The sequence below is a fragment of the Chelonoidis abingdonii genome, chromosome 7, assembly GCF_003597395.2.
Source record: "Chelonoidis abingdonii isolate Lonesome George chromosome 7, CheloAbing_2.0, whole genome shotgun sequence".
In the NCBI taxonomy this organism is placed as follows: Eukaryota; Metazoa; Chordata; order Testudines; family Testudinidae; genus Chelonoidis; species Chelonoidis abingdonii.
In genome coordinates, this window is record NC_133775.1 from 73,534,101 (window position 1) to 73,657,182 (window position 123,082).

The window sequence follows — 123,082 nt, forward strand, 5'->3', positions numbered from 1 at the left end:
TTATAAGGTAATATTTAAGTGTTTTCTCTGCAAATGTAAATCAGCAGATAGGAGAGAAGCATTAACAACTGTAAAATACTAGTTTGCACCAGGAGATGTATAGTAAGCTGTTTGGAGGGTCAGATGTCCTAGTGGTTGGAGCACCCAACCTCAGGCCCTGCGTTTTGCTGGTCAAGGTGCTTCAGTCTTTTAGGCAGTCAGGTAGGGTGATCTGGGCCCTCCCTCTCTACTGGATCCCAGCCCAGGGCCCTGTGTGAGTCAGCCACTGAACAGGGAGCCCTCCCAGCAAGGAGTCTAAATCCACTGGCCTAGGCTACTTCCTACCACTGTCCCTTCAGTTCAGGGCACAGCCCCTATAGTCCAATTTGCTAGGATGGCTTGCCTCCCTTGTGGCTCTTGGGCGGCACCCTGCCCCAGTCCCAGGCTCCTATGGGTAGGAGCAGGTGTATGTTTGGTGAGGCCGAACCCCACAATGTCTCTGTGCTTCAGTTACCCAGTTACCTCAGTTGCCAGAGGCTCTAGATCTCCTCCACAGTGTCCCTTGGTTGAGGAGACGGTACTTACTGCCTGGTGGCTGCCTCAGCTGGCATGCTAGTGACCCTTCCTCTCAGGCAGGGAGGCAGCTAGCTCCTGCCTCTTTGCCAGTCAGCCCCGAACTGAGCCAGACTGTCTCCTTTTCTCCCCTCTCCAGACCTGCCACTGAAAGCAGGCATAACAGGGTGTGGCTAGCTGGGCCCAAAGGCTCTCCTTACCCTTGCCATGCTTGTGGGCAGTTTCTCTGCTTCATCACACATCCCCCCTTTTATGACCCCATTTGGAGTTCAACCCCTCATCCCCCCATCTGCTCTCCTCCATCTCGTGAAAGGAAGTCAGCATTCATGTGGGCTCTTCCAGCCTGGTGTGGATGCAGAAAGAGAAGGGCTGGAGGAAGAGGTACCACCTCAGAATTCAGGGATTAATATCCTTCATGGCACATAGCCATCCTATGGCGGTGCATGGACTGTGACTAGAAGGTAGTAGCGGAGTGAATCCATAGCCTCTTGCACTGCCAACACCTCTCTCTCAAGCACAGAGTGTATTCTCTCCTAGGGAATAAGCCTTGGTTCACTGGATCCTCTGGCACAGTTTTGAGAAGATTGGTAAGAAGGGCTGCAATGGTTGAGAACCCCACCAGAATAAATCGATGTCAGTACCCAGTCAGTCCTAAAAAACGATGTACTTGTTTCTTTGAGGAAGGCGTGGGGCATGTCTGGAGAGCCTGGACCTTATTGATCAAGGGTCACACTGTGCCTTTTCTCCTAGTGTACCTGAGATACATGGTCTCATCTTTGCCAAGGTGAAATTTAGTAGGATTTGCTGTCAGGCTGGCTTCCTTGAGGGATTGTAATAACATGTAACATGTTCTAGGTGGTCTTGCCAGTTTCAGCTATAGATTATAACATCATCTAGGTATGTGGTGGCATAATGGCTATGTGGTTGGAGGACCCAGTCCATTAGTTGCTGGAACATGGCTGGTGCCCCATGTAGTTTAACGGGCATTGTTCAGAACTAGAAGAGCCTGAAGGGGGTAGAAAAAGCTGATTTTTTCCTAGGATTCTGGTGTGAGCAGGATCTGCCAATACCCTTTTGTCTGTTGAATCATTCCATCAGGTTGTCTATTTGGGGATGGTGAACAGACATTCTGAGGACCTTGGTTTTCAATAATCAGCACAGTTGCTGTATCATCTCAGACATGAAGTTTACTCCCTGATCTACTCAGATTTCCCGCAGCATCCCAACCCAAGTGAAGATTTTTTAAGTTCAGCAGCAACCGCTTTGGCGTTCATAGAGTGTAATGGTTCATCTTCAGAGTAACTGGTTTTATACTCCACTATAACTAAAAAGAGCCTATGTAGCCTATGGTGATTTTCTCCAGTGGGCCAACTATGTCCATTCCAATCTGCTCAACGCATGTGCCTACCTGCAGGAGGGGAAATCAAGGGAGCTTTCTCTGTTGGCTGAGGGGCTGTGAGCTGACACTCTGGACATGAGGCACAAAAATACAGAACATCTTTGTAAAGTCCAGGCCAAAAAAACTAAGTTAGAATATGGACTAACATCTTCTCCTTCCTGAGGTGTCCCCTGAAGGGTATGGCATGGGCCAGCCACATAACCTCCCTCTGACCAGGCAGGGCACCAGAATCTGACTCCGAACTTCTTTGGTTTGGCGGTCCTTCTCAATGTAATATAGGCAGTCACCCCGAATTTCTAAGTGTGGGGACAGTGCCTCTTGATGGAGTTTGACGGTTTCCCCATTTACTATTGCCACATGGATGTATGCTTGGCTCAGCGTGTTGTCTGCCTGTTGTTCTTTTATGAAGTTGGAAAACTGGATCAGAATCTCGGACTCAAGTATGGGAGTGCTCTTCCCATCAATTTGGAATGGCCCTTGTCTTGCTGGGTCAGCTTTAATTAGCTGGCTGTCCCTTCCCCAGGATCAGCAATCTCCCTCAACCCTGCAAGGTTCACTAGCTCAGATAGGCCTCTGGGTGGAGGCAAGAAGGCCTGATCTCTGGAGAGGGTTAAACAACTCCCCAAAATAGTTCTAGTCTAGGTTGATAATAATGTCATAGGCGAGTGGTGGGGCTAGGCCGACCATCAGGGGTTTTGCATGCTCCCCACTATTAAAATCACTTAAATGCAGGGATACAACTTCATGTCCCCATGCACACGCTGTAACAAGATGCTGCCCCCAGTTGAGAATCACAGAGCTCCACTCGAGGATCTGGGCGTACCCTGAGTCCACAAGCCCCAGCACTTCTATTCCATTCACCTTTAGAGGCATAGTCAACTTTGCTGGGTTTCCTTGTTAAGCTTGTGGTCTAGGGGCCCAGATCTTCTCAAAGATGCACTTCATGTAGTGGGAGGGGAGTGACACCAAAGCACTGATGTGCAATCCGCCATTTGCAGATACATGTTGCTGCCCACAGCTTGTTATATATTTTGCATTGGGTCATAAACCAAAAACCCTCTCATCCCTACATCAGTAACAACAAACATGGAGCCAGAAACTTACCAGGCTGAAGGGCTGCTTCTGCCTTTTGGGTTTCTGCTGCCAGTTCTGTGGTAGGCTGTTACTCTGGGGGGGCTTCAAAAAGCTCCTCTGAGTAGGGCCCCAGAATGTGCTCCAGCGGCAAAGCCTCCTTGGGCATAGGCACCAGCTCCATGAGTGCTCTTGGGCTGGTGCACCCACAAGGAAAATATAGTGGGTGCTCAGCACCCACTGTCAGCCCCACTGATCAGCTCCTCCCCCTCCCATGAGTTCTTCCTGCCTGCTGGCAGGCCCTGCCAATCAGCGTCTCCCCCTCCCTCCCAGCGCTTCCCATCCACCATGATCAGCTGTTCAGTGGCATGCAGGAGGCACTGGGGGTAGAGGGAGGAGTGAGGGTGAGGTGCACCAGCTGGAGGAGGAGGAGCGGGGACAGGTAGGGCGGAGCAAGGGCAGGAAAAGGCAAGGTGGGGCCTCGGGGGAAGGGGTGGAATGGGGGCAGGGTCTGGGGAGCAGCAGGGGTCGACCACCCCTGGGGAAAGTGGAAAGTCAGTGCCTCTGTCCTTGGGGATGGGTTTGGGCACAAGAATCACTTTGGCAGCCTCATGTGGCATTTGCTGACTTCCCTCCATTTCTATACTGGATTCAGGGCTGTGAAGGTTCCCATCCTGGCTGACCAGGCTATTGCGAACTGCTAGTGGCTCAGTGCTCGGTGCAGTATCCAGCGCCTGGTCAAACACCTCATAAAGGGGTCAGGATGATGTCAACTTCCCAGAGGTGTGGTTCTCATGCCTGGCTTTCCAGTAGTCATTCCTGAGCTGCTTAAACTGCTCCCCGCACTGGTCACTGCTCCAATGAGTCCTCAATGCTACCAGCTTCTCAGCTATTTCATTCCTGGAACTCTCGCTAAAATTTATGGGCAGCATGTGCACTCCCATTCAGGGAGGCTAGCCCCCCTGCCCGGCCTCTTCTACTCAAAGTGTCCTCCTCCCTGATCTTGCTGGCTGGCCCATTGGTGCAGGCCAGAACCCTGGTTGGCACCTGGAGCATCCCTGAACCCTGGCTGGCCCACCAGTGCCCAGAGCAGCCCCAAGCCCAGGCCAGCACTCAGAGCAGTTTGAAGGAGCCACAAGCTCCATCCAGGGATGAGCCCTGAGCCCAGGCTGCTGCGGGAAGTATTAACTGAGGTCTGGGGAGGCTTAGCCACTCCCAGCCTCCATTACCTGCTGTCCAGGCTAAAATTGAACTGTTTGCTTGCCTCACACTGGAGGTTAACCCAAATCTGTCTGTGCTCCTGTAACTGTGCCTCAGTGGGTCACAACTGAGAATACCAAATTCCGGACAAACTGCTGAGAAATAGGGCAGATATACCCCAAAACTGGTGGTTATTCGCCCATGAGCGCATAGAATCATAGGGTTGGAAGGGACCCCTAGGCAGATTTTTGCCCCAGCTCCCTAAGTAGCCCCCTCAAGGATTGAGCTCACAGGCATAGGTTTGTAGCAGCAATAGAATAAACTGCAAGCTTAAGTCAAGTCTCTGGTTGCTTCCAAATCATTGGAAGGTCCTCAGTCCAATGGTTAGAAATGCTCCCATTAGTATAAGTCCATAGTCCAGAGGTTTGAACTGGAAAGAGGCTTGGGCAGGAAAGAGGCAAAATCTAGAGGTTTCCAAGTTTTATAGCTTTTGCCATGTGGAGGGAAACCCATTGTTTCAAACAAAGCCCTCAGTACAGCTAGTGGAAAATCACAGGTGATAAGATGGTGTTTGGAGTCACATGGACAAGTAACGTGTCCATGCATGATTACACTTAGTCATAGTAGAAGTCATCATCTATATCTCAAAAAGCACATTCATCTGAAAGTCCATTCGGGGTAGATGGGAGTCTTCCACTGTGAGTTAAATGTCCTTTTGATGGGCCATTCAATTTGAACAGTCCCTCCAAAATTTGCTGGCTAACTACCTTGTGGGTGCTCCCCAGGAGCAAACATTTTGAAATACAGAAAAAAGATCTTGGAGTCATTGTAGATAGTTCTCTGAAGATGTCCACGCAATGTGCAGAGGCAGTCAAAAAAGCAAACAGGATGTTAGGAATCTTTAAAAAGGGGATAGAGAATAAGACTGAGAATATATTATTGCCCTTATATAAATCCATGGTACGCCCACATCTTGAATACTGTGTACAGATGTGGTCTCCTCACCTCAAAAAAGATATTCTAGCACTAGAAAAGGTTCAGAAAAGGGCAACTAAAATGATTAGGGGTTTGGAGAGGGTCCCATATGAGGAAAGATTAAAGAGGCTAGGACTCTTCAGCTTGGAAAAGAGGAGACTAAGGGGGGATATGATAGAGGTATATAAAATCATGAGTGATGTTGAGAAAGTGGATGAGGAAAAGCTATTTGCTTACTCCCATAATACAAGAACTAGGGGTCACCAAATGAAATTAATAGGCAGCAGGTTTAAAACAAATAAAAGGAAGTTCTTCACGCAGTCCACAGTCAAGTTGTGGAACTCCTTACCTGAGGAGGTTGTGAAGGCTAGGACTATAACAGTGTTTAAAAGAGAACTAGATAAATTCATGGTGGTGAAGTCCATAAATGGCTATTAGCCAGGATGAGTAAAGAATGGTGTCCCTAGCCTCTGTTCGTCAGAGGATAGAGATGGATGGCAGAAGAGAGATCACTTGATCATTGCCTGTTAGGTTCTAGGGCACCTGGCATTGGCCACTGTTGGTAGACAGATACTGGGCTAGATGGACCTTTGGTCTGACCTGGTACGGTCGTTCTTATGTTCTATGTTCTAGGTATAGAGCCAACAGTCATAACTTCAAATACAAAAATGATACATGCATACAAATAGCATAATCATATTCAGCAAGTCATACCCTTTCCAGAGACATCTTACTTGACAATCTTTGTACAACATTTGCTGCAATTATATAACAGTGGTAGCAAAAATGATCTACATGGTCATATTTTAATCAGATAACGTCACAGCTTCTTTGACTAGCTAGCAGCATACTTGGCAAAGGACTTCTCAGTGTCAGTGACATAGCTAAGGTTCACTCTTCTTGCAGCTCAGCAGCCAGATAAAATAGAAGGATTAAACACTGAGCAGCTCTTTGTGAACCAGGGGTGTGGCTTCCATTTCGTGAGAGTCAATTGGCCAGTCTTGGATTAGAAAGAACTAAAGACACTGTCCCATGGAATTGTGGTATAGCTTTAGTGAACTCTCACAACCCAAGTCTGGGGGTGCCCAGATTCAAGCTGTGTTCACACTTCAAAACAATTGTGTGTGGACCTGAGTCCCTGCAGGCCCTAGGCTCAGACACTCCATTCCTGCTGGCTCAAGGGGGCTAGACTTGAATCAGATAGAATTGTGTGTAGACAAAAGGGGAAGATGGGCTCAAGCCTGAGTCTGAGCCCTGGAGTAGAGACATACCCCTTGTGTGCTGTATGTAGACATTAAAGAGTCTATTATGTATTTAGTAAACATAAGAATCTACCCATTGGTCCCTGCCCTACTGCTGCGCAGTGTCTTACCAGATAGTTATCTGCTACCCTTTTCATCCCCCACCCCCAGATGGTGCTGCAATTTCATATTGCTAAATATATGTAACTTCCAAAGTGCTTTAATATGGCAGGTAGACTCTCTATGGGCTTGGCTACACTCAAAACTCCGAAGTGCTGAGCGAGAAAGTTGCAGCACTGTAAAGCGCCAGTATAGCCAAGGCCTTAGTGACGTTAGTGGGACAAAGTAAATCAGGATGGCTGTTTTATCAGGATGTCTCCCATGAAAGCGATTCAGCCTGATAGTGAATAGCTGTTGCTTAATTGGGACAGGATTAGCATATGTTCTAATGGGAAGGAATGTAGCTAGTGCCAAGTAGTTACACATTGAGTCAGTAGGTGTTAAACAGGTGTGAAATACTAAAATCTTGTTTTTTAATACCAAAATTGCCACGTAAAGCTTGAGGTGTATTTGCCTGGGTATTCTGCAGGCTCAAGGGCAGTGGGGTTTTGGCCTAATCAGGGCCCTATATGCACTAGGTGCTGTACACACATGTAATACAAAGAAAGGGTTTTGGTGACTTTGATCAAAGGCAAGAGAGGTTAGGAGTCATCGAGCGACACAGGCCCAGATCCACAAAGGGATTTAGGCACCTAACTCCCATGGGAACTAGGCACCTAACCAAGCCAGCACTAGGTATAAGCAGACTAAGTAATTGTTTAGGGCCCTGAGCAGCTCAGGAAGGCCCCCTATACTCTTTTTTAGTTTGTGTAGAGGGAACCAATAATATTCCTGTTTAGGATCCCAATGGGCTAGCACCACCTGTGGCACCTAAATACCTTTGCAAAGCTGGGCCATGGTTCCAGCTTATGGAATCCCCTTGCCCAAGAAGTCACAATGACCACAACTCTTACCTCCTGCAGGGCAAAACACATGAATTATGGTTATTATTTGTATTGTAGTAGCACCCACGGGCCTAATCAGGGCTCTGTATGCACTAGGTGCTATACACACACGTAACACAAAGGAAGTCCCCGCCCCAAAGAGATTACAATCTGCCTAGAACATTAGACACACAAGGTGGTTACAACAAACAGATGTGGAATCACAAGGTAAGAGCAAGGCTGTTTTGATTAGTGTCATAAGCAGCCAGCGCAGCACAGCAGCTGTCTCACCCTTGGCAAGCATTTTGTAGGGCTTCTCGTGGCCAGAGCTTTCTCAGAGCAGCAATATTAATAATGATATCCACTCTGCCCTCTCGTGGGGAGAACTGTGTGGAGAGCATCAGCAGCGATAAGACCACAGGGCAGATCTATGTAATTCTGTAAGGCACTCAGCTATCATGGTTATGAGGCCAGAATAAGTGCTGGGATAGATGACTTAGATGAACTAGAGAGAGAGTGAAAGCTGAGTTTTTTCATAGGCTGGCATAAAAGCCTATGCGCTCTTCCAATATTAATAAATATTTCATTGCATTAAACAGTAAGAGAATCCCCTACAGCTAGCCACATTCTGAAGCCCTGAGTTCTTTCTCTGGCAAAGTTAGTGGTAGCTCTGCCTGAGCAAGGGCTACAGGACTGGGGCTGGCACAAATCACAACAGATTGAGAGGGTATTTGAAAGGGGGGTAATTGGTCATTGCCCCTGCATAACACAGTACCCCTTCCTTCAGTGCAGTTCCGTTTTGGCCATGGCTCCAGCTGCACCTATTGTGTATTTTACTATAGAGCCGAGACAAGCTGTGTGAAGGAACATCCTTTACTGGCCCAACTTCTGTTGGTGAGACAAGCTTTCAAGCTTACGCAGAGCTCTTCAGGGCTGGCTCACCCACCCCCCTTGTCTCTCTAATATCTTGGGACCAACCCAGCTACGTTACTCTACAGGTGCAAATTCCACTCTTCCTCATGCTCCCAGGGTCAATCCCTGGCCCTGACTGGTTCCTCTGAGGTGGTTACTCTGACTCAGGGCTCCCAATGGTCTCCTGGGAGGTGAAAGCCAGAGCAGCGCCCGCAGGACTTGAAATCCCAGCGGAGTTTGCTCAGCTAGAGCATTTATGAAGTAATGGCTGGTTAGAGTCAGCCGGGAAGCAAGAGGTGCCTGGGGAAGCTCTAGGAGCTGGTGAAGAGAAGCACCAAGGAAAAATGCATGCAAATATGGGGTGGAGTGCAGCGGAGAGGGCAGGAGATGGGGCTGTGAACCTTGCCCCGCCCCCCATGTCCAAGTCTAAGCTGGTGAGAATTCCACTGAAAGGCACCCTAAGCCCTGGGAGTAGGGTGGCCAGTGATGGCAGGGGGCCTCCCCACTTCCAGCTCCATACCTTCCCAGCTTCCTTGGGGGTAGTTAATGTGGCACAAAGGCTTGGGGAAGAGTGAGGAGCAGCCATCACCCCCAGCATTGCAAGAGGCGAGCAGGCATCGTGCATGTCCATGTCGGGAGGGAGCATGTCCAGTCCTGTGCTAGATCTAAACCCTGGAGACTGCATTTCCTACCTCGCAGGAAGGCCATGTCCCACTCCCCATGGGAGTATCACCCCAACAGGGGCAGGGTTTAATACTCCTCAGAGTGGGGGTGGAGAGAGGAGCAGAGGGTTAATGCTCAGTGCAGGGGGATTGCAGAGAGGGAAATGAAGGGTTAATGCTCAGTGCCAGGCAGGCAGGAGAGCAGAGGGTTAATCCTCAGTGCAGGGGATTATCATCCCTTTTTTTTGCTAAATATTATTTCCTCCCATGAAACTGGCTTTTCATCCTTGGCTGGAGGCAGCTCCTGCTGCTGGGAATCCAGCACGAGCCTGTATCTCTGCCACCGCACACTCCACTGCTCCCAGCAAGTAACCAAGACAAAGAGCCCTCCCCGAGAGCATAGCCCCAGCGCTGGGACTGAGGAAGCAGGCAGAGATACTGGCATGTGTAGGCGGAAGCTTAGGCCCAGCAGAGGGAGATAGCCTCAGGCTTAGGTTTAGGTAAAAGGCTTTTAATGCAGAAGGGGGAAGAAATCATGCAAATGAAAAACAGCTCCTCCCCTCCCCCACCTATTCTGCCAAGGGATTTCCCCCTTCTCCACGGCAGCTGGGAGACAGCTGAATCCATCCCTGTTACTGAAGTAGGATGCACACACCCAAAGATAGCCAGGTACAGTGACACTGGGGGTCAGCTCTCCCACTGTCTACTAAAGTAACATCCCTAGTCTGATAATCTTTTACAGGCCACATCTGCAAGTGCTACCAAACTGAGTCAAGAACTCACCTAGACCTCAGTTGTCTTGTGCTAACCTGAGAGACAAGCTGGGTGATGTAATGTCTTTAATTGGACTAACCGGAGCATGGCCACAACCCTGCCCCATTGCACCGCCAACTATTCCTTCAGAGATTCTGCCACCCTCTTTGCCTGCTCCAATGAGTGAGGGCTGTGTGTCCTGGGGGCAGGAAATCTACAACATAATCACTATGCAGACATTAATTAGTTAATCCCCATAGCAGCATGTGCTCATTTTACATAAAGGGAAATGGAGGTGCCTACCTGTGAAGTTACTTTTCTCGAGGTTATGCAGCAAATCAAGAACAGAGCCAGTACCAGGGACACAGGAGATCTGCCCTGGTGCCAACTTCTATCCATGGTCCACTGGACCATGCTGCTTTTCATCAGCACAAACCAAACTTAATTAGTTCAGTCTGCAGTCATGAGCAGTTTGCAAATGTGTCTGAGCAAAAGACTGAAGGGCCGTAGCTGGCTGGAAAGCCATTACCCAGGGTAAAATGTCTAGTGTAAAAATCTCATCTAAAACATCCTAAACTTTTAATGTGCATGAAACAGCTACATGGCAGCATAATCCCTTCTCTCCCACCCAACAGGCACTGAGGGTACAATCACAAGCTTCCTTTCTCTCAGTCATTTAAATGTAGTTTTGTGCTTTGGTTTGAACAGGGACAGGTACGTGGCTGGAATGAAATTCATTTTTCCACTTTGTGCACTGAGGACGTTCCTGAGCCACAGTAAAAGGATTTTTGAGTTTCATGGGTCAAATCACCAAGGACAGTTGTATCTCAGCTGGCAATGCTACTGGCTGTATATCATTTCAACAGCATCTTCAATGGGGATTATAATCTGAATTGAAGTGGAAATATCCGAGGCAATGAAGCTGTCAGCAGTCTAAAATTAAGGAATTAAGAACAGCAGAAAAGCATTACAGGATTTATTCTGTGTGTATTAGAAAGAGAAGGCTAAATACACTGCAGCCCTTCCTTGAATCTGATATTTCACAAAGGTACAGAGAGCAGCAAGAACAATGATCCCATCAATATAAAAAGGATGGCACTATGAAAATCAGCGACATGAGACGTAAATCCTCCTAACTGGAAAAAGCAGATGAGTCACAGAGGGTTGGACTGAAGTAAATAAAAGGAGCAATGAAAAGGCTTTGGGGAATAGGAGATCTGAAGTGGCTCAGAAAGCAGGTCCCCAACCAGATGCAAGATGAGAAATAAAAAGCCCCAAATAAGGTAAGAAATATTTAGGGACATACTACAATGGCCATTAAATACTAGAGTCCATTTATTATAGCTGAGGCAAGAAACTCCGGTCTGGGATTTCCTACACAACAATCCCTTTCTCCCCACCCCCCACCCCCTCCACACACACAAAAGAAAACCCACACACCAAACACACACTTCGAAAGCCATTACCTGTTCTGTTCTCAGGTCCTCACTTAAAAAACACAAAACAAGATTCCCTACAAAACAATCTGATAGTTTCCAACAAAAAAAATTTATTTTAGGCAAATTCCACATATTTCTCTGCTGTTTTCCCTTTAGCTCTATCCTAGGTAAATCCGAGAAAGGTATTTCTTACCTACGCTAAAGAAATTGTGATTACACCACTGAACACAAGGAAAAACAGTGAAAATAAAAATAGAGTCCATTGCAGATAAAATACAAAAAGAAGTTTCAGCAAACGCAGTGTCCAAAAAGCATCAAGCTCTTCTCAGCAAAAGAAATAAAAATTCAACCTACGCCATCCATATTTAACACTATTACAGTGTAATTCCTTTAGTTACATATCTAAAAAAATGTAAAGAATTCTCTGTATTTTAAGCAAACAAAAAATATACCCATTTCTCAGCTGGACGAGCAATTCCTGAACCACACCATCTGTACAGAATTTTATTAGTTTAACACTAAAAGGTACCCAACAGAATGTTCCCCCCCCCTCCCACACACACACACGGGCACAGAACATAGAGTGACAAGCAGCCAGGACTAGTACAAAGGATGAGGTGGCTAAAGGCCAACGGGGTTTCCAGAAGAAACATTCAGCTTGCAGACTCCTCACAAAAGATGAAAAGAATCAAAGACAGAAACCATGAGAACTCCACAGAATTTACTGCAGGATGGGACAGGGGAGTTTGTGGAGAAGAGGCTAATTGAAAGGTCTCTTTATTTGGAATTTGGAAGTTTGCCAGCAAGGCTAAGGTTATAGTATCTCTGCAGGCAGTAGGGCACTAATGACTGGGGACAAAGCTTGTTCTGCAGCACAGGTTGAGCGTGGAATTGCTTCCCAACTCCTCCAGCCAACGTCTAGTGGGAGATTACATACAAATTCTCTGTCAAGTCTTTAAAGAGTTTTCCAGAGTCCTGGAGGTATAAACAATCTTTATCAAGAAAGGGGAAAGTCCAGAGCTGATCAGTGAGTCTTCTTGGTAGAGCCAAAGCCAGAGAAACCCATCACGGCTGCCATTTCATCATCCTCTTCAAATGTCAAGTCTTCCTCTGCCCTCCTCTTCTTCTCTCTCTGTTTTTCCTTCTTATAGGCTTTGGCCTTTTCCTCCTGCAGTACAAGGAAAGAAATGCAGTGTTAGTCAAGCTTCCTTATACTACAAATCCTTTAAGATAGAAGGTCTGGACACTTATCAGTTAGCCTAATTTCTATCACCAACATAGGGAGACAGGATTCTTTTCTGTCTGAAGAACAGACAATGGATGGAAGGAAAATGGTGGACTTGGAGCAGAGTGGCTTCCCACAGGGAAAGGCCATGGTCCAGTGATGCTAACAAGTAAATTGCACCTCAAAGGATTATACTGCAATAGTGTGTGATTCTCAGCTTCCCCTGTTAAACAAATGCCAAAGACAATCAGAAATTCAACAAGGCAAAAGGAGAGTGGTTTTTAAAACAGGAGACATTTATGTTGTACTGATGCCCTGTTCCAACAACTGTGGTGCTGAATGACAGCTACGGACAATGTCACTGTCTGATGGCTTTTGGTGCAGCAGAGTGACAGCTGCTCAGTGGAACATAAGCTGAGTATTAAGTGGCCTGGGGAGGTGGGGCGGGGGGGAAGAGGTTGGCTTCAAAGAGTTTTCATTGCTCTAATCAGAATGTTTCATTCTATGAAGATCACAGGCCCTGGAACGGCACCAGACTTCTGCTGGGGGTATACAGAAGTGTGACTGCAGCTCTCAACTCAGCAGCAGTTCCTATTGGTGCTGGAGCTCAAGGTCTTTCAGTGTTTCCATCACCACCTGAATATCTATCACTTTGTAACTCCAACACAGGGGATTTAGTCTAAGACAGCCACAATTAGCAGCTTATTGGTGTCACGTATTACCGTTTATTTTTTTAGAATATGTAGATTTCCATCAGTCTTTCATCCCAAGGAGTTTCCTGCACCCCTAATATGTCTCTGCATTTGTATTTTCCTAAATAGATTAATAAAAACTCCTTGGGTTCATCAGCAACAAAACCTGCAGTTGACCAGCTTTGTCCCAACCAAGCCAGTACAGTTGGAGGATGTGTTTTAGGATTGCATTGGTGGCCCTGTGGATAACCTATGCTGTAGAATAAAGCTCAGAGAATCTGGAAACCAAAGTGGCAGAGGAGCCTTATGTACCAAGAGCATTTTTTCTGTAATGACCATTCATAGGAAATAAAATTATTAAGATTGCTCAGGCACGTACAAGATGCTTTTCAATGCCCAGAAGAGCTTTCCTGGTTATTTTGAAATGAAATTGGAGACAAATCTTCATTACAGGGCTTTGCTTTTGCCTTTTAAAAAACATGTTCAAGAGGGAGGGAAGTGACATGGGGCATTTGATTTTAACAGAGTTCCTGTGTGCACATATCAAGCTTCCTAAAGCTTTGGCATCCATGGGAGTGGCACAGATGCAGTAAACAACAAAGGAGAAGTTCCCCTTCTACCTCAGCACCAGAAACCATGGCAGCACTACAAGGAAATATATGAAAAGTCAGCTTTAATGACCACTTTCTGAGCCCTGAGATAACATTCAGGTTATGGGAGTTGATACACTGAATGTTACATATTCTGATCAGTGTCACTATTCCTGAGAACATGAAGATTAGAGTTTTGTCTGAAAACAACTGCTCTGACAATTCAGAGAAAGGATTTGGCGCGGGGGGGAGGGGGAAACAGAGAAGACCTTCTTTTAACCCAGCAGAGATCCTTGTGTACTGGGGGCACTTGCTGCCAACATTCTTTGCACATTTTTGTTTGATAGTTAGACACATGGTGGCTTCCTTCAATGAATGAATTGTTGCAATACTGCCATTGCCTCACCTCCTCTCTGAGCTCCTTCATCCTCTCCTCAAAGTCATAATCCTTTTGTTTCTCCTCCATTTTCTTCTTGTTCACTTCAAAGCGTTTCTTCACTTGATCTAGCGTGGAGCGCTCCACCCTCATGGACATGCCCAGATTCCTCTGATCTGGAGGGGACAGGAATGGACAGGGCTATTAGAGAGCAACCATGTTACTTCTACTTCAGTGCTCATTAAACATCTGCAGACAGCCTATTCCAGGACCCAAAATTAGAAGTCTCAACACTCAGTGTCACTGTAACCTCCTCCAATTACCATTCCACCCCTATACATCCCCTTGCACCAACATTCCCCAACCCACTTCCAGTGCCACCATAGAGCCCAATTCAGTGTTGCCCTGCACTTTGTGTAGTCATTTACTCAAGTATAAAGCAGATGTAAAATGCTGCCATTCTGATTAATGGCACTTTATACCCACTTTGCACTAACAGGACAACAGTAAATCTAGCTCACAATGCGTTCACTGCCAATGCTCCACAAGTGCAACCTCTGAAAAATCAATTAGGGAAGAATGCCCCACCAGTGATTTGCTGGTAGAGCTCTGTGCTACCAGACAGCAAATTAGAGCTCTGGTCTCCATCTTAGTCCCTTGTTTCCAATTCTATGCAGTTTGCAGTGTCTGACAGGTGATGGGTTTTAAAGGGATATTTCCACAATCTAAAACAGTGGTTCCCTACATTTCTTTGGTCCAAGTCCTGCCCTCTCCCTACCTAGAGCCACATTCGGGAGCCAGGCCCAGGGGCTGCAGTCAGAAACAGGGCTGGTGCTGCACCTGGACCTCAGCTGGGAGTGGGGCTGAGTGGCACTTCCTCCCTGAACCCAGGGGGGCTGACCCAGGTTCCGCCACACACCCCTAACGTTTCTCCACATCCCCCTACAATGGGCACACTCAACAGTTTGGGGACCACTGATCTAAAACCTAGTCAAAATTAAAATGTAGATTTAAGATCCACACCTGCTCCTGAGCCCCCAAACCAATGTGTGTGGATTTACAATCACCTGCATCTATTTTTTTTTTATTGTTTCTCTCTTCCATGTCTGTGTGAAAGACCCACACAAACAACAGGAAGAAAACACCACCATAATTGATAAAATTTGAAGATGACACAAACCGGATGGGTGAGATTCTGTGGCCTGCATTGTGCAGGAGGTCAGACTAGATGAATATAATGGTCCCTTCTGACCTTAAAGTCTGTAAGTCTATGAGGAGAAAAGCTAAACTATTTAACTGGGGGAGTAGTAAATAAATAAAAAGGACAAGTCATTGTCCTTTTTATTTATTTGGGATTGCTTGGTAAACTGGGCACAAGCAAAGAATATGCATTTTAATACAGCTACATGTAACTCTGCTCTGGAAATTATTTTGGGGAAGGTCTCTGGCCTGTGTTATACAGGTGGCCAGACATGATGATCACAATGGTCCCTTCCAGCCTTGGAATCTATGAATGAAACGGGAAACCACATGACTAAACAAGGGAAACTGTGCTCTTGACAGCACTTGGTAAAGAAGCAGTTTCACATGTAAACAAAAAAGGGGAGTTCGGAGAGAAAGGCACATCTCATTTTGCAGTTACAATAATCTTAGGCAGTACTCATAATAATAGTAAACAAAATATTTACACACAAGTGTGACAAGTTGACTTGTTCCTTTAAAGGTGCCACAGTGGTAGCACCTACCCCATCCCAAATAATTTTGAAATGTCAGGAGTTCTGAATGGAAATCCAACTCTGTCCTGTCCATGGAAGGTGTAAGTGACTGGAGAGATGTAGAGATGTGGGAGACACTACTTATCAGAACTAAGTTCTGCCAGGCAGCAAACCTCTTCAGGACAAAAAAACCCCAAACAAACAGTGTCATTTTGTAGAAGCTCAGTGTTAAGCAGGGAATTTCTAGTCATTGGTAAAATGCAGGCAGCAAGATTAAAGCGCTGCCCATCCTCCAATGAAACACCAAGACAAATAATTATAAGTAACTAATTCAAAGAGAGTGAAGAGGGAAGATTCAAAGCTCTCTATAACAAGTGCAGTTGATTATGAACAAGTTTCCACGTAGCAGTGTTTCCAAAGCACTTTTGCCTCACCAATTCACCATGCATTCTTGGGTTCCTGACACCACACTGCCAGATAGTGTGCTGCCTGTCTGGGACATGCCTTGGGGCAGCAGATTGCTTTGGATCTGCTTCGTACTGCTTCTTAACTGCTGCAGCAATTAAGGGCCGGTGCAAGAATGTTTCGTGCCCTAGGCAAAACGTCCACCCTGCGCCCTCCCCGAGCCCCGACCCTGAGGGCCCACCCCCATGGCAGCTCCTCCCTGAGGCACCCCTCTTGCGGAACCCCCCCCCCCCATGCCCCAATGCCAGCAGCAGTTAAGAAGCAGTACAAAGCTCAGGCACAAGACTCTGAAAACAGCTTCAGAGTGCTCCACAGATACTAGGCAGTTTCACTTTGCATCCAGCTTTACAGACTAGATCAAACTTCATTCTGTGAATGAGTTTATATAAGAGAGATCCCCTTGTGCACAACCTCCCTTCCCAACCAGCAATCCTCCCAGGATCTTACAAAAAGGACATGGCCGGTGCAACAATTTAGGCGACCTAGGTGGTTGCCTAGGGTGCTAGGATTTGGGGGGCAGCATTTTCTTCAGCAGCGACTGGATCTTCGGCTGCCCCGGTCGCCGACGGCATTTAGGCAGAGGGAGATGGGGCAGGAGAGCACGGTGAGGGCCGCCTGCAGCAAGTGCGGGGGGGGGGGGGAGGGGGAAGGAAACAACGGCACACAGGGCAACTCCCCGCCCCAGCTCACCCATGCCCCACCTCCTCCCCGAGCACACCGTGGCTGCTTCACTTATCCTGCCTCCCAGGCTTGCGGCGCCTAAGCTGATTGGCACTGCAAGCCTGGGAGGCAGGAGAAGTGAAGCAGCCACGGCGTGCCCGGGGTGGAGGCAGAGCAGGGGTGAGCTGGGGCGGGGGGGGGTGCCTCAGGGAGGAGCTGCCACGGAGCGGTGGGAGGGGCCTCAGGGTTGGGGCTCGGGAGGGCACAGGGTGGAAGTTTTGCCTAGGGCACGAAACATCCTTGCACTGGCCCTGAAAAAAGGATAGAGGTTAATAATATGTGAGGATCATGCAATGAGGAAATAAATGTGTTCCAGGATTTCTACTTCCAAATTCTATTGAAATGTAGATCCATCTCTCAGCACCTGACCCCCAATGTGTGTCACATATAGGCCTGTCCTCCTAACAGAGCCACTTTTAAATACATTTCAGCAAACTACAGTGGTTTACTCTCAACACTCCTTTAAAAATTCCATTTTTCTTTGATTTTTCTTGTTTCTCACCTCAATAGGTTTATTTTGAAAATTTTTTCATACTCAAACTTCCAACCTTCTCTCTTCCCTCCTATTTCTTATGTTCGCTTTTCCCCCCAGTAGTCCCCTATGATTTTCTCCCATGCCCCTTCAACTCCCCAGAATTGGGCAACTGGTCCAAAGATTATCCCAGACTACAGTTCCGTTCCATTAGTTTACCTTGTGTGTACAATAGAAAAAGAATCACAAAACTCAGATTTGTTATTATGCAACACAATGAAGAGTTTTAACTATATATAGTTGCTCTCGTAAACTCATGGGGTGAAAATGTTCATGGCTGATGCATGCACAATTGAAACTTTCTAGGACAGTGGGATTGCCTCCTTTCAACTCACACAATTCACCAAAAGGAAGCAGATCCATAGACAACTCAAATAGTATGATGACCCCACAGTAGTTCATAAACTCAGAGGTTCTCAAACTGTGATTCATCCAGGATGCCTGTGCCTATTTATAACAAAAAGGTTTCAGGACCCAAGTGTACACAAGGAACGCATCCAGAATCTGTACTCTGCTCCTCTGACTTAGAGCATCTAAAAAGGAATATCTCTGAGGAAGAGAGAAGGAGGCAAGGTTAGTGAGGATCTGCTGAGGTAACACATTCTATGAATGTAAGTTGGGTGAATAATGTCAATTTTTCCTTCAAAGACTGTCTTTGAAACCACACATTGCAGAAGCCTAGAAAGTAGCATCAGAGTCAAAGAGGGGTGTTGAACAAGCCTCTAATTAAACAGAGAATCCCATTCAAACTGTGTAAGTTTGGACTGTGTCCAGAATGTAACCCCTTCTGGAGAGTTGTCATTCATAATCTTGCTTGGGGAGTTAAGAGTATTCATGGCACCATGACACTCGGCACCATGAGGTAAAATCTGGCTGGTGCATTAGTTGCTCCGTGACTAGCTGCACTGTTTGTAACTCTTCAAATGTGTCAAGCAGCAGCAATGCCAGTCTCTTTGAGAAATTCAGAGTTGCTTTGTGAAAGTCAGACTTTGACTGGACTCCAACAGCACTTTCTCTGTGTTTGATCAGCCTCTCAAACAGGAAGATTGCAAGAGATCTTGAGCCATTTAGGATAATTTTGGCTTGGCCAGACAATTGGCAAAGTGCAGATAGGCTTGAAAACTTTGTCTTCTTAAGTGAGGAGCCACCACAGATAAATACCCTGTGGCTTTGGAAAATGCAAAATGCCAATATCTTGTATTGGAAATGCTTGTTGCTGAACTGGAACTTTGGAAGTTTCCTGGGGCTTTTTCTTATAGAAATATGAAAACAAACATCAGAGACAGAGCACATTAAACCTGTGCTGTGAAACAATGGAAGGCATATTTGACAGAGAAACTATGTAAGACTTAATTCTTAATGAATTTATTTAGCTTTTTATAATAGAGATAAGACAAAGGCCCTCACTTTCTTTTAAGGACTTAAGAAAAGTACTAATACGGGGAATAGAAGCCTTTGCCTTTGAACTCAGACAGTTTCCATAGTACCGATCTTTAAAAGGGAAGTAATTTTTTCCCCACTGCACCTTCTTGTGAGAAAGATCCCCTAAAAAGAGATCGAAAATACAAAACTGCCGCCATTTCCCATCATTTCTAGCACCCATTCATCTGACTGAAATGGAAAAGGAAACATGAAGTGGTCTATCCCCAAAAAGTATTATATGGGGAACAGATGAGGAAAGAAACTATTTGGGGCTTTTATAGATTCCATGAAACCTGCTCTTTGACAGAGGAACAATGGCTCTGAGGTAGAAAGTGGTCTCTATGAAAGTAGGACGTAAGGGACTTATACTGCCACTATCTTCCTTTTCAAATGTATGAGAGATCCACAAGGAAAAAAAAACAAACAGATCATTGATATTTGGGTCTTTTAGAACAGGAAGACTGAAGATCTATCTACATTCTCATATGGCCCCCACCACTGTATCATCTAAGTACTCCACAAATATGATTGAATTTGACCAATTCATTTCCTTTATTGCTGGTACTGTGGCCAGATGAGCCCACAACTTCCTAGCTATATCCAAAAGACCCTTAGTATTCGGTCAGCAACCTTTTTGCTCTCTGCACAACCAAGTACATATAAAAAATTCTGAGACTTTTCATTTTGGGCTACAGAGAGGGGAAGATCCAGAGCCTTGGGCATCTAGATTATGATCTTTAGAAAGGCGTTGGAATCTTCTGGTGGTGACACAGAAGAAAGGACCATAGACTCCACAGATGGAGGATTGCTTTCTACACTGTTTCTTCCTCTTATTTCTCCTTCTCTAGTTTTTAACCAATTCCTTCTTTCTAGGAGACGGGAATATGAAAATAATATAAGAATTAGAATCAGAAACTCTCTTCTCCCTTGAATATTCAGAAGATGTTGAAGCCAGTTACAATGCAGACCATATTTATGATGAATGCAACAGTGGCTGCCTCCAACCGCCACAGAATCCTAAAATAGTGATGTTTGTTACTCTTGTATGACACTGCACCGGACATAAAATCAGCACATGGGGAAAGGACCTACTAATGAAAGTGGCACTTTTTACAGTTAGTTCCTGAAACAATGCCAAAGTATGTTTCTGTTAACTTGGACTGATCAGATCTTTCTGTGTGACTACGCTCCATTGCAGAGTCAAATTATACTAATCCTTTAAGAGCTACAGATCCACATTCCAGCTGCAAAGTGAGATCTACAGATCCTCCACTGAGAGAACAGTAAGGCTTCTTATCCATGTCCTCTAAAATTTCTGCCCTTAGGTGATGTAAAGGCTTAATTAGTGTAGACTGCGAAACCACATCCAAGTGGTCACCCCCCACAGAAGGATGAGTTGTCAAAAGCTTTAAGAACTGATGAAACCACCACTGGTAACTTCCTCAGAACAGATGGGTTCTCAATGTTGTTAGATGTTTGGCTGCATGTGTGTGTTCTCCTTGTGTGCTGCCCCAGCTCTGCGCAGACAGCTGGCACGGCAGACCTCAAGCGAACTGCCCAATGTCCATGAGATCCATTAAGGTACAAAAGCACCAGGCCAGGTTTATTGTCAATAAAACACGGTAACACCACCTGGCAGGCTCTACAAGGATACTAAGACACATATGCCCGTGACAACGGATGCAGCTCAGTGAATGGAAGGACTTTCCATTTCCCCCTCAGCTGGACCAAGACACTCTCTCAGAGATACCTCTTTATACCCTGATACAAACAAGTTACATACTGCCCCTCTGACGTAGTTAGTTATTGCCCCCGTTGTGCTAGTTATCACCCATCTCCTTGTACATGTTGGTTTGATCAAAACATCTCTATTCATCACACTGTCATCCTGACCTTATCTTTCAGGAGGGGTTAGTGTGTTCCTGTTATCTGTGGGGAATGTTTTTGTACCATCCTTAATATCGGGATATACTGGTACCATTGCTCTGCAATGTGTTTGCGTGAGTACTCTGTGCCTAGCACTTCTTAGGAATGTATGTTTCTGCAATATCAGCTCTGTTCTTGCCACATTCTGTGAACTTGCAAGCAGGCAGAGCCTGATGTTTGCTCACAGCCTGACTTTTGCTAACTTTGCTTTATATCAGCAAAGGTTACTCACTACTTTAGCTTAGGCCTCATACCCAGCCTCTAATACAAGGGTTTTATATCTCAGGTTCTCTTCCTACTACACTCAGGACTGAGGACTAAGATTGAGAACTCTTTGACTGATCACTTTGGACTAGGATGTTGAGATCTCCTTTTCCACCACTTGTTTTCCATATCAACAACTGGAGAAATCAAAGCTTGTTGGTATTGTCTTGCCCTCCTTCTTCACTTCCAACCTGAAGCGATGAATCCCAACTCTGTCCCCTGCTTCCTTGGATAAAACGATATCGATGACAATGGCCTCTGATAAATGTCTGGACAATGCTGACCTCAAAGGCAGAGAACACAGGCTCCCACCTGAGGGCTTAGACACTGATGAATTAATCAGTTTTGAAGAGCAAGGGCATGGAGCAGGATTTGACTCCCATCAGGAAGACCACCTTCCACACTCCCATCATGCTTTATGGGGGACAAAGCCACACAAGATGAACACCTGCTGGGGGACTACTTCTCTCCTAAGTGGTCTACTCACTAACAGGCTGATCTACAGAAGATATTTTGCTCAGCAAGCAGCATACTTTGTGAATCCAGCCTCTCATTCTGGGTCAGCTGCAATTCCAATGGAGTCAAGACAAAACAGAATTGCTCAGTCACTACAAATTTATTTTAAAAATTCAATACTACAGCTCTGCCTAATTATAAAATAGGAAAGCGAAGCCAATGCTAAATTTAAACTAACCAGAAGATAAAGTTGAGAGAATAGGAGTTCCTACTTCCAAGAATGATCACACAAATAGAAAAAGGAAATGACAGTTGGCCCAGAGGATGAGGGATAACTTTTTATACTTCATGCCATGGAACCTTTTGATCCCACCTAGGCAAAAGCACCTTCTGAATGGTTGTGTTGTTATCAACAGGAGCCCAGCACATGGCTTACACGGTATGGATCTACAAGGCAAATCAATAATTCTTTATAAACAAAGTAGTTAATCCCCGCAACACCCATGTGCATTTGAGCCATGTTTTAGAGATGAGGAAACAGACTCAGAGGTTGAGTACCTTGCTCAGAGCCACGGAGGGAGACCGGGTCAGAGTTGGTATCAGAGCTTAGGAATTTATTATGCTCCACTTCCCTCTAAGAAAGGGATCTAGATACGAGGGGACCTATCCCCTATTTCTTCCTTAGAAATTTCCTTCTAACCTTGACATGCCAATGATATTTATCATCCACTTTTAAAGTTCCCTGAGGTACTGCACAGTTTGCTGACAATACGGTTCTCTGACAACAGAAATTCTGAAGCATTTTCTCACTCCCAGTCCAATGAAGGGCTTAACGGTTGCAATTTCTCCTGAGCTCATTTCCCACCAGTGACCTCCAGCACCATGGAGAAGTTGTCAGGAGATAAGTCAGCATTTCCATGGCCCTCACCAGCAAATGCTGAGTAAATCCTAATATTAAAAGCATTTATTTCCATATGAGCCAACACTTGACACGGTAGGCCCTGGCCACACAGAAGGAAGTAAATTTGATAGGGGAAAGGCTTGTAACAGTATTTTAGTGATCATGCAACATGACACAGAGAAAATATTTTATCCTTACGCTTTTTGCCATTGATGTGATCCAAGAAGTTGATGGAGTCTTTCACCACACAGTCACATACATTACAGTAATATCTGGGGAGAAAGAGAGAAGGGATCAGCTCCAAAGCACAAGACAAAATTCATCCTGCAAGAATCTTCCTTTTACGCCAATTAGAGAGAAATTCACCTGGGCCTGGTTCAATTCCAGACAGCAGCCCCAGACTCAAAATACTGCACCAAAAGAAAGCTAGAATGCTAAATAGTATGCTGAGCATTCAGAAATATGGTAAGTATGAGTCCAGCATTAAACAGGAGCATTGAACTATATTGTCCGGACTCTGATAAGCCTGATTCTGGAATAGTACCTCCTCCCCCACGGTGAAAGGGAAGTTATCTACAACACAGAGAGTCCAAGAAACAATGAACCACCCCCCACTTCCTATAAAGGCTCAAGTGACTGCTTCCAGGTCCTACTCCCCACGTTTTGGTGAGGTGGGGTGAGAGACGAGCTGGAAGAGAAACTGGCCCATCTTTGCAGTTGTACGATGGCTTATTTTTGCTTTCAGTCAGCCCCTTTCTAAGTGGAAACCCCTTCTCTCCCATCCATACATATCTCTTGGTACCTTTTGCTACCTTCCTCTGACAACAGGGCACTGAAATGTTTATTATTATTCTGGGCCATCTTTAAAGCTCCTTGTTCCAGAGACTTGATGGCTCAGAATACTGGGGATGGGTTAAGGAGCCTTTCACTAGCTCAAATGTAACACCTGTCAATAGTAACCAAGAGTCATTACTACAGCAGAGACCTTTGGGGATTTCTGTGTGCAAACTACTCTCAGTCCCATTTCTAGATCACAAAAGCAACTTGATATGTAACTGGCTTCTTATTGCCGGTCTTAGCCAAGAAGCCCAGGACTGACCAGGCTATAGAGATTGCCTGGAGGAGGTTTCCAGAGCATGGTTGAGAAACATTGATGTTGGGTGGTAAGGGAAGAAGAAGTTTGCACTGCTGCACTTCTGGCCATAATTCCAGAAAGTTAATTTCCAGATCTATCATGATATAGAAGCTGGTGGAAATTGCTGTAACTAAAAAGCATTCCTCCTATGCTGCTGAGGAGGTACAAAAACTAGCACTCTATAAGGCTTCCTTGCTTTGCCATGACCCAAGTTGCACATAACACTATCCCAAGACACTTTCTTTGTTAATATCTGAACGCACGATAGCCTGGAAAAAAAATAAAGGTGCTTTACCCTCCCATCTCTGACTGAGGGGTAGTTTTGGTGATGACAATGGTTTTCCCCAGCTTGGATTCCAGATCCACTTTATAGTCTCGGTGCCGCAGAAGTTCCCTCTTGACAGGCTGAACTGGTTTGCCTAAACACAGAACCAAAAACAAACACACAGAGCGTCTTCAGAAAGGTTTGGGAACCTAAAACAATGGATCACAAGTTGCCCACAGGGGAGAAGGACATTGAGAACCACTGGGCCATCTGGTTCATGGTGGGACTCTATTTTTTAAAGAGTAATTCTTCCCTGCATCGTAGGGAACAGCAGAGTAAGTGATAGTTTATAATTAATAAGTTTGCTAAAGAATCCTCAGTCATCCAATTGGGCCACACTTTGAGCTCTTCCCATTTCCAGAGGTTGATCATTCCTCCACTTCTATATGGAACAGAACAGGGAAGGAATAAGGTTCCTGGCCTCTTTTTTATTAAAACAACAAAAAAACCCACTGGATTATAGTCTATGGCAAGCAAAGGAAAAGGAACAAAAGACAAACTGGCCCTGAATTCCTGTTATTTGCTTCCAGCTGCTTTCCCTCTCCCATTCAAAGGAGCTAGGTGAATCACTGTAAGACAGTCTATCTGGAGTCAGTGCACTACTCACCATCTTTCTTCTCTCTCTCTTCCGTGAGCCGTTTCTCTGCAAGTTTCTCATATTCATCTTTATCCCACTTCCGACGGAAGTCCAGGTTTTTAGTCTGCAAGGGAAACAAAATGTGAGGCTTCACTGCACAACTCCACTAGGAGCAAGAAAAGACTGATCCTGGACAAAGCTGAAATTATGTGGCTTGCTGGGCCCTGGCGACAAGCGAGCGCACTAGAAGTGCACTCCAATGACCTCCTCTGTACATACAGCCAGGAGCAGGAGGGCTGGTATAGGAAGATAACACTTTGCAGTTGTACAGCACCTTTTAGCAGAGGATTTCATGGTTCTGCACAAATGAAAGCTTAGTGAGCTCTTGAGATGATAATCCCCATTTTCCATTTATGAGACAAATGGGGGGGGTGTTAAAAATTATGGAAACAGGTATTTATAAACACTAAGTGACAAAGCCCAATACTACAGAAAATGTGACATTTCTCTCACCAGAGTTATTAATCTGAATCCACAAAAGATCATGCTGACAAACCTAAGACTGAGATACTCTTGACAGATAAATACATACAAAGATGTGTGTGCACACACGTCTATACCTGTACACACAGAGTCCATGATGGTGTGGTACAGAGGTTTAATCAACACGATTATAAGATGGATGCCCTATTCACAAGAAATAAAGCCAAAGTGACTTATACAGAATATTCCAACTAAGTGTGGCATACACAGAATACAAGTTGTAGAAAAGCTAAGCACTTTAACAAAAAATTAATCAGGCACTGAAATTTTTGTATTCCTTCAATTGCAAAGACCAGATACCAGAAATACCAGGAGACCAACTGCACGTATTTCTAGGAATAACCTAGAATAGATCTTCCAAGCATAAACATTTCACATTTACAGTTGTATCCCTGGTCCTTCTATGACTAGAAGTGACTGTTGGGTTTCAATGGGAAAATAGGGACTCCCCTGTCCAGTGGGATAAGGCTCTTGATTCCAGCCTTGCAAGGTCATCACTAGGGCACTACCAAACCCGTGGCCATGAAAACCGTTATGGACCAGTGTTTCTCAAACTGGGGGGTCCTGACCCAAAAGGGAGCTGCAAAGGGGTCGCAAGGTTATTTTAGAAGGGTCATGGTATTGCCACACTTACTTCTGTTCTGCCTTCAGAGCTGGGCAACCAGAGAGCAGTGGCTGTTGGCCAGGTGCCTAGCTCTGAAGGCAGCGCCCCACCAGCAGCAGCACAGAAGTACGGTGATAATACCATACCATGCCACCTTTACTTCTGTGCTGCTGCCTTCAGAGCTAGGTGGCCAGAGAGTGGCAGCTGCTGACTTGAGGACCCAGCTCTGCAGGCTGCAGTGCAGAAGTAAAGGTGGCAATGTCATAACTTGCCATCTTTATTTCTGCACTGCTGCTGCTGGCGGCAGCTCTGCCTTCAGAGATGGTCTCCCAGCCAGCAGCCACCGTTCTCCAGCTCTGAAGACAGTACCACCCCCAGCACCAGCGCAGAAGTAAGGGTAGCAATACTGCAACCCCCACTACAATAACCTATGACACCCCCCCACACACACACAGGGCTGGTGCAACCACTAGGCAAACTAGGGGGCCGCCTAGGGCGCCAAGATTTGAGGGCGCCAAAAAACAGTGCCCAAAATGTCTGGGATGCTCACCCGGCACTGGCTAAATGTGTAACACTCTTCCCGCTGCTGTGCAAGGGGGCGCTGCGGCTTTGATCAGCTCCGGCCAGCAGGCTGGGAAGTGATGTCATTCCTCCTCCAGCCGCCGGGGACGCCATGCTGCTCCCTGCTGCTCTGGCTCTTCCTCAGGGCCCCCGTCCCTGCTCAGCCCCACCCCTCCCCTGAGCTCTGCACCAGGGCCAGGCCTGCACTTGCCAGTGGGAAATGCAGAGACCCAGCCCCAGCCGCGCTGCCAGGGAGTGGTTCCCCCCTGCCCTCCAAGCCAGTCCCGCCCCTCCAGAGACCTGCCCCCCCCCGCGGAAGCCTGGGGCCCCCCAGTCCTCCCCGCAGAGGCCTGGGGCACCACACACCCACCCCTGGGGCTGCGTAGGGCCCCAGAATATCTACGGATGGCCCTGGTACCCGCCACCCAGCCCACAGCCACCCCTTGCTGTACCCCCTGCCCTGCCCGAAGCCAGCCCTACACCCTGTCTCCAGCCAGCTCCACGCCCCCTGCCCTGCCTGCAGCCAGCCTCACACCCCGTCGCACCTCCTGCCCTCCCTGCAGCCAGCCCCACACCACCTGTCTTCAGCTAGCCCCTGCCGCACCCCCCTGCCTGAAGCCAGCCCCACACCACCTGTCTCCAGCCAAACCCACTCTCCATCGCCAACCAGCTCCGCATCCCCTGCCTGCCCGAAGCCAGCCAGCCCCATATACTGTCTCCAGTCAACCCCGGGCACACCCCCCTTGCCCGAAGCCAGCCAGCCCCGCACTCCCCTGTCTCCAGCCAGCCCCTGCCTGAAGCTAGCTAGCCCCGCACTCCCCTGTCTCCACCCAGCCCCTGCTGCACCCCGCTGCCTGAAGCCAGCTAGCCCCACACCCCCTGTCTCCAACCAGCCCCTGCCGCATCACCCTGCCTGAAGCCAGCTAGCCCCACACCCCCTGTCTCCATCCAACCCTGCCGCACCCCCGTGTCCAAAGCCAGCCAGCCCCACATCCTGTCAGGTTATTCATTTATTTTCATTAAATATGTAGACTAAATAATGAAATGTAATAAATTTTCAAGCTCAATGTGTATTAATTCTAATGAACAATGCCACATTATGCAGTATTCATTTTTGAAAGTTTATAATAAGCGATACTCCGGGGGGAGGGATGGGGGTGGAGGGCACAAGGTGGAAGTTTCGCCTAGGGCGCAAAATATTGTTGCACTGGCCCTGCCCACACACCACTCCTTTTTGGGTCAGGACCCCTACAATTACAACACCATGAAATTTCAGGTTTAAATAGCTGAAATCATGAAATTTACTATTTTTTAAATCCTATGACCATGAAATTGACCAAAATGAACCCTGAATTTGGTAGGGCCCTAGTCACATATCAGACTTTAAAATCATCACTTTTTTTATTTGCAAAAAAGCTGTCTCGGGTCCAACTCTCCTATTCCTGCATCTCTGACAAATAGGGGAGAGAAGGGGAACAGGAAGAGAGAAAACATTTCTGGAACAGATTTTTTTTTTTTTTTAAACTGTCTTTTGCTCAAAAACCAAGAATGCTCAAGTGAGTTCCAGGGGAGATGGGCAGTGACACTGTCAAATGTTCAAGGATACAAGATTTATACAAGATGAAAATAATTCATCACATGGATATGACCTCTACATACATGATGTGCAAATTTCATCTAGGCACCTGTGGTGATGCTAAAATTAAGGTTGTGACAAGATATGCACTTGTGATTCAATTCAGTCTCCACATCGGCACAATCATTTTTCAGGTAACTGTTCTGCTCAGCCTTTCTGCCAGTCTCCGAGCCTCTCCCCGACCTATTCTCTATCCACAATTGTTAAAACACAAAGAAGAGCCCCATTCAGACTGATATGATCAGGTACCTCCCGCTAGCAAACCACAGAAGGTTCACTAAAGTAGTAGCCAACTGGAGTGGTGCCTTCCCCACATCCAAGGCATCTCAAGTAGCTACTCTCCCTCTCCTATCATAAAATCATAGAAGTGTAGGACTGGAAGGACTTGAGGTCATCTAGTCCAGTCCCCTGCACTCAAGGCAGAACTATGTAATAACTAGGCCATTCTAACAGTTGTTTGTATAACCTGCTCTTAAAAACCTCCAATGATGAAGATTCTACCACCTCCTTAGGCAATTTATTCCTGTGCTTAACCACTCTGACAGTTAGCAAGATTTTTCTTAATGTTCAACCTAAAGCTCCCTTGCTGCAATTTAAGCCCATTGCTTCTTGCCCTATCCTCAGAGGTTAAAGAACAATTTTTCTCCCTCTTACTTGCAAAAACCTTTTATGTACCTGAAAACTGTCATCATGTTCCCCTCTCTCCCCCAAGGTCTTCTCTTCTCCACACTAAACAACCCCCAATTTTTTCAGTCTTCCCTCATAGGTCATGTTTTCCAGATCTTTAATAATTTTTGTTGTTCTCCTCTGGACTTCCTCCAGTTTGTCCACATCCTTCCTGAAATGGGGCACCCAGAATTGGACCCAGTACTCCAGCTGAGGCTTTATCTGCAGGGAGTAGAGCGGAAGAATTACTCTCATGTCTTGCTTACAACACTCCTACTAATACATCCAGAATGTTTGCCTTTTTTGCAACAGTGTTACACTGTTGACTCATATTTAGCTTATGATTTACTATAGCCCCCAGATCCCTTTCCACAGTACCTTTTCCTAGGGAATCATTTCTCATTCTGTACATGTGCAAATGATTGTTCCTTCCTAAGTGAAGTACTCTGTATCTGTCCTTATTGAAATTCATCCTATTTATAGAGCCTTGAGTGGATACAAATTTATACCTGCAGATATAAATCAGTATCTGTAGGGCCATCCCAGGAAACATGGCGGTGAAAGGAGCAGAACACAGGGCCAATGCTCTCAAGAGCCAGCGCCCCACACCGGCAGCTCCTCCAGTGTGGCTGTATCGACCCCAACCCCACCACTGGGTTGGGAACCAGGCTCATCATCAGCTGTCCCTGGTCGCACTACCCTGTGTTCTAGCAGCACGCACGTCCCCAGACAGGAGATGCAGACAGCTGTGTGGAAGGGACGGGGCAGGGCTGGGGATGGTACAGCCATGCAGGAAGAGCTGCCACACCAGGTGCTGGCTCCTAGGACCAGCAGCCCCATGCTTTACTCCTTTCACTGCTGCAATATCTGAGAGAGCACTGCAGTTCCACAGATATAAATTTGTATCCATGCAAGGCTGCTTATTTACTCCAAACCATTTCTCCAGTTTGTCCAGATCATTTTGAATTTTAATCTTACCTTCCAAAGTACTTGCAACCCCTCCCAGCTTGATATCGTTCGCAAATGTTATAAGTCTACTCTCTATGCCATTATCTAAATCACTGATGAAGATATTGAACACAACTGGACTCAGAACTGATCCCTGAGGGACCCCACTCACTATGTCCTTCCAGTTTGACTGCGAACCACTGACAACAACTCTCTGGGAATGGTTTTCCAATCAGTTATGCACTCACCTTAGAATAGCTCCATAGGCTGTATATCCCTAGTTTGTTTATGAGAAGGTCATGGAAGACAGTATGAAAAGCCTTACTGAAGGCAAGATATACCACATCTACCACTTCTTCCTATCCACAAGGCTTGTTACTCTGTCAAAGAAAGCTATTAGGCGGGTTTGACACAATTTGTTCTCGACAAATCCATGTTGAGATTGTTACTTATCACATTATATTCTAGGAGTTGCGCCATTATCTTTCTGGGTACTAAAGTTAAGCTAACTAGTCTGTAATTCTCCAGGTTGTCTTTATTCCCCGTTTTTTTAAGATTGGCACTATATTTGCCCTCTTCCAGTCCTCTGGAATCTCTCCCATCTTTCATGAGTTTTTTAAAGATAACTGCTAATGGTTCAGACATATCAGTCAGCTCCTTGAGTATTCTAACAGGAGTTCTCAGGACAAATTTTTTGGTGGCCTCAGAATATGGCTACCAACTCTTGCTGGTGGCTGCACTCACACTTTTTCCATAGAATACTTAAACAGCTTTAGGAAAACCAAATAAATATGCACAAATTACAGTAATTTGGATGTGTATATATTTATTGCTAGCTAGTAAGTCTGCTGTGAAAAGTGATTAACAAACATACAAGTATCACTTTCACAGCAATCTTACTCAGCCCTGGCAAGCCTGGGGACAAATGAAGCCCTGGGGAGGCAGTGGGGGCCAGGGGAGATGGGGGTTGGGAGACGTAATGGGGGGCTGGAACTTGAAACCCTGCTGCATCAGCCTGAAGCCTCGCAGCTAGAAGATGGGGCCCAGGGATGGAGCCCAAACTCGTGTGGTCAGAGCCTGGGGCAGCCCACCATTGTGCAGCCAGAGCCACCCCAGGGCTGAAGCCCAAAGCCTGAGCCCCACCACCCCTGGGAATGCGGGGAACTCACTGGCTGCCTGGTCCTCCAGCACTGTGCCCCAGGTGACTCCAGAGGGGGCAGGACCCAATCCCTGCTGGTAGCCCCAGAAACCAACATCAAGGCAGTGCATCCAGGAGCAACAGGGAGGGGGAGGGGGAGCACCCCCGCCCCTCCCATCACAGCCCAGGAGGCTGTGGCAGCAAGAAAAGCCCTCGGTAGCCGCATCTGAGAAATGCTGTTCCAGGATGTAGTTCATCAGGCTCTGCCACTTGAAGACATCTAACTTACCTACGTAATTTTTAACTTGTTCTTTCCCTATTTTGGCCTCAGATACTACCTCATTTTCACTGGCATTCACTGTGTTAGACATCCAATCATGACTACCTTTTTGGTGAAAACAAACAAAAAAAAATTTAGCACTTCTGCTATTTCCACATTTTCTGTTATTGTCTTTCCCCCCCTCACTGAGTAACAGGCCTAACCTGTCCTTGATCTTCCTCTTGCTTCCAATGTATCTGTAGACTGTTTTCTTGTTACTCTTTATGTCTTTAGCTAGTTTATTCTAATTTTGTCCCTACATCAATGTTCCCTCTAATTTTTTCCACATGTGTGGAAAAAATTTTGTTATGTGCACCAAGGTAATGTGTGGATGTGCACTACCAGTAGAAACAAAAAACCTAGATATAACATTTTTTAAAAGTTACAAATAGGGATAATCACTCCAGCAGGACAAGTTAGGAATTTTAGAACTCACTACTAAAAAGAATTAAATTTAAGAGAGAAATAAAAATTATGAAATGCATAGACCAGTCAAAAAACTAAAACAACACATTTTGAAAGAATGAAATTACAAAGAATATATGTGCATTGCAGGAAGTACCAAGAAGTAAAAACAACAGCAGAGTTGGGAGATGTGTGAGACAGATTGAGAGAGAGCTGCTGGGAAAGTTTCTGAGAGAAACCCTCCTTTCCCCCTCTGCACAGCCAGCAGGAAGGTCCTGGGAGCAGCAGCAGGAGCAATGTGGCTGCAAAGCCGCGGGGGGGGGGGACCTAAACACACACTGCTGGCTGGATGTGCATGGCTCTGCTAATCAACTGCATGGCACTTGAATCTCTCTTAGGCAGCCGCCCAACCGCACAGCTTACAGGGAACACAGCACATGTTTGTGTAGTTTGTTTAGATTCATTCTTTGCAATTTGACTTTTTTTGGTAGGACTCTTTTTTGAGTTTCAGATCATTGAAGATTTCCTGGTCAAGAAAGCATGCTCTCTTGCCATACTTCCTATCTTTCCTGCACAGTGGGACAGTTTGCTCTTGTGCCCTTAATGTTGTCTCTGAAAAACTACCAACTCACTCAAACTGTTTTTCCCCTTAGACTTGCTTCCCATGGAATCTTACCTACCAGTTTCCTGAGTTTGCTAAAGTCTGCCTTCTTGAAATCCATGGAAACCTTTTAAGCACACCATAATAGAGGCTCAACTTAAATGTATACCCCAATTTAAAAAACATAGTAAGAGAACCAAAAAAGAGCCACCACGGTTAAACAACAAAGTAAAAGAAGCAGTGAGAGGCAAAAAGGCATCCTTTAAAACAGACGTGGGGAAACTACAACCTGTGGGACCATCCTGCTCGGCCCCTGAGCTCCTGGCCCAGTCCCTCCCCCGCTGTTCCCTCTTCCCCATAGCCACCGCTGCCACGCAGGCTGCACTCTGGCTTGCCGCTCCCGCTGGGCAGCATGGGGAGCGCAGCTGGCTCTGACCGGGTGTCGTGGCTGCGAGCTCCTGGCGCTGGTAAGGGGATGGGGAGTCCTGAGAGGCAGTCAGGGAGGAGGGGGAAGTTGGATGGGGCAGAGGTTCTGGGGGGCCTGTCAGGGGGCAGGGATGTGGATAGGGGTCAGGAGGGCAGTCAGGGGACGAGGAGCGGATGGTGGTTGGATAGAGGGTGGGAGTCCCGGGTGGGCTGTATGGGAGCGGGGGTGTGGATAGGGGTCGGGGAAGTCAGGGGATGGGAGGTTGGATAGGGGGCGGAGGCCAGGCTGTTTGGGGAGGCACCGCCTTCCCTACCCGGCCCTCCATACAGTTGTGCAACCCTGATGTGGCCCTCGGGCCAAAAGGTTTGCCGACCCGTGCTTTAAAAAATGGAAGATAAAGCCTAATGAGGAAAATAGAAAAAAAGAGCATAAACTCTCGCAAATGAAGTGTAAAAATATAATTAGAAAGACCAAAAAAGAACAGCTAGCCAAAGACTGCAAAAATAATAGCAACATTTTTTTTAAATACAGCAGAAGCAGAAAGCCTACTGTCACGGAGTCCCCGGGTAATGCTCTGGAACTGCTCCCCACAAAGCCAGTCAGGACTTTGGGGAGCCTCCTCTCCCTTGGAGCAGACTTGTTCAGGGCAAGAAGCTCACACGTCTTCACCTCCTGGGTCTCTCCTTGGAGCATTCAGCATCCTCTGCCCCTCTGCCTCCGTGGGCTTCCACAGCGAGCCCACCCAAGCGGGGTCTGGGAAGCCACAGGGTTCTGCACCCCACTTTGCAGTCAGACGTGACTCTCAGCCAGCAAAACAGAGGTTTATTCGATGACAGGAAACAGAGTCTAAAACAGAGCATCGTAGATACAGCGAACCAGACCCCTCGGCCGGGTCCATTGGGCAGTGAGCCAGACCCCTAGGTCTGCCCTTCATCCTAGTCCCCAGGCAGCTCCAGACTAACCACCCCTCCAGCCCTCCTCTCTGCTCAGCTCCTTTCCCGGCCAGAGGTCACCTGATCCCTTTGTCTCCAACACCTGCAGTTGCAACTTTGCAGAGGAGGGGCCCAGGCCATCAGTTGCTAGGAGACAGAGTGCCAGGCATTAGGTGCACTGGCCCTTTGCTCTGCAGATACTTAAGAACTGCCTAGGGGACACTGAGGCACCAACACAACACGTATGTATCGTATGCAGAGCAAACATAGGAACAGTCCCATTCGTCACCAGCTCTCCCCCTTCGAGACCGAACTGAGCCAGGTCACTCCGCCAGTGACCTGGAAGATGGGAAGTCAACAACTTCCTGGTGCCAGCAATCTCCCATCCTTGTGTAGATTTACACCAGGCTCCAGTTTGTGCCGTCTCTTGGCTGATGGGCTTGATGGCACTTGCAGCGCATTGGAAGTGTTATGGCCTACGCTTCTTGCACCCAATATCCTGGGTTTAAACCTGGAAGCTTCTCCCGCACTGCTGGCTGCGATCGGGCTTCTTGGTTAGAGCCCCAATCTTGGCTTGAGATCTGGTTGGGCCCCCCACTTGTCAGACCAACACCTTCTGCCATCCCATCTTATACTTCCACTTTTACATCAGTCCCACTCACTGCAGGCCACATCATTCCCTGGACACCTGGTTCTCCAGGCTGGACTTAAAAGACATGTTTACAGGTCGCAGCCAAGTTCTCCATCCCCCTCTGCTTGTACATATCCCAGCTAGCATACGGCGGTGCACGGAACACTGTGGCTGTAACTTCTGATACCATAAAAGACATCCTGTCTCCCTTGGGACAACCCCCAGATGAGGCCCATGGCTGTAAAACGGCTGGATCCCACTAAGCAGATGTCCTTGACTTCTCTCTCAGATCTGATTGCTTCCCAGGACTCTGAATGGGGAAACTGATGGGAGATTGGCTCCCACTCAGGGAAGAGACCAGGGGTCTTCTTTCTCCTCCCAATCCTCCCTTGGGTCCAGGGGCCATCCATTCCTTTCATCCAGCAGCTTGAGAGGGAAGACCTTGGATCCTGGGCACCACCAGCTGCCTCTATTCCCTCAGTTTACTTCCTCTTGGGAGTATTCCTGCCGACAGATCCCTCCACAGGATTGTCCTGCAGCCTTCCCAGGGGGTTGCAGCGCTGTGGACCAGCTAAGTTCCTCAGCTCATCCAAGGAGGATCCTCTGCATCGTCTGGATTCAGACTGCTGGGAGGATGCGACATGCTTCTCACTGGCTGGGTCGGTCACAGCCTTGGCTTGTCCTATGGAGCCCTCCCTGCTGTGTAATCAGTTCCGCATGCACGTCTGGACCAGGAAAACTGGTTGCACTGACCTGCCTTGCCGATGGGTCCCATCAGTGGCGTCTCAGCTCCCCCACGTGCTCAGGTCCCTGGCTGTCCCAGTGGGCAGGCCGTGGCCGATGACTTGCTGTCAGCACAAGCCGCGGCCGCGCTGGTGTGCAGGGGGGCGGGAGGCATCTCTCTCTCATCCCCTAGTCTCGGGCTGGTACAGTAGGCAGTATCCTGAGTCCACACCCTCGCCCCACTGCCACAGTCTTGGCATTTTCACTTGACCATTCCCAATCACAGCATTGGTTACGCTGGATTTAATTCCAACCTCGCAGTTACAGGGCAGGGCCTGATCGTCCAAGGGAGAACAGTCACCCCCAACCAGGCTCTCAGCCGATATCCTGGAGAACCCCAATACCAGCCAGTCCGACCCCTCCTGCGTCTGCACAGGGATCCGGGCCATTAGGCAGGGCGAGGGCTTCACCCAGGGCCTTCACCAGGTCCCACAGTCCCACATCTGCGTGCACCACACAGTTCCTCTGTCCAGGGCTCGCCCCTGCAGGCGTGTTCCCCATGACCCTGGGCAACCCCCTATGTCTCTCCACTCCACATCACCAGTCCGTGCTGCTGCGCTTCTCCTGGAGCTTTTCCACAGCCTCTTGCTCTCTCTATGGTTCTCTCTCTCAGCTCTGCTCAATCCCATCCGTCTCCGATCCCCTGATGGGGAACCCAGTCGTGAAGATCCTTGTCTGGTGGGGACCAGACTCTCAGGAGTGCCTGGCTGCTGCCTCCAGCTGCTCCCAGATCCTCACTTGTAGCCCATCTGGGTCAGGAATCTGCTCCTCAGAGTGGTCCTACCTCCTCCTTCAACTGCACGATTAACTGTGCCTTGGCGAACTCCCCCCCATGCGTAACTCTTCTCTTTGTGCACAGGATCACAATGTCCTTCTTAAGGAGATGATGATACGCCATCCTCTTCACCGTTCCCAAGTGGCTCTGGACTCACAGGCCTGTGCTCTTGGCTCCCCCATGGTTTCCAGGAAGAACCTCTGGTGTGCCAGCCCTTCTCGTGATCACCACCTCTTTGCCAGGGTCGAGCTGCAGACTCCTCTGCCCCCTGGGACTGCTCCTGCAATCCCCAGGGGAACCCTGCTACTGCAAAAATCCTTCTCTCTCCCAGGGTCGAGCGGCAAGCTCCTCCGCCCCTGAGACTGCTCACTGCAGTCCTCAGGGGGACCGTTACTCAACAGTCCTTCTTGCTGGTCACACACTTCCAGAGGTTAACTGCCCCCTGAAACCGTTCCTCTCTCAGCCTTCAGCACGCCTGGTCCTCATTATCCCCTCCTTTGTTTACTGCTCCCCAGTCACTTACTGCAGAAGCGCCATCCACGGGGTGCAGTATCTCCCTCCGCTGCCACCAGTTGTCACGGAGTCCCCCGGTAAATGCTCTGGAACTGCTCCCCACAAAGCCAGTCAGGACTTTGGGGAGCCTCCTCTCCCTTGGAGCAGACTTGTTCAGGGCAAGAAGCTCACACGTCTTCACCTCCTGGGTCTCTCCTTGGAGCATTCAGCATCCTCTGCCCCTCCGTGGGCTTCCCACAGCGAGCCCACCCAGGCGGGTCCTGGGGAAGCCACAGGGTTCTGCACCCCCACTTTGCAGTCAGACGTGACTCTCAGCCAGCAAAACAGAGGTTTATTCGATGACAGGAACAGAGTCTAAAACAGAGCTCGTAGATACAGCGAACCAGACCCCTCGGCCGGGTCCATTCTGGGGGCAGTGAGCCAGACCCCTAGGTCTGCCCTTCACTCCTAGTCCCCAGGCAGCTCCAGACTAACCAACCCCTCCAGCCCCTCCTCTCTGCTCAGCTCCTTTCCCGGGCCAGGAGGTCACCTGATCCCTTTGTCTCCAACACCTGCAGTTGGCACCTTTGCAGAGGAGGGGCCCAGGCCATCAGTTGCTAGGAGACAGAGTGCCAGGCATTAGGTGCACTGGCCCTTTGCTCTGCCAGATACTTAAGAAACTGGGGAGATTCCCAAACCTGAGCCATTCTTTTTGGGTGACAGATCTGCAGAACTGTCCCAAATTGAGGCGTCATTAGAGGTGGTTTTGGAACAAATTGATAAATTAAACAGTAATAAGTCTCCAGGACCTGATGGTATTCACCCAAAGAGTTCTGAAGGAATTCAAATGTGAAATTGCAGGACTACTAATGTCATCTGTAACCTATCATTTAAATCAGCTTCTGTACCAAATGACTGGAGGATAGCTAAAGTGATACCAATTCTTAAAAAGGGCTCCAGAGGTGACCCTGGCAACTACAGGCCAGTAAGCCTCACTTCAGTACGGGGCAAATTGGCTGAAACTATCGTAAAGAACAAAATTCTCAGACACATAGATAAATATTATTTGTTGGGAAATAGTCAACATGGTTTTTGTAAAGGGAAAACCAATCTACTAGAATTCTTGGAGGGGGTCAACAAGCACGCAGACAAAGGAGATTCAGTGGATATACTGTATTTAGATTTTCAGGAAGCCTTTGACAAGGTCCCTCACCAAAGGCTCTTAAGCAAAATAAGCAGTCATGGGATAAGAGGAAAGGTTCTGTCATGGATCAGTAACTGGTTAAAAGATAGAAAACAAAGAGTAGGAATACATGGTCAGTTTTCAGAATGGAAAAAGGTAAATAGTGGTGTCCCCCAGTGATCTGTACTGGGCCCAGTCCTATTCAACATATTCATAAATGATCTGTAAAAAGGGGTAAACAGTGAGGTGGCAAAATTTGCAGATGATACTAAACTACTCAAAATAGTTGAGTCCCAGGCAGACTGCAAAGAGCTACAAAAGGATCTCACAAAACTGGGTGAGTGGGCAACAAAATGGCAGATGAAATTTAAAGTTGATAAATGCAAAGTAATGCACATTGGAAAACATAATCCTCACTATATATACAATGATGAGATCTAAATTATCTGTTACCACTCAAGAAAGATCTTGCAGTCATTGTGGATAGTTCTCTGAAATTATCCACTCAAAGTGCAGAAGCAATCAAAAAAAGCGAACTGAATGTTGGGAATCATCAAGAAAGGGGAAGATAATAAGACAGAAAATATCATATTGCCTCTATATAAATCCATGGTACGCCTACACCTTGAATACTGCGTGGAGATGTGGTTGCCCCATCTTAAAAAAATATATATTGGAACTGGAAAAGATTCAAAAAAGGGCAACAAAAATTATTAGGAGTATAGAATGACTTCCGTATGAGGAGAGATTAACAAGACTGGGACTTTTCAGCTTGGAAAAGAGATGACTAAAATGGGGATATGATAGAGATCTATAAAATCCTGAGTGGTATAGAGAAAGTAAATAAGGAAGTGTTATTTACTCCTCATAATACAAGAACAGGAGATCACTAAATGAAATTAATAGGTAGCAGGTTTAAAACACACACAAGAAAGTATTTTTTCACACAACGCACTATCAACCTGCCACTACTATAAGAGGGTTCAAAAGGGAGCTAGATAGAGTGATGGAAGATAGGTCCATCAATGGCTACTAGCCAGGATAGGCAGGAATGGTGTCCCTAGTCTCTCTTTGTCAGAAGATGAGACTGGGTGACAGGAGATGGATCACTTGATAACCTGTCTGTTCATTCCCTTTGGGGCATCTGGGCTTGATGGACCTTTGGTTTGACCCCATTTGGCTGTTCTTATATTATTATTATCTTTATTCTGCTGTCTTCCCTTCTGCTCACTTTCACTATGGCCCAGCCTATTATTGATATAAGGTTGGGCGTAAAGTGGAAAAGAGAAAGAGTTGCAAATCAGGGTAAGACTGGAGACAGTTGAAGTTGAGATGGTGAACAGATAAGCAGAGTGTAGATGGGATTTTAAAATCATTCTACTGCTTATTTTCTTGTTTTTTTTACAATTTGTATTGGTAGGTGATGCAATCTTAACTCACAGTTCACTGTATTTTTGGTGGGAAACACAAGCAGAATTTTATAGTCAAGAGTGAAACAATTTCATTTTAAGTAGCATATTAAAATTAATGGGCTATTATATTTGCCAACATAGGATATTCTAATCAGTAAGTATTCCATCTCATGTATCTACTCTCTGTGTGCGCAGTTATATATTCCAGTTGCTCCAAAAGATGAGTTTCTTTACCAGACCCAACACCCAGATGGCTATAAATTAGGAACACTGACTAAGAAAGAGGTTCGTAAATGCTTAGACACTTCATTTTGTAGAAAAACATACCCCCACAACTTCAAAAAATGATTAGGATCAAATATATACTGTTCTCTAATTTTATTTTGCATGCATGCTTTTAATTTCACATCGATAAAGAAAAAAATCTGTAAATAGTGGTTTCTCTGCTCACAACTGGTAAATAACAAGAAAAACACTATATATCCTCAATACATGACACCTTTCCCTTACTTAGCCAAATGAAGACTCTAATCATGAATAATAAAAAAATAAAAACAAACATTTGAAACTATAGCAATGGTACAAACATTCAAAATTGCCCCCTCCTGGCAATCCTTAAAATGGAATGAACCACCAGTGATAGGAATAAAAATGTCTTGGAAATAGGTAGAAAACTTTTCTCATTTATTTCCAGAGCTCCTTAAGCATTTTAAACATGTCACACCTAAGATTATTATTAGCCTCCACATGTAAGAAAAAAGGGACATTCACAAAGTGCAAAAGAATATGTTTTGGGGTATTTTCCAGACTCTAGATTCTCCCACATAAAAGCAGTATTATCACGAATCAAAGTTGGTTGAAGCCTGAAGAGAAGGCAATTTCATCGCTGATTCACTCTCTTTTTATAATAAAAGGGATGTAGTCTTTTGAAGATACTTCACCAGTGTCCTCAGGCCAGACACAGTGAAATGAATTAGAGCCAACTTCTGATCTATCTGTAATAACGGTTTACCCAGTGATTCTAACGGAACTTTTTCAAATTGATCAAACAGGGGATGGAGGTTGCCAGAAGCCTCTAAATCTTTATATTAACAACTGCTTATAGGTTACAGATGATATTTCCCCTGTAGATGACATCTGCTAAGGACTGCAAAGTACCCGAGGCCCCATGTTAATAGTAGTGCATAGAGAAGTTGAACGGCTGTGAATGTGGCATAGCAAGACAGAGACAAAGCTGAAAACGAAACCAGAGTCCTGATTCTAGTCCTGCTCTAATGAATGAACACCACATCTGCCTACAACCAGGGGAAATAGAATTCAGGGCCTGACTGTCTCTTGCGCTATTAGACCATTCTGCCGCTTGAATATTCCATTTGTCTTGCTCATTTTTCACTATGTGACTCAAAGCAATAGAAAGCTTTGCCAAGGAAGCAGGAAAAAAAATATATATAAGTCCCGCTGGTGCCAATAGCTGACTTTTGGCATTACCCCTGCTTGTTAAAATAACAGTCTTGATCTCAAGTTAACAAGTGGTTTTAATGAATGCCATCAACCTTATCCATGTGACCCCAATGCTCCTTTCATTCAGTTTCAACATGAAACTCTGATGGGTTTTTATGCAGTCAGAATGGCCTCCTCACAACCACACAGTATGGATTCAGCAACTTAGGCCTAGTCTACACTGGCAATACTAAAGCGCTGCCACAGCAGTGCTTTAATGTGGCTCACGTGGTCATGGCAGAGTTAAAAAAAACCACAAAAGAACAACAACAACAAAAACACCCTCCCTTCACGAGGGGCGTAGCTCCCAGGGATGGTACACTGTCTACAATGGCACTTTACAGCACTGAAACTTGCTGCACTCAGGGGAGTGTTTTTTCACCCACCCGAGTGAGAAAGTTGCAGCACTGTAAATTGCCAGTGTAGACAAGCCCTTAAACTGAGTGTTGGGATAAGTGAACTGGCAACAGTTTGAGGCACCAGGAAGAATATGGTTATGGGGAATGAGGCTTCTCCATTTAGCAGATGGGTAATGAACAACAAAGATCTTTAGTGTATACACGGTAACACAAAAGCCAGTCTGGAAGCTGTCACTTTTTTCACAGATCAGAGGACAGAGGGGTGAAAAGGAAAAAAAGAGGGCACAGAAAGACAGGGCTAGAACAAGGGAAGACAGCAGCAATGCGTGAGAGTTGGAAATCCTATCCCCAAATGCCGAGATAAAGAGACTCATGTCCCCCAAAAGCCCCTCAAGTAGCTCAGAATCTAAGAGATCTCCTGAATTTGCAGGGAAAGGTTCCCCAGCACTGAGGGGTTTTTGGAGGGCATGCGTCTCTATCTCTGGGCTTGGGGATAAGATAGTCAAATCTCCAAGTGTCTTTGCTTGAAGTTTTGCGAAAATAAAGCCTCTTCTACAGGGGAAAATAAAGATATTTGCCCAAGTGCATTTTTGTGGGGGAACTCCACCTCCTTCTACTTGTGTCTCAGAAGAGCAGGGTTTTGAGTGGAGAAGAGAACTGCCTCTCTCCTCAGGTCAGGTTTTTGTTTCATTTTGTTCTTGAGAGGAAGGGGAAGACTGGTGAATTCTTCCTAGGTATCTTTTTGTAGGTTCAAGCAGGAAGAAGTTACCCCAAATCTCTCTCTCTCCCCCTCAGCACTACCACTTTCTACACCTGTCATGTGTCTACTACAGCAATTCTCAATACCGAGATTCCCACTAAACAACTGATAAAACCTACACTCATGCACATGAATGATCTAAGCATGCCGTCATCCACATGCATCTGCTGAAGCGTTTACACCTACTAGAAACATATCTGGTAGTCTAGTGGTTAGGATTTGGCACACTCACAGCCATGGTCAGGGAGAGAAACTTGTTGTTAGTCCTGCTGTAAACAAGGGGTTGGACTAGATGACCTCCTGAGGTCTCTTCCAACCGTAATCTTCTATGATCTCAACATATTAACATAAAAGGTCAAATCGATAACTCTTATTTTATGATCTTTCAGGGCCTCATCCTTCCTGATTCAGCTAATCTCGTTATCTCCAGACTGATTCTGGCCTGCATATTTATACCTGCCTCTGGAAATTTCCATTAGATGTGGGTATTCACCCACGAAAGCTTATGTTCCAATACATCTGTTAGTCTATAAGGTGCCACAGGACTCTTTGCTGATCTTCCAGGAAAAAAGTCACAAAACAAATAAAGTTTTTATAATAAAACAGCAATTTAAGACATCTTAAATTAAATATACTTAAGCTGGATTGTAAGTGGTTGAGGGGATTTCAAACTAGTTATAAAAGAATCAGAAAAACCTCTGCAGGACCTACTATGTCACAAAGAAACCACTAGATAGATACAATCATCTCCCATTCTACTAGTGATTAAGGGAGCAAGTCTGTGACCCAACTTTGTCAGAAAAGTATACATAATGGCACAAGCCCTAAGGCTATGTCTAGACTAGCACTTTACTTGATAAAACCTTTGTCCGTCAGGAGTGTGAAAAAACACACCTGACAGACAAGTTTCACCAACAAAAACCACCAATGTAGATAGCGCTATGTTGGCAGGAGACACTCTCCTCCACCATTAGTGGGGGGTGGCTTAATTAAGCGGACAGAAGAGCTGTCTCCTGTTGGCATAGAGCGGCTACATGCGAGACCTTACAGTGACTACAGTCTGTAGTGTTGACACAGCCTACACAGAAACCTTCCAGCTACATTCCTGAAAACAAAATTCTACATGTACAGCAGAATAGAAGTCACAGAACAAAAGTAAGATGAACCCGACCCTCGTTAGCACTTCTGGCTCCATCTCAGATAAAGCAGCAACAATCCTACTGCAAGGCAATGAAGGAGCAAAACCTAAATCTGAATAAGCATTTATGAATGGATTAACAGCAGTCCCAGATCTCCCAATATTAACCTCCAACCAAGGGAGGAAACTTCTCCCAGAATAACTGAAATGAATAACGATCAGGACACTACATCAAAACCCAGAACACTCATTAATGCAGTGGTTCTCAACCACGGTACACATACCCCTGGTGGTACACAGAGAGCTTCCAAGGAGTACCATCAACTCATCTAGATATTTGCCTAGTTTTACAACAGGCTACATAAAAAGCACTAGCAAATTCAGTACAAACTAAAATTTCATACAGACAATGGCTTGTTTCTTCTGCTCTATCTACTATACGCTGAAATGTAAGTACAAATTTATAATCCAATTGATTTATTTTATAATTATATGGTAAAAATGTGAAAGTCAGCTATGTTTCAGTAACAGTGTATGTGACACTTTTGTACTTTTATGTCTAATTTCGTAAGCAAGTAGTTTAAGTGAGGTGAAACTTGGGGATACACAAGATAAATCAGACTCCTAAAAGGGATACAGTCGTCTGGAAAGGTTGAGAACTACTGAATTAATGTATCGGGAAAAATTAGATTAAAATCCAGACACTACAGTGCAACGGCTCCCTGCACAGAACTACCACACTAACCTCCCTGCCGCGAAATGGGAAGAGCTAAAGCCGGCTCCCACCAAATACGAATCCCGTTCATTAAGCTAGCGGCGGACGCTGGGAGACACAACGCACAGCGCGACCGGAGAGGGCAACAACCCTCCAGCCAGCGAAGAGACTGAGCCAGAGGGAGCGCCTGGCCCGGATCCGAAGCACGGAGGGTGAGAACCTGCCTCAAGTGACCGGCCCCGAGCCCAGACTGCCCCGAGCCCACGGGGAAGGGAGGGGAGCGAGCAAGAGCCAGCTGAGACAGAGCCTGTCCTCGAGCCACGGCCCAGGAGCATCCCGCCGAGCGTCTCCGGCTCGCGGGGGGGGGGTCTTTACTCAGGCTGGGGGCACAGCTCCGCACTCGGGGCCCGGGAGAGGAGGGGGAGACCAGCCCTGGGCTTCCCCTCGCGCCCCCTTCTTAACACCTACCCCGCTGCCCGACGCCATGTTGAACGTGAATTGAGTAAGGAACCAGAAAGTGCCGTACTCCGGCAGCAAGAGTCGTAAAGTGAGCCAGTCCTCCCGAGTAGCATAGAGCGGCGGCCCTGGTAGCTAGAGCATAACGTAGTTCTCTGAGATGAGACGGAGCGTGGCGGCCGGAAGCGGATGTTCATGGTTGCGTAGGCCAGGGTTGTGGTTGAGTATCAATAACTTTTGAGCTTATTTTTGTGCCTCTCTGGGAAGTCTCCTGAGATTCTATGGTTTCAGATAGTCTTCCCCGGTGCTGACCCGGAACAGCTCTTTCCGATTGACTGCGGGACGCTCTAGTTCTGCGGAAACGCATTATAGGTATTGAGACTCTATGGTTAGAGAAGGTCAACTTTCTATCCATAACCGCCCTCTACTCTATGGCTGCAGTGAGGCTGAGTCCTCCAGGCAGGGTGCCGGTGTAGAAGAGTGTCCCTGGTCCCAGCGCTGCTCTTGCCTACCCCGCGGGCTCCCAGTCAGCTTGTGGCCCTGCGGAGCTCGCTGGGGCCGGGGCGCTGAGGTGCCGGCCCCAGCCCCAGCCCCGGCCCCAGCCCCGCACACGTGTCTCGCCCCAGCTCCCGGCTGCGTAGCCTCGGGTCTCCCCGCACCCAGCGCAAGCCCGAGGCGAGTTCCAGCCGGGAGCCTTCGGACAGCGGCCTGCGGGATCCGGCTACCTCCTGAGCCATGAACTGGCTGCGCCCCCTCGTTGCGGGGGGCTGCCGGGTGCCTTTCGGGGCCCAGCACCGGGCACCGTTCTGCGCCCTGCGAGCTTTTGCCGCCCACCCCCAAAACCAGGTGAGGCCCGCTCCGGGTGGCGGGCCCTGCTCCAGCCCCGAGGGACCGTCCGCTTCTAGCGGATAAGCCTTTGGCTTTCGGACGGGCTCTGATTCCCGGGAGGAGACGGGGGAGGTCGGAACCTAAGCCAGGCAGAGCCCCCGAAGCTGTAGAGAAGCAGTGAGCTGCATGGGGCTGGCACCTGGATCTTAACCCAGATTCTGATACTGATGCTGTGTGGCTCTGGGTAGCTAGTCACTCTCTCGGTATCACTCCTGTTCCCATCTTTATTGATGGCGAACGCATCTCTCGGGGTGTCGTTTGTGTTAACGACGTAATTAATGTGTCCAGCTGACTTTCAAGGTGTTAAGTGTTATGTGAGCATTAGGTATTATTACCAGGGTGTGCCCTGAGTACAAACGGACAGTCAGCATGGTGTGTGTGCGCTCTATTTCAGGGGTCTGCAACCTTTCAGAAGTGGTGTGCCAAGTCTTCATTTATTCACTCTAATTTAAGGTTTCGCATGCTAGTAATACATTTTAACGTGTTTAGATCTCTTTCTATAAGTCTATAATATATAACTAAACTAGTGTTGTATGTAAAGTAAATAAGGTTTAAAAAATATTTAAGAAACTTCATTTAAAATTAAATTAAAATGAATCCTCCGGAACAGTGGCCAGGACCCAGGCAGTGTGCACGCCACTGAAAATCAGCTCGTGTGCCTCCATTGGTAAGCGTGCCGTAGATTGCCTACACCTGCTCTCTCTTTATCTCGACTAAAGTACTGGGTTAGATGAAGGCAGCAGATCCCAGGCAAGTTGTCAGTGCAGCCCTCTTGTGGGCAAAGTTTGGAGTCCGCCTGTTGCAGGCTCCCTGCAGATTGTCCACTAGTTCTGGCAGGGATTGTTCTGGCAGGGATAGAAAGTGATGATAATTCAGATTTGGGAGCCTTCTAATTTATCTGAAAAGCCAAAACAACTAACTATATTTTCTACTCTGTAGTCAGTGGGTGTCAATGGCTCCCAGATTCCTGTGCACTCTAATGGGCTGCTAAGAATTCATTGGCTGTCCTGCTAACGTTTAAAATGTCAAATACAAGGAAAAGCAAGGATTTGAATTACAGTGGAGCTGTGATTTGCAGTGTTGTTGTAGCCGTGTCAGTCTCAGGATATTAGAGAGACAAGGTGGGTGAGATAATATCTTTTATTGGACCAACTTCAGTTGTTGGAGGGTACAAGCATTCAAGTTACAGAGAGCTTTTCTTCAGGTCTGGGGAAGGAAATCAGATTGGGAACTGATAAGGGGGAAGAACTTCATTCTCAAAACCCCAAAGATAACTGCCACCTCCTTATAGTGGAGCTGTTAGTAACTAAGGAAACCTGCTGGCCTTGTAGGTCCACCAGTTGAATTGACATCAGACAGACACTCAGAGGTCAGTGTCTTACTCCATTTATCAAAGCCTTTTCTCTATCCCCAGGTGGCAGAGGGTGTGGTAAAGCTCCAGCAGCCAAAGGCACAGCTGGGAACTGACAAGGGGAAAAAGAACTTCATTCTGAAAACCCCCAAGGTAACTTCCCACCTCCTTCAGGCACATGGGTCTCTCATGAGTTGCTTCCTCTCCTGGTTACCCCACCCCATCTCTACTGGCATATGGCTTAGGTGTTCCCACCACTGAAACAAACTACCCGTTTCCTGCTTATTATCCTGCTCTTTATGGTAGGGTGCACAGTTTTTTCCTCAGCTGCAGCCTCTCAAGCATAGACGCTGACTTCATGGGTGCTCTGGGGCTGGAGCACCCATGGGGAAAAATTGGCTCCCCGCCCTGCCCCGCATCTCAGCTCACCTCCACCTCCACACCTGGGTGCACCTCTTGCCTGCTTTTCCCCCATGGCCCCCAGCGCTTGCGCCGCGAAACAGCTGATTCGTGCGGCAGGCGCTGGGAGGAGGGGGAACGCGGCGCACTCAGGGAAGAGGCGGGACCAGGGTAGGTATTCGTGGAAAGAGTCCAAGAGAGGCAGGGAGGGGGCAGAGTTGGGGAAGGGGTTGGAATGGGGGCAGGGCAGGGCAGGGGTGGGCAAAGGGTGGAGTTGGAGCGGAAGGGGGGCACAAGCACTCACCAGCACAGAGGAAAGTTGGCGCCTATGCTCTTGAGCCTAAGCCTCTTTCTCCTTTTCCCATTCTGTTCCCTCTTCCCAACTGACCCTTATGCCTAAGGGCATATCTAAACGAGGAATTCGTGCATGACAAATGGGGGCATAAGTCTACAGTGCTCCAGCATGCCACATGCCAACTGTTCATGTGGACCCTGTGCACTAAAAGTTTCCTAGTGTTTCAAGCAGCAGTAGGTCCAATGAATCATCAACTTCCATTATTCTAGACCTAGCTGACCCTTGTTATAGCGCCAAACTTTTGGGCTCAGAGCTTTGAGCAGCGCAGGAGCTGGGAATGGTTTAGATTTTGGCTGGCTTTACTGTTACAGGGTGGTGGGTATAATTTTTCACTTTTAAGATTTCTCATGCACTTCCCTTTGGTTTGGGCTCTCAGGGCACCAGAGACTACAGCCCCAAGCAAATGGCCATCCGGGAGAAAGTCTTCAACACCATCATCAGCTGCTTCAAGCGCCATGGGGCTGAGGTCATTGACACCCCTGTGTTTGAGCTGAAGGTGAGGGTAGGGGCTGCGACGTGACATCTGGGAGGAGGAAGTTGTGCTGCTGGAGGCGCTGTTCCCTGAGTCAGATGTGATCCATAGGTTTGTGGCTTTATGCCCCTTGCAATTACTGGGTGCAATTTAAGTGGCAGTAGCTGTTTTTATTGTGACCTGAAGGGCAGATGCCCTAAGAACTCAGCTGTGAACAGCTCCTGTGGCAAGTGAGCTTCTGTGTTAAAGCTGGAGAGGGTTAGATCATCTGACTGGGGTTAGATCCAACTGATCACCTCTAAAATCAGGCTCAAGGATTCTCCCTGCTTTCTTTCTAAGGGCTTCTTGCTCCTGCTTTCTGCCTCTGGAACTTGCCCTCTCTTGCCTGACAGTTGTCTTTCTTTTCTGTAGGAAACTCTGATGGGGAAGTACGGGGAGGACTCAAAGCTCATCTATGACCTGAAAGACCAGGGGGGAGAGCTGCTGTCTCTTCGCTACGACCTGACTGTATCCTGCCAGAGTCCTGGACCTTGGGAAGCACCAGTTCATCCACGGGTTGCTGGTGTTTCTTAGGCAAGAGTTCATGGGGTGGAGGTGAGGACATGCTGGAGAGTCTGTCCTCTCCTCCTAGCTGGGGAGGAACATGCATGCTAATTCCACTTTGTATACATTCATTCCATTCCTCCCCAGTGTTTCCAAGCCTACCTGTAACTCCCTCCATGCCATTGCCTATGGACACCTCTGTCTCCACTCATCTGCATCCAAACTTCCATCCCTCCCACCTAGACTACTGTAGCTCCGTCTCTAGGATCAGCTCAAGTCCCAGCCTTTCCAACTCCAGCACATGGAGAATTACCACTCACCACTAGACACCCAGAATGGTGACTACATCACCTCATCCTCAAAACTAGCTCCCGGGTTACTTCAGGGTCTGTACATAGAAACCGTCCATGGGCTTGCTCCAGTGTACTCCCTGGACATTGAACCTTCTCTCTCTACTCCTTCCCCATCTGCCTGCGCTCATCTGGGCTAGCTTCTTTCTGACTCTTCACACAACCTCCCTATTCTCAGTGAAAGAGCCCTTGCTTTTGTTACTGTTGCCAAATGGGTCATCCATCCAGGACCTTGGTGCTTTACTGACTGCAGCTCTGTCCAGATTTCACCTGAAAGCATCTTTGCTCCCTTATCTCTGGCTTTTAATCTGTCACTGTATTATATGTGTAATCCCAGTTTGTATCACAGCAGCAAAGGACTGCAACATCTGTTCAAACGACCCACCAATGAGGCTGTTTGTTCTGGCTGTTAACATGGTGTGATTACGAGGAAGATGTGCTCATAGGGACTGAGATTTTACTGTCCACTAGGACAGGTGGCCACAGTTTGCAGGTGACCTTCAGCATAGGCTTTGCTGTGGGGTTGTGTTGTACTGGCCCAGCAGCTGTCTGTAGAGTGATAATCGGGCTGAATGACTGGCCCTGGACTCTCCAGGCCACAGGAGATTCCTTCTAGGTTCCATCCTTAACCCTTTGTGCTCAGGTGCCCTTTGCTCGTTATTTGGCAATGAACAAAATCACCAACATTAAGCGCTACCACATTGCCAAAGTTTACAGACGGGATAATCCAGCCATGACGAGGGGCCGCTACAGGGAGTTCTACCAGTGTGTGAGTACCGGCAGCCTGAGTGCTCTCCATGCCGCGGGGAGCTGTGTGTCTGGGCCCAGGGTTTCCTGTGTGGGGTTTGGGGTTCTGGCTCCCCACAAAGCATGGGGAACAGGACAGGGAGGAAAAGGGCTCCATGTGTGTCTGGGGCCTGTTGTGCTGACGAGGGGTGCCTCACAGATAAGATGCAGTGAAACTCTTTTTACTGTTACAACATCAAACAGTTAAGTATGGTCCAAGGTTTTGTGACTTCCATTGTAACAACCACCATTACCAGTCTTTTTAACCTTTTATTAAAAATACAGGAAAAGAAGGAAAAACAGTTAATGCATTTGAAATGCAAAGTATTAAGTCAGGCTTAACAATATCCCTTATTCCCTTTAGCTGTAGAGTCTGAACAGGGGAATCCCCTAACTAAAAGTCTGTCAGATGAAATGAAATATGTTACTTACCGTCCTTTTGGGGGAAAAGAGAAAAGGTTAGTTAAGATGGGCTGGAACTGTTGTTGTTGAAGTCCACTCCTGTTTCTTTAAGAGAAAAGAAGACAAACACCCAGAATTGCAAAGGTAGAAAATGCTTCTTCTGTCCTGGGTGCTGATTCTCATTTGCAACCTCACTGCTGGTGAAAATCAGACCCAGCACGCTCAGAGTCCTGGCAAACTTGTACCTGCATTGGGCTGTTGAAGGCATTGCTTTTAGCTTGCTTCTCTGGTCACAGGCTCAAAGCAGTGTTGCAAAAGATGGTGTTGTCTTGGGAGGCTAAGTCAGACTCTTTAGACAGAAAAAGCAAAGGGAGAGGAGAGAGAAGAAATAAGGTAAAGAAGGAAAATGACACATGAGGGAGGGTGACAGCATGAATGCAAATCTCACATTCCGAGTGGAGACAGCGATGTCAGCAGTTCCCTCTCTCTGGCCCAGTCTGATCAGGCCTTGTCTCAGCATCAGGTTTATGAAGACCCAGTCGTGTCCTGGTGGATTCCAGGAGATGGTGGGGGTGGCAGTCATGATGGTGCAGCTCACACCTTCCAATCCACATGTCCCGTCCCATCCCCCTCTTTACCAGGAGCTTTGCAGTTCCCTTAGCACAGAGGTTTAACTTAAAACAGTCCAGTTTATCTTAGTCTGGTTGCCTCCAACTTGTGCTAACTTTCATAAACAATGGCTTTCTGTAACAGGCTGAATTGGACATCTGTTACCTGGGACAGCTTAGAGCACAGTTCTCTGCACAACAGGCTTGGGCTCCCCTTGGGGTACAGGGAACGGGTGCAGCATAGGGAATTGTGTGTCTGGGGACCCTGATTGCTGCCGGGTTGTCCCAGCTGGATTACACTGCCTGGATTCTCACTGCCTCTTCCTGTACCCCAGGATTTTGACATCGCTGGCCACTTTGACCCTATGATTCCTGATGCTGAATGTCTGAAGATCATGCATGAGATCCTGAGCATGTTGCAGCTCGGAGACTTCCTCATTAAGGTAAAACCCTATTCCATTCGTTTAATAAAGTTATAAGTCTGCCCAGGCAAGAATGTGCCTGCCCTCCCACCTGTCCCCCACTCTAGGGTGCCCTGCATGCAAGAGAGCCTCTGAAGGAAGGGATGGGGGGATTTTGACTACAGCTGCTTCATAGACCCCTGGAGTGATATAGAAACCAAGTGGAAGTGATTCAATCTTACTGGGCGGCTCTATTGGGATCTGATTTAGAGTGACTCTGCTTCTCACCCCCAGGTCAACGACCGGCGCATTTTGAATGGAGTGTTTGCGGTATGTGGCATTCCAGACAGCCTGTTCCATAGCACTTGCTCTACCGTGGACAAACTGAACAAGGTACTGCTCTGTGGATTTCGCAGCCTTGGCTGGCAGACATTGACTGCTGTCTAGCACTGCCCTAGCCCTCAGCTGTGTATGCTGTGGCGGGAGGACTGTGATCCAGCTCCAAATGCGTAGGATGAGAACACCCACCTGAAGCAGGACTTTCAAAGCTGACGTTCTCCATGGCTCTCCCAAGAAGTTTGGATTCTGTCCTTGGGCAAGTTGCATCCACTCTCTGTGCCTGTGCTTTCCCATCTGTAAAATGGGGATAGGACTTCCTGCCTCTCCAGGGGTTTGGAGAGATTAGGGCTCAGATCCTCAAAAGGTCTGCTAACTTCCGGTGAAATAAGTAGCCCCCTAACTCTCAAATACCTTTTGAGGATCTGGTCCTAACTCATTAATAAAGAGCTTTGAGAGTTTAGAATGAAGGCACTAAATGAGAGTGAAATCTATTGTTAATTCTTCTGGGAAGGTTAGAAATGGGAGATCTCTAATTGGATTAGCCACCAGGCAATGGTATCCCCTTTTCTGCAGTTTCCTCAGGGTGTGTTCTGAACCCATGGGGTAGCATTGGTATGGAGGGGGAAGCTGGGGAAGGGATTTTTGCATTCCCAGGAGCAGTGGATTCAGCCAGGGAAGCTGTGATGAATTTTCTCATCTCCTCCACCCCAGGCAACATGGGAGGATGTGAAGAATGAGATGGTTGGAGAGAGAGGTCTCTCGCCAGAGGCTGCAGATCGCATAGGGGAATATATTCGAGTGCATGGTGAGTTCTGTGGAGCTGTGAGACTTGGTTTCCTGTCCAGCCTCACCCAGGCCAGCCGAGAGTCCATGTGGCTCGCTTCACCTTCCCAGCAGCTATTCCAACTTCCTTGGTCTCTGCATGCGCGGGGTGTCTGTGTGTCACTGTCAGGGTTCCCCAGATGTTTAGCTTACTTGCCCAGGCCAAGCTGACTTGCAGCCTGGGTGTCCCAGGTGGGATGCATGGTCAGTATCCCCTGGGAAGGAGGTAGAGATGCACAAGGCTGAAGGAGTGAGCAGGTAGGTGTGACCCAGGCTGGGTGGAGTGAGTCCATAGGAGCTTGGCCACACCATATCGCCCTCCCTGGTATATTTCAGGTGTGTCTCATTTCAGCAGGTGGGCTGGGTCTGATTGAGCAGCTGCTCCAGGACCCTAAGTTGTCCCAGAACAAGCTGGCCCGAGACGGGCTGGGAGACATGAAGCTGCTGTTTGAGTACCTGACCCTGTTTGGCATCGCAGATAAGGTGAGTGGTGGAGGGATACTGACCCAGGCCTGACTGCATCATTTGTTGTGCCTGGTAATGGGATTCCCCTCCTGTCCTGCAGATCTCCTTCGACCTGAGCTTGGCGCGGGGTCTGGATTATTACACTGGGGTGATCTACGAGGCCGTCCTGCTGCAGCCTCAGAACGCCCACAGGGAGGAGCCAGTCAACATGGGCAGCGTGGCTGGAGGCGGCCGCTATGATGAGCTGGTGGGGATGTTCGACCCCAAGGGGCGGAAGGTGCCCTGTGTGGGAGTCAGCATCGGAATCGAGCGGATCTTCTCCATCATGGAGCAGGAGGTGGAGGTGAGTGCCACTCAGAAGTACAGAGAATGGCCCATGGCTGTGGGAAAGAGCCAGAGGGTGCAGGTAAGGTGGCCACTTTCTGTAAGATATGACACATTTTTTGCAGAAATTGGAAGATCTGTAGCAGTAAAAGAAAGGATGGGCTTGTGGTTGAAGGAAATGCAGGAGATCTGAATCCTCTGCTACAGGTTTCCTGGGCTTATCACTTGAATTAGAATTTTCACTACAGTAGGGCCAGGATGTAGGAGGTTGAGTTCTGTTCTGGGCTCTCTCATTCCTTAGCTGAAGCTTGGACCACGCTGCTTTTTCGGTCAATTTCCCTGTCTGTAAATTGGCATCCTCATTTTGGCCTTTATCTCCCCGTGCCTTGGTTTTCCATCTGTAAAATACTTGTCTCCCAGGGCGTTATGAAGATAATTAACTTAATGGTTGTGAGCTTCATACTACTATGATAGATGGCAGAAAAACCCATGAGGAAATTAGTAATTCTCTATTTAGTTTAAGGTTGGGGTGATGTGTGGTAAATAAGACGGAGGCAACTCATTGTCTGGTGAGGCTCAAAAAAATTATTGAACAGCTGCCTCATCCCCAGAGCAGGTCTAATGTGTGCTCAGAATGACGCAGGGATCCTGTGGAAAAAATAGTACATAATGAAATCCAGAGTCAAGATGCATGTGCCCAAGGCAGATAAATTAAGATTGCACAAACTTGACTTTGCAAAATTACATTGAGCACAGTTTGGTGGGTTTGTGTTCTTGTTTTTCATGTAATCTTCCTGTATAGCCTGTGTTAGGAAAATGGTGGCATTCTCCAGTAATATGTACAAGGGGTGGGTGAGGAGCAACCGTCAGGTGCCTTGTAGTATGTGTCTTCACGAGCAATAGGCTGTTTCCATATGCTTCATTCACAACTCTGTTCCTGCCCCCAGGCTTCTAAGGAGAAGATTCGGACGACTGAGACGCAGGTGCTGGTGGCAACCCCCCAGAAGAACTTCCTTGATGTGAGACTGAAACTCATCTCTGAGCTGTGGGATTTTGGGATCAAGGTAAGACTGGGCAATTGGACTGGCCTAGTTGTGCTTCTCAAAGCCAGCCCTTAGAATGGGGGGAGAGAGAGAGTCTCCGGGGAGAAGTGGGACAGCAAGACCAGACTCGCCAACCTCTTTGTTGTTTGGCTCTGACGGATAAAGGCAGCTACTGGTACTGAGCCTGTTGCAACCATCTGTCCCAGGAGACTCTGTGCTAATGTCTAGAGCTGTGAGGAGAATGGTAATTCTGTTTCATGGAGGCATTTGGAATTTCCAATTTGGAAGAAAACCCCAAAATTTCAAAACCTCTGAAAACAGAACCCCAAAAAAATCACAATTTTGATCATTTCCAGATGAAATTCCACCCAGCAGATTGAAGGGGAACTGTCAGCTTGCTAGGTAGGCTGCAAAAGAACTGGTAGCCCACAAGGCAGGCCAGCTGGTAGGAAAACCAGCCTAGCAGATGGGTTTGAAAACTTGCCTTGGTTCCACTGGAGCTTAGTTGAAATCAAACCACCTCCACAAAATGTTTAGATTTCAGCTAATCTGCATTCTCCACCAGAAAACCATGGACAAATTTCCAGCCAGTGCTAGCAATGAGTTTGAACTGGTTAGGGTTTGTCACTTTCTATTCTGTGTAAGCTCTTGAACACAACCACATTGCCTCCCCTTCTAGGCAGAGATGCTGTATAAGAAGAACGCCAAGCTGCTGAACCAGCTGCAGTATTGTGAAGACACAGGAATCCCTCTTGCAGCCATCATAGGAGAGCAGGAGCTGAAGGATGGAGTCGTCAAACTACGAGTCGTAGCTAGCAGGGAAGAGGTGAGGATGTCCTTGGATATTGGGGGTGGGCTAGGACAGTGGTCCCCAACCTTTTTGTCTGGCAGGCGCCAGATGAAGGACCGTGGCAGCGGTTGAGCATCTGCCAAAATGCCGCTGAATTTTGGCGGCATTTTCGTGGCGACGCCTCTTGATGACACTGCTTGTCGGCGGCAAGCAGCATCATCCAGAGGTGTCGCCACCGAAATGCCACCAAATTTCGGCATTTCGGCAAATGCTCAACCGCCGGCCAGGACGCAGGCACATTTAGATGCCTGGCACTGCTTTGGGGACCCCTGGGCTAGGTGGTCTGAAGGCTGCCTCCAAAACCCAATGAAAGGTTCTAGACAACACTCTTCCTGGCTATTAGGGCCTCTTTGCGAGCTCTTGCTTGCATCGCAGATCACTAGAGTTAACCCGGCTCTGGTACAGATTGAATCCTCTTTACAAACTGGTCTAAGTCCACAACGAACCTTCCTCAGAGTTACAGATCACTAAAGCTCTCTGCTGAGCAGTTGGATTCTGTCCCTTAGGGGTCTGGAACAGGAAGTTTCTAATCATCACTCCTTCCACAAATGTCTCCTTGCTGGTCAGGGGATGCATTTTTATGGGGTGGTGCTTCCAGCGGGAGTTCATGGAGAGGGGGATTTGAGGGATGGCAGAAGACAGGTCTGGGTGGCTGCAAGGGGGAAGTGGGCATCCTGATAACATTGGGTGCTCGGGGCACTTCCCACGAGACAGTTCTATTGCTGTGACTAGTTCCTTCCTGTTTGTTGTGCAGGTCGATATCCCTAGAGAGAAGCTTGCTGAAGAAATCAGAAGAAGGTTGGAGTCCTAGAGCCCTTCTGTGGACAACAGCTTGACTCACTGGACCTATTTCCTGCCATGTTGATTGTTTCCAGCCATGTGATGCACTGGCGTTCCCAGGCCAGTAATATGGCACTGCCAGGCCATGATTCCGTGAGGATTTGGGCAGTGCTGATCAGGCTAAAGGCTGGCCACCTCCTGCTGCACTGAGATTAACCTTGCCCTATCAATCTTATGACTTGGTACAACATCTCAGTGTGTAGGGAGCGGACACGTTTTAAAGGCATAGGGCAAATTACCATCGGTTAGCCCTCTCAGGTTAAGTAGCATGAGGAGTGGGTCTGTTTTAATGTGTTGTATTATGGTAGCAAGCTCATTGGTCAAAGCAGAGCTCCTACATTTGCAATAAGGCAGATTCCCTTGCCATGACATAGGCCTTAGCAAATTAACTCTGCACTATCTTGAAGGAATTCACACCTGCCAGGTCCTGCACAATGCCCAGATGCCTGTGCAAGTTGACTCAGCAATTTGCTATGTTAAGGCTTGCTGCGGGTGGCCTTGTGAGCATCCTCACATATCCAGAACCTCCATGGAAACTTGTCCTTGGAATCTTATCTGCCCTTCACCTGTGCGAGGCAGCTCTGAATCACTGGAAGGTCAGTTCCCATCTGCGGGGCTCCCTTTCTCCACCTCCAGTCATGGAGCCGAACTAGGAATATTCTCTTTCGCCGCTCTGCAGGATGGGAGTACCACTACTGTCCAGGATACACATGAACTATGCTTCAAGGATGCTCTTCAGTATCCCTACATGTCACTGGGAGATTGGACATGATATTCCCATTTTGTGTCTAGGCTGGGCTGTTGGCCTAGTGCTGCACAGTAGCTACATCCCTCCTCCCAGGAAATGACCCCATTTTAGTGATCTAGTCTCTTCTCCAGTGGTTCTGTCTAAAGTGGATGAGGCTGTGGATGAGCCGAGACTTTGGTTTCCATGCAAACGTGGATAAGTGATGTAAATAAAATACTGTGGGTTGCTGAGGATGTTTTGATGGCTGTTTACAGGTCTAGCTGAAGTCAGCAATGTGTTACACCTGAGTTATAGCTACTTTTGTGAGTTCAACTGGGATTTTCTTTTTGTTGCTTATAAAGGGTAGCTTCCCCAGCTTGCTAGAGCAGAATAGCTTTTTTTGAAAGCCAAGACTATTTTCAAATGTGTGAAACAGTCAGAGGTGAAAGTAAGCTTGTACAACATACCTGCAAGAGCCAGTGCAGCGTGCCAGACTGGACCAGCTTCCGCGGCAGTGATTTAAGGGGCCCGGAGCTCTGGCTGCTGCGGGGAGCCCCAGGACCTTTAAAGCGCTGCCGGAGCTCTGGCAGCCAGACTCCCACAGTGATTTAAAGGGCCTGGGGCTCCCAGCCGCCTCTGCAGCTGGTAGCTCTAGGGTGATTTAAAGGGCTGGAGCCCCAGGGCCTTTCAATCTCGAAAGGCCACGCCTCTTCCAGTTGAGGCCATGCCCCCGCTCAGGACTCCGTGTACCAGTAAGTCCTTTAAGTTACTTTCACCCCTGGAAACAGTGAACAGTAGAACACAGCAGTCACTGGAATGATGGGCTGTTCCAAGTTCTGGTGTTTTTACAGCCCTTACCTAAGAATCTCCCTACAGGGTCAGACCAATGGTCTGTCTAGCCCACTGTCCCATCTTGTGACAGTAGCTGGTGCCAGATGCTTCCAAGGGAGTGAGTAGAACAGGACAATTTATTTTTTTTCAGTGAGCCATCCCATCATCCAGTCCCATCTCCTAGCAGTCAGAGGTCTCCAAGCACTTGTGGAGGAGAGAAAAGCCCATTTAGCACTTTTCCCCCTGAGGAGCTTGTCTACCTAGGAAAGTCTTAGCAGCTATACAAGTATTATTTCCATTTTGCCCACCCCTTGTGGACATTATTATTCCACTGTAAGAGTGACTTTATCTTAAAACTCTTCCCAAGAGACATACGGGCACCCTGAGAAAGAAGTTCATAGATCAGTTTTATACTGGTATAACTGTGTAAAATTTCACACCTCTAAATCATAGAAACAAAAAGTTATTCTGTAGACAAGGCCTGTTATGGCTCAGGGCTCCCTGAGGCTCTGTCCTACCTCTGATCTCTGAGGACACCCCTTCTCAAGTCTCAGGGTTTGTGCCTGCATCTCTTAAGGGGGAATCATGTGACTCTCCCAGTCTCAAGCTTGGTCAGGGGCACTAGCAGTTCTTACACTGCATGTCCAACTGGGTTTGGATACCTGCAGTTCATCTTGCTGAGAGCTTACAACCAGGAGCTCATTCGGTGACCCAAAACAGCCTTCTTAAAGCCAAAATTATTGTTTATTTAGCCGTGTGAACAAAGCATTCAGTGAAAAGGATTAAAGCAACTAAAAAGTCTACACACTCATTTCATACCTCTTGTCTAACCATCTTTGTGATGAGGACCCTAAGAGGTCTAGTTTTCCACACACACAGCAGTCTCCAGGGGTGTCCTCCTGTCCTTGCATTCTGCTCAGTGTTTTGATCTGTGAGAGCAAGGCCTGGTAACCTCAGTGGAGGTGGGGAGAGGAATCAACCAAAATAAAGGCCCTGTCTACATTACACAATTAAATTGACCAATGTTAGGTCGACTTACAGTCACCACAGTAATTACTGCAGTTTTTCATGTCCCCACTACCCTCCTTCTTCAGGGGGCAGCGTGGAGTACCTGGCTACCCAATGCTGAAAACCGAGATTGTCAGCTCTGCACAGAGTGAGAGTCCAGCTCCAAGCAGCCAGACTCTCAGCACTAAAGTTTCAAAGTTATGCACACAAATATTTGTCTCCTATATATGTAATGTCTAAAATGGTCATGGGGGCAACATCCAAAACCCATAACTAGAGACAACTGTGGGAGGGGTGGAATAAGAAAATACCTCTGCTCCACTGAAATTCATTAAATGAGAGGTTTTCCTACAGAAAATGGCAAAAATAGTATCAGAAAAAGAAGACAATGGGCTTTTCTAATCAAGTAAAGAAAACCAAATAATAAAGACAGACAAGGCTTTCCTAATCCATGACTAACGTAAGCTGCTTAGTTGTGTTAATTTTTAGCTTTTATGTAGAAAAGTTATATAAAACCTAAGTTTAAAGCACATTTCTACTCTGAAAGCAAAGTGTAAAAATACCATAGTAGGTTTCCTATGGACTCCGATACTACAGTAGCAGGGAGAGAGAGGGGCAAAGGGCACATATAAGTACTTAGATAAACTTGTTAGCCTTACTTATTTGTAAGTGGAAGATTTTGTCATGGATATTTTTAGTAAAAGTCACGGACAGGTCATGGGCAAAAGAGAAAAATTCACAGGAAGCAGTGACCTGTCGCTGACTTTTACTAAAAATACACCTGACAAAATGGGGTTCCACAGATCCCCACACTGCCTGAAGTGCAGTGCACAGGGGCTAGGAGCCGCCAGCAGCAGCTGTGGGCTGCCCCTGCCAGCCAGGAGCTGTGAGGTGACCTGGCCTCCCACAGTGGCTGGGAGCAGTGGGTTTCTCCTGCCATAGCCGGGAGCTGCAGGGCTCCCCACCGCTCGAGGAAGCCAAAAACTCGGGGGTTCCTCTGCCACTGGCAGCCGGAGGTCCCCTGATGCCCACTGTGGCCAGGGCTCAGGGGTTCCCCACTGCCTGCAGCAGCTGCAGGGTACCCTGCCCCCCGCAGTGGTTTGGAGCTTTGGGGTCCGCCAGAGGCAACGGTGGGACCCTGCAGCTCCCTGACCATGCTTGCAGAGGAGGGCCCTGCAGCTCCAGATCTCCAGAGGCTGAAGTCACAGAGGTCACTGGAAGTCACAGATTCTGTGACTTCTGCAACTAAATCGTAGCCTTAAAAATAAGGCTACCAGCACCAATAACTCTGTAAGCCAGTTGTGTCCTTTGGAACCCATGCATCATAACTAAGAGGTGGCAGGGCCAAATCTTGCCTTTCTGGATACCCCAGGAGCCTTGTTGTCTTCAGTGGGATTGTACAGATGTCAATGAGCAAAATGTGGTGGTTTTGTTTTGTTTTGTTTTTTACCTACAACTTAATTAGCAGAATAGTTGACAATGCACAAAACTGAAAGAGGCTCCAGCTGGCTCTGCAGGGCTCACAAGAAAGAAACAGGAATTTACTAAAATGTAATGGTTTCCCTCTGTGCTTAATTTGTAATGAAAGAGATGCCAGGGCTCAAACAATTGTTTTACATTCATAATTGATGCAGCAAGCCCAGAGGTGCTAGGGCTCTGAACTGCCAAACCTAGAGGTGCTGGGGTTCAGACCTGGCACAAATTAAGCCCTGGTTTCCCTACTGTAGGCCCGTTCCCATCTGTAAAAACGTCCTGTGAAGTTTGTGGTAACTATTGCCCCTAGGGGAACTGCAAGAGGCAATAAAGCAACATGGTTTCATGGATGGGATGTGTTCTCGGGGCAACAAGGCCAAGAGCAGTGACTCCAATCAGGGTCCTTTTCCTACTTGTGTGGTGGGGGCTCCTCTTACTAGTAAGAAATTCCAAACTCACTCCCTTAACTTATGGTGAGATGGGATCCTACCTTCAGGCAGGTAGCAATTCACCCAGAATTGCCTGCATGCTCAATAGCAAACACTCTGCTCATCAGAGGCATCTTTCATTGTTGCTTGTTTTACTGTCCCACCCAGCTGTGCTAGGTGCTGTACAAACTGAACAGGTCGAAGGGATGGGCTGGAGATGAAATCCCCTCCTGTCTCTTTGGCCCAGACCGAGGCACCCATGCTGGGTTGTCTTGGGAACAGGAATGGCCTTGACAATCGGGGGGGGGGGGGTCGGGGGTCACGCTCTGTCTCAAATCCCCGCCTCGCGGAGCATCACAGGAGTCGCTCCGAACCACTCCCCGTTACCCTCACGCAGAGGCAGCCGGCACCGTTCCCCTTCCCCGTTTTCCCTCGTTCCGGATGAGCCCCATTCCCAGAAGTCCTCCAGCCCCGCCCCCTGAGCACAATCGATTTCTATGGGTCAGGCCGCTCCCTCAGCCCCATCAACCTCTATAGTTCCATTCAGGAGCCGAACTCCAAACCGTCCAGGGTTCTCCGGCAGACCAACGCCCCGCTTCCCGGCGCTGACACTTAGTCTCCTCTTCCGGTGACACACCATACCAGGAAGTCCTCCAGGAGCCTCCCTTGGCTCGGTAGGCGATGTACTTCCTTCCGGTAGGTCTCTTAGTCCTCCTGCTCCCCCCATCTAGCCTGGGCGCCGGAAGTCCTATCATTTCCTGTTCGATCCTCTTTCCGGGAGAAGGAACCTTTTCCCGGAAGTCCCCCTGCTTCCCAGCGGCCGGCCCCTCTGGAGCCTAGCTCCCGGAAGTCCCGCCCCCATTCCCTGTTTCTGGTGACACTGACAGTTTTATGTTACAATCAGAGTTTGTCGCTGTGCCGGTCCGGAGCGGCTTGTAGGGACTGAGCATGCTCAGTAACAGCGACTGAAGCCGCTGCCCGGCCCATGGCTCTGCCCTGTCTCGGGGTGCCAGTCTGTTCCTGTTGGGAGGGGGCAGACAGACTCCGTGCAGAGACCCAACTGAATGCACGGGAGAGGCAAACAGCTAGAGGCAGGAGAAGGGGGCTGAGCGCTTGGAGCTGGGGTCGGGGCACTGCGAGACAGCGGCCGGGGGCCAATCATCGGGATCGGGCTGTGCAGAGGGTACCGAAGTTAACACAGATGGGGTGAGGCATCTGCAGTAGCTGCACGTAAAGGGTGTTGGAGGGGGGCAAGCGGTTTTTTTCCTCTCCCTCGGAGGACGTAGTTCTTAGCCCCGGCTTCCTAGGGCTTTGCTCTTAAATGCATAATGCATCCCACTGCCTGGACAAGGCAGCGCTTTCCTGTCCGATATAATGTACTGAGCTGGTAAAGGAGACTTAAGTCCGTTAAATATTTTACATACAACCACCCCCGCTCCAAATATGATAACTGTTAGTGTTTGGAAGAATCCCTTATTAGTTTATATGTCTGTATATAGCCTCCTAGAACTGCAGTTAAGACAAATTTGTGAATGGCTAATAGCCTGAACTGCACTGGCTTTTTCTTGTAATCCACTGTAAATTATATACTTTTCAAAATGTTATTACTCTTAGCACTTCCTCATTTATCTTCATTAACATTGTGCAAATGGACGTCACTGCTATTTAATTGATGCTTTTAATAACAATAACAATTTAAAATATGAATAGTTGCTCAGCTTAAGCAGTCACATCTCACTGTATTTCTCGTATAGCACTTCCTGTTTGTATTGCAACATTCCTTTTTTATTCAAAATTTCTGTGGGTTTTTCATTTTTTTTCTTCTTGTCAATAGATATGGAGAACAACTATTCAGATTTCTTCATACCAGCCCTTCATAGTCAAAGTTGATAAGTCTCCCCTCAGTCTTCTTTTCTCAAAACTAAACATGCCCCAGTTTTTTTAACCTTTCTTCATAGGTGAGGTTTTCTAAACATTTTATGGTTTGTGTTGCTGTCCTCTGGACTCTCTCCAGTTTATCCAAATCTATCCTAAAGTGTGACACGCATAATTGGACACTGTGCTCCAGTTGAGGCTTCACCAATGCCAAGGAGAGCAGGACAGTTACTTCCCATGTCTTACATATGACACTCCGTAAATACACCCCCAGAATATTAGGCTGTTTCACAGCTTTATTACATGGGTAACTCTCATTTAATTTGTGAACCACTATAACCCCCACAACCTTTTCAGCAGTATTACCACTTAGCCATTTCATCCATGCCCATGTTGTAATTGTGCATTTAATTTGTCCTTCCTAAAGAGAAGTGCAAAATATTTTACTTACTGAATTTCATCTTGTTGAATTCAGACCAATTCTCTAGTTTGTTAAGGGTCATTGTCACCAGGGCTGGCTTCTCCCGCACTCCAAAGCATGTGCTGCCATGTCTTTTTCAAGGAGGTTTATTTCTTAACAGAGATTAGCAAACAACACAAAAACAGTCTTAACTCATTCCTTAACCTCAGGGCCTACCCCTCCCAGCAGCCTTTGGCACTCCTGCTCCTGGCCATTTCCCAGTGTCAGTCAGCTCTGCTCCTTTCTTGGAGCTACAGCCCTGGGGCTGCTTCCCTGAGCCCCTTACCCCAGAGACCCCCACAGAAGCTAGCTCCACTCCAGTGTGGCTTTCTTCCCCCAGGACAGAGCCTGTCTCAGTCCATCTCTTCCAGCTGCCCACTAGCATCCTGTCACACTGTCTGGAGTGGCTCATGACCAAGAGTGCCAGTCTCTGGGAAAACTGTCAAAAAGCAGTGCAGATACAACCAATTTGGGGCATGTTCTATAAAAGAGTTCACTAACCCAGTAACAAATGTGAACTTCTGGGTCACTGTAACAGTCTTACCATGGAATCACAGACAGTCCCCTTGGATACTCCAATCTATCTTGCCATCCACATAAGCATACCTTTGTGATAGATGGGCCCTTGCACCAAAGATCACAGCAATATTCAGGTTACTCCCAGTCCCAAAGGACCAGTCACCGTACTCCAGGTCAGTTGTATCTCAGATCTCACACCAAAGACAATGCTTGTACCCAATCCCATAATAAACTATCTAAAGATGTATTAACTAGGAAAAGGAAATGAGTTATTTACAAGGTTAAAGCAGGTAAACGTATATGCACACAAATGAGTTTCTATCTTAAGTTTCAAGAATTAATAGAAGTTGACACAATAAACAAGCTGTATGTGTCCTTTAGGGCTAACTCAGGGCGAGCACTGGGGATCTTATGCTTAGTAATCTTTGCCCCTCAGAGTTCAAGCAGCATAAAATATACAGTTTCTCCTTGTTAGGACCTTTTATTCCTTCCCCCCTTTTGCTTTAAGTTGCAAGTTCAGCTGTTGGGAGAAATTCATTTGGATGTCTCCTCTTCACAAGGGTGAGAGAAGAGCAATCAGCAGAGGCCTTTGTCTTCTGATGTTCCACACTGGTTTGTCTGGTATCGATGGACTTGTTTCTGTATAACTTTGGATGTGTGATGTACCTGTGTCCGTCTCCTGTGTTTGAGTCTGATCAATGCACTGTAGCACTGGTCTGTGTCAAATAAAGATACCCGAATGACAGTCTTGAATCAAACTCAGTTCTTGGAAAGCCAAGTGCAAAGAGGTCATGGAGGGAATCCCAACATGTGTGACACTAAACACACCTCTGTGTCTCTGGCCCAGCTTGCAATACTCCAGTGCCCCTGCTTTGAGTGGTAATGGAAGGAGCTATCTATACGATACGCATCAGCTGAGCTGGTGGAGGCCACACCACTGAAGACTGAGGAGACTAAGACCTCCCCAGATCTGTGCTCCCTGTCTTCAGATGTGTTTTGAGTGTGTGTGAGGAGTGCACTATTGACATGGACTCAGAAGAGCCAGCATGGACTGGCAAGAGAAAGGGCCACCCACGCACACAGGGCTTGTCTTCGGTGACAGTTTTAGCCACCACTGTAGCAACAGTGATTTTTCTGCAACAGTGCAAACTCCTAGTGTACAGCGGTGCAAGTTACTAAAAACGCAGGAGTAAACAGGGTCATAGTACCTGGATGGGGTAGTGTCAGGGGACTTGGGAGTCTCCACAGAGCTTTGTGTTTTAGGTTTAACCACACAGTATAAGTATGGAACAGTTTGTACTTCTGCAGAGTTTCAGGCTCTCTGCATACTCAGGCAGCATCAGTTACACTCAGATTGCTTTCTCATAGTGGGAACTTCAGTGGTACTAATCATGGTTAAAATTAAGCACGTGCATAAGCCTTTGTAGAATCCAGGTTATAGTAAAAAGACAAAACAAAACGGAGAGGCGGATTTAAAAAAGGAAGGATGACATGGTAACTAGTACAAATTGTTTTTTTTTTTTAATTTACACAAAATAGCTGTGTTAGTAGGTTTTTAGCACAGAGGCTAAGAAAGTCATGATCACTGCTAGACATATCAGTTCCTAGCTGCTTAACTGTTACCAGGACATGATGTTAGAAGTGGGCCTGAGGGTGCAGTGTAAAGTTAGATACAATAGTGCCTTTAATGATTATTCAGGGGAGTAAGTTCAACACCCATGGGGTTACATGTGGCACAGTGCCAAAGTACTGAACTGTTTTTGGGAGAAGTGAAATAACTGGTGACAAAGGTAAAGACGGTGGTCATTGACATGAAGCCAATGCAGCAAAGCATCTAGCATGGGAGTCATAATGTGAACAGAATGAACCTGTGCTGTACAAGGAAGGAAACTGGCAGACAAATAAGGAAAATTAGTATGGAGAATTACACATTCACAATAATAACAGAAGTGTTATAACAGCAGTCAGTCTAAGAGGTTTTAACCTAGCTAGGATCTTCAATTTTGAATTTCTGTAATTAATATTTAGAAACACTGTGCCAGCTAACAGTATAATACAGTAACTCCTCATTTAACATTATAGTTATGTTCCTGAAAAATGCAACTTTAAATGAAGAAATGTTAAATGAATCCAATTTTCCCATAAGATTTAATGTAAATGTGGGGGGTTAGGTTCCAAGGAAATTTTTGGGGGGCAGACAAAAGGCATTATATACTGTACAGTACTGTACTGTGGTGAGGAGATGCCCCTGGTTTACCCCTGGGGCTCAGGGCTGGGGGTGCAGGGTCTGGGAGGGAGTTAGTGTGTGGGAGGTCGCTCAGGGTGGGGGTGCAGAGTCTGGGAGGCAGTTAGAGTGTGGGAGGTCGCTCAGGGTGGGGATGCAGCATCTGGGAGGGAGTTAGGGTGTGGGAGGGCGCTCAGGGTGGGGTGTGGGGTCTGGAAGGGAGTTAGGATGCAGGAGGGCACTCAGGGTGGGGGTGTGGAAGGAGGCTCAGGGCTGGGGCAGGAAGGAATTGCAGAGCACTTACCTGTGGCAGTTCCTGTTTGGTGCAGAGGATGGGTAGGTGGCTCTGTGCAGTGCAGTACCACCCCCATGGCGGCGATTCTGGGAGCTGCAATTTTGGGAGCTGCCCCGCTCCCGCCCTGCCCAAAAGGCAGGGCCACCCGGAACGCAAGGGCTTTAGGGGCTGCAGGGCCCTGGCCTGCAGCTCTAAACCCCTTTCGGAATGCAGCCCTGCGAGCATGGGCTGGAGGACTCAGGAGGAGCAGGGGCAGCTGTGCAGCCAGGGGCTGGAGAGACGCAGAACTTTTCAAAGCGCCGCTTCTCTCCAGCAGGCTTTGAAGGGAAAAGTGCTGCTTCTCGCCGGCCATGCTCCCTTGTAAAGTCAGCCAAATGATGTTATAAGGGAGCATTGCACAACTTAAAATGAGTATGTTCCCTAATGGAGCAGCGACGTAACTTCGAAACAACGTTAAGCAGGAAGACGTTAAGTGAGGAGTTACTATATTGAAATATGTACATGATGATTTTGTTAGGAACAACAGCAGCTAATATAAAAACAATTATAAAAATCAAGCCAAGTAACTAACATGTAGCTAATGAAAATACCAACTTGTTAATATGAAAGTCTGAATCTATACTGAACTCGACTTTAGTGTTCAGCGGTTCCCTTAATGTTATAATTTTAATAACAACAATAAAGAAATGGTAACAATTATTACCTGACAAAATCATCTGCACAACTAGACAAACCAAGGAAAGAAGATGTAGTACAAACAAACTACACCATTCCCTCTCCCACAAGAGAGAAAAAAAAAGGATGGATGAGAGAGAGTCACTTAGAGCGGTAGTTCTCAACCAGGGGGTCTTCCAGTTACATCAATTAATCTAGATATTTGCCAAGTTTTGCAACAGGCTACATAAAAAGCACTAGTGAAGTCAGCACGAACTAAACTTTCATACAAACAATTACTTGTTTATACCGCTCCATATACTATACACTGAAATGTAAGCACAATATTTATATTCCAATGAATTTTTTAAAAAATTATATGGTAAAAATGAGAAAGTAAGCAATTTGTCAGTAAGCATGAGCTGTGGCACTTTTATATTTTTGTGTCTGATTTTGTAAGCAAGTAGTTTTTTCAGTGTGGTGAAACTTGCGGGTAGGCAAGACAATCAGATTCCTGAAAGGGGTACAATAGTCTGAAAAGGTTGAGAGCCCACTGACTTAGAGGTGCAAACAGTATTTTTCAGACCTCCTGGACCCATCTCTGTGTAGCATAAGGCAGATCACCCTGGAGTCTAGATCAGCAGTCTGGGTGAGGAGTCAGGAATGTCAATCAAGCTTTTAATTGAGGTCTGGATGCAGCAAGGGATAAAAGGGAAAGTCCTTTCATGGATTGAGAATGGCTAAAAGACAGGGAACAAAGGGTAGGAATTAATGGTAAATTCTCAGAATGGAGAGGGGTAACTAGTGGTGTTCCCCAAGGGTCAATCCTATTCAATTTATTCATAAATGATCTGGAGAAAGGGGTAAACAGTGAGGTGGCAAAGTTTGCAGATGATACTAAACTACTCAAGATAGTTAAGACCAAAGCAGATTTGAAGAACTCTCAAAAGATTCACAAACTAAGTGATTGGGCAACAAAATGGCAAATGAAATTTAATGTGGATAAAATGTAAAGTAAATGCCATTTGGAAAAAAAAATAACCCCACTTAAATACCAATATGATGGGGGCTATTTAGCTAAACGAGTCAGGAAAAAGATCTTAGCATTCATCGTGGATGAGTTCTATGAAGATGTCCACGCAGTGTGCAGAGCGGTCAAAAGCAAACAGATGTTAGGAATCATATAAAGGGGATAGAGAATAGATGAGATTTATTATTTGCCCTTATATAAATCATGGTACCCCACATCTCGAATACTGTGTCAGCAGGCCGGTGCACCATTTAGCAACTAGGTGGTTGCTAGGGTGCTTGAGATTTTGGTTGGCGCAAAAAGCGCCCTAATTTTTTTTTAAATGGGTCTGAGCAGCCTTGGGTCGGGCGCCCGCGCGACAGCCGGCGCCAGGGTGTCCCCTGGGATTAGGGCCGCCGCCGCGCAAAAGACCGGCAGCCCAGGGTGTCCCCTGCGGTCAGGGCGCCGCCGCGCGCAGCCGGAGCCAGGGTGTCCCCTGTGCAGGAGGCGCCCGCCGCCAGCCGGCAGTCCAGGGCTGTCCGATGGGTCAGGCGCAGCTGCCGCTAGCCGGCAGGCAAGGGTGTTCCCTGGGTCGAGCGGCACTCCGCGGCAGCTGGCAGCCCGGGGTTTCCCTGGAGTCAGGGATTGCCACCGTGGCAGCAGCAGCCAAGGTCCCTTTGCACCAGGGAAACCCCGGCTGCCGGTGCTGTGGAGGCATTCTAACCCTTTGGGTCAGGGTCGCCACCGCAGCAGCCGGCAGCCCAAGGGCCCTGGGTCAGGGCGCCGCCACGGCAGCCGGCAGCCGGGTGTCCCTGGGTCCAGGCGCCGCCGCAGCAGCGGCAGCCCAAGGGGCTGTCCCCTGGAGTAGGACGCCGCGTGGCAGCCGGCAGACCAAAGGCGTCCCCTGGCCACAAGGGGAAACGGGCGTGCCGGCTGCCGCGGGACACGCTTGACCCTTGGTCAGGGCGCCACCGTGGCAGCCGGCACGGCCCGGGGTTTCCCTGGGTATCAGGGCGGCGCCGCGGCAGCCGGCTCAGCCAGGGCGTATCGCCCTGCACAGTCAGGGACGCCAACCGCGGCAGCCGCGCAGTGACCAAGGGGTCCACCTGAGTCAGGGAAACCGGGCTGCCGGCTGCCCCGCGGGAGGGCACTCTGACCCTGGGAGGTGCCACAGTGCAAGCCTGCAGCCCAGGGTGTTCCCCTTGGGTCAGGGCATCCGCGTGACGGGTGGGCGGCAGGCAGCTCCCGTGGAGCTGCCGCAGTGGTGCCTGCGGCAGCGGTCCGCTGCTCAGTGCTGCTCCAGTGGACCACCGCAGGCACCATGCGGCAGCTCACCGAGCCACGGGCCAGCCGTGGGGAGGGGTGAAATTTTGCCATCCGCCTAGCGGTGCTCAAAACCCTAGTGCGCCTGTCCTGTGTACAGTATATGGTGTACCTCACCTCAAATAGGATTTCTAGCATCAGCAAGTTCAGAAAAGGACAACGTAAATGATAGGGGTTTGGAGAGGTCCCAGTATTGCAGGAAGATATAAGGCTAGGCCTCTTCAGCTTGGAAAAAGAGAGACTAAGTGGATATGCTGAGCGATATATATTCATTAAGTGATGTTGAGAAAGTGGATAAGGAAAAGTTATTTACTTATTCCCATAATACAAGAACTAGGGGTCACCAAATGAAATTAATAGGTAGCAGGTTTAAAACAAATAAAAGGAAGTTCTTCTTCACACAGCGCACAGTCAACTTGTGGAACTCCTTACCTGAGGAGGTTGTGAAGGCAGGGACTATAACAATGTTTAAAAGGGAACTGAATAAATTCATGGTGGCTAAGTCCATAAATGGCTATTAGCCAGGATGGGTAAGGAATGGTGTCCCTAGCCTCTGTTCATCAGAGGATGGAGATGGACGGCAGGAGAGAGATCGCTTGATTATTGCCTGTTAGCTTCACTCCCTGTGGGGCACCTGGCATTGGCCACTGTCGGTAGACAGATACTGGGCTAGATGGACCTTTGATCTGACCCGGTACGCTGTTCTTATGTTCTTATAAGGCACTTAAGACATGCGTAACTTTAACTGCTGACGGTCTCGCTTCTGTGCCCATAGCCCGGTCACCGGCTCCGCAGTTCTGTCTGTCACGCTGACCAAGCAGCACTACTGAGAACAGGGAAGGGCAAAGTGTGGGCAGCGGCCTCGGACGCGGTTACTACGCATGCCCATCTCCTCCGCGCATGCTCAGTGCAGGTAGGTTCCGGGGTGGGTGGGAGACGGGAGTGCGGCGGCCGGGCTGACGGGCGGTGCGGTGACCATGGCTGACGACATCGCGGAGCTGGATGAGGCGCTGCGGCGCCAGGCGGACACGGTGCGGCGGCTGAAGCAGGAGAAGGCCAGTCCGGAAGAGGTGAGCCCGGCCCGGCTCGGCGCCTCCCTGGCCGGGCTGTAGCGCCCCCTCCCGCCCCTAAGCGCCTCTCCGGGGGGTTGGCTTGGGGCTCGGGCCTGCCGGGACCGGGGAAGCAGGATGCCCGGAGCGGGGCCGGGGAAGCAGGATGTCCGAGCCGGGCCGGGGTGGATGCCCGGAGCGTGCCCGGGGAAGGGGAAAGGGCCGGGGAGGTGGGCGTGGAAGCGGAGTGTCCGGGGCGGGGAAGCCCAGCTGCCTCCCCTGGGTTGTGCTGTTCATCTGCCACCCTGTCTGTACCCAGGTGGCTGAGCAGGTGGCGAAGTTGCTGGAGCTGAAGGCGCAGCTGGGCACAGATGAGGGGAAACACAAGTTTGTCCTCAAGACCCCAAAGGTAAGTTCCCCTGCCCTAGATCCTGAGACTGTGACAGGCAGCCCCTCTTCACTTCTCCTCTCCCTCTGGTTGTGAACAGCCTGCCTTGGTCCCCACAGTGCATAGCTCAGATGCACCTGCCTGGAGGAATGAGCTGCAGCATAGCCTGGCCCAGGGCCAGTATGTTACCAGGGTGCAGGGCTTGAAGGTAGGGGCATCTGAACCTCAAAGGCTCCAGCCACAGTTGTCTGACAAAGACTCCGTGTGCACTTACAAAGGTACCAAGTGGCATGGAAACCTGAGACTCAGGCATGTAAACAGCCATGCCTGGAGCAGTGAGAATGGGAGGCCCAGGAAAGCATGCTTTCACTCCACTTTCTATAGCCACTGCAAGCTCTGCCAATGGAGTCCCTGTCCATCTGAGAAACCTACAGTTAAATAAATTCATCTTGAACCCCCTACCCAACCCCCACCTATTTATACCCTCCTCACTCCACTGAAGATGCACATAAACACAGCTAGAGGAAGAAGTTAGCTTTGCAAGTTCTTAAAAGGTTCTACAAGTAGTGGCATCACTGGGAGTGTTGGTATAGACAGGGCTCTGGCTCACTGCTAGCAGTGTAAGAACCATGTTGTTTGACCATTTTGTGAATATGACACAGTGGTAAAATCACTTACAATCTCTGGCACTTGATGTCTGGTGGAACTGTACTGAGGATGATGGCACTGGAACTTTAGGAGAAATTTCAATGTAGACAAGGTCTTGTGTATCTTCCTTCCTTTTACCTTATCTGCGGGTCATCTTCCATAAGAGCTTTGTGTGCATGATCTTTGTGGCCCCCAGGCCTTCACATGCTTCTCTTCAGAATATATGTCTTTTAAAAGGACTATATACCTAAACAGTATTATGTAAATAGATTAAGAACATATAAGAACATGAGAATGGCCATACTGGGTCAGACCAAAGGTCGATCTAGCCCAGTGTCGTGTCTTCCAACAGTGGCCAATGCCAAGTGCCCCAGAGGGAATGAACAGAACAGGTAAATCATCAAGTGATCCATTCACTGTTGCACATTCCCAGCTTCTGGCAAAACAGAGGCTAGGGACACCATCCCTGCCCATCCTGGCTAATAGCCATTGATGGACAAATCCTCCATTAATTTACCTAGCTCTTTTTTGAACCCTGTTATAGTCTTGGCCTTCAAAATGAATGAAGGGCCAAAAGATCATAAACTCAGTGCATTAAAAAACAATTGTTCTACCATCAGCCACAAGCTTATCTTCCTTATTCCATCACCCTGCTCTGTTTTTGTCTCCCATTCTCTTTTTCTCTAGTAGGATTCAAAAAAAGTGTGGCCATTCTCATGGGTAATGAGAATATCCACATGTTGCATCCAAAAACAACAACAAAAATACCCCCAAAATAACGTAGATTTAAATCCTCAAGCTTCGGGACATAAGCCAACCACAAACTGACTAGAATTAGGAAGAATGTCCTCCGTGGACAAGTTATTCCATAACATAGTTGTCCATTTTGGGGTTTCTTGCACCTTTTAAAGCACCCATTACTGAACTGATCTGGGAGAGTACTTCCTGTAATCCTCTGTGAGCTGTTTGGGGCAAAGTCCTGCTCTTTTGTTTATGTAGTGCCAAATACACTGGCACAATCCAAATAATTGTTCTCCCAGGCAGAAGATCTTCAGGGGTCAGTTTCTCTCTTGATCTAGATTGTATGGTGGCTTGTTCTCGTGGGCTGTCCCAAGTCAAAGCAGCTAGACTTCACTGAACAGCCTTGTAACTGCACTGGGAGGGGCAATTTCAAAGATGCCCTTAGTGTTCTCAGCTAAGTCTGTGAAACACCTAGCCACCAGCAACTCCCATCTGCAGACAGAACACAAAACTAAAAGCTTGTCTGCACACAGAACTTGCATCAGTTTAGAAACCCATAATTAGTTTAAACAATGCAGCTTTGTGTGTATCCCAGCCCTACCTTTCCAGAAATCCCTCACTGTCTTGCCTACTATGACCACACTTTACTATGCATTAAAGAGAAACTATCTCCACTGCTGATAGATAAATAATGTAACTCCGTGCCTTTGAGATAGATGAATGTCTTAGACTTCAGGGCTTCCTCCTGACAGTTAACAAAGTGCAGGGGTTATCCTGGTGTTCATAAACCCCAGAAGAGCAGGTGTAACTGACAGCAGACTGAGTGAGCACACATGCACTGCCAGGGACACCCCATATGGCAGATAATGCTGCCACCTTGCCCTGTGTGAAGCCTGTATAGTTTCCCTAAGTCAGTGGTTCTCAATCTTTTTGGGCTCAGGACCCATTTATAAATGTTTATTGCCTGTCACAACGCAGTAAATAGTCTGGGGGTGCAGGCTCTGGGATGATTTTGGTTGGATCCCAGGAGGGTTGGGTCCTGCCCAGCACTCTCCCCACAGTAACAGTTCCTGCAGCTCCTGTGCTGTGGGGCTAGCTGGACGTGGCTCTCTGCTCTGGGTGTTGCAAATTCCAGGGTTGCAGCACTGTTCAGGTTTGGCCGTGCTCCCTGATTGGACCAAATTTGGGTGAGTGGAGTTGTGATCTAGTTCACGGGATTGCTGTGCCACTCACTCAAATTTGGCCTACTCAGACTCCAGTTATTGTGACAGCTGGGCCAAACCTGAGTGGCGCTGGGACCCAAGAGACTGCATTGCCTGGGGCAGGGAGTCAAATCCAGCCAGCCCCGTGGGACAGGAGCCACAGGAGCTGCCACGTGACCCTTTGAAACACTCTGGCAACTCAGTTTTGAGTCCCGACCCACGGATTGAAAAACCGTAGCCCAAGCTGCCTGTCTCTATTGACTTGCTCCTTTTTGACCAGAGATCATGCTGGCTGCTCAGCAGAGGAGCTGATAACTGAAGGCATCTGTCTCAAAGGGCACTTGTGGCCATCCAAGCTCCATCAGCGGTTGCCTGGGCCATGGTGCCCATCTAGCTGGGAACTGATCTGGGGTCTTCCGAAAAATGAAGGGAACCCAAAGGCCAGCCCAGAGTGTCTGTGAGAGGACTGTGACTAACCTGTGATCTTTGGGGCATAGTGGTGATAAGTAACCCTGGTGACCAGTTTGCATCAGTTTCGTCTTCAAGGCTATTCACCAGGAGAAGAGCTAGAAAACTTTTCTTTAAAATATTGCTATCCCAGGGCAATCACAGCTGTGAGCCTCAAACCTCATGCCCCCTGCAAAAGCCAGCTCCTTCCTCAAGTAATGAGTACAGGCAAGGATGTTATGTAGCATTTTCCCTGGAGCAGCCAGACCATTTACAGTGGTTGCCACATCTGGTGAAGGAACCAGGAAGCTAACAGCTCTGGTTCCCAGCCTTGTAGCTGATGATAGATATCTGCTTGATGATGGATCTTGCTGCTGGGGCAGTAACCAACAGTTCTTAAAGTACAGTTCCTAGAATAGGGACTATCATTTTCTTTGTCTTGTGGGGCCCTGAGCATGCTGAGGCTGGCCAAATAGGACATAGGTCAATCAGTTTTAATCTGCTGTAGATGTTTTCCTCTGTAGAATTTTACAGAAACTCAGGAATTCTGTCTGTTTCAGGTTCCTTTAATATGTCCCCAATTTCAAAGGTAATAAGGTAGCTTCCATTAGCACTCAATTCAAGTAAATGAGGGAAGTTAGCATTGCTTAGGGCAAGGGTTCTCAAACTTCATTGCACCCCGCGTCCCCCTTCTGACAACAAAAATTATTACGCGACCCCAGGAGCGGGGACCAAATCCTGAGGCCAGGTGGCCAGGCCAAAGCCTGAGCCCTACTATCCTGGGCTGGGGAGCCAAAGTCAAAGCCCAAGAGCTCTAGCCCAGGCAGGGAGCCTGTAACCTGAACCCTGCCACCCAGGCCTGAAGTCCTTGGGCTTTGGCTTCGGTCCCAGGCAGTCAGGCTTGGGCTTCAGCCCCAGGCCCCAACAAGTCTGAGCCAGCCCTGGCGACCCCATTAAAATGGGGTCGCAATCCACTTTGGGGTCCCAACCCACAGTTTGAGAACTGCCGGCTTAGAGCTATAGTTTGCTCAAATAGCAGTGATAAATGTGGTGTAAATGGCTGAATAGATCTGTAGGCTCAAAGGCTGTGCCACTGTACACATGGCACAATCTTCAGGCAGTCTCCTGCTGTTACAGTAGCAGTGGCCTTGGCAGCAGCTGGAGCACTAGTGCAGAGTGTCTTTATCACTGTAAAAGCTGGCAGCTAGCCTACACTAGCTCTACTGCGCATCCTAGCCTCAGGGGTGCCACGCTGGTGCTAGACCAATGGCAGGATAATTGCAAAAAAATGCTGGTGTGGCTAGGGCTAGAGACATCACAAGCGGTCACAAGAAACTTTTAATTAAAAAAAATGGAAATGTCTGTTTCTAGAGATTTTTGGTGTCAGATGAGATGCAATGTCTGGGATGGCTAGCAGCAGGGTATGCCACCTGCATACGTGTCTGCCTTCTTCTAGAAGGGGCCCATCCTTATGGCCATGGGAGTTCAATCTTGGGCCTTGTCATGTTTTGGCCTCTGCTGAGAATAGCAGCAAGGGGGTAATTAATGCCATTTGTGATAGTAGTGTGTGTGATGTGGACTTCTGTCCACTAGGCACTAGACAGAGACTCCTCAACTCATTCCGCAAAGACCATTAAGCAACTTATGGATAATAAAGAATGTGGGCTGCATTTGAATGCATGACTAGTAGGTGAAAGGTTGGATAACCTGATCCCTTGATCCATCTTGCTCCTGTGCTCCAAATTTTAGCTAAAATAAAAAAGTAACTAGTAAGACCACAAAAGTGGAAGAAAGTTTCTAATTATTTAAAATTTGAGACAATTCCCAGCTTCTCAAGATCTGAAAAAATGTTGGCTGCTGCCTCCCACTTTCTCTGCCTGAATGACATCGCAATGCAGTAAACATAACATTAAAAGCTGGTCTTCCTTTTCTGGCCCACAGAATCATACATTATTTAATATTGTGTACCCCCCTTTCTCTCCCTGACACCCCATATGACTATCAGTAGAAGTGGCAAAGCCGGTAACTGCCATGTGAGAATAAGGTCTGAATTTATTAATAGTCAGCCATAGTGGGTTTTGGCTGTCTGGAGGGGATGATCAGAATGATTCAGTGATTCTGGCAAAGAAGAAATGGAATGAGAAATCTCATCCTCTTCCCATAGCAAAGGTGCACTCAGGAGACAAGTATCAGACGCTCTGGTCTTGCTGAAATGTCCAATTTCTCTGTCCAAAGGAATTCTTAAATTAAAACACCTATAAGCCTGATGCTTTACTCCTAAATTTCGAAAGCTCCTCTGTTGTCTCAGCCTTATCCTCTAGTTGGGTTATTTTACCAGACACTGACTCAGAAGAATCTTCCTTTCTTTGGTGCCTCTCTAAACTGTGAGCTCTTCAAGGCAGGGACCTTGCCTTTATACGTGTCTATAAAGGGCCAAGCATGCTATTGGTTCTGTAGAAGTAATGGAATCCACACTGAATTCTCCACCTTCTGGCTCCCATTAGCTGTGTGCTACCCAGCAGCTGTATAAGTAGCCAGGTCCCTTCTGGGCAGCATCTTATGGCTTTCATCTGCATTTTGAGAGATCCTCGGACCATCTCTTTCTTCTCTGGGCTGGAGCTTTTGCTTTGGGTTAATTCCCTTTCACTAGGTGTATTGATGCTGTTCCCTGTTGTGTATCCCTGTCTTTCTGGCTTTGTAAGTATTTTAGACACATGACACACCTAGTCCACCACTTCCTTCCTTTGTGCATGGAAGAAGCAAAATGTACCCATCCATGTTAATGTTCATCCGGGCAGAATCATTCTACTAGCTCAGGCCATGGTTCTCTGCTCTTCTTCTCACCCACTTCCCTTTGATTTGGGGTCTCAGGGCACCCGGGACTACAGCCCCAAGCAGATGGCCATCCGGGAGAAAGTCTTTGACATCATTATCGGCACCTTCAAGCGCCATGGAGCTGAGGTCATCGACACCCCTGTGTTTGAGCTGAAGGTGAGTGCAGGAACTGTGAGGTGACATCTGGGAGGGGGTGGCTGTGCTGGTTAAGGCACTGACCCGTGAATTGGACATGATCCCCAGGCCTGTAGCTGTTTGCCTCTTGAAATCTTTGGGTGCATTTTAAAGTATGGTAGCTGCGTTAGTCATAACTTGAAGGGCAGTTGCCCTGACTAAAGCCTCAGTGTGAACAGCTCCCATTAAAAGTGAGAGCCTTCTGTAGTAAAGCTGTGGTTTAAAGGTTGCACCCTTGGCTTATCACGTGGACATGGGGCATCTCCTTGCTTCCTCATTGACCCTCTTGTTGCAGCTTTGTGCTCCTAGGCTTTGTCCCTTCTCACCTGAGATGTCATCTCTCTGTTTCATCTAGGAAACTCTGACGGGAAAGTATGGGGAGGACTCGAAGCTCATCTATGACCTGAAAGACCAGGGGGGAGAGCTGCTGTCTCTTCGCTATGACCTGACTGTATCCTGCCACAGTTCCTGCTCTTGGCATTCCGATTTCATCCTACTCAGTACATTCACTGATGGGCAGTATCATGTGGAGGCCTCAAGAGGGAGATGGGGAGGTCCTCAGTGATGGGGCAGTCATGCAACAGGGCCCAATGGGAAGAGCACAGGTCTGGGAATAGAGACCTGGGTTCTGTTCTCGACTATGCCAGACTCTCCGTGACACACTGTACTCAGCTGTTTTAACTGTCATTCTTCCCTTCATGTAACACAAGAACCAGGGATCACCCAATGAAATTATTAGGCAGCAGGTTTAAAACAAACATAAGGCAGTATGTCTTTACGCAGCGCTCAGTCAGTCTGTAGAACTCATTCCCATGGGATGTTGTTAAGGCCAAACTATGCTTGGGTTCAAAAAGGAATTAGATAAGTTCATAAAGGACAGGTCCATCAGTACCTGTTAGCCAAGATGGTCAGGGACACAATCCCATGCTCTGAGTGTCCTTAAACCTCTGACTACCAGAAACTGGGACTGGATGATGGGGGATGGATCACTTGATAAATTGCCCTGTTCTGTTTATTCCCTCTGACACATCTGCTGCTGGCCATTGTCAGAAGACAGGAGGCTGGGTTAGATGGAACCATTGGTCTGACCCAGTATGGCCGTTCTACTGGGGATTAATGAAGCTGTGATGCCTTCATGAAGCAAAATGTCTGATAGTAGTAATTGCTGCAGGGCGGTCTCCTTTTCTTCCCTTTGGCTTCAGTGATTGAGGCGGTGAGCATGAGTGCCTCTTAGCTGTTACTCCTGGAGAAGGATGTGTACCCTACTGAGCCTGGATAACAGGGGAGGGGTTAACCAGACCAGACTTCTGCCTGCACAGTGATAACTGGGCTCGTTAGACACACAGTAGAATTGAGGCATAACACCCTTTGCTACTATATGCAGAGAAGTTGGGTGATCCTGTCCATACCAAACCCCCTCGGAAGGGCTGGGTGGCTCTTGTCCTGGACCTTCCGAGCCACAGGAGAGTCGTCTTATGTTTCTCCCTTAACTCTTTGTGCTCAGGTGCCCTTTGCTCGTTATTTGGCAATGAACAAAATCACCAACATTAAGCGCTACCACATTGCCAAAGTTTACAGACGGGATAATCCAGCCATGACGAGGGGCCGCTACAGGGAGTTCTACCAGTGTGTGAGTACCGGCAGCCTGAGTGCTCTCCATGCCGCGAGCTGTGTATCTGGGCCCAGGATTCCCCAGGAACTCAGTCAAGATGGACCTATATGTGTGACTATAGTGCTGGCTCAAAGCACAAGGAAGTGGCCAGGGAGGAAGAGAACCCCCATTTGTGTCTAGGGTCTGAGTGCCACATGGGGAGCTGGATATCTGGGGACCCTGGTTGCTACTGGGCTGCCCCAGTTGTTACACTGCCCAGATTTTCACTGCCTGTGCTTGTGCCCCAGGATTTTGACATCGCCGGACAATTTGACCCCATGATTCCTGATGCTGAGTGTCTGAAGATTGTACATGAGATCCTGAGCGGGCTGCAGATTGGAGACTTCGTCATTAAGGTAAAACCAGAGCCAGGTGCCAGTCCTGGTTTCTCTACACGATGATGTAAAGTGAAGAACATTCTCCTTGTTTTCAGCTTGTTCCTGGTCTCAGCCGGAGACACCTTCACTCTCTATAATGCACAGTGCAGATTGATCCAGAACCCCTAGTGTCCATGGCATCTCCTCTCTATGCACTTGTCATAAACAGATGGTTACGGGTTAATGCCTCTTTTACCTGTAAAGGGTTAAAAAGTTCACCTAGCCTAGCTAACACCTGACCAGAGAAACCAATGGGGGAACAAAATGTTTCAAATGGAAGGAGGGAAGTTTTTCCTTTGTTTAGAGTTTCAGTTTCAGCCGGAGTGAAAAAGATCAAGGAACCAGCCTCTTATCAGAGTAGTAAGTCTTAGAAAGGGATAAATAGGTTTATGTTTATTTTCTTTGTAACTTGTCTTGGTACCATTAGGGAATTATCAAAATTGGGTTTTTGGGTATTTTTTTGTGTAACTAAATTTGTGCCCAGGGGAACCTCCTCTGTGTTTGGAATCTGTTGTCTGTGAGAGTAGCTGGTGTGCTAATCTCTCCCAGAGGATTTTCTTTTACCTTTCTTTTCTTTAATTAAAAGGCTTTTCTTAATACCTGATTGATTTTTTTCCCTTGTTTTTAGATCCAAGGGGATTGGATCTGGATCCACCAGGAGCTGGTGGGAGAAAGGAGGGGGGATGGTTAATTTCTCCTTGTTTTAAGATCCAAGGGGTTTGGATCTGTCTTCACCAGGGAATTGGTGAAGGAGTCTCTCAAGGCTACCCAGGGAGGGGAAGGTTTTGGGGGGAAAGGGACCAGATACTGAAAATTCTGGGTGGTGGCAGTGATACCAGATCTAAGCCAGTAACTAAGCTTAGAAGTGTCCATGCAGGTGCCCACATCTGTACCCTAAAGTTCAGAGTGGGGAAGGAACCTTGACAGCACTGTTTATGCTAGAGAAACTACCAGGTTGACACTGGCTGTCACCCAGCAACCACCATCTCAAGCTGCTCTTCAGAAGGGAATTCTGGGGCGGATAGGGTCACCCAACTTCTCTGCCTGTTGTAGTAAAGGGCGTTATGCCTCATTTGTGTTACATGTCTAATGTGCTTTGCTCCAGGAGGTGTAGAACTTGTCATGTTTTGGTGGGTGGAGTCAGACAGCAGCTCTCAAACCCGGCTCAGGCAGCAGGGCAACTGCTATGTTGGGCACCCAGTGCTAAAAAAATGGAATCCGGTAGTATTCGTCTCCTTCCCCAGGGCTTCTCATTCTCATGGTGAGGTCCTGCATGTTGCACCTTGAGTCTGCAAGCTCCACACCTCACCCTTGTACTGATGACCTTCATCCCTGCTCCCTTTTGAGAATCCATCACCTCCTCCAGGGAATCTGTCCCTGGGCTGAGCCCCTGCTGCGCAACAAGAGACCAACCCCCGGCCCACGTGTTGTAGCACACAGCACATACTGCTGTGCAGACACAGCCTCTCTTATAGTCTACCTTGAACAAATGGGGGCAATGGGACCTGAGGAATTTAGAGGTAGGTAGGGTGTTAGAAAGGGACCAGGTGCCCCAAGACAGCAATGGGAGTAATGTTGTCGGGAGAACCTTGGAGGCAGCTAAGGCCCCCTGTGAGTTCGTAGACCTAGCGAGACACTGCTGGGCTCTGTGGATCGGTTGGAGGGGTGGAAGCCAGCCCCGGCTGCAGACTTTTTGCTGGGGTTTCCTAGTGGGATATCTGGTTATGATAGGGGCTATCTGTGTTGTTGGATCATGCCAGGGGGAGCTGCCAGGGACTGCCAGACTGGATCTGACCCAAAGTCCATCTAATCCAGTATCTTCTCTGACAGTGGCAGCAGCTGGTGCTTCTGAGGAAGGGGCAAGAATCCCCCTGATGGACAATTATGGAATAACCTACCCACAGGGAAAGCTGCTTGCCCTGACCTTCATCAGTCAGTGATTGGTTTATGCCCTGACATAGGAGGATTTAGAATGCTCCAAAAATTTGTTCCCTCCCTTGTGTAACTGCAGGTGTGCCTATTTTCCGTATAAACATCTGATTGCTTTTTTAATCCTGCTAAATGGTTGGCCTAGTTACATCTTGTAGTGGTGAGTTCCACAGCTTAATTATGCATTGTGCAATTTAAAAACCCCTTGAGTTCTTGGTGTAATTGGATGTCCCGCTGTTGTGTATTCTGAGAGAAAGTGACTAGAAGTGCCCAGTTTGCCTCCGCTCTATCCTTCATTAAAGATTAGTTCTCTGTCATGTACTCTTATATACAAAGCTGGTGCCTTGCTAGTTAAAGTTAAGAACAGCTTTCTGTTTAAATGATGATTCTGTCAGAGGTGGGCAAACTGCGGCCCACAGGCCACATCCACCCCGTGGGACCCTCCTGCTCAGCCTTTAAGCTCCCAGCTGGGGAGGCTAGCCCCCAGCCCCTCCTCTTCTGTCCCCTCTCCCCTGCAGCCTCAGCTCGCCGTGCTGCCTGCACTCTGGGCAGCGTGGCTGTGAGAGCCGCCCGCCTGCCCTGGTGCTCTAGACTGTGTGGCGGCGTGGCTGGTTCCGGCTAGGCTGCACGGCTGCCAGTCCTGGTGCTCTTGAGTGGCATGGTAAGGGGGTGTGGAGCAAGGGGGTTGGATAAGAGGTAGGGAGTTCCGGGAGGTAGTCAGGGGACAGGGAGCAGGGGGCAGATGGATGGGGCGGAGGTCGGAGGGACAGTCAGGGGATGAGGAACAGGGAGGGTTGGATAGGCGTGGGAGTCCTGGGGGCCTGTCAGGGGGCAAGGATGTGGATGGGGGACAGGGAGCAGGAGGGGTTGGATGGGTCGGGAGTTCTGAGGGGGGCAGTCAAGGGGGGGAAGTGGGAGGAGGTGGATAGGGGGCAGGGGCCAGGCTGTTTGGGGAGGCACAGCCTTCTCTACCCGGCCCTCCATGCAGTTTCAGAACCCTGATGTGGCCCTTGGGCCAAGAAGTTTGGCCAACCCTCCTCTGTGTGCTCTAAAGTCTACATAGTTACTTGGATATGCCTTGATTTTTGATGTGCTTCATGGGGTAGAGTTATTGGTCCAAATTTGGGGTCATTTGATCAAGGGGTTCTGGAGATACAGCCCCTCCTGGCCAGCCTCTTCACCACTCCCAAAAAAAACAAAAAAACAGCTTTTCTCAAAATTGAGAGATTTTTAACAGCATTTTTTGTGCACAGATCTGTGGCTCAAACCTGGGCTCTGATCCTGTCACAGAGGTCCCTAATGCTGGACATCTGACCCAGCATGGAACCCACTGTCCCTTTGGGGGAGTGAAATTGAGAACAACATTTGTGAGAGAGCTTAGCTTTTCAGTTAGACATATGCCTAACTGTTCCTAAGCCTCACAAAGTATATGGCAGGGGCTCACAGGAATGACAGCCACCAAGTGGTCTAGTGGTTAGAATAATGGACTTGGACTCAATAAACCAGGGTTCTGTTTTTGATGCTGCCACAGGCTGCTCAGTGACGTTGCCCAAGTCCCAGCATTGCTCTGTTCCTCAGTGTCCCCATAGGGATAATGCTGTTTCCTTTCTTGGTAAAGTGCTTTGAGATCTGATGGAGAGCGTCTCAACTGCAAATCTATATGATAATTACAGCTGCCCTGTAATGAACACTAATTCTTACCAACAACATTTCTTTCTGTTTAAAAAAAAAAAAAAAAGGCAACAGGAAATTCACTGACAAGAAATTTGGTTAAAGCAGAGTTAAGGTTGCTGAGTGACAGCTCGTGCTTAGCAAAATTCAAACTTGTGAAAACCATGAAATAGAGCGTTATGGTACCCGCCCACACAACCATATCTCTGCCTTCTTGGAGCAGAGTGCCCATGTGCCATAACACATACTTGCCCTCTGCCTCTGCATTGTACTGAAAAGAAGCTGCCTACATTTGCCCCACACAGCTCCACAGAAAAAACACTACAGCTGCTAAATTTTACACCCGCCTTCATTTTTAGGCACACAATGCCATCTAATACTACCGCTTTCTACTGTACTTTCCCTTACTCTTCATTAAACCCACAGACAAGGTTCATCTTACTTCCACCTAACTGCTAGGCTGACAATCCCTGGGGCAAGAAGACTCCTGCACCCTGCTCCGCCTCATTTCAGTGTCACATTGCATGAGTATCTCCCAAGATAGACATGCACCTCTTTCCTTTGATCACATGTGCAGGTCAGGGAGAGGGGCTCTCACATACCCTTAGAGGGGCACCCCCTCAGCCCCCAATAGCTTCATATCTCAATCATGGCTCTTCCAATCTGCTTCAGCTAATCCCTCCACCATTCAATGCAGTGAAATCTAAGGCAGTGAAAGCAGTTGGAGTGCATGCAGCTAATTCCAAGGGGCTGTTACCAGCTGCAGGGGGGCAGAATGAAGGAGGTCTGGGTATTTACCTTATCTCTGTATTTCCTGATTCTTTTCAAAAGTCTAAATTTTGCCGGAGTCAGCATTTTGCAAGGCCACAATCTTAACTCTGTGTTAATGAAACTTTTTGTCAGTGAATTAATCTCTGTTGTAGACTCATTTCAATTGTTTGAGTCTCTTTCCATCTGGAAGACTTTCCTGGCTTTGAATCTCTGCTCTCCCTTCTTTCTGCACCCACACTCTTTGTGCTTTTTCTCCATTGAGAGAAGGTGACCAGAACTGTCATTAGTATTCCAGGTGAAGGCAGGCCATTGGGGCATTTAATGGATTGAATATTTCCAGTATTTCTGTCCCGTTCCTTTTGCATCTGTTTTCATTATTGGCCACTGCTGCTCAGTTTTCATTAGTGCTCAGGTTTTTTTCCCCATGAGTGGTGGTAGTTAGTTTGAAACCCAGCAGTGTCTGAGTAATTCAGATGATTTTCTCTGCTGTGCATTACCTTGCATTGGAATTCTTTGAGCTTTGTCTGCCGTTGTGCTCCCCACTCACCTATCTTGGCTCCTCAGACTGGGCTAACTGTAATAATTGTCACTTTGCCACCTTGCTGCTGCTTGATGTGTTCAAAAGACACTGTTCCTCATACAGAAACTTGGGACACCTGCTGTTAACCTTTGCCATGCTGAAAACTGAACATTTCCTTCTCCTCTGTTCCATGATGGGACTTTAATTCTCATTCGTGCCTCTCCTTCCTGAATAGTCTCCTGTGAGGCCCTTTGTCAGAGGCTTTTGAAAGTCCAGTTAAATTGTCATCCAGTTTTCACTTGTCCACCGTTTCATAGCAGGAGCAGCTAAGCCCCTGGGACTTCTGGGAGCTGAGGGTGGTAAGGGTAGCTGGCTAGGTGGGGTCAGGGTGGTAGCCAGCCCCTCTTCTTTACCCCCAAAGTCTCAGAGGAGTGAAGCTGAAGATTCTGTTGTAATTGGGATATGTCCATTGGGTTCCTATTGAGTGACTCTGCGTCTTTCCAGGTCAACGACCGGCGTATCCTCGATGGGATGTTTGCAGTTTGTGGGGTACCAGATAGCAAGTTCCGAACGATTTGCTCCACTGTGGACAAACTAGACAAGGTAAGGGCTGACGTTTCCTGTTACTGCTGCTTTGTGGGTTTCACAGCCCTCCCAGTCAACACAGACTGCTCAGACAGACTAAGGGCAATGGAAACTGGTGAGAGAATGCTAGTAAATGTTGAATTATTTCTTTTCTTCCTCCATGTGTTGGACATTGGGGGTTAAGCACCTAGATAGGGTGTTTCGTGGAGACCTAGTTAGACTATTTCCTTTAACATCCCCAGTGGGTCCTGAGCAAACAGATTTACAGTGCAAGTCACCCTAAATCCATGGGATTCTGCAAGTCTCTTAATTCACCATGACAAGATTTAAAAGATGAGCTGCTGGTTATTAACCTGTGTGCCTGGAGCAGGGATCCCACCACCCCACTCCTTGTTGCCATCTGGAATCGATGCTGCATCAGAACGTTCAAAAGCTTTTTTCTAATTCAGTGTTTTTGGGGCCATCAACATCCATTGTTGTGCTGGGGACCTCGTTACAGTCCAGCTGTTCTCCAGATCTGTAGTATAGTCTAGATGGAACCTTGCTAAAGCCTTGGTATCTGGCATAGTGGCAGACTGCTGCAGGAGGAGTATAGAAGCCAGGATCCTGCAAGCCAGCCATAGTTCAGGTGACTGAGGACTGAGTTCCATCAGGTGAATTTGCAAATGACTAGGATGTAGAGGCATTGTCCTGTCAATGGCTCTGTAAATATCACCCTGTGAGCAAGTGCTCTACCGCTCAACAATGCTCCAGCTAGCATCAAAGCAGGAGACACACCGTCTGTGGAGGCTGGGCATTGCTGGCTGTAGTGCCTGTGAGAGGCTGGGGTCATATGCGGACTTGTCCCTTCAAAGCATCCCTTGCCCTAGCAACATGTGTGTCCTGTGAAGAAGGAAGGAGCTGCACTGTGGGTGCTTAGGGAGGTGGGGTAGTGGTGAAACCATCTCAAGAGAGACCAGCCTGAAGAAGCTGGGAGTGCTGGGATTGGAACCCACAGTGTGTGGGATCTGCACCTTTCTTGTGGTGGACAGACTTATGCCAACCAGGCTGCCTAGTGTGGATGAGCTGTAATGGTGCAATTCTCTATTGTAGCCGAAGTTAAAGATAACAGACTAGCACACTGCACTGGTCAATAGCTTTGATTCCAGGAGGAACAATAGCAGCAATTCTCACCTCCACTTTGGTTCAAGAAGATGAATGAGGTCAAAAGGTGGGTTGGCCTTCAGCTACCCTCTCTAGACAGTTTTCTTTGCCGCTGAGCCTTGACTGTAATTCCCAGGCAGACGTTACGAAGCTGGAGTTAAGACTGTAAATGACTTTGCTCCTCTGTGCTAACTGAAGGGGGAAACTTTAAAAGAATGTTATAAAGAGCTGGAGCCAGAAACTAGACCACTGGAAAATCTGTAAACAGAGTTAAAGCCCAGGTAAAGAGCCAGGGTAAGGCAACCTAGGGCCCTAGGGACACCATGACAGAGGAGGGACCCTGTGACCTCCTTGTGCCGTGGTTCCACACACACGTGGAGCCCTGGTGGTGGGGAGCCCTCTCCCCTCCCAGAGAGGCACAGACATTAGCATAGGGTCCCCTTCTTCCCTCTCCTCCCATGGAGCAGCAAGAGGGGCCGCAATGACAGCAGGGAGCTTCCACAGTACTTAACCTGGTAGCTGACATGTAGTTGCTTGGGAGGGTGGATTGCGCCCACTGTAATCTTCTCCTCCTGCCATACACACAGTCCTGTGCTGGGATGGCATTGACCACCCCTTACGCCATGCATTGGGTCTTGACGTTAATACTCAGTTGAGATGCATAGGACAGTTCCCCCTTTAAGAGCTACTGTTTCAGACTCTCTGCAGACTCAGGCAGATATAGCTACACCAGTTACACTTTGAGTTTTCCTTTGGAAATACAGTAGAACCACAGAGTTATGAACACCTCGGGATGGAGGTTGTTTGTAACCCCCAACTGTTCGTAACTCTGAACAGGACATTATGGTTGTTCTTTCAAAGTTCACAGCTGAGCATTGACTTAATACAGGGTTGAAACTTTACTATGAAGAAGAAAAATGCTGCTTCCCCTTTATTGTTTTGAGTAGTTTACGTTTAACACAGCACTGTACTGTATTTGCTTCTTTTTGGGAGAGGGGGTGTCTCTGCTGCTTCCTGATTGTGTACGTCTGGTTCCAAATGAAGTGTGTGGTTGACTAGTCAGTTCATAACTCTGAGGTTCTACTGTGTGAGGGCTATGAACTTTTTTACGAAAGCTGAGATTCTGATGTGCTCACCCGACTGCAGGAGCGGGGAACCCTTGTGCCGGGGCCTATAGCGTCTGTGCCTTAATCTGGCTCTGCCTCTACTCACAGTGCTGAGAGCCATCCTTGGAGCTGAGATGTCTGCTGTACTTCAATTATCTTCCTTTGTTTGAAAGTATTAACAGTTGAGAGACTTATACACAGGGCCCACCCTGCAAGCGCACAGCAAGCACTACCCTTGGCATCACTGGGAGTTGTGCATCCCTATGTAGGCTAGCAAAGGGTGTCAGTAGGACACTTAGAAACTTGCTGGAACATTTACTAATTCAGAGGAATTTGAGGGAGAAAAATTTACACAGCCGCTTTAGTGAAATCTCTTGGGACACATAGAAAAAGGCAGAGTGGTTAGTAAACTAACTATATTGAGTAGTTGTAAATAAAACAAAGCCTGCAGCAGCAGCCCTCCTTCCCCCATTTCTCTAGACCAGTGGTTTTCAAACATTTTAGGCTGCATACCCCTTTCCAAATAATGTAGCCTACCACGTACCCCCATCTGAGGGTTATAATATATCTATGACTAGATTGCCGAGTCTTCCTAATAAAATGCATTGTCTGCCATTACAGGATTTTTCTCACATATCCCCTGATGAGAGCTCCTGTACGCCAAGGGGTGCACGTACCCCAGTTTGAAAACCACTGCTCTAGAATGTACTTCTAAAACTTGCATTCTTCTTCCTGTGGAGGCCTCCTTTAATGATTCAAACAACATTCAATAAAGGCTACTAGCTGGATGCTTAGGTTTGAATGCTCAGCATTGAAAGAATTAATGCTAGTATGTTATGGTTCATCATTAACTCCAAAATGCCAGATGTAGTTTGACTCTCTCTGAGCGTGTGGTGCTGCACCTGTGCTGCTGTAGTGTAGATGCTTCCTACCTCGATGGAAGGGATTTTTCCATGGCTGTAGTTAATCTCTCTCTCAGAGGTGGTAGCTAGGTTGTCAGAAAAATTCTTCCATCAACTTAGTTACATCTACACCACGGTTTAGGTCAACCTAACTATATTGCTGAGGTCACACAATTTTTCACAGCCTTGACCAGTGTAGCTAGGACAATCTCATATTTAAGTGGAAACAAGGCCTGAGCTATTTCAGGCTGCTGGCTGCATACTCAGGCCTTGTCTACTCTAGGGGGAAAAGGTGTGGCTTCTACAATGAGATCATAACACTGTAAACACTAGTGTAGAAAGGGCAAGGTAGTTTTATCTTGGTATAGCTGGTCATTTTGCCCTGTCTATACGGGGGTTTTTACAGTGTGTTAGTGGTCTCCTTGTAAAAATGACACCTTTTTCCTTAGTGTAGACGTGACCTGGAAGCCTGTATCTGCACTGGCAAACATGAGACCTGCAATTTGTAACCAGTGCAGCGGCAGAAGCTGTAGAGCAGACAGGTCCTGGGTGGGCTCAGATGTTTTTACTGCTGTGACCCAGGCCTTAGAGCAAAACAAAAGCTTTGTTTGCTATGTCACCCCTGAGTTCTGTGATAGCTTTGCTCCATGTTCTTGCTTGATGAATTCCATTAGAGCTGCTGTCCCAGGGGTGGATTTACAAGATGATTTTAAGGCAGGGTAAGGCCTTGGCTACACTGGCGCTTTACAGCGCTGCAACTTTCTCACTCGGGTATGAAAAAACACCCCCCTGAACGCAGCAAGTTACAGCGCTGTAAAGCACCAGTGTAAACAGTGCCCCAGCGCAGGGAGCGCGGCTCCCAGCGCTGTAAGCTAATTCCCTCAGGGAGGTGGAGTACCTGCAGCGCTGGGAGAGCTCTCTCCCAGCGCTGGTGCTGCGACCACACTTGTACTTCAAAGCACTGCTGCGGGAGCACTCCCGCGGCAGCACTTTGGATTTCTAGTGTAGCCAAGTCCTAAGGGGTATTGTTATCAGAGTAACAATGCCCTGAGGAGATGCATAGGTAAGTGGGTAGTGTGTGTTGGGTATGCTCATTGGATATGCTGTGTAGTGTAGCACTCCCAAGAAATATAGTAGTTAGGAGGGGAGTGAATGGCCTGGTCTAGTGAGCTACTAAAATACATAATTTAGTTATTCCATAGACAATTGAGTCACCAACAAAAGTAGTCAATCTGTCAGTCTTCATCGTTGCCTCTTTCTTTGTAGTGATGGGATCCCAAGACCAGGAGCCCAGGTACCCCGGCTAATCACAGCTCTGAAGCTGACTCTAGCTGTGACTTTGGAAAAGCCATTTAACCACTATGTGCCTCGGTTTCCCCTCTGTTAAAAGAGGGAAGATAAATACTTATCAGCCTTGGTGCTGTGGGGTAGGATTGTCTGCAAAGTGTTCCCTGTTGTCTCCTCTGCAGTACCTTTTCCCCCTCTTATTTTCTCTCAGACTTTTCTAGCTGTGTTCTCACTTTCTCTTCTTATAACCAGTTTTACTGTATCTTCTTTTATACCTTGCCCCACATTGTTCTATTTCACCTGAGAGAAATTGACTAGATCCTGGAATTCTGAGGCATCAAGCTTCTTTAGAGTCTGATTTCCCAATTCTTCTTTGCTGCTCTATTTATATGAAGCAGAACAGTGGCAGACAGGGAGAGATTGTGATGAGCGCTCCACTGAGAACAACTTCCAGGAGCAGTGGGTTCAGCCTGGGGAGCTGTGATTAACATTCTCATCCCCCCCTCCCCAGGCAACATGGGAGGATGTGAAGAGCGAGATGGTTGGAGAGAAGGGGCTCTCGCCAGAGGCTGCGGATCGCATCGGGGAATACGTTCAACTGCATGGTGAGTTATATGGAGCTGTGAGACTTGGTTCCCTGTCCACCCTCACCCAGGTCAGATGAGAGTCCATGTGGGTCACTTCACCTTCCCAGCAGCTATTCCACCTTCCTTGGTCTCTGCAAGGGGGGGATGTGTGTGTGCGCGTGTCAGGGTTCCCCAGACGTTTAGCTGACTTGCAGCCTGGGTGTCCCAGGTAGGATGCTTGGTCGGTATCCCCTCGAAGGGAAATAGAGATGCATGAAGCTGGAGAAGTGACCAGGTGGCTGTAAGCCAGGCTGAGTGGAGTGAGTCCATGGGACCTTGGCCCTCCCTGCCTTTTATATTTTAGTTGTGTGTCATTTCTGCAGGTGGGCTGGGTCTGATTGAGCAGCTGCTCCAGGACCCTAAGTTGTCCCAGAACAAGCTGGCCCGAGACGGGCTGGGAGACATGAAGCTGCTGTTTGAGTACCTGACCCTGTTTGGCATCGCAGATAAGGTGAGTGGTGGAGGGACACTGACCAGGCCTGACTGGGTCATTTGTTGTGCCTGGTAATGGGATTCCCCTCCTGTCCCACAGATCTCCTTTGACCTGAGCCTGGCGCGGGGTCTGGATTATTACACTGGGGTGATCTACGAGGCCATCCTGCTTCAGCCTCAGAACGCCCACAAGGAGGAGCTGGGCAGCGTGGGCAGCGTGGCTGGAGGCGGCCGCTATGATGGGCTGGTGGGGATGTTCGACCCCAAGGGACGGAAGGTGCCCTGTGTGGGAGTCAGCATCGGAATCGAGCGGATCTTCTCTATTCTGGAGCAGAAAGTGGAGGTGAGTGCCACCTGGCGGCAGCTACTCCTTTGATCCTGGGGAGGACAGACTGGCACCTGCCCTTCCTCCCTGCTGACACAGGGCTGATCAAAAGCTGCAGGGCAGGGGAGCATGCAGGCTCACAGCCTGTGTTGGTCAGCCACTTAGTTGCCTAAGTCAGATTGCTGTCGCTTTACATGATCGATCTGTTCTAGGCAGGTAAATATTAGATCAGCACAGTAGTGACTCGGCAGTCTCTGAAGCTCCATCTGGCAACAAAAGACCTGGGTTCAGATGCTGCTTTAACACCTAGAAAGATGGAGAAAACAGTCCCCTGCCCCAAAGAGCTTACTGACCAAAAGATAAAGTGGTACAGCATAGGGTTGTCAGAGTGACAGCTACCACATGGAGTGTTCATGGGTTTTAATACACTGAGCGGGGAGGCAGGAACTCACGTTCTAACTGGGGAAAGCCATGTCTGTCATTGCAGAATTGTGAAGGTGCCTCACCCAATCACTGTAGCTCTACCTCTGACCTCTGCTCTTGTTGCTTCCTCTGCTCCCCAGCCCCTTCTTGCTGGGCTGGAGGGGCGTCTGCTCCTGGGAACTTTTCTGCCAAGTCTTTTGTCAGGAGCTAAGCCAGTAGCCTACTAGCTATTTTAACTTATCTCCACAGCCACGGCAGGATTGGCACTATCCCAGAGGCTGGATTGGACCCTTTTCCTCAGGGCTTCATTTATTGTTCAAACACACTACTTACAAACTAACACAAACCAAGGCTCTTCGTCCTGAGGTCCCTTGCCACAATAGCCAACCTGCTTCTTGTAGCTTCCCTCCTCCTCTGAGCTCTTTCAGTCTGTATGGGAAGCACCTGACCCTTCCCAGCTGGAGCTGATCATTCCCTTTCCCAAGTCCAAATACCTGTTCTTAAAGGGGCTCTGCCTCATAACAGGGCTGCCTGGCCCGTAAAGGGGCAGACCACCCAGTCTAAAGCAACCTGACTGTAAATCCCTTCCCTGCTCAATTGCTTATGTTTCAGTTTCTTGTGATTTCATGACCCTAGCAATCTCATCAGCCACAGAGTCCCCCTGCAAATACAGACCAGACAAGATCTGATTTTCTCATGTTAAGAAAACAAATCTATTTAGGCCACCACCTCCTCTCCAGCTTGAGGCACAAGCCCAATGCTTCTCCTTAACAGGTGAGCTTTACAGGGGGGCTCTCAGGCAAAGCAGAGCCAGGAAAATGCCACTTTGAGTAACTGGCAGAAGGGGAGGAAGAGTATAAAGATGGTGAAGCTCCTGGCCTCCAGTGGGGCAGAAGGGGGAAGAGAGTGTGTTCATTTGAGCTTGGCATTGCTTACTTAGTGGTACCTGGCTCAGTCTGGGTCCCACCTTTCCTGCTGCTGCTGCTATGGAGCTGGTGATGTTTTTTTGTAAGGCTAGGTCAGTGAGAGTACATCTGTTACACTGGGAACTGGGAAGGCCTCTGGAGGGAAGCTTCCATTGAATTGCTCATCTCCAGCGGAAACTGCAACCCCGGGGCACTGGAGTGGGGAAAGCTAGAAACTGCATTTTAAATCAAATTGGATCCCCAAGGATGTAGAATGTAAAACCGTGGGGATTTGGCTTGTTGGGGTTCCCAGGGGCTCTTCCACTGCGTTGCTGCTGCTGGCTTGTCCTTCCACTGTCTTAAGCTACTGGCTTCCCAGTCCCCATTGAATCCATGCGTGCAAAGTGCTCTGTGTGAAGTGATGGTGGTTCCTGATAGAAAGGGTCTGGGTGGGTGAGGAGTGTCTCAGCTCATGAGCAGCAGGGTGTTTCTGTATGTCATCAACAACTCTCACCACAGTCTGTCGTTGCATCCAGGCTTCAGAAGAAAAGATCCGGACTACAGAGACACAGGTTCTTGTAGCGGCTGCACAGAAGAAACTCCTTGAAGAGAGACTGAAGCTCATCTCTGAGCTGTGGGATTCTGGGATCAAGGTATGGCTGGGCAGAGTCTGAATGAGAGAGAGGAAAGAAACTGGTTGGCTCCAGCCCTTCCATTCCCGGTGCTGGGCATGAACTAGAGCGGGGGTCGGCAACCTTTCAGAAGTGCTGTGCCGAGTTTTCATTCATTCACTCTGATTTAAGGTTTCCCGTGCCAGTAATACATTTTCACATTTTTAGAAGGTCTCTTTCTATATGTCTATAATATATAACTAAACTATTGTTGTATGTAAAGTAAATAAGGTTTTTAAAATGTTTAAGAAGCTTCATTTAAAATTAAATTAAAATGCAGAGCCCCCTGGATCGGTGGTCAGGACCTGGGCAGTGTGAGTGCCACTGAAAATCAGCTCGCATGCCGCCTTTGGCACGAGTGCCATAGGTTGCCTATCTCTGGACTAGAGCCATCCTCCTGTTCTTGTTACCCTAACCCCATAAGTGGGGAGGAGGGAGACACTCTGGGGAGACATGCCACGTGAGCAGAAAGTCCTGCCTATTTGAATGTAACCTTGCTGCCTATTCTCTTCTGTCCAACCTCACCATTCCTATAATTAGACACTCTGCCGTACATGAGGCAGGACCAGAGCTGCCAGTCGCTGGGAAGGGGGGTTGGCTTCCCTTTAAGGAAAGCTGTACATGCTACATCCTGACAGCAGCAGCACATGGTTTCCAGACTTTCTGCTTTCCCTGGGTTGTGCAGCACTAGAAATCCTTTACACAAGCTCTCACTTGGCTCCAGTTTGGTTTCCAAGTTGGGAATATTGCTAACCTCTTCTACAGGGCAAAGGGCACTCTCTAGCATGGCATGCATCGGTTGCCCTTCTGATGCCAGCAGAGCTAAGAAAAAGAGCTCTGTGCCACATGCCATGCCCCTGATGCCTTGTCTAGCTGGGGAATATTGCATTTTTTGCTCTCTAGCCTCAGCTGCTAGACCCACCATTGGAACTGGTAGGAGAGGCTCCCTATGCTTCAGCAAAGCAGTGCAGAGGAAAAGAGCTCCACCTGTGCCCATGACACACTTTGCTAATGCTGGGTAAGCTGTTTCAGTTTTGGAAGCATTCTGATTAGGTTGCTCTTCAGAAGGGGGAGCCCTGCCCCCTGCCTGGTGATTGAGAGATCTGGTCCTGCTGCCTCAAATGCAAACTAGATGGGGAAATCCAAGAACAGGAATGGCAAATGGGTGCCTGGAGAAACCAGCAGGTATCAAATGTATTGCTGTACTGTGGGTCCCCTCCAGGCAGAGATGCTGTATAAGAAGAACCCCAAGCTGCTGAACCAGCTGCAGTATTGTGAAGACAATGGAATCCCTCTTGTTGCCATCATAGGAGAGCAGGAGCTGAAGGATGGAGTTGTCAAACTACGAGTCGTAGCTACCAGGGAAGAGGTGAGGATGCCTTTGCATATAAGGGATGGGCTGAAGATAGACATTAACAGGCTTTGTCTTGCCAAAGATTAAATGGACCAAAGCCGCCCCAGTATGTGGGAATGGATGTAGGAAGAGAGACTGAGGTGTCAGTAATCTCTCAGCCACATGAATGATTGTTGGGTACCATTGCTGAATTTCTCCTTTATACCCCAATAGTGGATATAATGCAGCTGTATTAGTATGGGGACCTTCCCATATACTGCACCTCAGGAAGCCTTAGAGTTAATAGCAGCAAAAGATATCAAAGGAGCTAGTCACATTCATCTGACTTGAAGAGTCAGTGAGATACAGGAAGGCTGTTTGATGTGGCAGGTACTGCAGAGGAGAAGGTTCACCCATCGACAATGGCTAAACTGAGTGGGGGGACAGAGGGAAGACAAAAGCTAGATGAGGACAGGGAGGGGAGTGGAAATAAGGTCTGTGAATTGGTGACAATACTTAGCACATATAGGCTGGAGCAAGTCTACAGAGGGATGGTTCAGAAACAAGGGCAACTTTGAACTGACTCCTACAGGCATGGAGAGCCTGTGAAGGTGTTGGATATGGTGGTTCTTCTTTGCATAAGAAGGTTGATAGCAGCATTCTCTGTGTGCTGGGCAACCGGTTCTTAAGGATGCCATAGAGAAAGGAGTTATTAAAAACTGTTTAGAGACGAATCAAGCTGGAGAGCCACTTACCTAGGAGTTGTTTTGCAGAGAAGTATGTGTGTGTATTAGAAACATTACTTTGGCTTGATCTGTGGGAGGACAACTAGGTGCTCTTTTGTCAGACAGGGCAGTGCATGCGATTTGGGGTATTCTTGGATGGACTGGAGAAGAATGGTTCCAGGAGCAGGCTGGATTATAGAAGAGGAGTGGCTCTATGTATTCATTTTTTAATTGTTTTTCAGGTTGATGTTCGCAGGGAAAACCTCATTGAGGAAATCAAGAGGCGAACGTGCCATCCCTAGCCTTCCAGCCAGCAACACCTGCTAGTTTATTGGATTTCAGCTGATACGGGGGAAGGGGAAGATTTGTAGAGATTTCCTCTCTAAATGCCAGAGTTCTTGCTCGTGACATGTCAGTGGGGGCACAGGGGTCTTTGAAGCCGTATTTATTATTTTATCATGAATTTCTTTTTCCCAGAGGTATCAGAGATGCTGCTTTGCCTTTTAAAGAACACTGTGCTCCTGGGCGTAGCCAGTGAGAGAGCTGGAGAGGATGTTTCCCGAGACACTAGAGAATGCCAGCTGTGTGTCTGTAATCATTACTGTTACTGGGCAGAGCTGTGCTGCCCTGGGCCATTAGTAGACACTGAGGCTCTTGGTCACAGCTTCATGTTCCTTTCTGTTTGAATAAACGTTCTGCACAGTGTCACTTCTCTGCCTGGAGGGAAATGACCTCGTCTCAAAGTGTAAAACATTCGAAGCAAGCTTAATAAACCTTCTGACAGTCCCACACCTGCCTCTTGTATGACTGTCTTCTGGGATTGCCAGGATGTCAGGGCCTCTGTTACTCTTCCCCCACACTCCTCCAGGACAAGGGCCGGGTGTTAAATGTCACTGCTGCTGCTGTTGTGTTCCTTGAGATCCAGGGACCTTTTAAAAAGCGCACTGGGGATGGTATTTTGCAGTGTGCAGTGAAAAGCCTTATCCAGAAACTCCCATTGGAAACATTAAAGAAAAAGAACAGTGAAGACCTGAGTTTGGTGGTGTGCAGAAGCAGGAGGTAGCCAAGATGTCCCTGCCATCTCTAGTCTTATCTAATTCCTTAAGTATTGTACAAGTACTTTAACTTTGTGCCAGTCACTCCTAATCCCATGTAAAACTAGCCATCATAATCAACTAAAATCCCTGTGAAGGGCAGCAGGTTGCTCCTAATCCCCCCTTTAATGTATAAAATTCCATAGACTCCTCCCATTGTGGTTTAAATGCATTAGGCTTGATTACATCACCTCCATTGTTTTCTCTTCACCAGTCTGTAAAATAATCCCTACTTAAATTTGGTTTACATGGGACCCTTTAAATTTGTGCCCCCTAGTTCTGGTTTACCCAGTGACCTCAGACACATTCAGTTTAATTGGAGGATAACCCTTAGCTCGCTGATGTATTACAGTCAGCTCCCTCTTAACTGCCTTTTCTCAGAACTAAATAATCTCAGTTTTATCTGTCTCATTATTTTAGATCAGGGGTCAGCAATCTTTCAGAAGTGCTGTGCCGAGTCTTCATTTATTCACTCTAAGGTTTCACGTGCCAGTAATACATTTTAACGCTTTTAGAAGGTCTCTTTCTATAAGTCTATAATATATAACTAAACTGTTGTTGTACGTAAAGTAAATAAGGTTTTTTAAATGTTTAAGAAGCTTCATTTAAAATTTAAATTAAAATGCAGAGCCCCTCGGACTGGTGGCCAGGACCTGGGCAGCGTGAGTGCCATTGAAAATCAGCTTGCGTGCAGCCTTTGGCATGTGTCCCATCATAGGTTGCCTACCCATTTTAGATGCTCTATGCTGCCCAAATTACTCCAAAAACTCTTTTTTCAGTGCTTTGTATCACTTGATAATCTTCTTGAGCTCTCACAATGAACTCCCCTGCAAAAACCTCAACATCTTTTTAGACACTTTTGCTTCGGCTGCTGCCTATTGGGCTAAGTTTAATAGTAAGTAGGGTTTATCAGCTCTTCTTCCTCTACTATTTTGGTGCCATAAGAACTATACTATAGTCCAGAGGTGGGCAAACTACAGCCCATGAACCATTTTAAGTTGGCCTGCAAGGTCCTGCTGGGGAGTGGGGTCTGGGGCTTGCCCCTCTCTGGTGCTCCAGCTGGGACGCAGGGTCAGGGGTCATACCATGCGGCTCCTGGAAGCCACGGCATGGCCCCGCTCCAGCTCATACACTCTCCAATGGCCCCCTCCTTTGCTCCAATTGGAGCTGCAGGGGATGCCTGCGGATGGGGCAGTGTGCAGAGCTGCCTGGCTGCACCTCCATGTAGGAGACAGAGGAGGGACATGCCGCTGCTTCTGGGATCCGCTTGAAGTAAGTGCCACTTGGAGCCTGCACCCCTGAGCTTCTCCTCATGCTCTGACCCTCCCTGCCCTCCAAATTCCTCAGTCCCAGCCCGGAGCACCCTCTTGCACCCCAAACCTCTCATCTCCAGGCCCACCAAGCCTGCACCCCACTCCCTCAACCCAGAACCCCCTCCCACACCCTGAACTCATTTCTAGCCCCACCCTGGAGCCCACACCCACAACCAGAGCCCTCACCCTGTCCTGCACCCCAACCCCAATTTTGTGAGCATCACAGTCTGCCATACAATTTCTATGCCGCATCTGACAAAGTGGGTATTCACCCACAAAAGCTCATGCTCCAAAACGTCCGTTAGTCTATAAGGTGCCACAGGACTCTTTGCTGCTATGTCTAGATGTGGCCCTCAGGCCAAAAAGTTAGTCCACCCCTGCTATAGCCTGTCTAAACGTTAGACATTTCTACCCCCTGTACACCCCTTCAGGCTTGCAGAATGTGAAATTATTTACTTCTGAGACCATTCACCTAACCTTCGTCCCAAATATTCTCTCTCAAGATTATTCTATAAAACAGCTACAATATTAAGTCTTAACAACTCCCCTTCTTCTGTTTTAAACCCTAATGCTAATTACACGTTTTTGTCCAAGGCTGGAATTTTCAAATTTGTCCCAGTCCTGTCAAAATTTAATGGAAGTTGGATATACCTAATGATCTGGGCTTTTTGGAAATATTAAATATATTTTTGGAATAGTATCTAATATCTAATATTAGAAACATTTTTGGAAATATTAGAAAGCTGCATGCATTGAAATGTAACCTAAATCACTTTAAAACAAATGGTGAATTTTCAGCAGACTGTCATGATTCTATACTTAAAAGTAAAACTCAAAAGCCATATATTGCTTAAATTAATGAGAAAGCAGCTCCTATTTTTCTTTAAAGGTAAAAGTGGTTACGCTTAGCACATTTTTTTAAATGTAGGAACTGGCAACTGCTTTCCAATGACCAAGAATGAAAATTGCAGTTGCTACTTTCTCATGCATTTAAATGGGTGGTGAATTATTAAAGTCATACTGTCAGGAACACCTTCATTCTTATTAGAGTATCAGTATATGGGAGTTTTCACTGAGATAACTGGTGGTGTTTAGGACTAAGGTTCCTAAACAAATAGAACAGGATCCAACCCTAACACTTTTCTTTGTCACAAAACTTCCACTGACTTCAAAGGGCACCTCTGATTTAATACCTAATTTCAAGGTGCTACAACTGATCACTGCAGTTTTCCTTTAAAGCTTCTTCTGAACAAACCAAAGCTGTGCTGGGTTGTGTTGTGTTGGATAGGGCTGGAAGAGGCTATATTAATTTTGGGAGAAAAGTAATGAAGAAATGTATTTCTCCATGAGCCACTTTCCCTGACAAATCAGAACGGGGTGGGTTTGACTGGCTCTGGTAAATGCTTTATTTTCTGGAGAAGCTGGTTGTGAATACCTAGCTGTAAGGGTCTGCAAAAAACACTTTACTAGTTGTGTTCACATAGAGCAGCTCACAAACCGCACCAAAACATCTTGCTTTTCTCTGACCCTGCTAGCAAATGCACGGACATTTCATTGTCGCTAAGACAGCGCTGGTTCTTGAGCAGTCTCCATTCCTCTTCGGTTCCCTTATGTTATTCTGCATCTTAACAGCATCAAGCCCTCAAGGTTTGGCAGTAGCTGGGCCTGTGGCTGCCAGGGCAGTGGGCTAGTAGTTGGGGGTTTCTGCAGCCATTATTTCTCGTGGTCTTTCTCATTAGTGTGAGTGTCGGCACAGTAAGGGACCTAATGGGGAAGGGGGGGGGGGTTCTCTGCATAACCCTCCTTCAGTGCTCTGGAATAGGAAGAAGAGGCAGGTACTATCCGCCTAGCTGCTGCACATGGGGGGATCCGCTGGGGCTCCCGCCCCTTCTACGGGGAGATTGCCGGCGTAGCCCCTGCCGGCAGACCTGGCGCAAGAGCTGCTGGGAGCAGCGACCCCCTCCGCAGGCCCCTTTGGGCTGTAACTTCGTAGCGATGCCCCGAGCAGCAACTTCAACTCAGCCGCTTCGCCCTGGGTGCCGGAGCGAGGCCAGCTCCACCCTGCAGCTAGAGGGCGGGGTGCGCCCAGCCAGCGCCCAATGAGCGAGCCCCGAGCGGGGCCACTGGAAGCTTCCAGGCCTGGGGCGGGTATAAAGGGGCGGCCGGCGCAGCTGCCCCACTGAAGGGTTTGGCTGGTGAAGCATGGAGGGGGCGCTGGAGGCGCAGGTGAGCACCCCGGGGCTTTGCCCCGGCTTTCCCCTGCAGGGGCCCGCCTGGGCGCATGGCGACGGGAGCGAGGGCACCTGGGCTCTGGTGCCGAACACGTGGTCCTGGGAGCCCTGGGTAGCTCCGGCCGCCTCCTGCTTCCCACCCGAGGGCACGAGAAACCTGCAGCGTCCTCAGGCAGCGCAGCCCCTTTGGCTGTTGCGGCGCCTTGTGCCGGCACAGGGCTCCTGGAGCGGGGCTCAGCAGTTCCCTGCCCCAGGGGTCTGTCCTGTCCCGTCCCGTCTGCTGGCCGCGGAGCGAACTTTGCTGTGAGCGGCTCCTCCGGCAGGGCGAGGCTTCCCGGCTCCTTCTGGAGCTGGGGGCGCCGGCTAGGAGGGCTGTGCGGGGTTGTTGTCATCGTGCTTTGGGGTGGTCGCTCGAGGGCTCCCCGGCGCTGCCCCGCTTGGAAGCGACAGAATCGGCATCGGCTTTGCGAACTGGCCCTGGATGGCGAGTGCCAGGTTCAGGGGCCCGGCGGAGCCTTGCGGCCGGTTCCGGCCCGTTTTGCTGCGGGTCTTGCCAAGGGGCCGAACTCCCTCCCTGGAGACTCCCCTAAGCAGGCGCTTTGCAGAGAGGAGAACGCACCAGGGTCCGGGAGCGTTAATGAACTTGGATCCCCTCTGCGACCTTTTCTTCCCACGGCACCCATGGGTCCTAAGAGGCTGGGGTGGCGTCCTTGTCAGCATGGAGGAGCCCGGAGGTTTGTGTGAGCCCCGAGGTGGGAGACCAGCGAGGAGGTGTCAGACGATGCCCGTCCCCTGAGGAGGAGCAGGGGAGTGGGTGGAACGCCAGGAAGAGGTGGGGTGGGGTCTGGAAATCGGTGCCTGTGCTACTGATCCCTCAAAGGCTTGGAGCCTCCAAACAATCAGGGCTGGTGCAACCACTAGTGAACTAGGTAGTGGCCTAAGGCAGCAAGTGGTTAGGGGCGCCCAGGGCTGTCCTTAGGCATAGGCAACTGGGTAGGGCACCTGAAAACTTGGAGCATGACTGGGTCTTAGTGGCCACCCTACTGGTGTTCCTGTTCCTATTCTGACCCTTCCTGCAGGCTCTGAGGCTTCCTGGGAAGGGGATCTAGTAGTTAAAAGAGGAGAAGGTCTCCAGCCTGCCAGAGCTATTAGCACAACACTCAGACTGTTAAAGAGCCATTCAAGGGGTGATGAAGACATTTAGCAGGTATTTGCCAACCCCTGGGTATCTACTGTCCGTTTCTTAAAAGTACTGACAAACAGTTGTGCACAACTGTAATATTTACTCAGAACATATCAGTCTACAGGACCTTAGTAAATTAGTGAGTTGGTGAAGATTGTAAAATCGCATCTCTAAAAAAAGATCCTTGCATAGAGTTTTAGATGCACAAGTATCTTTAGCCTTAACTGCTGGGATCTTCAGACATATGTTTTTTTTTTTAAATAAAGTCTTCAAAAGACCACCCTTAAGTAAAATACACATTTTAATTACTGTAGTAAAAAAAAACTTACGTCCAAAGTCTTCCTGTCCTTTCTGTCTATCCATTTCTCTTTTCACCCCTTCCCCCTATTCCCCCCACCTCACCCCCACTGAAGGAAGCAACAGCCCTTTGCTTCTAGATAGCTGGACAAAGAGTTTCCCTTTCTTTACTTCCGACTGTTGGATGAACTCATTTTAAGCAAAATCAATACCTTAGTAAGATATAAAATCCTTTGTTATGCCTACCTGTTTGGGAACATATTTTTTTAAAGTTGGTAAAATGTCATAAACGTGTATTGTTATGGAGATCACACAGTAAATTAGTGTTCCCTTTTTCTAAAAGCAATGACCATTGTTATGAACACACTAAACCTCGTGACTGATCAATTTAAAATAATGTCTGTTTCAGTGAGTTAAATATGCAGTAATCTGGAATGAGTGCATTAAAGAGTACATTTAAAATATAAAATCAGTTTATCTACTGATTAAGAAAATGTAAAACAAAGAAGAGCTGCATCATGTATTCCATAATACTGAATGTTGTATTTAGCAAGACAGCTGACTCACCCTTACTACAAAGTTTTTGCAAATAAATGTCTGACAAACCTCAGGGCATATCAAAAAAAACCTGTGATTGACTTTTTTATTCCCAAGTTTAACGCTTTTAATTAGGTACCTTCTGCATGTCCCACAGGGGTCTCTGTGGGGAACTATGACTCTCTGCCACCGTGGGCTGGGTGTCGTCTTGTTTTTGCCTTGTCCCTCCGCCCCTGCCAGGCTACTGTCAGGCATATGGGCACCAGTTTAATAATACTGCTTAGGGCCCCATAAATCCTAAGGATGGCCATGGGGGCACCAAAAAGCGGTGCCCTGGCCCGGCAGGAAGAAGCTGCCTTCCAGAGGCACTGGAGAGCCAGAGGATCCTGCTTGCAGCAGCAGGAAGCCCCAGCCATGAAAGAGCTGGCGCAGGGGGGCAGAAGCCCTGCAAAGGCAGCAGCACTGCTAGCGGGGAGCAGCTGCACCTCCTGCCCAGGCTGTGGCCTGGTGCCTCCCTGGGGGACTCCTGTAGGCTGCTGCGGATGCTGCCGGGCGCAGGGCCCTGAGCAGGAGGGGCGGCGGTGGCTCACACTCCCGGGAGCCGCAGATCCCGAGCATGGGGGCTTCTGCCCGCATTCATGTGCTGCAGTGGCCCAAGTCCGGCAAAGCCAGTGAGTGGACTTGGGATGGGGGCCGGTGGGGTGGGAAGGACTCGCAGGGGGGCTGTGCACTCACCAGGGGAGTTCAGGGAGGGGGAGAACCTGGTCTGGGGAGCAGCCCTTGAGCATGGCTCGCCCCTGGCATCTATAAAGGCTCATTGGGATTTGCCCCTCAATGAACCAATGTTACGGGGGGCAGAAGGGCGAAAGATGGAAGTTTTGTCTAGGGCGCAAAATATCCTTGCACCAGCCCTGCAAACAGTCAGGGATAAATAATTTAACTCTCCCCAGGATTTAGCTACAAATTTTGGTTTTCATTATTTGTAAATGTCAGTCTGTTTAGGCTGCCCTGGCACTATCTGTTGTGTGTTAATAGTTCTGGCTGACACCCCCACTGCCTGTTCTGGCTGACACCCATTTCCAGAACTGCTCAGCTACCACTCTGTTAAGCTGGCTGTTGCAGCCAGACCATGTTTCTCCTCAAGAGATGCAAGTTGCTTAGCTTTAGTGGCAGGGTGTTGCATTCCCAGATTAGTGGCGAAAACCCATCTTCATAAGACATTCTTTTAGAGCCCAATAATGACAACCCAAACTGGGGAGGAAGCCCGTCTTTTAAGTCACTGGGGTGACTTAAAATCTTAACATGCATTATGGCCATCTCTGCCTTTTCATGTTGTGTTGAGCCCCTGTGAGTGCCCTGGCATGTTGGAGGGAGCATTGTTGCTGGTTTAGAGAACTAGGGAGTTTAGGGCCAATCACTTTCTTGCTCTCTAATCTTTACCTTCTGGAAGGATTTTTTTCCTGCTTTAGTAAAACAGTACAACTAAATTACGTACTAGCTGTAGAAACTACTGTTGTGTCTTGAGGGCAGTCTCTAAAATGCTTGCCTACAGTGGAAAGCTGCACTGTGTTAATGTAAAGGGTGACTGCTAACCCAGTCTAGTTAAACTAGTGCAGACCCCTGTGTGGATGCACTTATTTCAATGCAAGTTAAACTGACTTCTGATTACCTTAAGCTAAATCAAAACATGCTTGTTTTGAAACCAGAATAAGAGCCTCTGCACAGGGGTTTGCACCACTTTAATTAAAGTGGTTTAAAAAAAAAAACTGAGTGAAACTGATCCAATGGTCCCATGTAGGAAAGGTTTTAAGAACTCCTTGTTTCCTGGTATCTCCATACCCAGGAAAGATGCTGATGTCTCTTTGGGTGGGGTATGGGAGCTGCCACTTTACCAATACTTCTCCAGTCTGTTCTCTACAGCTGAGTTGCAACTTAAGTCTTATAAAATGCAGCTTCTAATTGGCATGAGTCTCACAGTAGTATGGTAATCTCTCTGGCATCATGTTCCAGATGTATGTCCTGTCTTAGCATCAGTCTGAGTTGGTGGCAGTCTGAGTGCTTGCTGCACCTTTTTATGTATTACTCTTTAGTTTTTCTCTAATACTGAGGTTTTTCTCTTGAAAACCTTCTGCAGCCTGGGAGCTTCATAGGTCCTCATCACCATGGACTGGGTGGGAGTGAGTTGATGAGGCTCGCTGCAAAACAGGATCTACCATGGCTCCATTTAACCAGACCAAGTAGGTGAACCTTGACTGAGTAGAGCCACTGGAGGTCTCTGTGATGTAAGGAGTCTTGTCACATGTTCTCTGACCCTGGAGAATAAGAAAGTGCAGTCTAAAGTTTTACATACCAGTTGGTGGTGGTTTTTTGGAGAAGAGTTGTAAATGAGTGTCTGTCTACTGGTGGGATAGGGTCACTGCTAATGCACTTCCTTTGAAGGCCTCATCTGTGAAGTCAGAAATAACCACTGGGACTTTGGATAAAGTGTCTGTCTGGTTCCTTGACAGATGTGGAGTGATGCCATCAATCAGAACAATAAAACAGCCCTGTTGGCCTGGGTGAAGGAGACTGGCATTGAACTGGTGCAGGTCAATGGTCAGAGGAAGTATGGAGGCCCTCCCCCAGGTATGTAGACAGCTTTTTCAGTTGCTTTAGGCATGGAAATACAGTCACTCTACTGGTTCCAAACTGCTGAATCCGTTTACAACTCTGTAGTGGGTAGCAATGAATGGAAAACCTAGATAAGGTTCCTGATGAGGAACTGTGTGATTTACATAAGAACGGCCGTACTGGGTCAGACCAAAGGTCCATAGCCCAGTATCCTGTCTACGACAGTGACCAATGCCAGGTGCCCCAGAGGGAGTGAACCTAACAGGTAATGATCAAGTGATCTCTCTCTTGCCATCCATCTCCACTCTCTGACAAACAGAGGCTAGGGGACACCATTCCTTACCCAGCCTGGCTTATAGCCATTAATGGACTTCACCTCCATGAATTTATCCATTTCTCTTTTAAATGCTGTTGTGTTCTTGGTGATCTGTGTGAAGTGAGCAAGGAGTTCACATGTGACTGTGCGCTGTGTGAGAAGAGACTTCCTCTTATTGCTTAATGCTGCCCATTAATTTCATTTGGTGACCCTAGTTCTTACATTATGAGAACAGTAAACAACTTTTCCTTATTCACTTTTCCACCACCACTCTCATTTTATACCTCTGTCATACCTCCTTAGTCTCCCCTTCAAGTTGAAAAGCCCTAGCTCTCTTAATCTCTCCTCATATGGGGGACTGTTCAAACCTTAATCATTTTAGTTGCCCTTTTCTGAACCTTTTCTAGTGCCAGTATATCTTTTTTTGAGGTGAGGAGACCACATCTGTATGCAGTATTCAAGATGTGGATGTACCATGGATTTATATAAGGGCAATAAGATATTCTCAGTCTTATTCTCTATCCCTTTTTTAACAATTCCTAACCTCTTGTTTGCTTTTTTGACTGCCGCTGCACACTGCGTGGACATCTTCAGAGAACTATCCACGATCTTTTTCCTGATTAGTTGTAACTAAATTAGCCCCCATCATACTGTATGTATAGTTGGGGTTATTTTTTCCCAATGTGCATTACTTTACATTTATCCACAGGCCTCTGTGGGGGGCCTGCCCCCAAGGTCTTTGGGGGCAGGGGGGAAACTGCCCCCCCATCACGAACCGGCATAGTGGGTTAGGGCTAGATCATTCCACTTCCTGTCACCTGGTGATTGCAGGATGGGCCTGATTCCGTACTCACAGGGTGGCGGGAAGTGGAGTGACCTGGTCTCAGCCTGCTCTGCTCAGCTCCCTGGGCTCCCAGACTTGGTGGGCAGGGAGGGACTATCCTCCAGCACTCACCAGTGGCATGGCTGGGAGCAGGCTGGGGTTGGGGGCATGCCTTGCAGGGCATGTCTGACCCCTGCTGCAGGCCCCTGTCATGTAGCTCAGGGGAAGGGATGGTGTGGGATTTGGGCAAGGGGTGGAGTGAGGGCAGGGCTGGGGTGGAGCAAGGTGGGAAGCGGTGGGGGTGGGGCTGTGGGGAAGGGGTGGAGTGGGGCAGCTTTCCTAGCCAGGGGATTGGGCTGGCTGCTGGAGCAGCATACGGCTGCGTAGGGCACCAGGAAATTTGGGGCACCAAATTGCCCCAAATTTCCTGGTGCCCTACACAGCTATGTAGTTTTCGTATGAGTAAGGATGACCCTGGCGCCGAGCTGCGCACTCTGCTTGTCCTGCCAGTGGGACAAGGGTTCTGTCCTGCTGCTGTGCCTCTCCTTGGCATGTTTCTGGCTCAATTGGCCCCTCTCACTGGCAGCTGGGCCCTGGCAGGGAGCAGAGGGGGCAGGATGGAGCCATTTTGCACACCAGGTGAAGGTGGCCACTCTGAGGCATAGCTGCTGCCTTGGAAAGCCCAGCTGGGGGAGGCAGCAGTGGCCCAAACCTGGATGCTGGGGATGGGGGGGCAAGTAATAGGAGAGGTGTGCTGCCCCTTCCCCCCACCCCCCCAGCATATTTCCAAATTGGCCTTTGTCCCTAGCAACTGGGCCAGGGTGGGAGCGGAGGAGGTGGGCTGCTGCCGCTTCCCCAGCTACCTTGAGCAGCCACCCTCAGCCAATGGGAGAAGCAACTCCATCTCAGCCTCTCTGTTCCCAGCCTGGGTCCAGCTGCTGGGGACAGAGGCTGAGTGAGCATGAAATATGCCCAGGAGTGGGGGTGGAGAGAGGTGCAATGGGAGAAGGACAGTGTCCCCCAACTGCAGGTAACTGTCATGTAGGGAGTGTGGTGACCCTGGATGGGGGGGGGGGGGGTTTGCTAGGGAAGATATTAGGTGCTTCCTCTGCTCACCCTGAGTTTGGGGCACTGCCTGCAACCCCCTCCTCCTGCTGAGGTGTCCATAAGGGTACAGGAGCTCTTGGAAGACACTGTGGTGCTGTGAGTTTCCAAAGGCGATGAGCCCAGCTCAGAGGCACATGCTCGCCATACCTGTGGCTCCAGCCCTCCAGGAGCTGTGGGATTGGCTGCTCTGGCTCAGGGACATGGGGCTGCAAGGTTCCTCCCAGAGGTGACACATGGGATGCTTATGTCAACCCCCAACCCACCCCCTCCCTCCCCTAATATCAGCAGGTACAAGTCATGTCTGGCTTCAGATAAAACCAGATTGACCATTGGCCTCTCTGGCTTCTGACATGCCTGACTCAGTTCCTTTGCTTTCATGTGGCACTGCTGCTGATCCCTGTCATTCTCCTTGTCCTGTGCTACCTGCTCATAAGTGTCCATGTTTCTACAGCTGGATTGAAGCTATGCCTGCACAGCCTTTTCTCCCCACAAGCACAGGAGTTCCGATATCTCCTGTCCACTCCAGGCTCGAGCGTGGCTGGAGTCTATGACCAGCCGGTCAGCTGCACACAGCAATGGAGATCTTCTGGGTGTGCTTGCCAATCTGGACAGTCAGGAAAAGGCACTTCAAAAATTTGTGGGACTTCAAAGGTGGGAGTGGCTTCTAGTCTGAGTCCTGGGCAGTGGAGTTGACAGTTGAATGTGTCAGGCATTGTGGGACACCTGCTGGAGGACTGTTAGGGTCTACATAGGTAATGCAGGGTCTACACTCGCGCTGTCAACCTCTGTATGTCAACCATGGCTCAGTGCTGCTCAGGAAGCTGATATTACTGTGTTGGTGTAATGGAGACCTTGTATTGGTGGGAGACCAGTTTACACATAGACATGCACAACTAGGTTGATGCACGGCAGCTTATGTTGACCGAACTCTGTAATGTAGACAAGGCCTGGGTGTGCTCCACCTCTGTCTCTGAAGGGATGGGGGAATGGCAGGAGCTGAAAGTTGTCAAACACAGAACAAAGAAGAGGTGTTGGTGGGATGTATAAACTAGGAAAGGAGCACAAATGTACAGGCAATATGTTGGCAGGAGGGTGTGGATCAGCCAAGGACAGAGAAGGTAAGCTGGCCTGGAAGTCTCCATGCAGGAGAAGCAGTCCAGTGTGTAGAAGTCTGAGGCCAGGGACCCTGCTTAGCTGCTTGAACAGAGTTGGTCTGCCAAGGGCGGGGTGAGCTAGTGAGGGGTGTTGCAGCTAAGAGGCTTTCTAAATGATCTGTAATCTGAGGCATGGTATACTCTACAGTTAGGTTGACATTGGGCAGCTTACATCGACCTAATTGTGTCAGTATCTACACTGCAGCCTTGTCCCGCCGATGGGGGAGGCAAGAAATGGGGAGCCAATTGGGGTAGGGGGGACCTCAGGCTCCTTCAGGGAGCTGTCAGCAAAATTGAGACTAGGGTCTCAGCTGCCCACACTGTCCCTTTTAGGTCGGTGGAAGAGGTTCTGGTGAGGATGTGCACCACCAACCCAAGGAGAGTAGTGTAGACATGCACCACCACAGTAATTACTATAGTGGTTGTAAGTTGACCTAATAGAGGTTGGCTTAGGTCTTAGGGTATGTCTACACTATACATTTGAATAATTTTCTCTTAAAGATCAAGGATGTGTTAGACTTCTGTGCAAAGTCTGTATGTGTTAAGCATTCACACCTACCACTTGAGCCCTCAGGGGTACCGAAAAGGCTCATGCTTGGGGGCCCTTCCAAATTCACAAGCATGAAGTATACATCACAGACCACGAAATCTGGTCTCCCCTGTGAAATCTGTCCATTGTGGGGATGGGAGGGGTCATGATATTGCCACCCTTACTTCTGTGCTGCCTTCAGAGCTGGGCAGGCAAACCAGTGGGCACCCAGCGTGGAAGGAAGTGCCACAGCCAGCAGCAGCGCAGAAGTGAGGTTGCCACGGTATGAAGGAGTTGTCACTTTTTGAGGGGGCAGGGCTGGTCTTACAGGTGGGTTATATGGGCAATCACCCAGAGTGCTGTGGTTGAGGGGGCATTGTCACCCTGTCCACACACACACAGCCAACCCACTGCCCCTTAACCTCTGAACCCTGGCCCACAGCTGGGGAAAGGGAGGGATGGGGGGCCTCAGCTGGGGCTTCTACCATGCACCAGACTCCAGCTGCTAGTCCAGGCTGGTCTGGGGAGGGACAGATGGGACTTCTTTGTCCCCTGCATGGGCCACTCATGGGGCTGGGAGAGATCAACCTCTGGGACCCTGTTCCAGCTGCAGGAAGCTCAGCAGCAGCCAGCTAGGAACCCAGCTCTTCTATGCTGCTGGCACTATCACTGACTTCAGAGCTGAGCTCCCAGCCAGCAGCTGTTGCTCTCCAGCAGCAGCACAGAAGTAAGAGTGGCAATACTGAAACCCCCTACAATAGCCTTGCTATCCCCCCATGATCCCATTTTGGGTCAGAACTCCCATGCTTACGACACCATGATGTTTCAGATTTAAATATCTGAACCCATGCAATTCAAATTGGTGGGTTGTTTGTTTTTTTTGAAATCCCATGACCATGAAATTTACCAACATGGACCATGAAAGCATGAGTAGGGCCCTACCAAATTCAAGTAGAGTTCTGGAGGAGGATATATTTTTAAGATGTGGGGGGGCAGGGGAGGAGTGGATCTGAAGGGTTAGCACTGAGCCCAAGGTTCTCGGGGCGGGAGGGGTTCTAGACACAGGGTCTGTGCCTTGAGAACATGACATGGGACCTCCCAAGACTGGAACAGTTGGGGGGGGGGGGGTCTGTTCAGGCTCGAAAGACTAAAACACCTGGGCACCCAACCCAGCAGCTGGGTTCCCTTGTAGCGGCCTGGTGGGTGGCCGAGAGGGAGGATGTGCTGTGAAGGGAACAGGGTGGATTGCTTTAAATCAAGGCCTTTGAAGATCACTGATCTTCAAATCGCCAAGTGAAAGCCTCTGTTAAATACTGATTTTAATTAACTTTTCCATTTCTGCTTCAGTTTTTTTCTAAAGAAGAGTGCTGTCTTATTGGTTAGTGCACCCATTAAAACATGTTGCTTTACGACTAAGTAGAGTCTTGACACTAGATTTGATGCATCTTTTTTGCTACATGTATTTAAGCAACTTTAGAGCTTTATATTTTCAGAGTCTTAATTGTATGTTGTTTTCTTTAGTATGTTAGAAAATGGTGACTGATACATGGTTTACTTACTAGATAATTAACTTTTTGCTCATGATTTGTCAGGCTCCGTTAGGATGGTAACTGGAACTTAATTAAACACAAGAGCATTTTTTTTAAATAAAACATTTAATACAGTACATGACCTGTTGTGCCATATTTATAAAGCAAAATAGATTTGAGGGAAGACCTCTTTCTTCCTACAGAAAAGCAGCCTTTAATGCCAAGTTTTTGATAGCTCCTGGATTTAACTTTTTTTATTTAAATATCTTAAGCAATTATTTAATCAGATTTCATTTTAAACAGCTTTACTTATAAAAGTAAAACTTATAATTTAAAAAACAAAATAAAAAAAACTTACATTTTTATTGCCCCTGAGAGGGTTCCCCGTCCTCTTCCACTGAGCAGGACAGCCTTTCTTTTTACCCTTTTGGATCTGCTCCAGCCCATCCAGTGTGCAGAGCTGGTGTCCAAGGCTCATTGCCTACCCAGGATCCTTCTGCAGATAAGAGGTAAGCTGAGGCCTGGTTCACTTTGCCCCCCTGTGGCACAGCCTCTTGTTGCACTGAGTTTCAGGGAAGCGCAGTTGTTGCAGACTGGGTGTCTCTCACAATCTTACTGCTTGGCTTTTGTGTATCTGCAGGCTGGATCGGGGAGCCCCCTCCATCTGGCTCAGAGGTTTTCATTGGAAAACTCCCTCAGGACATCTATGAAAACAAACTAATTCCTCTCTTCCAAAGTGTGGGCAAGCTGTACGAGTTCCGCCTCATGATGACCTTCAGCGGTCTCAACCGTGGCTTTGCCTATGCCAAGTACAGCAATCGGCGCAGTGTGCAAATCGCTATTGCTGCTCTGAACAACTTTGAGGTGCAGAAGGGCTGCCCCATCATGGTTTGTAGGAGCACTGAGAAGTGTGAGCTGTGTGTGGATGGCCTGGCATCCTCAGTGGAGCAGGGCCAGCTGTGGACACTGTTGCAGGAGGTGACCATGGGGGTCCTGAACATTTCCCTGTATCCCAGCCCCTCCCGGAAGGGGGGACAGCTTGCAGTTCTGAAATACAACTCCCACCGAGCCGCAGCCATGGCCAAGAAAACTCTAGTGGAAGGTAATCAACCTCTGTGAGGAGGAGCGGGCCAGGGCAAGGAGAGTCAGAATGGAAGGGGTGTTGCAGATCCCGCAAGTGGCAGTGGCTTCTCTGAGCACTAGTCTGGGAGTAGTGGGTGCATGTATCTTTTGGTCTACTGAAGTCTCTCTTGTCCTGACAGGCTGGTATCCCCTTAAAATGACAACACTGGTTGCCATCTTGTCCCTTTCCATGTCCATTTGGATGTTGCTTTTGTTTGTGATTGCCCCAGCTATCCTGGGGTATAAATCACCAGGGCAGAAAGGAGAGCTTGAAAATGACAGCAGAGCTGTGGCTCGTCCCTCAGGCTAGATGGGTTTGGTAGTGGGGTTTTCTCTAGTTTAGGCCTATATCTGGTAACCCATAGCCATTGTCAGGGTAAACCCAACCCAGAACTGCAGAGAATTATCAGTAGTATCTCACTGTGTTATGTCCAGTACCTTTGTGTGTGGAGGAATCTGTGTGCATTCTTACTCCCTCTTGCTTTCTTGCCTGGATCTTGCATTTGCCGTCCCCATTCTCAGCACCAGGAGCACCAATGCTCTGAAACTGAGACCCTCTTCCTCTTGTGCATAGGTAACTTGGGCCCATACGGAGAGGAAATTGAAGTGGATTGGCTGAAAGTAGACATGAAGCAGAAACTCCGTGACAGCTCAGAGAGAACCTTCCCAGAAAGCTTGCAGCTTGGTGGCTGCAAGAGTGGCAATCCAAGCCAGACGCCTCGTGGTGCTGTTACGTGTCCTTTGCCGCAGGCATTCTGCATGTTAGACTACCTGAACGCACTGTGCAAGAAGCAGCAGCTGGGAATCCCTGTGTTTCTGACTAAATGTGTCCAAGCAAATCCTGATGGCTGGCTGCGATTCTGGTATCAGGTGGTGATTCCAGGTTACCCATCCCCCTTCAGTGGGTTTATGTGGATCAAACCTGATAAGTCTGGCTTGAGTGGACATGACAAGGCCAAGAATGCCATAGCACTGCAGCTGCTCAAAACTTTGGGTGAGTCCTTGCATGGCTCTGCAGCGGTCTTGGGATCTGTTCCCCTCAGCCTCAACAGCTAGGGCATTAAAAACTCTGTTATGGGGATGCTGTTGGACCAAATTCAGCCTGGTGTCTTGACCCTTTTATGTAGGGCTAGGAAAGAACCATAGAAACATTTCCACATTCTTTCCAGTGGAACCCCAGGGGTTGATAGATGGTCCTCTTCTGCATGCCCAACCCTGCCATTGCAGCTTTGTCCTTATGTGAGAGACACTTCCGGTAGAGTTAGAGACCAGGCATGAACGGCCCAGACTCTGGCTGAGGGGGAAATTCTGAATGAAAGTGAAATAAGCCAGTGAGGAGGAAGATTAAAATTATTTCAAGGTTTAATTTAATCTTGGAAACCTCTCCTTGCTTGAGGCATTTCCTACCCTCCAGGTTAGGGGATGCTAATATCTCCTGTTGCCTTTGGGATTGCAAGGGTGAGGAAGGGAGCAGGAATCAAAGGAATGTGAAACACCTCCTGCTGGAGGGTAGGTGAAATGCTACCCAGTGGAGTGACTCTCTGGGTTATGGGCTTCCTGTGCTAGCACTCCAGTGGCTTGAGTGTATTGATGTGAGCTGAAGTTGGAGGAGGAGCTGTGAACTGCAGGAAAGGCTGGGTAAATGGTCTGTTTGGGAAGGGGAGGGGTGGGCTGTCTCTCTGACTGTTTAGCTCTGTATTGCATATGGCTCTAATTCTCTTTTCCTTCCCCAACAGGGTGCCCGGTGGTGTAGCCTGGATGTTTCCACAGAGCCATGCACTGCCCCCTGGGGCTTGGCGCATTGACTTTGCATTCCTGTCGCGGGCCCCTTGCAGGGAGGAGGGGTAGGGCTGATGTGCTGACATTTTGTAAGCTGGTTTTACAGGATGTGGACACTGAGCAGAGGCTGCTTCTAGTCCCTGTTTGGTTTTGTGTGTGTTTTTGTTCTGTGCTCTGACTGTGCCCAGGTGGGCTAACCCAGTGAGATGGGAGGAGGCAGGTGTCATGGGGACTCCCACTTACCATCATAGAAGGACAGGCTAAACTGGCCAGGCAATGAAGGACCCCATCTGCATAGGTTATAGAGGATGCATGCTGGGCAGCTGGGTGAATCTGACCAGGCTCGAAGATTTTTCTGTTCTGTTTGGGTTTTATTTGTGTTTTGAAATACACCTGCCAGCATGGTAGAGAGGGGGATGTTCAGTGCTCTTTGGAGAGGGCCTGGGGAACTTGCTGCTATTAGACTGGGCAATTAATGACTGTCCCTGGCTTGTGCAGCACAGAGCTAATTGGTAACAAGCCCTGCAGGTGCACTGAGCAAACCTCTGCTTCCCCCACCCCCATCTGGGGGAAGGGCTGCTTTGTTTAAGTTCCTGGGCCTAAATCTTGTTCTCCTGGCTTTTTGTTGTTTGACTCATTCTGTTAAAGGTTGTTTACTTTGTTTTAAAAGCTTGGTTGAGTTTCTTATTGTGGCCTTGGCCAGTGAGGTCAGACAACTGTCCTGTGAAGCAAGGAAGAGCATGGGACAAGTGCTGGATGGGAAATACCGCCTGCAGTGCTGCCTGTTCCACTGGCCTAGGTACTGTTTGGAAGAATCCAATGTTCTCTGTTGGAAGCATTCCTCCTGGGCTGAGTTGTGAGCAGAGGCCTTTCATGAATCCTGCTAGTGCCTAAGTAGGGGAGGGTCACAGCCAGCATGCTGATGGAAGCTGTTTTTAATGAGGAAATGGTGACCACCTCTCTGAGGCACCATGGTATTTATGAGCAAGGGACTGTAAAGAAATGGCATTTGGGGTCCTCTGGTCCCTAGTGGCATTGATAGTCCGTGCCGCTGTGTATGAATGGTCATTCAGACTCTGACTGAAGGGTTGGGAGGTTCTATTAAAGTAGCCTGAAAGGCAACTGCTGTGTCCTGTCTTCTCTGGGGTATGATGCCAACAGCCTTTTGGGCCCCCAATATGTGGAATGTATCCTGCCTCTGTCACCAGTGTTGGCTTGGGCTCAGGGAGGGGGTCCTTCTCCACTACTGGAATGCTGAGTCACCATCCTGCTAGGGCTGGTGGGCTGCCTTGTCAGCAGCTACACTCTTTCTTCCCCAAAGCCAGGCCAGTGAGGTGCTGTTCTAGAGTATCCTCTGGCTGCCTAGTCTCTGCCCCCAGCAGCATGAGCTCTGCTCTTCCCACTGCTTTATCTCCAGCACTGGCCTGTCCATTCACATGGTGTTTGAGCCTTGAAAAGCTCAACCTCATCTCTCCATTAGCTAATGCCTGGGGCAGGCAGGGTTAGGGAGGAGATGCTGGGGTGTAGGGAAGATTGCTGGCAGGGAGCAGCTCTCTTCAAGGCCAGCCACTGCTGAAGGTAAAGTGGAAGCGTAAATGCTTCAGGGAGCAGTGGCAGGTGCTCAGCCTCACTCCCGGTACTGAGTGTCTCCAGGGTCTGTCTGCTGGTGAGCTGCCCTGGCCTTCAAGAACTTGAAGGGGTGGCAGAAGCTCTGCTCCTGAGCTGGAGCTTGCAGGATTTTTGAGAGGGTTTTGCAGGTGACAGCAAAGGCTCAGCTAGGAGTGAAGCACCTGCCTCATGGTGGCTGATCACATCCTCTTGAAAAACCAACTGCCCCTTCCTTGGGAGTTCTGTCAGTTCAGGACAGCTGCACTCATCTTCCTCTCCTGTGCTCCACTGTGGGCACCTACTTACGTTCTCTGGCTTCCTGCCGTCGCCTCGTGGTGGTGGTGGTGATGACCAGTTTGTTCTCTCCCTCCTGGGAGTGGGTACGGGGGGAGGTTTCCATGCTGCAGTTCCCTGCCTGTACTGTGATATTCCCAGCAAGCCAGACTGCATTAACTGACCACTGTCTGTGCTTTGCTTCCTCTCCATTGCCTATACCCAGAGTAACTGCCTGCAGGTACACCAAGCTGTTTAAGTAAGTACATTTATTTTTAATGTGAAAACTTGAAAACACTTTAAAAACAAACCCTCCATCCATGCAAGGTACAGTGCTTCCTGGAGCTCACACCCACTCCACCTTAGGCCCAGGGCCGGCTTTAGGAAGTGCGGGGCCCAATTCGAACATTTTCGGTGGGGCCCTGACAGGGATGACTTTAAATAATACATGGCTTTTTTTTCTTTCCATAACTATATAAATAATATATATTATGTACATAGCATCATATGTGCTGTTGATTGCTTATTAATGACTGCCATTTCACATATGTGGGTCCCTGCCACTCCCTGGGGGTGTGCACATGTGTGAGTCCCAGCTGCTCCCTGCCCCCCTCATTGAAGCAGGTGTGCAGGGTTACTGCCCTGGGAACTGCAGGGCAGCAGTGGACATGGGGCTGGCTAGAGGCAGGGCAGGGGCTGACTAGACATAGGGTCTAGCTGCAGGCAGGGCAAGGGATGCAGGGCTGGCTGGAGACAGGGCAGGGGGTTGAGGCTGGGTGTGAGCAGGGCAGGTGAGGGCGGGGCTGTTGGGGGGTGGGGTGCTGGCTGGCTGCGGGCAGGGCCACAGGGGTGTGTGGCAGGGGGTGGCTGGAGACAGGGCAGGGGGTTTGGCAGGGGCTGGCTGTGGGCACGGGGTGCAGAGCTGGCTGCGGGCAGGGGGTGCAGCAGAGGCAGCTAGAGCCCTGGCCCTTTAAATAGCCCCCAAGCCTCCTGCTATTCCAGGGCTCTGGGGGTTATTTAAAGGGCCCGGGGCTCCCCTGCTTCTACCCCACCCCGGACCTTTTAAATAGCCGCCGGAGCCCTGGAGAGTACACAGGGGCAGCGGGGCTCCAGCAGCTATTTAAAGGATGAGGTGGCAGAGGCAGCTGGAGCCCTGGCCCTTAAATAGTCCCCCACTATCCCAGGACTTTGGGGGCTATTTAAAGGGCCCAGAGCTCCAGCTGGGAGAGTGGGGCTTGCCATGCTCCAGCCAGGGCTCCAGCTGGGAGAGCAAGGCTACGGGGCAGCTTACCGCGCTCCGGCCGGGGCTTTGGTCAGGGGAGCGGGGCCATGGAAGACACCGGAGCATACCTCAGCGGGCGTAAGCGCAAAAAAAATAAATAAATTTAAGATGCCTAAGGCACAGGGCCCGATTTCCCAGGAATCGACTGAATCGGCCTAAAGCCGGCCCTGTTTAGGCCCCTGCTAGCTGTACAAATTCAGCATCCACAGATACCCCTTTCCCTCTGTTACTAGTTCATAGCTGTCTGATTCAGAACTAGAGCCCAGACTGGGCTGATTGGCCTTTTTATTGAGGCAGCTCAGGCCCTTGAGCTCCAGCGTCTGCTACAGGTAACCAGCAGCAGCCTCAGGTTCTGTTTGGCAGGCTTGGTTTTGTGTAAGGGAATTTGCATTAACTCCTCCAAAGTATTTCCCAGGAAACCCACTTCACGTTTACGGTTCCAACCTGTTCATTCTCATCTGCCACCTTGTTCAATATAGTCCTTGAATCCCCCAGTCTCATGTCACATGTTCCCCTAGCGAGTACAGCCTAGCCCCGTAGTACAGCAGCTCCCCTAATTCAATAAGGTTTCCTAAGGATCTGCTGGTGATTGCCCTGTCATATTTCCCCTTTCTTATCAAGCTCTTCTGCTGTTATGAGACTAGGGGCTTTCCCTATCTCTTAGTGGTAGAGGGGTGGGCAAGGGATGGACACTGGCATCCTTTGGTGATAAAACATCCCAGCTGGGACACAATCTAGCTACTCCATACTGTTGAATGTGCTGTCTATGGTGTGGAAAGCCCTGTTGGAGGGCTTGGTGTAGGAGAGCCAGAGCAGCAGTACTCACTTCTTTGGACTCCCTCCCCTCATCTCTGCCCCAGCTCCTTAGTGCCTTCCCATGAGGGTGACCTTTCCTCTATCTTTCCTAGATGAGTGCTTTCTGGAATGGCTTGTAAACTCTCCATGCGAATGGGTCTTGCAGTTAAGGGACTGAGCTGTTTTTTGTGTGACTCGCTTCTGCATGGGTGGTGCTTTGTCTCTATCCCAACCTGTCAGGGTGATCACAGCTGTCCTCTGCATGAACTGGTGCAGGTAACTGTGTGGTGCCTTGGACTAGTTCTGTCAGAGCAACTCTTCAGTATGTCTCCATGTCTAAGTGCTGTTAGGGCTTGAGATGATGGGAACTGCTGGCTTGAATGAACCTGTTCTGGCTTTGTTTTCCACCCCACCATATGCTTAATATTCAATGTGTATTGGCACCCAAAATCACTGGTCACTTCTGGAATTCCAGGCCTAACTTGACACCTTTTTTTAAATGAGGCCTGACTTTGAACAGGCTGATACCAGGTAACCACACTGAGCTCTTGTACTGCCACCCACCTGTCTACTCCCTCCCTTTCCAGAAAGGAATAACAGAGAGCCATCCTAGACCTAGGAGGAGAGAAACAGCTGTGTCCAGGCCAGAAGCAGCTTGGGACAGTGTGCAAGGCCTGGTGTGTTAAAGATGAGCTGCAGCAGAGGACACACAGGCTTTGTACATCATGGAAAAGCCACCAAAACATCTCCTGTCCCCCTTCTCGCTCTTCACCCAATCAGGAAAGCTATAGCTAATGCAGGAGCAGTCAGCTATATAGTGGAAGGTTGGGCTTTTTTAATCCCTTATGTGAAGGGCTAGGTATGTTTTAATGAAGGTTAAGGGATGGCTGTTTAGTTTAAATAAGTGTTACCGGAAGGCAGTGTGGTATAGCTCCTAGGGCATGGAACTGGGATTTGGGAATGGCATTCAAGTCTTCCATCTACTGACTTGCTATGTGAGTGCATTACTTAATCTGTTTCTCCTCCCACCTTTTGTCCAGTTAGACTAGGGTGGGCAAACTTTTTGGCCTGAGGGCTACATCAGGGTTGCACAACTGTATAGAGGGCTGCCTGGGAAAGGCTGTGCCTCCCTAAACAGCCTGGCCCCTGCCCCTTCCATCCCCCTGACTGTGCTTATCGGGACCCCTGCCCCCTATTCAAAACCCCCGGCCCCTGACTGCTCTGAACCTAATCCCCATCCCCGGGACTCCCACCCCTATCCAACCACCTTCTGCTCCTTGTCCTCTGACCACCCCTAACTGCCCCCTGATCCCATCCTGACCCCTATCCGCATCCCCACCCCCTGACAATGCCACCCTCCCCCCAAACCTCTGCTGCCTCCTTTCTGACTGCCCCCCACGACCCCCACCACCCCCTTACAAGCCACAGGAGCTCACAGCTGCGACACCAGGCCAGAACCAGCTGCACTCTCGGGAGTGGTGGGCCAGAATGCGGCCCCATGGCAGGGAGTGAGGGGCCAGGCACTAGGCTCCCTGGCTGGCAGCTCAAGGGCTGGGCAGGATGATCCCGTGGGCTGTAGTTTTGCCCATGTCTGAGTTAGACTTTCACTTGGGCAGAGGGACTGTCTTTTGTATATGTTGGGTACAGCACCTAGCACCTGTTCTTGCTTGGGGCTGTGATGCAGTGGAAGCTTTTTCATATTTTGTGTGACTATTGTGTGTGCGTCAGTTTCCCCTGTGCAGGACATATTTAACGTGGGGGTGGGGGGGAAGGTAGTTTTACTCCTTGCAGAGAGTCAGGATAGGTAAGCTCTGTAGCGTAGCCAATGGTGTAGCTGTACCTATGCAGTGCTGCTAGCCCAGCCCCTCTGCTGTCAGGAGAGAACTCTCCCATCAACTTAATTACCTAGCCACCCCTGCTTGCGGGGGTAGGAGTAATTATGCTGGCAGGAGACACACTCCCCCTGCCATAGTAATGTCCATACTGGTGCTTAGGTTAGAGTAACTAACATCCCTCCAGGGGCTGCTTACTCACACACCCTTCAGTGACATAACTTACACTAACATAAACTGTAGTGGGTTTGTAGCTTCAGTGGTACAACCATGCTCAATACTGAGCTGCCTGGGGCCTCATGCCCAGGGAGAGTCCCAGAAGACAATGGCCGTTCCAGTTGTCCATACGCTTGGTACTTAGCAACAAAGGGCTGGGGATGGCCCACAGTCTACAAGAAGTCTGTGTGGTGTAACCAACAGGAGGACAAAGGACTGGGGAGGGCCAGGTGTGCTTCTTAAGGCTGGGCTGCTGGAGGCAGGAGAGAAGCTTCTGGACTGGGCCTAAAGAAGGGGGCAGAGGGCTCAGCACTAACCCACATGGCCTATTCTGTAACTTTCTGTTCACTGGTAACTAAGAGCATTCTATGCTGTGTTCCAGCTATCTAATAAACCCTTCTGCTGGCTAAGAGTCACTCCTGCAGCAGGGAGGGGGTGCATTGCTCCCTTTGTGGGTGCTCAGTCCAGGGGGCCTCACTGCAGGGAGCTCACGGCATGAAGCAGGGGAGTTGAAAGCTCTGAGGTTTGATCCTAGGAGACAGAGAAGCCGAGAGGCCTCCCCTAGTAAGAGTGTGACCTAAAGGGGGCTGCCATACTGAAGGGGCTCTTGAAAGAACACTGGGCCTGTGGAGCCATGACAGGAGCCTCTGACTTTTAATGTAATAAAAACATGCCAGAGTTTTAAAGTCTTGCTACACTCACGTCCCCTCTCAACCAGGTTTAATAGCATCTAGCAGTAGTTCTCAGCCTATCTGCAAGTGGTAGCATCTTTGTCACTAATTTATAAAAAACAAAGAGTTTGTTCCCAGTAACTGGTCTGTTGCTGCTGACTATTCCTTCTTTCCTTCGCTTTGTTACTCTTAAGAGTGGTTCTCAAACTTCCTGTGTGGGTGACTCTTTTCACACACCAAGCCTCTGTGTGACCCCCTTATAAATTTAAAAATGGGGGGTTAATTTAACAGGCGCTTGGGTCTGTCAGCCTCACACAGAACCAGGCTTTGGGCTCTTAGCCCCATGGACCTGATAGCTTGTGACCCCCTGGGGGATCATGACCCCCAGTTTGAGAACCTCTGCTCTAAGAGCTGCCTTTACATTAAGGGGCAGGTGACTCCCCTGCTCACAACATTTTAATTGATCACTGCTAAAATGTTAAAAGCCCCAGCTGCATGTGCTGCTGTTTCCATACATAGGATCCCAAGTGAGGTACAGCAGAAGGGCAAGTTCCTTGCTCCTGCTGCCTATGTGCTTAGAGTTTAGCTGTCAGTGATGTCAAGAGTGCGGAGTAATCCCAGGTGCTGCACAATGGGTAAAATGTACAAGCAAATTAGGTGCTTGTTCTGAAGAGTTCACAGGCCCAAGGGCCTGCAATAAAGAGAAATGGTGAATGAACAAACTCTCAAATGCTCCAAGTCATAAGAACATAAGAATGGCCACACTGGATCAGACCAAATGTCGATCTGGCCCAGTGTCCTATCTTCCAATAGTGGTCAGTACCAGGTGCTCCAGAGGGAATGAACAGACCAGGTAATCATCAGTGTCTTTTTGCATTGAATGCTAAAGGACTGGCTAACAGAAGATCAGTCAGTGAAGCAAGGCCACTGTGGTTGAGTCTGAAGTAGCGAGATGCTGAAAGCTGGATCTTTAAAGGTATTTAGGTGCCTCATGGGATTTTTCAAAAGTGCCTAAGCTGCTGTGCTGCCTAAATACCTTTGACAGCCTGACCCAAAATCCTCTCTCGTGGTTTCAAACTCTTGGTCCGATTAGCCAGCCAGGGGGCTCTTCTCAAATGCCAGTGTGCCTGACTCCTGCCAGGTGTTGGGGTGAGGCCTGGCTGTCTTTTGTGCTACAAGTGAGTGCACCGGCGGTAGGTTAAAAACTGGTACAGCTTTGCCTGGAATGACAGGGCTGCAAGGATACTGCAAGCTGGGGGGAGATGGCAGTTTAACTGCGATGGCTCAAAATAGCCACAGGGTGGAAGCTTACCATGGATCCATTGCATGCAGCAGAAAGGAGGAGAGGAAATACCAGGGAGTGCAGCTGGGTAAAAGCAAAGCAGTACAAGTTCCTGGAAGGAATAGGCCTGGCAAGTAAGCACAGCAACCTTTTAGGAGGATTATTTTTGACACAGCTGTCAGGATGGCCGAGCGGTCTAAGGCGCTGCGTTCAGGTCGCAGTCTCCCCTGGAGGCGTGGGTTCGAATCCCACTTCTGACAAATGTCATTTTTATTAAATCCACTCCTGAAAGCAGCCTAGAAAGTGGTAAATCTCTCACATAAGCTGTAATGCCTCTGGTATTATATAGGGGGCAGCCTTTTTCTGTATCCCGCAGCCAGGTATTCCACAGACAGGCAGCATCCCTCACCTAATGGCAGGCTAGGCAAGCTCGACTGCACAGAGGAGAGAGAGGATGAGACAGCCCCTCCCGCCACAACCACTGCTCACAGTGCCTACAGCAGGGTCCCCAATGCGGTGCCCGCAGGCGCCATGGCATCTTAAGTATGCCTGCGTACTGGCCGGCGGACGAGCATCCGGCAAAATGCCACCGACATGCTACTTGTTGGCGGCATTTCGGCAGCAACGCCTATTGACGTTGCCGCTTGTCAGCGGAATTTTGGTGGATGCTCATCTGCCATAACAGTCCTCTGTGGCTCGTCATCTGGCACCTGCCAGACAAAAAAGGTTGGGGCCCACTGGCCTACATCAGTCAGTGATGCTAAATAGCAATTCACGCTCTCCAAGCCTCCTCAGGAAAGGCAGATGCTGAGGCCTGAAGCTGTGTGACCATCACCATGATGAGCTATTCTGCTGTGTGTGCCCACTAGGAGGCACGGGGCTGGGGAGAGAGGGTGGGTATGATTCTAACCTCCTGAGCGAAGGCCATTTTAACCAGCGAGCTGTGCCTCCATCTACCGGAATCCTGCTCCCAACTCTGAGTTTCAGGGTCTGCCCCAACCTTGCTCTGCTGCCTCTGCCTCCCAGAAGCAGCAACAGGAAAGGGGCACAGGGTACTTGGCACCAAGCAAAGCACTTCCATGCACAGAACCAAAAAGCAATTCTACACCAATGAGGCTGGCTATAGGAAGCTATGGCAGGTGGGGAGCTGGGGGCCCTATGCGGCATGGGCTGGGGGGAGGGTATCATGTTCAATGCACATGAAGGGAGGCAGGGAGAAAAGGCAAAAAGGGATTTCTGTTTTTTCTGTTCCTTAGAATCTTAAGGGCAAAAATCCCTACTGGTGCCAGGTTGAGAGCGAGAGATGGGGATGCAGGACTGATTAGCTTCTGATTAGTTCCATCAGAAGCTCCAGGAAGCTGGAGCCAACACCATTCTGGGACACTGGGGAGCATTCTTCATTCAGGCTCCTCTCTGACCCAGCAGGTCTCCCCTCTCATGCAGTGCAGATGACTGGAACAGGGGCGCTGATGCTCACCAGGCTGGCAGGGTGGGGGTAAGCCAAAGGACTTATGGGGGGGTGGTGGTAAATATCTCAGGCACAATGTTGGGCAAGGGCTCAGAGATGGGAGCTTCAGCTCAGGTGCAATGGCTTCTGCTGTGGCACCTTGTGCTCCTCCAACTCCTGGCCATGGCTGGGAACCCACCCTCTCAAAGTGTTGTTGGCAGCAGGGCTGAGGTCCTAGGGAGCTGAATGGGGGTGGGGCAGGGTTAGCCTTTGTAAAACTGTATGGCTGGAGAGACATGGTTTGGACACTGCTATTTGAAAGCATTGGTCTTAAGCTCTGCCTCAGTTTCCCTCACTACAGCCTGAGGCTCACACTTTGCCTTCCAACATTGCTTTGAGAGATGCCATGGAGGTGCTGCTGTCACACCCTAATTTATGAGAGGAGAAATCAAAGCCAGTTAGGGGGACCAAAAGGCATCTGACAGAGTGGAGCCAGTTCTCCAGCAGTTATGTGGAAGTGTGCCTTGGCTGTTAGCTGCTCTGGGTCAGGCTAGTTATTCAGGCTGCCCAATAGAAAGCCTGGGTTGACCTCCAAAAAATGCAACATTTTTTACAAGGTGTTACCAACCGGAGATGGCCCTGTCCCTTGTTCCTGTGAGTGTTTTCCAACCATGGGAGGCCATAGGACAGGGGTGGACAAACTTTTTGGCCCTTGGGCCACATCTAGGTGGAGAAATTGCATGCATGGCCATGAATGTAGGGCTGGTGCAGGGGGGTGGGGTGCAGGAGGAAGTGTGGGGTATGGGAGGGGGTGCAGTGTGCAGGAAGGGGCTCAGGGCAAGGAGTTGGGGCAAGGTGTGTGTGGAGTGCAGCGGGGGCTCAGGGCAGAGGGTTGGGACAGAGAACGGATGCAGGGTGTATGGGGGGCTTAGGGAAGGAGGTTGGGGTGCAGGAGGGGGCTCAGGGCAGAAGGTTGGGGTGCAAGGTGAAGGAGGGGTTCAGGGTGCAGGCTCCAGTCTGGCGCTGCTTACCTGGAGTGGCTCCGGGGTGGCAGCAGCAGGCACTGGAGCCAAGGCAGGGTCCCTGGCCCCACACCACTCCCAGAAGCAGCCGGCACCACATCCCTGCGGCCCCTGGGGAAGGGGGTGGCAGAGGGCTCTGCACACTGTGATAGCCCATGAGTACCTCTCCCACGCAGCTCCCGTTGGCCGGAGCTGCAGCGGGAGGAACCCACAGGCAAGGGCAGCATGCGGAGCCCTCTGCTCCCCCTCCCCTAGGGGCCTAAGGAACATGGTGCCAGCCACTTCCAGGAGCGGCATGGGGCCTGCAGCGCCATGTGTGTGGCAATCCCGCAGGCCAGATCCCGCCTGTGGGCCGTAGTTTGCCCACTCCTGCCATAGGACATTGCAGACCATGCCACTTTCTGCCTGGTGCTATCCACATGAGGACCACTGGCCTTCACTTTGCACAGCTGCCAAGCCAGCATGCTGCACCAGCACTAACCTTGGCAAAGCAGGGGCTCCCAAACAGCACCTACCCCAGGCTGAGGGACCAGGCCCTTGCAGAGCAGTTTGGAAATGGCAGCATGAGAGACGAACCCATAGAGGCCCTAGAGCCCACCTGTCCCTTCCATCTAGAACAGAGCAAAGGCAGGAGTTCACAGCACACAACCCCCACAGTGCCCTAAAGGCGGCCAAATATGTTTTATTATGAAAGTCTGGAATGAAACAGTGTATGAATGTTCTGAGCAGGAACAAATATGGGGGACCAGTCTGCCCACAGGCTCCATCCCCACCCCTGCCCAGCAGAGAGGGTGAGGGATGGTGCCATGTACTCACTGCAGAGACAAGTACATGGAAGGCAAGAGTTTAAAAGTTAAGTGAAGGACTTTGAGGTTCACACATTATGTGAATGCCAGTTAAAAAGCTGTCCTAGAACTAGTTTTGCCATCCACCAAGGCTTGGATGTTAGGTAGGACAGGCCCACCAGGACTTTGGCTGGTCTGAGCCAATTGCAGTGGGAAGGCCTGCCACCAGGGTCAGCCCTGGAGCTACAGGATGGCACAGTGGTCAGGTGAGTCCCTGTGTGCAGGTACAATCTCAGCCCTAGGGCTGGTCAGTGTGTCACACCATGTGATCCCAGGCAGGGAATTTTCTTTAGGTGGGAGCCAGTCAGTCCAGCTTGGTGTCATTTGCCATGAATAGGATTCTCTGGCTGATCTTCCCAATTGTCTCCAACTAGAAAGAGGAGGCCACAGAGAAGACAGCCATCCTGCCCCGTAGGCTCATCCCCACATCCCAGCTGAGTGTCTATCCACTGAGCTAACATGTTTAAGGGTGGCAGGGACAGCAGCGCCTCCTCCACTGGCCATTTTGTGACTCTAGGCATTTACAAATACTCAAAAAACAAACAAACAAAAAAACCATTTTCTTCACCCTGAACCAGACTTTTTCAAATTACCAACAATTCTGCTGGGGCTGGTGAGGGCAGGCAGGCAGGCAGGGAAGCTGGAGGTCTAATGGCAGCTTGGTGTCGGGGGGGTGGGGAGAGAGGAAGCAGAGGAGGGAAGGCAGGTGGGCGTGGGGCTCCTCCTAACCAGGTATGGATGAAGGTCTGTGAGCACCGCAGCATGTCCAGCTCAGAGGGTCTGTCTTCACAGCCAGTACATCCTTCCTATAACCTCAACTGCATGAACTCCCTCTTGTATCCTAGTCCAGGGGTTCTCAAACGGGGTTGGGACCCCTCAGGGGGTCATGAGGTTATTACATGGAGGGGTCACGAGCTGTCAGCCTCCACCACAAACCCTGCTTTGCATCCAGCATTTATAATGGTGTTAAATATATAAGAAGTGTTTTTCATTTATAAGGGAGGGTCGCACTCATAGAGGCTTGCTATTTGAAAGGGATCACCAGGACAAAAGTTTGAGAACCACTGTCCTAGACAATGGCACCTTCTCTTCCTCGCCTCCCCAGCAACTACACATAGCGAAGAGCTTGGCAAGTATCTGTCCCCAGGGGCTCAGCTCCCAGCTCCTGCAGCACAAATGCCATGCAAAGGGATCTACTCCAGTGCCAGCCCAAATCAGTCCCTGTGCCGCTATCTGCCCATTTAAAAAGTGACACAGGTAAAAAGAAACTCCCTGAACTCAGGGTCTGGCTCACTGCTGCCTGAACTGTTCCCTTCCAGGCCACCTAGAAGGGCAGGGCTATCCCCAGAGGGGCACAGGCCAGCCAACTCCAGCCCCTCCACAAGAGGCTCTCATTATTCCTGGTGGTGAGAAGCCAGGAGGCCGCATTTCCTGTCTCGAGAGGGAACCTGGTGTCACAAGGCTCCCTCGGACATCTCAGGACCAGCAGAGAGCTGCCTTCCCCACAGCAACAGCACTAGCTCACCTGCAGCTGCTCTATTCTTAGGGCAAGAAATCTAACCTACAGGCTTCCAGCTCTCCCCTTCACACCTCCCCAGCCACGGGCAGAAATCACTCTTCTTAGGGCTAAATGGGCCCCACAGTTGCCCTTGTCTTTTGTAGATGGGGCAGCCCCAGGGCATGAGGCCCCACTTCTTGGTTTTCTAGATGCACACAGGGACATAGGCAACCCGACCCGCTCACACAGGTCAGATGCATGTGTG

At 48.7% G+C, this 123,082-nt stretch overlaps 4 protein-coding genes and 1 non-coding gene across 7 annotated transcripts; 4 read left to right on the forward strand and 1 right to left on the reverse strand.

Moving 5' to 3' along the window:
• Nucleotides 1–10,709: 10,709 nt before the first annotated feature.
• On the reverse strand, nt 10,710–43,788 carry ZMAT2 (zinc finger matrin-type 2). Its single transcript, XM_032801756.2, has 6 exons — nt 43,505–43,788; nt 24,539–24,632; nt 23,902–24,025; nt 22,670–22,743; nt 14,101–14,246; nt 10,710–12,355 (listed from the first exon to the last, which is right to left on the reverse strand). The coding sequence occupies exons 1-6, from the start codon at nt 43,520–43,522 to the stop codon at nt 12,212–12,214; spliced, it is 600 nt and encodes a 199-aa protein (XP_032657647.1). The 5' UTR covers nt 43,523–43,788; the 3' UTR covers nt 10,710–12,211.
• Nucleotides 43,065–55,708, forward strand: LOC116837402 (histidine--tRNA ligase, cytoplasmic-like). 3 transcript variants are annotated; one of them, XM_075068009.1, is made up of 13 exons: nt 43,065–43,248; nt 45,795–45,884; nt 46,862–46,981; nt 47,369–47,464; nt 48,494–48,619; nt 49,982–50,089; nt 50,342–50,440; nt 51,098–51,191; nt 51,561–51,691; nt 51,774–52,016; nt 52,945–53,061; nt 53,720–53,866; nt 54,645–55,708. In XM_075068009.1, the coding sequence occupies exons 3-13, from the start codon at nt 46,889–46,891 to the stop codon at nt 54,699–54,701; spliced, it is 1,311 nt and encodes a 436-aa protein (XP_074924110.1). In that variant the 5' UTR covers nt 43,065–43,248; nt 45,795–45,884; nt 46,862–46,888; the 3' UTR covers nt 54,702–55,708. The 3 variants fall into 3 exon arrangements, with proteins under 3 accessions (XP_074924110.1, XP_074924109.1, XP_032657644.1); XM_075068008.1 differs by lacking the exon at nt 43,065–43,248 and adding an exon at nt 43,907–44,338 and having other exon boundaries at nt 51,564–51,691; XM_032801753.2 differs by lacking the exon at nt 43,065–43,248 and adding an exon at nt 43,929–44,338.
• Nucleotides 55,709–68,462: 12,754 nt separating this feature from the next.
• Nucleotides 68,463–93,211, forward strand: LOC116837403 (histidine--tRNA ligase, cytoplasmic). Its single transcript, XM_032801755.2, has 13 exons — nt 68,463–68,626; nt 68,925–69,014; nt 74,903–75,022; nt 75,396–75,491; nt 76,545–76,670; nt 76,940–77,047; nt 82,464–82,562; nt 87,494–87,587; nt 87,932–88,059; nt 88,141–88,383; nt 90,230–90,346; nt 91,587–91,733; nt 92,665–93,211. The coding sequence occupies exons 1-13, from the start codon at nt 68,534–68,536 to the stop codon at nt 92,722–92,724; spliced, it is 1,521 nt and encodes a 506-aa protein (XP_032657646.1). The 5' UTR covers nt 68,463–68,533; the 3' UTR covers nt 92,725–93,211.
• Nucleotides 93,212–101,529: 8,318 nt separating this feature from the next.
• DND1 (DND microRNA-mediated repression inhibitor 1) lies at nt 101,530–111,168 on the forward strand. Its single transcript, XM_032801745.2, has 4 exons — nt 101,530–101,702; nt 107,786–108,247; nt 108,842–109,261; nt 110,004–111,168. Exons 1-4 carry the CDS (start codon nt 101,585–101,587, stop codon nt 110,018–110,020), a joined length of 1,017 nt encoding a protein of 338 aa, XP_032657636.1. The 5' UTR covers nt 101,530–101,584; the 3' UTR covers nt 110,021–111,168.
• Nucleotides 111,169–118,182: 7,014 nt separating this feature from the next.
• On the forward strand, nt 118,183–118,265 carry TRNAL-CAG (transfer RNA leucine (anticodon CAG)). The gene has a single exon. It is a non-coding gene; the product is annotated as a tRNA-Leu (tRNA).
• The last annotated feature ends 4,817 nt before the right edge of the window (nt 118,266–123,082 follow it).

What these genes read in the sequence shown, in the direction of transcription:
- ZMAT2 (XM_032801756.2), bottom strand. An exon ending in AGAGAGAGAGAAGAAAGATG is followed by an intron (nt 24,026 to 24,538) that starts GTGAGTAGTGCA and finishes TTCTGTGTTTAG; the next exon opens with GCAAACCAGTTCAGCCTGTC. An exon ending in TGAAGGAGCTCAGAGAGGAG is followed by an intron (nt 12,356 to 14,100) that starts GTGAGGCAATGG and finishes CTTGTACTGCAG; the next exon opens with GAGGAAAAGGCCAAAGCCTA.
- LOC116837403 (XM_032801755.2), top strand. Translation starts at nt 68,534, where the DNA reads ATGGCTGACGACATCGCGGAGCTGGATGAGGCGCTGCGGCGCCAGGCG. An exon ending in TGTTTGGCATCGCAGATAAG is followed by an intron (nt 88,060 to 88,140) that starts GTGAGTGGTGGA and finishes CCTGTCCCACAG; the next exon opens with ATCTCCTTTGACCTGAGCCT. An exon ending in TGTGGGATTCTGGGATCAAG is followed by an intron (nt 90,347 to 91,586) that starts GTATGGCTGGGC and finishes GGTCCCCTCCAG; the next exon opens with GCAGAGATGCTGTATAAGAA.
- LOC116837402 (XM_032801753.2), top strand. Translation starts at nt 44,228, where the DNA reads ATGAACTGGCTGCGCCCCCTCGTTGCGGGGGGCTGCCGGGTGCCTTTC. An exon ending in ACAGGGAGTTCTACCAGTGT is followed by an intron (nt 48,620 to 49,981) that starts GTGAGTACCGGC and finishes CCTGTACCCCAG; the next exon opens with GATTTTGACATCGCTGGCCA. An exon ending in TCATGGAGCAGGAGGTGGAG is followed by an intron (nt 52,017 to 52,944) that starts GTGAGTGCCACT and finishes TCCTGCCCCCAG; the next exon opens with GCTTCTAAGGAGAAGATTCG.
- DND1 (XM_032801745.2), top strand. Translation starts at nt 101,585, where the DNA reads ATGTGGAGTGATGCCATCAATCAGAACAATAAAACAGCCCTGTTGGCC. An exon ending in GTATGGAGGCCCTCCCCCAG is followed by an intron (nt 101,703 to 107,785) that starts GTATGTAGACAG and finishes GTGTATCTGCAG; the next exon opens with GCTGGATCGGGGAGCCCCCT. An exon ending in CAAGAAAACTCTAGTGGAAG is followed by an intron (nt 108,248 to 108,841) that starts GTAATCAACCTC and finishes TCTTGTGCATAG; the next exon opens with GTAACTTGGGCCCATACGGA.